At 39.3% G+C, this 144179-nt stretch overlaps 2 protein-coding genes and 1 long non-coding RNA gene across 5 annotated transcripts; 2 read left to right on the forward strand and 1 right to left on the reverse strand.

Moving 5' to 3' along the window:
* The first annotated feature begins 14666 nt into the window (after positions 1-14666).
* On the forward strand, positions 14667-26385 carry LOC121925783. Its single transcript, XR_006102955.1, has 3 exons — positions 14667-14809; positions 20851-20987; positions 26141-26385. It is a non-coding gene; the product is annotated as an uncharacterized LOC121925783 (long non-coding RNA).
* Positions 26386-46164: 19779 nt separating this feature from the next.
* METTL21C (methyltransferase 21C, AARS1 lysine) lies at positions 46165-56698 on the forward strand. Its single transcript, XM_042457738.1, has 5 exons — positions 46165-46282; positions 50103-50233; positions 51168-51307; positions 53406-53523; positions 54930-56698. Exons 2-5 carry the CDS (start codon positions 50113-50115, stop codon positions 55322-55324), a joined length of 774 nt encoding a protein of 257 aa, XP_042313672.1. The 5' UTR covers positions 46165-46282; positions 50103-50112; the 3' UTR covers positions 55325-56698.
* Positions 56569-113980, reverse strand: TPP2 (tripeptidyl peptidase 2). Of its 3 annotated transcripts, XM_042457735.1 has the most exons (30): positions 113784-113979; positions 106776-106904; positions 104995-105090; positions 103768-103872; positions 103304-103428; positions 101186-101349; positions 99458-99612; positions 98033-98109; positions 94499-94626; positions 92063-92162; positions 89894-90042; positions 89612-89727; positions 85637-85805; positions 85291-85448; positions 84663-84739; positions 83813-83919; positions 82642-82796; positions 81585-81701; positions 80000-80100; positions 77821-77917; positions 77525-77662; positions 75506-75750; positions 74668-74746; positions 72366-72404; positions 62689-62840; positions 62461-62557; positions 60503-60633; positions 59252-59459; positions 57521-57640; positions 56569-57264 (listed from the first exon to the last, which is right to left on the reverse strand). In XM_042457735.1, the coding sequence occupies exons 1-30, from the start codon at positions 113946-113948 to the stop codon at positions 57175-57177; spliced, it is 3789 nt and encodes a 1262-aa protein (XP_042313669.1). In that variant the 5' UTR covers positions 113949-113979; the 3' UTR covers positions 56569-57174. The 3 variants fall into 3 exon arrangements, with proteins under 3 accessions (XP_042313669.1, XP_042313670.1, XP_042313671.1); XM_042457736.1 differs by lacking the exon at positions 72366-72404; XM_042457737.1 differs by lacking the exons at positions 56569-57264; positions 57521-57640 and having other exon boundaries at positions 59293-59459; positions 60492-60633; positions 113784-113980.
* Positions 113981-144179: the final 30199 nt, after the last annotated feature.

Here is a 144179-nt window from a genome sequence, read left to right on the forward strand (position 1 = left end):
CTAGGGAAAAGCTGCTTTTTGTGAATGAATGCTTTTGCAATGAGATTTTTTATTTCTAATGGACCTCAAAAAATATCTTGCTTTATCATGCTTTATATTTATATTGATGGATCACTGATCTATGCTTGGGAATCTTTTTTAGAATAAAAAAATCCCTGCCTTGACATTATTACTACTACATATAAATTGCTTAGTTCTGTATTTTCAGATATTACAGTATAGTTTTGGATTTACACACAACATAAATTACTATGAATGGTTCTCAGAGGACTGGAAACAACAGTTTGTCCATCTGCTACTGCTCAAAGTAGTGGCCCATGGGTTTTGCAGCTGATCCCTGCAAAGCTTCTAACAAAGAAAGAAATAACTATAGCCAATGGAGGCAACTATGGTACGGGCCACAAGCACATTGGAAAAAAATCCCACATCAGTAGCTTAAGTAGCAAAGAATCTTGCAGCTAGCGCTATATCCTAGTTTCCCAAATGCAGGAAGCCTAACTTGCACATTGTACACATTTGTATAATATATACGTTAAGTGCATTTTACAAATTTGCATCTTGAGTATATTAAATTACATTGATTATTGTATTGTTTTTCTACAACTTAAATAATAATAATAAAAAAACTTTATTTATATACCGCCTTTCCTATAGATCAAAGCGGTTTACAATTTGTTCAGTCTTCACATCATTTATATAGTAAGCACTGTCAGAAAGTACCAATATTGTGAAAAATAAAATGTTAAACATGAATTTGGAGACCCAAATTCAAATCTCTGCCTGAGTGGAAATAGCAGAAAGTGTCTGGACAAGAAACAAGATTTTTTTTAAAAACTGTAGGTTAAATATTTCATTATTAAACTAAAAAGCAGTCTAGTTTAGCATTCTTTATCCTGTTCAATTTTTCATCCCAATAAATGTCTAGGATGCTAGGATGTCTGTACTACTACCCAAATACAATCTGTTAATAATCATTATTAAATGCTTGTAGTTTTTGTATTTCAGTTTCTCACTGTCTTTACCCTTCTATCAAAGTATGTGTATAAAAGCCTGCCAAGAGAGGCAATACTCTCTACTTTTGAAGGGGGCTGCACTCAATGACAAGGCTGGTGCTTTCATTAGGCAAAATATGGGAGCTACCTCAACAGCCTCACCTGGAATACTGTGTCTAGTTCTGGACACCACTATTCAAAAACAGTAGGATACCAGGCCAGGAGTGGTGATCTCTCCTACATCTCTCAAAGAGTGAGTTTTGCTGCTGCAACTGCCTCTGCTCATTCCCTTCCCAGCCTACCTTGCTGCTGTGTCCACACACCACTCCTCAACCCCGGCCGCCACTCCTCTTGTTTGCTGCCCTCCATTGCTCCCATGCTCTTCTTAGAATCATAGAGCTGGAAGAGACCTCAAAGGCCATCAAGATCAACCCCTGAAATGCAGGAATATAGAATCAAAGCACCTCTGACAGATGGCCATCCAGCCTCTATTTAAAAACCTCCAAAGTAGGAGACTCCACCACCCTCCAGGAGAGTGTGTTCCACCGTCGAACAGCTCTTATGGTCAGGATGTTCTTCCTAATTTTTAGCTGGAATCTCTTTTCCTATAGCTTTGAATCCATTGCTCTGTGTCCTAGTTTCTGAAGCAGCAGAAAACAAGCTTGCTCTAGCCTCAATATAACACCCCCTCTAACATTTAAACAGGGCTATCATATCGCCTCTTAACCATCTCTTCTCCAGGCTAAACATACCCAGCTCCCTAAGTCTCTCCTCATAAGGCATGGTTTCCAGACCCTTCACCATTTTAGCCGCTCTGTTTTGGACATGCTCCAGCTTCTCAACATACTTTTTGAATGGTGTTGTCCAGAACTAGACACGGTATTCCAGGTGAGGCATGACTAAAGCAGAATAGAGTGGCACTATTACTTCCCTTGATCTAGACACTATACAGCCTAGAATTCTTCTCCTGCTCCTTATACATAGTGATGGTAGACACAAATGCTCCTCCTTGCTGCAATATCAGCCAGGTTCCCCCTCCATACCTAGCTTTTTTGCATGGCAGTAACAACCCCGTTTTCTCTTCCTTGCTGTTCTGCTGGCTGAATACTTCCTTCCACTTCTCACCTGCCTGCCTGTTAACAGAATGGCTGCTCTTCTTTCTTGCCACCACTGCCTGCACATATTTGGCATAACCAGAATCATCTATGTTAAAACAACAAGGAGGATTTGGTGGCAGGAAGGTCTTTCCATGATGGGGGCAACTGCTTGCCACACCTCAGGCAGTAGGAGTGTATTGATACTGCTATCAGCACAAGCTTATACAAAATAAAACCCGATAATCTTTGCAGGCACTACAAGATTCTTAGTTTGGTTTTTGCTTCATCGTCTTCAGAAGTTTGAAAGCCATTCCTTTGTGTAAGAAATAATATCTTCTAAATGTTCAGGACTGATGTACTCTTGTTGTTGTTAACTGCTCTCAAGTTGACCTCGACTCATGGCAACCCTATGAATGAGACATCTCAATGACTCCCTGTCGTCAGCTGCTCTGCTTTGGTCCTGCAGGCCCAGGCCCATGTCCTCTCTAATCGAGGCTAACCATTTGACATGTGCTGTTCCTCTCTTTCTACTGCTTCCTTTCCTAGCATCATTGCCCTTTCTAGCAAGTCATGCCTTCTCATGATGTGGTCAAAGTACAACATCCCCAGTGTAGTCACCCTGGATTCCAGGGTGAGTTTGGGCATGATCTATTCTAGATATTTGTTTTTCTTCTTGGCCATTCATGGTATCCTCAGCACTCTTTCCCAGCAGTACATCTCAAATGAATTTATTTACATTGAATCAGCTTTCTTCACTGTCCTACTCTCACATTCGTACATGGTGATGGGGAGTATGATGGCTTGGACAATCCTTACTTTAGGTTTAGAGTTATATCTTTACATTTCAGGATCTTGTTCAGTTCATCATTGCTCTTCCCAATCCTAGTCTTCTTCTAATTTCTTGACTGCAGTCTCTGTTCCAATCAATATTTGATCCAAAGTATGGGATCTCTTTGTCTATTTCTATTTCTAATTATCCATTATTTTTGTTTTATTGATTAAGCCTATCTTGGCACTTCCCACATTACAGATGGATAGTCTCAGTAAAGGAAGACATGCCCCTGTGCTTGCAAGATCTGAGGAGGGCTGTTGATAACCTTGTGACTTGGAAATCTCTCATTCAAAGGGTTGCCATAAACCAAAGATTAAGCTTTTCACCTAAATTTAAACATTTATGGTAAGAATTATTATATAGTTTAAATTTCTGTAAAACAACTATAAGATTTCATTCACTGACCATACACTAAAAGACACTCGTAGGCCCATTTCTTGCCACAGCATGGAATGTTAGGTTTGAAAAATTAATTGGATAATGTTAACTGTCAGAAATTGGGAAATTAATTCACTACCAGAAACTCTAATAGTTGAAATTGATTGCTCATCATTAATTTACCCATTTATCAAAATATTAGTGTTGAGCCAGGCCATGAAATTTACAGAGAATGGCATGGAGGTTGTCACTATTGACCTTAGAGGAGCACATTTTGTTAATGGCTTCTTCAAAGTGCTAACTTCAACTTGGCATTTTTCGCCACATAGACTACAGAAGCAATGATACAATCATTTCTGGGAATGGTGAGAGTCCAATATGCTTGGAATTGGTCAATATATTAGGAAAAGCTGTTCTAAAGCATGGGATCTTATCTTTTAACCTCTTCAGTTAAGTTTGTCACTCCTCTGCATCTCTCTTTTCTTTCCACCCATTCCAACATGTACACTTCAGTCATTTTTCAAATGCCATGTTTGTTAAAAAGTTAATAAGCAGTGATTTATTTCAATGAGAGGACAATAATCTACAACAAATACAGCAATAAGTGAATAACTACAAAGATCAATCACGGGTGGAGAAATGGTTTAAGACTCTCTGGGGATACACAGAATATATTTTGTGTGACTGTACCCTTTCTGGAAAAGTGTGGGATGCAATGATAGAGCACATGTTTTGAATAATTTGTGGCATCTCTAGTTTTAGCAGATCACCTAAAAACCTCATTTCTGTCTGCCTTATTCTCTTATTTGTATGGTGAGGTTAATGAAATAAAGTGGTATTTGCACTCATTTACTGGCAACAAATGAATGCTGGTCCTAAAAACTGGACCAGCTGAAGTGTACAAAGAGACCTAAGGATTTTTCTGTTGGATTATCTAGGGAAAACAGATTGTTTAGAAGTGGATGGAACAATCCTATCCTACTTACCCAGGAGTAAATGTCACTTAATTGAAATTCAGACTTATTCAGAAGACTTATTTCTGTGTAGATTTTAAAATGAAAAAAAAGTATAAGTCATAAATGTTGATAATGTTGTCCTTTCGCTTCAAGCTCCAAATCCCCCAATGTGTGTAAGCAGGCCAAACTGATGAAGGTGGGTAAAAATAATGGTAAGGGTGGAGAAAGAGGAAGAGAGAGAGAGAGAGAGAGATGAAGGGTGAGAAGGCAAGAGAGAAGGAAATGGAAAGAGATTGTGGACAATTTCCTACTTAATTAATCAAGAGTGAATAGCACACTAAAACTGCAAAGGGATGCATTGCTGCTCACCTCATATATACACATTATACAATAATATAGAATAGAAATCAGTCCAAAATATAATTAATTAGTCTCTTGCTAAGCAAACAAATCACTCCCCCATCCTATTCCATGGACCACTTTTTTTCTTTTCCTTTCTCTCCCCATCTTTCTCCCCCACCTTTATCTCCCCAAATAAAATAAAATAAATATATCTTTCTCAAACCCAGCTGTTCTTCTAATCTACAAAACCAGTGTTTCTGTTTCAGAAAATTCCCTTTCCACCATACCTGCTGTTTTCCAAAACAAATTATTGTTCACAGATTAGCCTGCTTATCAACACAGCCATAAGATGCATTTCTTCCAATTTTAATATTTCTTCTCTTGAAGCAGCAGACCTTCCAGTTTCACTGAATGTGAGGGAGAGGCACCCACCTTAATGAATTCTAAAGACGTAACTGACTAACTTCAACATTAAGTGGGCAATATAGTGAAATCACTAGAAGATAGATACTTAATAACTCAACAAGTTGTCAATACATTAATTCCAAACTCTGTTTCTCACAAAAGAGGACCAAAATTATGAAGGGACTGGAAACCAAGCCCTATGAGGAGTGACTTGGGGACCTGGGTATTTTTAGCCTGGAGAAGAGAAGATTAAGAGAATATATGATAGCCCTGTTTAAATATTTGAAGGGATGTCATATTGAGAATGGAACAAGCTAGTTTTCTGCTGCTCCAGAGAACAGGACCCAGAGCAATAGATTCAAAGTTATAGGAAAAGAGATTCCACCTAAACATTAGGAACTTCCTGACAGCAAAAACTGTTCAATAGTGGAATGCAGTCCCTAGGAGTGTTGTGGAGTCTCCTTCTTTGGATGTTTTTAAGCAGAGATTGGATGGCCAACAGTCAGAGGTGCTTAGATTATGTATTCCTGCATGATAGGGAGATGGACTGGATGGCTTTTGAGATCTCTTCCAACTCTACGATTCTATGAAAAGATGATGGAAGCAATATACTGAAGAACTATATAAAAGAGACCAAAAGGATGACAGATTCATTAAATGAAGGAGCATTTGAAGTTGAACCTACAATTTCAGAAAGTGAAGTGGAGGTTACACTCAGAGCACTTGGGAAAAATCACCAGGAACAAATGGTATATCAACAGAACTACTTTTATGTACAGAATCTACTCAAGTTTTATATAAAATCTGTCAACAAGTATGGAAAAATAAAATGGCTCACAAATTGAAAACACTTAATATACATTCCAGTCTCCAAGAAAGTGGATACAAGGGATTACAGTAACCACAGGACCATTGCATTAATCTCCCATACAAGCAAAATAGTGTTCAAAATTCTACAACAAAGACTTTTACCATTATATACAGGAAGAAAAACTAGATGTCCAAGCTGGGTTCAGGAAAGAAAAAGGCTCTAGGAATTAGCCTTTGTTTCATAGATTATAAGAAAGCCTTTGTATAGAACATGAACATCTATAAATAGCTGTTAAAGAAATGGATGTGCCACATCATTTGATTATATGTATACGTACTTAGTTTAAGAGATTGCCATCATTAAAAAATACAGAGAATGGAATGTTTTCCAGTTGGCAAGGGGGCCATGCAAGGCTGCGTTTTATCACCTCATTTATTTAACTTGCACACTGACCATATCATACATAAAGCAGAATTAGACTCAGAAGAAGGCGAAATGAAAATCAGAGGGAGGAACATGCAGATGATACTATATTACTAGCCAAAAAATTCAAAGTCTTGGAACAATTACTGAAGAAAGTGCAAAGGCATTTTTAAAAAGTTTAACATTTAAAAAACGAACAAAAATAATAACCACAGGTGGTTTGCATGACGTTTAAGTAGATGAAGTCACTGAAATAATTCAAGATTTTCCATACCTTGACTTTCATTAATTAGAATGCAGACTGCAGTCAAGAAATCAGAAGAAGCCTTGTATTTGGAAGGGTAGCTATGAAGTAACTAGATAAAATCCTAAAGTGTCAAGATATGTCATTGAATACTAAAGTTAGAATGGTCCATGCTATCATATTTCCAATTTCTATGTATGCTTGTGAAAGCTGGACAGTGAAGAAAGTTGATAAGAAGAAAACTCATTTGAAATGTGGTGCTGTAGAAGAGTTCTATGGATACTATGGATTGCTAAAAAGACCAGGGGGGGGGGTTGTCTTAGAGCAAGTCAAGCCTGAACTCTTCCTAGAAACCAAGATACTAAACTGAGACTGTCATATTTTGGACATATCATGAAAAGGTGTAACTCACTAGAAAAGACAACAATGCTTGGTAAGACAGAGGGCAATAAGAAAAGAAAAAGGCTTCGTTCCAGATGGATAGACTCAGTCAAGGAAACCACAGCCCTCAATCTGGGTCTCGTTCCCAACTATGATTTAAAGCGAATTGCTGGTTGGTTTATATGACCGTTCCTATCTGAAACCAGTTCTGATCGTACTTTGATCGATTTCTCTCATGATAAAGCGAGACAGACACACACACACACAAAAAAACCCTTTTCCCCCCAGACACTAGTTTCCCAGTGGTTCTTTCAAAAAGAATCGATTCTGAAGCATGTTCAACAAGTGGGAAGAACAGATTGAATGTCATCATTCTGGAGGGGAGGGATTAATGCCAGAGGGTTGTTTAGTGTCTTTCCTCAGTTTTTGGTAAATCCACCATTCCCCTCCCTCTCAGCACTGCTATTGTGCTTGTGGTATGACCTATGGGCGCATGATTTTCTTTTAAAATAAAATTGATAGAAGATTTGATTCATTTATTTTGCAACTACTTGTAATCAGCAATGAGGCAAGTAGTTGCAAAACCAATGAACTGATTCTTCTATCAATTTTTTTTAAAAAAATGATAGATGTGATTCATTGGTTTTGCAGCTGTGAGGCAAGTAGTTGCAATCAAATCTTCTATGTTCCCAAGATGGGCTGCCTGGGCTGCTGCTTACATCACTGATGATGCACAGATGATTGACATGCATTTTGAAGTGCCGGAAACTAGTGGGGATGACAATTGTGCCAAAAAAGAAGTGATTACAAGGGGATAATGAAAAGATCCACTTTCATAGTGGGAATGACAGACCTTTTGGAATTGATTTACCAACACAGAGTGAAGGAGAATTGGAAACTAGTTTAAATGTAAGTGGGAATGAGCCCCTGCAAGATCTGAGCAGGGCTGTTGATGATAAGGTGACTTGGAAGTCTCTGATAGAATCACTGGCAGTTAACAACAACAACAACAACAACAACAACAACAACAACAAGGAAACATTCAGTTTTATACTCCCGTGGGGCAACAACTGTCAGACTCAAATACACGAGTGTATAAAGATGCAGAGACATGTGTTTTTTGTCATCCATACTTCTCTAGTGGCTGCAGCATAAGCTCTCACTTTAGGATAGAAAGCATCTTTGGGATGTCACATGGTCAGCCTTACTTATATTGCTTTTCTGGAAATTTCAGCCTGAATAGCTGGAAATCAACAAAATGGTTATTTTTCATCTGCCTGCATATAGAGACTTATGGTCACCCTAAATACATTCTGGACTTAGGAAACCTCTCCTCAATTTTGGCAGGACACAGCAAAGTTTCCAAAGACTGGATCAGCTTACTGCAACAGCAGGAGCACTCTATGGAATGAAGGCTACCAAGATACAGAACAATTTATGGTCTCCCCTGCTGCTGCGGCTGCTGCTGCTCAGGAGCTCATGCTGATCTTTGAAAGAGGGGCTGCTGTTTTTAACCTGGTTTAAAAATTAGAAGAGTAATTATCTTTCAAGTCTTGTCTCTTGGACAGGTTTCTCCTTTTCCTTTTATTGTTCTCTGTAAATGAGTCATGATTTTTAGATCTCAGCAGTTATTGATGCACCTGTTTAGTCCTTAGTCCTAGTCAGGTTTTATTCAAGTTTTAACCTTCCAAACTCCGAATCAGGCAATTTGTAAATAACAACAACAACAATAATATTTTTACTCACCAAGTCTCAAGGCAGGGTACAACGTAGATTAAAATACAATATATAACTGATCATTAAACACATAAGTTAAAACACATAAAAATAAGATTAAAATTATCATTACACTTTAAAATCCTCCAGATTAAAATACAGTATATTGATTTAAAATTCATAAAATCGACTGGGTAGTCCTGCTGGAAGAGATAGGTATGTCATACTGTTTTAAACTAGGGCAGCAGGTTTAGCTGTTGAATCTCTCCCAGCAGGTCATTCCACAGTCTGGTGCAGCTGATGAAAATGTCCTCTGGGTGACCATTGCTTTGGCCAGCTGAAATAAATGTCCCCCAGAGGACTAAGTGTATGGGGTGGATTATGTGGAAGGAGATGATCCTGGACCCAAACCATGTAGGGCCTGAAATTAACTAGCAACCAGTGGAGTGATTTTAATATGAAACAAAGAGATCTCAGTTTCCTTGAAATGTTATATAACACATAGCCTTTACATAAAATATAGGATGACGGAACAATTTTCACTCCACTTCTCAACCAGAAAGCCTCCTAGGTTCAATTTAAAAGATAGGTCCCCTGTAGAGATATAGTGTTCATTGCTGCCTAATATATTTTTTCTGTTGTTGACAGCTGTTTGTCATAGATCACCAGTTGTAAGTCTCCTCAGTTAAACTCATGCTGAATTATCTCTCTCATTTTTAAAATAAAATTATATATATATATATATATATATATATATATATAAAATTTTCCTGCCTTTTTGAAGCATCTTAAAACATAATTATCTAAGGCCAACATGTTTCATCTTGTTCACAGAGTTTCATGAGCAGAATGACACCAGCTCATAAAAAGCACCATACCTGATTGTATACATTTTCTTCTGAGTTTGATCTTTTTCTAGACTCCTGTTAGTAAACTGCCCTGCCCTAAAAAAATAAAAATAAATTCTTAACATAGCATAGTAATGGCATCATCACTCCAAATCCATAGTGTGGCCTATAGGAGTGTTGCAAGCTGACATCACTGCTTCTGGTTTCAATTTACATCATAAGCAGCAAGCCAAGGAGTTTTCCTGTTTCTAGCAGTGTGGAGAATCAGGAATGTCTTGTTCAATCTTCTAGGACTTAAATCTTAAGTTAAAGTACACAGCGATGCTGACCACTAAGCACTTCCTAATTGCTGAGCATAGTGTAGACTTTTAATGATGACTTTTAATAATGGTATGACATTTATGGGACAGCTCATACTTACAACAGGCTTGTAAGGCATCACAATCTCTTTAGTCTAAGAAATGCAAACATACCGAGTTAGGGACAGTCATTATTGGACAGCTCTTCTGAATTGCCTTGATGCTGCTTCTGCCCCTCTATCTTCCACACACCAGCCTTCATGGCCTGGCCTTCCTGCCTTTTTCCGTTCCCATCACGCCTTTTGGTATATTTTTATTTTTTAGCACACGTGTGTAATCATGGCAATCCATTAACTAAAAAAAGAAAAGAAATGGGGAAAAAAGAAAAAGAAAAACGGCCTGCTTCAGAATAGCAAGGAGGATGAAGGAACGGGGGCATCAGCAGAATTGTACCATTTGATTGTTGGCATATCAAAACTGTTTTGGGAGGAACTTATCACATGTGTATCAACAATGGAAAAGCCACTCAATTGGGGGGCATTTGTGGGTTTTGATAACAATAATAATAATAATAATAATAGGCTTTATTTCTATCCCGCCTTTCCAGAGATCAAGGCGGGTAACAGCATATAAAAGGTTTTACAATAATACAATTCATAAAAACATACAATAAAACATTAATACAATTAATAAATGAGAAGGCATGCTCCAAAAATGGATGGTCAACACATCAGCAACTGGACAGATACTGTGTGATAAGGTACAGCCACAGATCCTACTATCCTGCTCTAATTCCACTTTTCAACCCTTGTGTGATAAAAGTACCTGTGACTTCTATAAGATCATGGGTGTGGGAGTATCTGTTCTGAAGTCTGCATACCTCCAGATTTGTGGTAGGGGGAAGGCATAGCACATTAACCAAAAGTACACAAAGGTCCAAAACACAAGCCTTGGAGCCCTAGAAACTGTTGGACTACAATTCTCAGAATCCCATTGGATATGCTAGCTGGAGCTTCTATAACTTGATTCTAGGGAATCCTGGGCATTGTAGTTTATCGTGGTACCAGAGCTCCCTGACAAAATATCTCATGAAATTACAGTTCCAGAATTCCTTAGCATTAAGCCAAGGCAGTCAAGGCAGTCTCAAACTGGGTTATTTCTGCACTCTGTTTTGGACCCAAAACACAATTACCTTGAGACCTCAGATCAAGCTGTTAGAATCAAGTTTTAGAATCTTCAACCAGCATATCCAATGGGATTCTTAGAGTTGCAGTCCAACAGTTTCTAGGGATTGAAGGCTGGGAACCACTGTACTATGTGATTGCAACTGAGGTAAGGAATCTGTCATGTAAAAGTTATATCAGTCATTGCCATCTATAGGTATGCAGATTTATGGCCCCTAGATGTTTTGCAGGCCACGTCTATTCTGACATTAATGGCCTTTACTCATCATAGAGGCTGCCTATAGAGCAAACAATCTTTAATGTGTAAATTCAGTTTTACTTTGAAGTAGGAAAACAACCCTCCACCAAAGACAAGGCAGAAACCTATTTAAGGTCCTGCAAGTCCTTTGTTCTGGGTTCTGCACTGGAATCTAAACAGACTTCTTGTCGGTTTCAGTACTTATACAGTTCTTATCCACTTACCCTTCCCATTCTCTTACCCTCTCTGTAGCAATCACATTGAATTCCAGGTTTCTGCTGAGGTGAGTAAAGCCCTTAGTGATGCTTCTTGTTCTTACCCACTTTTCCTCCCTTTTACTCCATTAGCGTTAAGAGTGTGTGTGAATGTATGTTTGTGTGTGTATTCCCTCCCTATTAATAAAATTAGACTTCAATTAAATGGATTTGCCTCCACATCATTCATTTGGAGTTACTTGGTCTCTCTGTAAATGCTTTGGGATTAGGTTGCGAAAGGTACTTGTAACAAGTCCTCCTTTCAGCAATTTCAGCTAATTAAAATCCCTAATTAGAATCTTTCTTACACCATGGATAAGTCAACCCATTGGGTCATTTTTTAATTCATATTTCTAAACTTATACATGAGTATATACAGTAAGTCACAATGGAGAAAGTACTAACTATTTTTTTTAAAAAAGCTTTCAAAGTAGGATCTCAGATGAAGTCTATAGAACAGGCATTTTACCTCTTTGAATTAAAGGGGACATGAGATGGTTGCAGCTACTCCTAATTTATCCCTTCAGCCTCTTCTGTCTGCTCCCCCCTACCCAATGTTGCAAAGAAAATGGAGGAAAATGGTCCTTATATTTGAAGGTACATTATAGTCCCAAGAATATAAAGGTACCTTTGAAGAACTCCCTATGACTGCTCGAGAGTTCCTAACTGATAGCAAATGGATGCTAGGAGGTGATAAAAGAGCTTACCACAAGAATACAACAGGTGTGTGTGTATCTTCAAGTAGCCTGTCAACTCAATGAGTTTCATAGGGGTTTCTTAGGAAAGGAATACGCCGAGGTGGTCTTCCCAGTTCTTTCCTCTGAATTGGAATAACCAGGGCTGATTCTGCTTAGCTTCCAAGATCAGGCAGGATCTTGTGCCTTTAGGGTATTTAGGCCCTATCATATATTAAATAAGTTTTTCTGCATTTGTATCACCTCACGGAGAGATGGCTAGTCAGATTTCCACCAATTTGGAAAGTGAACATGAAAATTTGATAAGATGTGATGTTTTTAAAAGAAAATTTGAAAAGAATTAAAAATTATGATGTTTCAAATTAACATTTAAAATGTATTTTTAAAAAACAAAACTGGGGCATCTCCTTTTTCTTCCCAACTAGCCTCACCCCACTCACCCCATCTCTTCAGCATTTTAAAAGGACACAGCCTAATGCCAGAGCCCATTTCTGTCAAAAGGCAGATGTTTAGGCACCACTGGTGTCACTCCACCTCAGTGTCACCTGGTGTGGCGCATACTCCTCTACACTCCCATAGTGATGTCCCTGCATCCAATGCAGCCTAAGTGGCAAGAAAAGAGAGGAGAGTCTTGGTGGTGTAACCCACTATTTTTTTTTAAACTAATATTATTAATAATAAAGGTCTTATCTGCCACACACATCATTTTAAAAGAACAAATAAGACACATACATATTAAAGCAATCCACATTTGAAATCCATCAATTAAAATTGTCAATTTAAAAATCATCTGGATAGGTCTGCTGGAAGAGATTGCAGTTTTAAATTCAGAGAATGTATTCAGATGTCAAATCTCTTCCAGCTGGTCATTCCAACCTAATCCTGCCTGACTAGAATAAATGACCCAAAGAGGAACTGAGTATATGGGGCAGATCATAGAGGAGGCAAACCCAGACCTAAACCATGTAAGGCTTTAAAGCTAATAGCCTACACTTTGAACAGTGCCCAGAAACTAATTGGCAGCCACTAGACTTGGGTATGCTTATGGTGGTCCAATGTAAAATACAGGTTTTATGGCAAATAGAGTGGTGAAGGAAGCATGAAAGGAAATATTGGTATGAGGGGGAACCCTGGGTGACCAGAGGTCATAAATGCGAAGGAGGAGAAGACTCTGCAAAAATGTAGGACATTCAAGAAAAACATCGGACATTACAAAAGAAAACCTAAAAATACTAATGAAATGTAAATTCATGCTTCTTAATGGAGGACATTTTGAAATTCCTTCTGGACAGAAGGTTGAAATGTAGGACATGTCCAGGTAAAGGGAGATGCCTGGTCACCCTGGGCGAAACCAGCTAAATCAAAACTTTCAAATTTTATGTTTTTTAAACAGGGGTTGGAAAACAGAAGATCTCATGGATGCTGTTTGGTGTATTCATAGCACTGTGTACAACAAAATTATGTACATATTAATAATTTCATTTAAATACATTCATAGACTTCAAAAGCCCAAAGCATTTTAATACTGAAAGATATTTAAAGTTACTTTCAATTCAATAAAAGTTACAAACTACCAGCATGGCATACTGTTTTGACTATTGGATTGTGACTCTGGGACCACTTCCACTCAGCTTTGGAAACCCACTAGGTGATCTTGGACAAGTCACATTCTCTCAGCCTCAAAGGAAAGCAAAGCCATCCCCCTTCTGAACAAATCTTGCTAAGAAAACCCCATGATCGGTTTGCCTTAGGGATGCTATAAATCAGGAACGACTTGAAGGCACACAACAACACACAAACAATCAACTGTTAGAAGAAAGTTCCATTAAAACTCTTCTGCTGTACTGACACACTGGAATAAAAATAATGTTAAAGCACGTGTCCCCTTAATTTAGAGATAAACAATAAAAACTGGCCACTCACCAACTAATCAGATAATGATTTACTGGATTAATATACCAATTAAATGAAGCAAGACTTTAATCCTACACAGTGTATATATTTATCTGGCAGGGAATAAACCTTGCTAAACTCAATGGAGCTTGCACATTAATAAAGGTTACTTTAATTATACTAGATTTATGAACCATCGTGCACTATCTTTGTTTTTCATGGTTACTAGCCAGCTGATAAATGTTTTGCATTGACCTTCGAGGCTCCTCATCTCCAGGCTCACCTTTGCCAGTGTTGCTGTGATGGGAAATATTGTTGACACCTCGCACAGGAGACTTTTCTGGGCTTACATCCAACAACCCAACCTGTATGGCATATGTTTGCCAGCCTGTGAACTCATGTGAGCCAGGAAAAGGCATTATTTGAATAATTTTTGATGTTGTCCACTTTCATTAGATTTGTTAGAGTAAGATGCAAATGCAACAGAGGCAAACTTGCATATTCCAGTGTAAATGGGATCCACTGTGTTAATCCTCCCTGGATTTAAATAGATGTCCAATGCAGTGATTGATGGAGGAGGAGGAGGAGGTGGTGAAAGCACCCTTATGATGTCATGGCCTACAGGGTAGCATGATAACACTCTGGTCTTTCTGCAGCCATAGAGGGGTTACAGTGAAGCCCAGTTGCTTTGCAAAAGCTGCTTAATCTACAGAGAAGGTGGTCTTGTCTTCTAGACAGAAACACACAGTTGCCAGTCTTTCCTGCTATACTGAGAAGCACGTAAAAGCCTTGCCAGGGAAAAAGAAGGGAGATATCTACAGGTAGGACTTGCTTGTCCTCTTGTGGGGACATATTGCATTAACAGCATAGATTTGTTGTGTGGCAGACCCTCTGCATTTCAGACATATGCCTTTAAATGTTTACAGATAAACATAAGAAGAGGTGCACAGGTAGCAATGAATTTCTTCATTCATAGCCCTTTAACAATGAGCTCATAGATCTCTCTAACAGTAAGTGAATGAACTGTTCATGACATTATAATAATAATAATAATAATAAATTTTATTTATGCCCCGCCCTTCCATGGATATGATCAGGGCGGCTTACAAAATTTAAAAACGTTACAATACAAAGTTAAAATCGAATAAACAGTTAAAAACATTACTACAAGACAGGAACAGGAAGACAGTAAAATAGAAAAATACACATGGCAGGGGCAGAAAAAAAATGAAAATTAAACATCAATCCAGGGTCAAAAGAGAAAAGAGGGGAAAGGGGGCAGGAAAATAAATGGACAAATTAAGGTGGGAAGGCCAGCCGGAATAGGTATGTTTTCAACTGTTTTTTAAAAACAGCTAATGAGGCGGCGGAGCGAAGCTCTGCAGGGAGCTTATTCCAAAGGGGAGGGGCAGCAGTAGTAAAAGCACTCTGTGAGGTCCGCACATGATTGGACCTAGGGACCTCCAACAGTTTAGTCCCGGAAGTTCTGAGTGTGCGAGGCGGATTATATGGGGAGAGGCGGTCCTCCAAGTACCCTGGGTCCAAGCCATTTAGGGCTTTATAGGTCAAAACCAACACCTTGTATTGAGCTTGGAAGCGAATAGGCAGCCAGTGAAGATCTTTTAGAATAGGTGTTACATGGTCTGACCTGGAACTACCAGAGACCAATCTGGCTGCCATATTCTGCACCAATTGCAGCTTCCGGGTTTGGTACAAGGGTTGCTCCATGTAGAGCGCATTGCAGAAATCCAATCGAGAGGTTACCAAAGCATGTACAACAGTTTCTAGGTCCTTTCGGTCCAGGTAGGGACGCAACTGGCGTATCAGCCGAAGCTGATAACAGGCACTCCTGACCGTCGCATCCACCTGAGAAGTCAACTGGAGCGACGAATCAAGGAGCACTCCCAAGCTGCGCACCGAGTCCTTCAGGGGGAGTGTGACCCCGTTCAGGACCGGGTGACAGATCTCACCACCAGAAACCGGGGAACCTATCACCAGTACTTCCGTTTTCCCTGGATTCACACTGAGTTTGTTCTCCCTCATCCAGCCCATTACCGACGCCAAGCAGGCATCTAGAGGAGAGATGCCATCCTTAGTTACTGTATCAGTCGGAGACATAGAGAAAATTATCTGGGTGTCATCAGCGTACTGATAACACCGCGCCCCATGTCTCCGGATGATCTCTCCCAGCGGCTTCATGTAAATGTTAAATAGCATAGGGGACAAAATCGCTCCCTGAGGGACACCAGATGTCAGGGCCCTGCTATCAGAGCGACAGTCCCCCAGCTCCACCATCTGGGACCTGCCCGAGAGGGTAGGAACGGAACCACTGCAAGGCAGTGCCCCCAATTCCCAACTCCCTCAGGCGTCCCAGAAGGATACCGTGGTCAATGGCATCGAAGGCCGCTGAGATGTCCAAAAGCACTAACAGGGACACGCTCCCCCTGTCCATGCCCAGACGGAGATCATCAACTAAGGCGACCATGGCAGTCTCAACTCCATAGCCCGCCCGGAAGCCGGTTTGAAATGGGTCCAGAAAATCAGTGTCGTCCAAGATCGACTGAAGCTGGAAGGCGACTGCTCTCTCGATCACCTTCCCCAAAAAAGGTAGCAGCGAGATGGGTCTATAATTATTATGGAGCAGGGGGTCTAAGGAGGGCTTCTTTAGCAGGGGTTTAACCACTGCTAGTTTTAATTTAGATGGAAACTGACCCTCACTTAGAGATGTATTAAATATGTGATGCAACATTAGTCGCACCACATCTCCCCCCCTGAGCTGCAACCATGAGGGACAGGGATCAAGAGAGCAAGTCGTCCTCCTAACACTTCGGAGGATCTTGTCCACTTCATCGGTACTAACAAACTCAAAGTGATCCAGTATAACAGGGACCACATTATCCTGTGACAATGAGAGGTGCCTGTGTTAGAAGAGATTGATTGCCTAGCAGAGAGGGTTAATGACTTGGCCTCATAGTCCAGTGTTTGGTGCTTAATGCATAGGGAATTCAATTTTAGAAAACAACTGTATTTGATAAAGTGACTTAAAAATCAATAATTCAGTCACTGAGATAAAGTACATAAACCACTTTGAACATTTGAAGTAGTGCTATATAATGTAGGGAATTATCACATCGCCAATTCCCTTCTAACTCAAAGTGGCCCATTCCTGTCCATTTTAGCTCACACATCCCCCTGAAACAAAGCCCTGTGATAGTTTTGCCATATGGTTGCCATAAGTTAGAAACAACTGGAAGGCACACAACAACACCAATATGAACATCGTTGTGTCAAACTCTGAATCTTTCTATCAGTGCAGCTCTGTGCAAAGGAGTACTTTGCCATATTCTCCCATTCCTTGTTGACAGCTCTCTCTCACCAACAAGGAAATGCCCACAGGCAGCTGTTTCTTATTTGAGACTGAGGAGGGGGCTGATAATGATACTGGCATATGTTTAAGTTCTATCTATCATCTAGACAAGATAGGAAGATGAAACACAGCATAATTATAATTTGTCTATAGATAGTAATTTGGGGAGTGGTGAACAATATTACCATTTTTAACTTTTAAATTATTCAAGCCCTTCTTCCTTCCTGTCCCCCATTGAAAACACTGATCAGGGCTTGGAAAAGTTATCTCTTTTTTTGGGAACTGTCATAAAAATGACATTCTTCTTAGCCTTGGTGGATTGTGAAGTATATTATCTCTCACAGAATTTTCAGACTTGGAGCACATGAAAGTATGGGAAGATTTGGGGCTTTCAGAAGTTAATACATCTTTACTTTCTCCTTCCTCCCCCTGCTTGCAAATGCAAAACTCCAAAATTATGGCATCATAAGTTAAAGTTTGGTTCCCATTGCCTTTTCACAATATTGTGTTTCGCTCTATGCATTCCAGTGCTATTGCATTTGAAATGTGAAAGGATTTTGCATTTTCAAACAGAACAGAACAGTTATTTTCAAAACTCCCAAACACCTTACAGGTTCCAAAAATATTGGGATCCATATGAGCAGCATCACAAGCAGCTGATGGCACATGAAAGAAACAAAACTTAGGAAGAGACAGAGAGAAACCAATGAAATGAACAAAATCTACTGAAACTTTTAATTACTGGATTAATCAACTAAACCTTATGGAAAATGTCATATCTGAACAGTAAGAAGGGTCACACATTTCTCCCTGGACTTTCTTTCACTGCTCCCTCCCTTTTTGGAGGGAGAGCATGGCAATAAAAAGATGGGTTAAAGGCTTCTGATATGACATACCTTGGCAAATAGAGCCAACTCTGCTATTAAACAATGTGAGACAAAAGGTGCCTTCCAACTGTTCCTCCTCCATTCCACCCTCTCCATTGGAAGACAGAGCTCGGTTCTGCATGCCCTGTTCTATACTTCCATAGTGGCTTGTTGCTGTCAGGTTTAGTAGATGATACTCTCCTATCACTGCAGTCAAAGCAGAATTCATTTCCAGACTACTTCTCTTCTGCATGTAGAATGCAGGGAGGCAATCTTTGTCTTTTGTTTCTATCCCTAAAACATCTTGGGTTGGCCATGACCATAGCAAATCAAACATTTGCTTGAGCATTTCTTTCAAAGGTTCCCAAAGCTGAGAATGAGAAACAGATTAGATCATTATTTTCCATTTAATCAATTAGAATAGAATGAGGAAGATATTAACCTTTCTGAGTTAAGTCAGACCTCAGTCTACTTTCTTCTGTTTGGTGCCACCAAGTTATCTTGACAATTTCTAACTTGGCTTCTCCGATGAAACAAAAAACCAATCCTCACTTTGTAAATATGCTATCACACTGTTGATATGAAATGGTGTAGTGCTGGCGTGGGTTCCCAAGACTGTAATTTGAGTTGCTGATCATAAACTGTCTAAGCCATTTTTCTTTCCTGGTATTCACTTGCACTGAGCTTGAAGATTGACTTACAGTCTGTTATGTGGTCAAGGATATTTAGGACAGACAGGAAGAATGATTAGTAAACATTGGCAAATCAGCTTCTTTCCAAGAAAATGATATGTCTCGTAAGTAGGGTAGGAATATATTTCTCATTTACAGTTATTCCAAGATTAGGCATCAAATATATATCTCAGCAAGGTTTTAATGTTCCAGTTAATAGCTGTTGCATTGGAATGAGCATGAGGATATCTGTTTAATTTTAGATTTAGAAATGCATCCTGTAGTTAAGAATGCTTTAATGAGAAATCAGTTCAGAGAAATCATCCATGTGGCCATGCTGTCATACAGGTACAAGGTGAAGCTCTGATCCTAGCTTGTGGAAGCTAGGACCAGGACAAACGGTGCTAAATGGCTGCTAGGGTGGAACCAAAGTTGTAACCATTAGTGTACTTTTCATGAAATTCCCTTTCATTCAATGTACATACATATGATTCCTTGAACTGCTTGGCACTTCTCTGTTTGCATACTTGTATCAATTGTAACTGTAGATGTTAATGTGAAGTGAAAGGCTTTCATGTCTGGCATCCATAGTTTTTTGTGGGTTTTTCAGGCTATGAGGCCATGTTCTAGAAGAGAATCTTTTCTGAAAATGCCAGACACAGTTGCTGGCAAAATGTCAGGAAAAAGCTTTTCTAGAACACTGCCTCATAGCCTGAAAAACCCACAAAAATATGTACAGGTTAACCTAAAGTGGTCAGGTCTTTGATGGTCATGTTCAAAGCCCAGTTTTTACATGGACTAATTTGGTGGCCTTTGGCAGTTTGGGCACAACTAAGGGCTGGAACAGACCGGCATGTTAAGCAGCCTTCCGGGCTGCTTGGGAGAGTGGCATTCACACACCACATGCTCCCAGAACTCCCAAAAGCTGCCTGGCCAGTCACATGGGGTGGCTTCAGGGCTTTCTGGGGACATGGTGTTTACATGTCACCTGCCACCAGAATGCCCTGAAGCCACCCTGGGGTTGCAGCTGCTTAAAACACCTTTTTAAAGGCCCAAATAGGAGCAGATCTTTTCCACTTCTGTTTGAGCCAGCTCCAAGGCAGATGGGGACCATAACGTGATTGCTGCAGCTCCAGAGCGACTGGCTCTGGGGTGGCCCCAATTCACCCTTTTGGGGCAGTTTGTTCAGCCCCTACAACCAGGATATAACATCTGAATAAGATATGGCTTGGGCTCAGGAAGGGGCTAGATGGGGCTCAATAAATTGAGTTTAAATCCTGATAAGATGAACTCTTTATTACTGGATGGTTCCTATGACCAGGAGATAGACTTGTTACCTATTCTAGATAGAGGTTGCACGATTCTCCTGGAAGAACAACCTCAAAATGTGGGGGTTCTCCTAGCTCCATTTCTGCCACCAGAGCCGCAATGACCTCAACAGCTAAGAATGTCTTTTCATACCCTCCAACTGTCCTAGTTTGGCAAGGATGGCCCTGGTTAATCCTCTAGAAACAGCTGAAAAACAACAGCAAGAATTAATACACTAACAATAACAGTGCTGGTATAGCAGTGATCTATAGATATAACGATCATATAACAGCAATCTATATGCAGTACAACTCTGTAAATAATGCAGTTAGTATAATGTTCAATGTAAACTACAGTAGTATATAATGAAATGTACTACTACTAGTATTAATAATAACAACAAACTGTATTTCTTTCCCGCCTCTCCTCAAGTTGGGGTACAGCATATTAAAATACAAAACATAGTTAAAAACTCATAAACCCATAGTTAAAATACACCACTATAAAATCATTAAAATATACTCAGGGTATATATACAATTAAAAAAGTTATGATTTAAAATTGATTGGGTAGGCCTGCCAGAAGAAATATGTCTTTAATGCTATTTTAAAAGCAGTCAGCATTTTCAGCTGTTGTATCTCTTCTGACAGGTTATTCCACAGTCTGGGGGCAGCAGATGAAAAAGTCCTCTGGGAAACCATTGGCAGTCTAGTCCTGGCAAGTTGGAGCAAACATTTCCCAGAGGACATGAGTGTACAAAGCGGATTGTACTGAAGAAGGCATTCCTGTAGGTAACCTGGACCCAAACCATGTAGGGCTTTAAAAGTACAGTCAGCCCTTCTTATACATGGATTTTTTATACACGGATTCAAGCATACACAGTTTGAAAGTGTTCAAAAAAAGTATAAATTTCAAATATCAAACCTTGATTTTCTATTTTTTAGAAGGGACACCATTTTGCTATGTCATTATATTTAATGGGATTTGAGCATACATGGATTTTGTTATACATGGGGGATCTTGGAACCAAACCCCAGCATATAACAAGGGTCCACTGTAATAGCTAACACTTTGTACTTTGCCCAGAAACTAATTGGCAGTCAGTGGAGTGATTTTAAGATTGGTGTGATATGATCACTCCTGGATGTACCTGTAATCGACCTGGCTGCCATATTCTGAACTAGCTGAAGCTTCTGGACTTGGTACAAAGGTAGCCCAGTGTAGAGCACACTGCAGAGGTTCGGCACATACGTCTTCAAAGCTTATACTTATAATTGGGTCATGATAATACATGTGGAAATGGTATAATTTTTTTTTACAAACCTTTATAAAAGACAATATACAAAATGTGGTAAGATCAATCTGTCAACCAATATACAATACCCTTCTCACAATAAAATGTAATAGAATATGCTCCTTGTGAGTAAATATGTACCTAGGAATTAGCCAAAAGACAGTAAAATATCCCAAATTGTATCTTTACAAGCAATGTAAATAAGGACCAGTACATCATAAACTGAGTTCAAAGTGTAAAAGTAGTTTGCAGACAATCCAATAGGAGGCTTTTGTAAACCACATAAATTCCAAGGTTTGTCTGCCTGAAACTGCAGTTTTGAGTGACCTTCTTTATTAATAATATTTGACCTCTTGTTGCCTGATCGTGGCTTTTTAACCACCCTTTGATATTGGTCAGCCATACCTGTCAGGTTTTTCATATGTGCAATGTTGGAAAGTATGTCTTTTCCACCCAGCTTCTTCTGGGATACCAGCTATGGCTTCTCATGGATAGGAATGAGCATAATGGTGTAGGATAGGGGTTCCCAACCTGTACTCCAAGGAGCCCTTAGGCCTTCACATTTGGCACTTCCCAGGTGTTCTGCGGATGTTCCAGGAAAATGAAGGAAATAAACATTGAATGAAATTAAAGTATAAGAAAATATTCTTATATATACTCCTACATCTTTAACTTGTAAGAAATAGGGTAGACCTCTTAGGAGCTCTGCCATAGAAATAAGGGCTCCGTGAGTCAAAAAGGTTGGGAACCTCTGGGTAACTCCAGACTGCAAAATGTTTTATCTGGAGCTTCCCTTGAGGCTGGTCCTGAAACAGCAGCTCTTAAGAACATGTGGGCATTATCACACAATCTTTGTTCTTGCTGCAATCATATTACTAAAAGTAAATAGGTACATAGCAGTTTGGGAGCTTTCTTTATCCCATGTCCTTTCAATAGCATTAGGGCTGTCTCTCACATTGATGGTTCCTTCTGCTGTCTTCCACAATCCTACTTAATCCTGCCCCTTGCCTTATAATTCTCTTCATTAATAATGCTGTTGTTGATATTATTATTATTATTATTATTATTATTATTATTATTAAATACCCAACATCTTTCTTCTATTTTTATTTTTATTTGTAATGCAATTTACCAGGTATTGCAATGCAATTTAATCAAGCAAAGATGCAAGAAAAGACGGGTAAAGAAAATAAAGTGTGTATGGGGGGGAGGTGGGGGACGGCAGAAAACAGACTGCTTGGGAATAGTGAGGGGTACAGGGGACTGCAGAGAGGAGAGAGAAAGAGACTGACACTAAGTGAATGCCAGAACTGCAGCAGGAGGAACCTATCACACCAGATAATTACAGTCATTCCTTGGTATTTGTGGGAGATCAGTTCCGGATTTCCATGCAGATACTAAATGTGTGGATGCTGAAGTCCCATTGTTCTCAATTGGGGACAATGAAATTTTGTGACCTCGGCCACCCAAAGCAAAAGGAAAACAAGGATTTTACACTTGTCAGTCTCTAAGGAGCAAGGAGGATACCTTCAGAGAAAGGTCAGACCTGCAACTGGAATACTTGGAATACCTTGCTGCTCTGACCACAGCTGCCTCCTCCTCCTCTTCTGTCCTCCCCACCAGTGCCACTGCCACCTTTTCTTTTCTCCTCCTCCTCCTCCCTCCTCCTCCCCCTGACATGGCTGTCTTCCTCCTCCTCCTCATTCCTCCTCTTGCTCTATCTCTGTGGCTGCTGCCACCCTCCTCCTCCTCCTCCTCCTCCTCCTCCTCTTCATTCCTCTTCCTCCTCTTCCTTCTTCCTCCTCATCCTCTTCCTTGCCACCTCCTCCTCTGTCTCTTCCTTCTCTGTTGCCTTCCCTCACAGATCTGCCATCCGTGCAATGCCAAGCAGTGCAATTGGGAGCTTATTGACAGGTTTCTCCCCTCAGTTAAAAGGGACATCCTAACTACACTCTGGAGACACAGCAGCTATGGTTAGGAGATTATTTAATTGTGGATTAAAAGATGTATGTGATAATCTTCTGTATTCACCTGTAACACCATTGCTGAAGCTTCTGTGCTGCACTGTGGCTGATGTCACTTTGGCCTGTAGTGACAGAGATAGATCTAGAAGGACCTCCAAATGATGGACATTCCAGTTTCAAAGCTCTGGTATTAATAACCAAAAAGCTAAACCTTCTCCTTCCCTACCTTCTCTAATACACATCTCAGACAATATGTGTGTCAGATCTGCTTGGATTCATTGGGAGTAAGGGCTCTAGCATATTAAAGGAAGCATTTGGTTTTTAATATGTTTCAGCAGATGGAGCTTTTAATGGGGGTGTTGAGTTTCTATTTTATTAAGTGCTTTTAAAACTGCTTTTAAGTTGTGCTTTTGAGTTATTTTATTTAAAATAGAGGTTTGGTGTAACTGTGTTTTAACTTTTATACGAAGAGGGTTTTTTTTGTTCTGTTTTTAAGTGCTAAAAGAAGTGAGGTATAAATTGAATAAGTAAATAAAATATTTATTTTCCATCCTGTGGAACATTTTTGCAACTGTGGTTAGACACGCACCTATATGTTTCTGTTTTGGGTCTTTTCTGACAACCATTTCATGACTAATAAATTCTATCCACAGTTTTAGTAACATTTTTGTTTTATTTTGACCCTTTCCATATTTGGCTCCTTTAATCTCTTCCACATTGCTCAGAGAAATCTCTGAGATGGAATGATTTATAAATTCTATACAGTTAATAAATCTCAAGTCCAATTTCTTATCTGTGTGATGGATGAGGTCACTGAAATTTATAACTTTAGTCATAGGGCTTTATCACATGAGGTTCTTTTCCTGCTAAAATAGAGAACTTTTTCTATTCTAAAAATACTATGCAATTGCTATGCTCTCTTAACTATCACTCTTTAAGGAATCTTCAGGATTACAACTTTCATTCATGCTAAAAGCTTATTATCACACACAGCAATTAGGGCTGCCCACGCAGTACTATTATTCCTGCCCATTATCCTAGTTTGTCATATGTGCATACATATACAGAGATGTGCCACACAGAACTATAAATGAAAATGGTTTTACATTTAAAAACTTTTTTTCATTTGAAGAGGGCTTCATGATTGAGATAGACCAGACTTCTAGCATCAGATTTAACTAATTGCTGGCATATGAAAGCCAGAAGCTTATGATCTCTCTGTCTGATCTATCCTGATGCTGGCTTTCATCTGCCAGCAATAAGTTAAGTCTGAAGCTACAACAAGCAGCAAGAAAGAAGCCAAGTGTTAATGAAATAAATGTATTTTTAAACTATAAGATTCCTTTGCAATTATATTTCCGCATGTGTGTGTGTGTGTGTGAGAAAGAAACTCTGGAAAAGAGCTACATGAAGGGGTGGGGCTGCAATGAGCAAAGTTTTGGCTTCTTTCACAAACTCAGTTGAGGGAGGCAGTCATTAGCCAATGGATTTTTTTCCTGATATGGAAAAAAGTTTTAAAGTTTCTCAGTTATTTACAATTGAAAGGAAATACAATTGAAATTGCCTCCTCTTCTCCTTCTCACCTGATCACAAGGCACCTAAGCCATACTCAAAGTATATCCCCTAACTACACAAAATCATCATTAAAATGCAATTGAATTTTTGCACCGGAAATCGTAGCAGAACAGTAACGAGAAAGGAGGTCATTAATGGATTACTTGTGTTAATGTAAAGAAATACTTTCAAAACAATCTCCAACAGGAGAACAACAGAAGAGGAATATGATAAGCCCAAGTCAAAGATGCTATTATCCTGGCATAATTGCAGTTTACCTGCCTTGTGTGATAAAGCCCATACAAGAGTATGCAATACAGCAGAAATTTCAGCAATACTCCAGCCAGCCACTCATTTAATTCCTTCTGGGTAGATAGACCAGTATTCTTATTTCTTCAGTTTATATAGGGGATAAACAGATGAGATAACCTTCAGTCTTCTGCCTTATAACTTACAGATAATTTTAATGATGCCCTAAGTTACATAAAAGGAGAATGTACCCATTTTAAATCTGGAATGTAAATATGTTTTAGAATGACAAAGATTATATTTCCATGTGTGTGTGTGAGAGAGAGTAATCTTGCTCACTTCCCATTTTAATATTAATTTATTAAAGTTATTTTTACTCAGTCAGTTTGCAAAGCAGAATGAAGTTAGGATTTGTTAGTCTCACTTTTCAGAATTAAGTGCAGTTTTTTTCAACAAAAAAGAATTGCTATAAATTTGATATGTTGTGGAAAACACCTCCCAAAATGCATTTAAAAGGGGATCAACACACACACACAAACACTACTTTCCTCCCTTTAAAATGGCTTCCCCTAAAATATGCATTCTGGGGCAAGTCTTCCTGAAGGTGCCAATTTTAATGCAAAAGAAATTTAATGCATCTGAAAATACATATCATATCAACATATTAATATGGACATTTTTTTCAAGTCACAAATTGATTCAAAAACAGGATTAAACATACCAAGAAATCAGTAGTTGTGAGCAGTGGAGGATGAGTATTTTATTGAATAGTCATCTTGTCTCTTTCACTGAATGGAAAGGGCTTCAAACCACATTATCATCCACAACTAACTTTCTTAGAGTTTTCTACCATTTCTAACATCTTTTTCTTTATTACAGAAAATCTGTTAAGGAGAAAAAGATGGAATAGAAGCCAAGTGTCTTGATGATGAGAACTCCATCTGGAAGCATGCAGAGAGATACCAAAATTGATAGATCTATCCATCCTTACTTTAGACCCTTTGTTTTTTTGTTTTTTGATCTGTAATGCATCACTTGTGAATGTTTTTGAGACAGAAAAAGGGGAAGTCGTTTTTTCAAAGAAGAGGCATCCCAAGGACTCTCATTCTTCATTCAGTTTAAACAAGAGAAATGAAAAACCCAGCATGAGAATCTGAAACTAGTTTATGTTCTGTGGGAAATTATTCTGTCTGTATTAGTATCTCACAATAATCACTCTGCTTTTGTTGGCTTGTGTGTGCAGAAAGTAGGTATGTGACACACTGAAAGAGTTTTTATAGGTGCATAATTCTTCTGTAAAAATGTTAAGAAGTTGTTTGTTCACCCTCATTCTTTGATTAACAATTTTGTAGGAGAATCTGCTGTGGCCTTGTTACCCAGTGTATAATACATACAATAGGAGAAAGTGAGTGTAGTAACTTGCACATGCCCACGAGGGGCTTAGTAACCTCCATGTGCTAATCATGCTCTTGCTTTCTGGGAATGTGAGTCAGAAAGAGGCAGGTATAACCTGAGAAGTCTTTACGGGTATCACGAGAAGGGCTTTGCACTTTGGCTTTATAGAATTTTGCTGCGTGTATAACATACCACATAGTAGTATCTTATTTTTAAAAGTGGTTCCTTGACAAAACAAGGCAGAGAAGCCAATATGTATGTGCCAGTGTGATAGAATACCTTCAGATGAAGATGGGGGGGGGGTTTGACATGCACCAGGGCAAGGCAACCTAACACCTTATTAGCATGATGAATTTTCCGCCACATTCCAAGAATGGTCAGTCTCATGTTTCTTGTTCATACTCTGAAAATAATCATAGCCCTGGGAAGGCTTGGTTGGGTTGTGACTCAGAAATGGCAGTTCTGGACTGTTTTTTGTTAAGTTTGTGAACAATGACAAACCGATTCAAGAGGCTTCTGCTTAGAATATGTGGTCTTCTCTAAGATCAGGTTTTTATTAGAGTGGATATGATATGACATGGATATATTCCCTTTCTGGTTTAGAAATAGATTGTCCTGCTGGAATGCTAGTTAGGCTAAAAAAGAAAGAAGTGTTGCACCTGTCTGCATACATTTAACTGTAGTTCAAATTAAGACTTTTATAGTGCAGGAGGTGAGACTGGGAAGGATCATTACTAGAGCTTTGCTTAACAAGACCCCAGGTTCAAGCCCTGGCATCTCTGTTGGGACTGTGAAGGATTCCTATCTGAAACTCTAGAAGTGATTATATTACACCTATTCTGAAATCTCTTCACTGGCTGCCTATTGGTTTCCAGGCACAATACAAGGTGTTAGTGATTACCTTTAAAGCCCTACATGGCTTGAGTCCAACCTATATAAGGGATCGCCTACTTCCGTACAACCCGCCCTGCTCCCTTAGATCCTCTCGGAGGAATTTATTGCAACCCATAAAAACCAGACTAATTGTTCTCCGCTACCACTCCCAGACTATGGAATGCCTTGCCTTGCCGGCGGAGATCCGTCAAATAAATAGCCGCCCTAGGCAGCTTCAAAAAAGCTGTCAAGATGAATCTCTTCCGGCAGGCTTTCCCAGAATAGTTCTATTAATTTCTATACTCTCCCTACTTTATATAACCACTGCCTCTACTAGAAAATTGCTGTCATTTTAACAGGTTGAATTTTTAAACTGTATTGTATTTAATCCTATTTTAAAGGGGGGGTTTCAATTTATTTATTAAGAGTATGTATTATTCCAATATATTCTAGTCATGTAAGCCATCTTGATTGTTGCAGCAGAAAGGCAGGGCATACGAATAAGTTTATTTATTTATTTATTTATTAGAGCAGGGGTGGGCATCAGATATTGTTGCACTACAATCCAACTATCCAGCATAGCCAATATTGAGGAATACTGGGAGTTGAAGTCCAACAATATCTGGAGGGTCTCATGCTTCCCAACACTATCATAGAGAGCTGCCTGCTGGTTACTGCAGGCCAGTTTGAATTCTGTATAAGATAACTTTCTACTACAGTTTGGAAGACCCACTGTGCCAAGCCATTCCCAAAATTGGGGAAATACATGTTTGTACAGGGGCCTAAACACCCTAGAGGCACCAGAGCTCATCTTATCTTGGAAGCTAAGCAGAGTCAATCCTGCTTAGTATTTGGATGGGAAACCACCAAGGAATACCAGGTACTGTAGGCTGTATTTCAGAGGAAAGAACTGGCAAAACTAAGAAAACCCTAGGAACCATGGGGTCACTACAAGCTGTCAGGTCACTTGAAGGTCCATACACACACCTACCTCTTTGTACAACAATATATTCACATGACCATAGGGACTTGAGGTCTAGCACTGTAATTCATAATCCCTACCTTTTTTGCCATTTGTATCATGTTCGAACTAATACGGTATGTCTTTGCCAGCTAGTACAATAGGTCTTTATCAAACTAAAGAGAGAAAGAGAGCATCCATCAGCCAAACAACTGAATCACAGTTTTTCAATATTTATTACATATTCTACCTTTCTTCCAGGAAGTTCAAGACTGCATACATACTTACCACACACACAGCCTCCAATGCTATCCCAACAACAAATCTATGAGATGAGGAGTTTCTGAGAGAATGACTGGCCCATGGTCACCCAGTGGGGTTCATGCCTGTGTGAGCCTCTGATGGGTCTCCACAATCTTAATCTAAAATTTTGAAGTCTATAATGCAAAGACTCCATGGCAGGCACACTCATTTCATTAGTACCTTCTTCTCTGTGCCACTAGGGTTGATTATGGGAAAATAGTATGAATGTATACCATGTTTCAGAGAATGGCCTAAAGTAGGATCATGCTGCCCCTTCCACTCGGACTTTTTTATCTGTCTGCTGGCCTATTCTGGACCCTTCTGATCTCAAAAATAATTTTAAAAAATATATTATTTCCCCCCTCTTTTAATCAGGAGTTGTGATCCTTCTTACACATGCATACTTTAAAAATATTAAGTATTTTTTGAACAAAAAGCCAGACACATTGAATTTTTACTGGTTCAGGGACTGATGTGCCCCTCGCTCAGAAGAGTTTATCAAATGGGAGGAATTTCTCTTAAATTCAAATGAAAAGAAAGTGGGGCCAGAACGCATTCACTTAAAGACGTTAGTTTTGTGCAATTACATGTATGCGCATTGCATTCGAACTGGCTTCCTGTTGCCCAAAAATAGCATGCCATTGCCCGAATTTGCATGTGGCAGTCTATCATGCAAGAACGTGAAACCACATGATTGCATTTGGACTGACTTCCCATTGCCTGAATTTGTGTGTAGTGAGTTATCACACAATAACGTCAAACCCCATGATTGCATTCAGATTGCCATTGGATTATACTTCCAATTTCCCCTTGTCTGATAATTCTAACGTGTCCTGATGTAGGAAACTGCCCCGGGATCCCTGGAGTTTTGTTCATCTTTGATCTAAGGCATATAATTTTGTTCTTTGGCTCTTCATTTTTAAAAGAACAAAACAAGACACATGCATATTTAAACGATCCACATCAAAAATTCATCATTTAAAATTACAACTTACAAATCACCTACTGTATATACTCATGTATAAGTCTAGAAATTTTAGTAAAAAAATTGCCTCAAAAACCTAGGTTAACTTATCCATGTGTAAAATAAATACTATATTTTAACTCTTATTAAAAAGGGACACATCCCTGGTGAAAGGCAGAGTGCAATCTGTCCTAGAAGCACTGACCTTCCTCTGCTCTTCTTTCCATCCAACCTTTAGCATGAGCCCAAACAGTTATGTTGCCATAATTTTCTAGGGTTTTTGGCATTATTTCCTTGCTTCATCATTTAGATCATTGTTAGCTAGTTTAACCCTCGATTTTGCAAGGGTCATATAAAAATCCATAATTTTGCCCCCAAAACATGCCCTCGACTTACAGTCGAGTATATATATGGGTAGATTGGCCATGCAGAAGGACTGGTCTTTAATGGTTTGTCTTAAATTCAGACAGCATATTCAGCTGTCTAATGTGTTTTGGCAGGTTGTTCCACCAGTCTAGAGGTGGTGAAGAAAAAATCCTCTGGATGATAGTTGCCAGTCTTGGCGACTGGAATAAATGTCCCTCAGAGGACCTGGGTGTACAGGGCAGTTATATGGGAGAAGGCAATTCCGTAAGTAACCTGGACCCAAACCAGGTAGGCTTTAAAGGTAATAACCATACTTTGTACCTTGCCTGGAAACTAATTGACAGCAAGTGGAGTGATTTTATATTGGTGTGATATAATCACTCCTGAGTGTCCCAGTAACCAATTTGGCTGCAGTGTTTTGAACCAATGGAAGTTTCTGGACTTGGTACAGGGGTAGCCCTATGTATAGCACATGGCAAAAGCCTAGCCTTGAGGTTACTAGCATGTGCACTACTATCCATTAGATCATCCAGCACTAGGTAGGGGTACAGCTGGCAAAACAACCAAAGCTGATAATAAGCACTTCTGGCATTGCATCTAAACTGACACTGTCATTTGGAGCCAACAGACCAGAAGCACCCCCAGCTGCAAACACAGTCTTCAAGGGGAGTGTAACCCCATCCAGAACTGGTGACACCACCTCCAAATCCAGGTTAGGACCCTGACAGTAAACATTCTCTATTTAGCTTCAATGTGCTTTTCCTCATCCAGCCCATTACCTCCTTGCTACTTAACTAATGCCTGTTACCGACAGCCCAAAATAAAGCTGCTTTGAGTCACAGTGAGATTTAGTGTTTCAATGATGCAGCATCCTAAGAGTCCAGAAGCACACACCAAAGCCACGCTTCAGTCTAGGGCTGGAGCGTGGCTTTGGTGCGACTTCTGGACCTTAGGACGCCGATGCATCATTGAAGCACCGTACCTCCACTGTGACTCAAAGCAGCTTTATTTTGGTCTGTCGAACAGTCCTAAGTGACAGAAGCACTATGAAACCCTGTAGTGAATTGTGAAGATATGTATTGACAACAGCAAGAGTCCTCAATGGCCATAGTCCATCAGTCGTCTTGTGCATCATGTCTCATTGTGCCATAGGTCAGTTGCTGCTCTGCTACTATAATAACATAACAGTAGCTCAATGCTGAATTACAAATGTATAAAAACTGCCCAGTTTTAATTTCTGAAGATGTATGCCCACTTCTGAATATTAATTTCCATATCAGCATTCCAGCATTCATTGTAATCATAACAATCTTGGACTTCAGAAATCTTGGTAGTGAGAATTTCAAACTTGTGTGAAAGAGTACTAGAACATTAGATGCTTAAAGGAGCTGTTGACACAACAGGTTCCTGAGGGAATGTGCTGTCTCCAAAATATATATCCAGTATACTGGAGACAACACATACTTACACGTGTGTGTGTGTGTTGTGATGTTGTTTCTTGTTGTTGTTAACTGCCCCTGAGTTGAACTTGACCCTGTGGATGAGAAATGTCCAAGTCCCCTGTCCCCCACTGGTCTGGTTTTGTAGATTCCTGCCCAAGACCTCCCTAATTGAGTCTATCCATCTGATGTGCAGCTTCCTCTCTTTTTCCTGCCCTCTACCTTTCCTAGCCTCATCGTCTTTTCTAAGGAGTCATGCCTTTTCATGCTGTGGCCAAAGTATGACAGCCTCAATCATCTTTGGCTTCCAGGAAGAGTTAAGGCTTGATCTGTCAGGCACAGTTTCTTGCAAACAAGCTAGTAAAAAGTGGGTTAGAATGCTTATCTTAGATGGATTTGTAACTGTTGATCAACTGAACCCAAAAGGTGCTCACCAATGCCCTCTCCATTCTGGAGAGAAGTCACCAGTGGGGTGCCACAGGGTTCGGTCCTGGGCCCCAGTGCTATTCAATATATTTATCAATGACTTAGATATAAATAAATAATAATCAATTTTATTTATACCCCCCTTCCTAAAAAATGATCAGGGCGGCTTACAAGATTATAAAAACCTTACAATACAGGTTAAAATCCAATTATAACAGTTAAAAACATTATTACAAAAACAAAAAACAGGAACAGGAAAACAAAAATGGGAAATACACATATCTAGGGCAGAGGCGACATCAATCCGGGTCAAAAAAGAGGGGGAGAAGATGGGAGCGAAAGGGGGCAGGAAAAATAATAGACAAATTAAGGTGGGAAAAGGCCAACCGAAACAAGTATGTTTTCAACTGTTTTTTAAAAACAGCTAACGATGTCGGGGTGGCGGTTGCGAAGCTCTGCAGGGAGCTTATTCCATAGGAGGGGGCCAGCAATAGTAAAGGCCCTCTGCGAGGTCCGTATCTAGTTGGATCTAGGGACCTCCAATAGCTTACTCCCAGAAGTTCTGAGTGTGCGCGGCGGATTAATGGGGAGAGTCGGTCCTCTAAGTACCCTGGGGCCCAAAGCCATTTAGGGCTTTAGGTCAAAAACCAACACCTTGTATTGAGCTCGGAAGCGAATAGGCAGCCAGTGAAGACTCTTTAAAATAGGTGTTAACATGGTCTGACCTGGAAACCCAGCGACCAATCTAGCTGCCATATTCTGCCACCATTGCAGCTTCCGAGATTTGGTACAAGGTTGCCCCATGTAGAGCGCATTGCAGAAATCTAATCGAGAGGGTTACCAAAGCATGTACAACAGTTTCTAGGTCCTTCGGTCCCAGGTTGTAGGACGCAGCTGGCGTATCAGCCGAAGCTGATAGCAGCACTCCTGACCGTCGCATTCATCCTGAGTAGTCAGCTGAAGCGACGACTCAAGGAGCACTCCCAAGTGCGCACCGAGTCCTTCAGGGGGAGCGTGACCCCCTTCAGATGAAGGAATAGAGGGCATGATTATGAAATTTGCCAATGACCCCAGATTAGAAACAGGAGCTAATACTCCATAGGACAGGTAAAAATTAAAAATTATCTAATAGATTAGAAAGCTGGGCCCAAACCAACAAATGAATTTTAACAGGGAGAAATGTAAGGTACTGAACTTAACGAGTGTGATGTGGCAGCTAAAAAGGGCAATGCTGTCGCAAGGGTCGTTTAGGGGAATTTTATATTGTTAGCTCAAATATTGCAAGAGGAGGGCCTGCTACGACAGCCCTTGCAGAATCGTCTCCCGCTATGTATACGGAGTAGACCAGGGAATTCCAATAAATAGAGCTGAGACAGACTTCTAGAATTATAAACCAATTTATTTATAAGGGAAAAGACCATACGATTCACTAGCATACTCACAACATATAAGGCTCAGGAAAGCATAGGTTAGCATGGAATAGGATTTTAGGCATCACTGGGGTGATACGTACCAGAATGTAGACTCCCTCCAGGATCCAAATGGATATGATGAGGATGGCATGAGGCTCAGCCATGGAATGACTGGCCAGGAGACAGGAGCCAGGTCAGGGTTCAAGGGGACAGAGCTTCCCCTGAAGTCCAGACTGGCCCAGTGAACAGGCAAATCTGATGATATTTTAGGCAAAATCTTTCCCTGGCAAAGGTGCTTGATGGTTGAGAACAAAGGTGTTTAATTACTTGCTTTTCACCTGGATGTCCCTGTCTGATTGTCTTAGTTGTCTTAAGCTGCTCGGACAACGGACCTGGGGAGGGGGGTAGAGCCTCAGGGCAAGGCCAAACATTTGCTCTTCCTGGTCATATGATAATCCTCTTATGCGACTTCCCCAGATATGATAATGTGGTTGCCCCTCAGGGGTGTGTTACATGTCCTCATGCCTTGCTGGCAATGGTGGACGGCTATTAGAGTATCTAGGGGCATTTAGGGTTATCATTTATACCAAAATTTATATGAAGCCGCATGGGTAACAATGCGATTCTAGGCTGCTTTAATATTATATATAATAATATACTTGTGTGTCTGGATTTAGCCTGGAGAAGAAAAGGTTAAGAGTGTTATGATAGCTTTAGGTTTCATGTTTAATATCATATATGAGGATGTAGCAAAATTTGTTTTCTGCAGCTCCAGAGAATAGTACCTGTCGCAATGGAATCAGACTTTAGCGGGGGGGGGGGGGATTCTATCTCAACATTAAGAGGCACTTCCTGACAGTAAGAGCTGTTTGGCAGTGGAGGATGCTCCCTCAGAAAGTGGCGGAGTCTCCTTTTTTGGAGGTTTTAAAAAAGAGGCTGGATGGCCATCTGTCGGTTATGCTTTGATTGAGAGTTCTTGCATGGCAGGGGGTTGGACTAGATGGCCCTTGTGGTCGCTTCAACTCTATGATTCTGTGTTCCAGACCCTATGTTCTAGACCCATTTGTTTGTCTTTTTGGCCATCCACGGTATCCAAATCTCTCTTCTCCAGCACATCTCAAATGAATTTGTTTTCTTCTTACCCACATTCTTCACTGTATAGCTGTTACACTCCATGGAGATGTTGATGGGGAATACATGACTTGAACCCTGTACATACAGAGAGAGGAGAGAGAGATGAGAGAGAGAGAGATGAGTCTGTCTGCCTACCTGCGTGCCTGCTATCATATCTCATACTATATCTTGTGTGTGTACATACAATATAGGATAAGGTTGGATACCACTATATCATTGGATATATGAGACAGATGGCCATCTCAGCTTCCTTGCGACATATTGTGTGGGCACATAGCTAGTGGTCCCTCTCTCTCTGTGGATGGATTGCTGACATATTAATTTTAAGAGGTTGGGCTTTGGGGCCTTACTGTTGGTTTGTTTTTAAATATGTTTTATTGGAATTGTTTGTTATTTTAATTATGTTGTGAGCCGCCCTGATCGGAGGGAAGGGCGGCATATAAATAAAAATTTTATTATTTATTATCTATTTATATTAGAAAATATTTTGATATTGCAGATGTGCATTATTTTAAAATTATATTCTGGTGACTTGGAACTGAGCTACTGGTCAATGTGGCTACATCCTGCATTTTCCTACTGAGATAAATGACTCATATTCCAAAGTTAGAAATGTAAAGATTCACTATCCATCATCCAGTGCTCAGAAGCTCTTAGTGCTTAGCCCACGCTCAACCATAATAATAATAATAATAAATTTATTTATACCCCGCCCCTTCCATGGATATGATCAAACATTGCTTCTACAGATACCCATGGATAAAGCCAACCAGGTTTTTTTGATTTAATTTTTGACTACAATTTCTAGACGTATACATGAGTATGCACAGTAAGCTCTGCAACCATTGGAAACACTGGTATACTCCATTTCAATGTCCTTGAAAGTAGCTTAGTTGAGTCATGACTTCTTTTCTGTATTTCCATTCCAAGTTGCAATTTAATTATTTCTGCTTACCCCTTGTATCTGCCTAAACAGCTGTTGTGGATAACAAGCTCACTTTACATAAGCTTTAAATACCATGCTGCTGTTCTCTGCCGATTAGAATAATAGCATCAAAGGAACAGCATATCTGGAATGCATGTTGTGGATTTTTGTGTTGTTGTTTCCATTGGAAATATTTCACTGACAGGCCAGTCATCACATGAGAAAGAAGAGAAACTACACATTACCTGAGATAAACAGTGCTTTTTATCCAACATTTCCAAACTGTTTCTGCAGCACACAGTTTAAATCAGCAGCTATCAAAATTCTGGTAGAGGGCAAAAAGTTTCAGTGTTTTCCTTTACTCGTTACTCAAAATGTAATAATCTGTTCAGTATGCATTTATTTCACAGCATCAAAACCAGGATTATGATTGCCGTCTTTTCCTCCTGATAGGGATTCCATATACCTTACATACCTGTCAAAACACACAATACATCAGTAGTCTGGTTTTATCCCATCCAGGAGAAATCCAGGAGAAAGGTCTGCTACAGCGATACTAAAAGGGTATGCTACAATACCTTACAGTCTTTAAGAGGCACTACCTCTTAAAGGATATCCCTTTAGTGCATTTTTGTACACTTTTTTTTGTGCAGGAACTCTTCTTGGAAAAAAAGTTGGCAGTGTAACCACATACAGAACCTCTTCAAAGAAAGAGTCATTTTCATCAGTTTTGCTAGTTTTACCCACACTGAGAACATTTTTGATGTGCCATACACATGCTTCCATTATGAAAAAGTAGGAGGAAAAATGTTCTAATGCCTGAGTGGGATTCAACGAAATCTTTGCTGTTATTTTTATCTTGTGAAAGAAAGAAGAAAGAGAATCAGAAAATATTAGCAGGGAACATAGATTTCTCCCCGTTCTGTAGAAGATTAATTTAAATCTCATATTCCATATTGGATTCTAGATTTCCTGAATTAGCACTATAGTCCTAAATGGATGCCATGGGTAGTGTTTCATATTAAAAGCCATCACCAGTCTTTAGAGGACTGTGCAGACAAGAATGAACTGAATAACCTAGTATATCTAGACCACAGAGTTTGGACAAAGTTTGTATGTGTGTTAAAGTGAAGCCCCCAAGATGCTGCTCAGCTGCCATTTTCAGAATCCTCTACCTTGACTATGCTAGCTGGGTCTAATGGAAATTGTAATCTAGCAACATCTGAAGGGGCTCACTTATTGCCAATTTAAGCACTCTCAGGTTTGACACCAACCTCTCCTGCCCAATTATGCCTATGGCAGTGTTAAAACTTTTAGTTGTGCCACACACTAACTCACCAACCCCCTCATACAGCTGTATGTGTTTTCCCATGATATGGCACTGACATTAAAAGAGACTGAGCAGAGTATCTCCACCTTCTGGCTGCCTTTCTTCCCTGCTGAGGATGAAGTGGCAGAGAAATAAAGATATGCCACAATCCCAATGTAAATGGTAAAGAGGGGAAGAGGGGAGGTGTAGCCAAGGGAACTTTTACAGTTTTATAAACATTCTTCTTTACCTTTTACAGCTTTTACAAATTTCTCCTCTCTTAAACCGACCTTCTCTACCTTGGCACGATGTACTAGGCTACAACCCCACTGGCCCTTCTGGTTGAGGTGATGGAAACCATGGTCTATCACATTAAGGGGGGTGCCAAGTTGTGGTAAACTTCTCTAAAAAAATCACCTTTTAATTTAAAATCTTGCAGTGGCCAATTTCTGGTGGGGAGGAGAGACATACTTCTGTTTGGATGGCTACTCTCTTCAAAATGCTCCCCACCATGTTGTGTTTCCACCTTGAGAATAGGTGACATCACCAAGTATAAGAATGCAGGTCCCAAAGAGACAAAAATTACAACACTACAGATATCTCCAAGGCCTCATTTGCTTTCTTTACAAAGCTTCAGTGAGTAATTACACAAGCTTCAGTGAGTAATTACCTAAATCTTTCTGATAGTTTGTGTCACAACTCTAAACAATGTTTGAAAGATAAGAGGAAGAAATGAAATCCAGCTGTTATTTTCACCATAGAGATCAGCAAACTTCCGGGCCATACTGTATAACAAAATCTGCCATCTGAAATCAAACATATCAAACAGTAACTTTCTTCCACATCACCAATACAGGGTGCTACATGTGACAGTATAACAAATGACATTCCCATCCACCCAAGTAAATACACATTAGGACCCCAAGCCAACCACAATGAGTCCTTAATCCCTTTAAGCACCCCTCCTTAGCAGGGTGCCAAAAGTAATTAGCAATTTATGTCGTTTCATGACAGCCCAGCTCTGCTGGACTGATGTGGCTTCCTTACTGCCTAATTTAGGTACTGACTGTGACCCATCTCAATGGCGCCACCCATGGGGAGGACTGGTGCTGGCACCAATGGGAGATGTTTGACTGCATAATATCTCTTATTACAGTCAGTACCATTTCATAACATGATGCATGAAGTGATCAGGCTTACAAAAGGGATGCCAGTGCTATATGAAAAGCGATGCCAATGCCAGCCTTATTTTTGTCTCCAAACAGTGAAGCCCCAATTACATGGGATTGTGCAGTCATTTTGGATTCCGAACCACATGCCTAAATAAGGAATTGGGCATCATGGAAAAGAGATGTCTATTTGCAACCTTCAATCCACAACATGGGCACGGGTTCAGGAAACTTTTAGGCTTTGGTCACAGGATTTTAACTTAAGCTCCGCTAGTATGACTTGGTTATTGATTTATCCCCAGTATAAATTTGACATTGCAGTATCCAGTTGACTAAAGGTCTAAAAACTATACACACAATATATAGGAATGAGATAAAAGTATGTAGTACAACTTCTACCTACAGAAATTATTTCCAGCAAGAATACATTCTCAGTTAAAATCCTCACTACTACTTTTAACCAACATTTAAGGTTAATTTTATCAAATTAGTAATATCCTCCCATAATCTCTGTTTAAACAACAACAACCTATTTTACAGAATCTATGGGTTCATCCAGAATGGTTTAAAGAAGCATGAGATCTCACAATACTGCCTGTTGGGTTTAGCTGGTTGTTGTTGCGTCTGCATCTTGTCATTCTGTTTTTTTTGGACAGCTGCCTGTAGAGATTTTTTAGATAGGCACTAGGGCTATTACAAATGTAAACAACAACAACAACAACAACAACAACAACATGTAGTTTGCTGAGGTGGTCTTATGATATGAAGGCAATTTTTCTCCTGATATTTAAAATGTTTTGTAATGAGTTAAGGAGTTATAGTGCAAAAATGCAATGTCACTGATATGGTATGATAATATGGTATTATAATCTTATAAATTAAAAAAAGGAGGAAAAGAAAATTGTGCTGATATATATTTTAAAGAAAAAGAAACATACTTGTGGTTGGCATAAAATGTTGCAGGTGGTGCTGAGAATGATCAGAAAATAGTCGGATAATAGTTGGATAACAGAAATACTGTTTGGGTCATTTAAAAGCCCTCAGGAACAAGAGCAAGAACTTGTACTGGTATTTGTACTTGATTCATAGAAAGCTTTTGTTTAACTTTTAATGTATAATAATATTTAATATTTTCCATAATGGAAAATAATAATAATAATAATAATCCCTTAAGAACGACAGCAACAAATGTTATAACCTGCTGATACTTTTTGTCCTGCGTGGAGTAATCTACATTCTCTTAACAACCATTCCAACAGCTCACACAGCGTTCTAATTTCAGGAATGTAATATTTAGCCCATTCTTGAAGCACCATTGTGTTTCGTGCCACTGTAACTTCTTGTATTACTTGTATTCCCTGAAGTCAAGGAATCCTTTTCTCATTTACTTGTTGGCCTTTTAATTCCTGTCTGCTGCAGACCTCAAAGTCTTACAAATCATTCAAAGAGCCTTTAAAAATGCATTTAAACTGAAACTAGGGGAGATGGGGATCCTAGAAAAAAATTTTTAATTTTATTTATATGTTGCCTTTTTGCTGGACTGGACCCAAGGTGCTCACAGAAGAAGGGAAAAAATCAAACTTCACCCATGCAATTAAAAAAAAAAACATAAAATAATCACATTTAAAACAATATAAAATTATTCCAAAAATATAAAATTAAAAAAAAACATACAACCCCATTAAAAAAGACTCTGTGACACAGTTACATATTAAAAGCCTGCTTAAACAAAAAGGGTTTTACTTACCAGTAGAAAAGAAAGCAGGGAGGGAGGCCAGCCTAGCTTTCCACAGAAGGGAGTTTGAGAAGGTGGGAGAAGCCACTGGGAAGGCTCTATTTTCTGTCTTCACCAAGTGAGCCTGTGATGGTGGTGGGACCGAGAGAAAGCCTTCTCCAGATCTTAGGGCTCTGGCAGGTTCGTATGGGGAGATTTGGTCTGTCAGAAAATGTGGTTTGTTGTACACAGACACACCAATAGAATTTTAATATTTCTCCCACTTACTTTTACTTTTGAAATGTAACTTTGTTGTACCCATCTTAAAAAACAAAACAAAACCAAAGTACAGTCGACCCTCTGTAGCCACAGATTTCTTATCCAGCGAGACTAATTCAAATTCTTCCTGTTTCATCCCATTCTTAACATCTATATATTCCAGTAAGTCTATAGTTTATCTAAAAGCTACTTTTGATTTTCAGGGTGAGGGAGGGAATTGTCCTATATACACATCTACTTAGAGGTAAGCACATGGAAAATAAATGGACTTATTTCCAGGTAGGTATGTAGATAGGAATGGAGCTACAAATGAAAAAAAAAATGACTTGAGATGGGAACTTGGCAATTATTTATTTAAATATTTATTCCCACCCCGAGTTCAGGGTAGAACACAATAAAATCAGTTTGGAAAATTTAACGTACAAAGCAATAAACAGTAATTTACAGCTTAAAAACATGGTGCTACCTAAAAACCTACAATTGTTCAAACTAGTTTTCCTGCTATGTGTGTGTGTGCATGTGCCTTCAAGTTGCCTATAAACCTATGGCAACCCCATACATTTTTCATAGGGTTTCATAGGCAAGGACTACTCAGAGGTTGTTTTGTCAATTTCTTCCTGTGAAATATAGCCCATATAGCCTATGTGTGGGCCATACACTGCTGCTGCTGAGGTCACATACCTACTTTATGATTAAAGAGACTGTTGAATGGATTAACACAAATGTCCAAGTAGAGAGAGGTTCTCATTCATGGAAGGGATATCTTCCATCATTTACTAATGTGCTGCAAGAGAAAGATAGAGCTAGGCCCCAAGATGCACAAATGGCAAAAAAATTATGCAATTGCATCTGCAAACATATGCACAATTTCTTAGCCGAATGGACGCATGAGAATCCATTTGAAGAGCAGATTAATGTAGGCTGCAATCCAGAGCTGTCTCCACTATTAGACATGGAGGTGATCACTTCAGATAATAGACTTGATGTGTCCCAATAGTCATTTGCATTGTTAATATTGTGTTTTTACTGACAAAGATGGAGGAGGAGCTGCAGGATTTTTCTGCCTTCTCTGCTGAAATGATTTGCTTGAGTTTGGGTGCCATATACCTTGCTGGGATCTATCAAGGGAAGCACTATTTGATCATCTGCCTCGGGCAACAAAAGTCTTGGGCTGGCCCTACTTCAGTCCTACACACCAGCCGGATATTTTGGACTAAAATTTCCAACATCTAATTCAAAACATCTGGGAAGAAATTAAACACACTTGACTGGGATTATGTCCCCTTTAAGACAGCTGGACTTCCATCTAAGCAGATTTACATAGGAGTGTGTTGTTAAACACTGTGTGAGTCAAGTCAAACTGCTTTTCTGGCCAACCTTATGAGAGATGCCAGGCAGACTTTAAATCTCCATACACATTACTAGTATTTTCCAGAACACAGAGCTGTTGCCCGTTACATTCCTTACATAGTATGCCTGTGCTGTGTTACTAACCTCATGCACAAATAAGTTGACAATGTGAGTTTTGCCAAAGTCTGACCTAATACTCCCGGGGCTTCTTTCCTAATGTGCCCCTATCATAACCTCTGACAAAATGTGCTCCACAAAAGCAAAGTTTTTATTGCCAGCAATGCAATTAAGTGAAATATATATAGTGGGCCCTCTTTATCCGCTGCAGTTTCGACCCCTGTAGATACCAAAATCCATGTATGCTCAAGTCCCATAATGTACAATAGTATAGCAAATGGTATCTCTTATATCAGTGGTTCTAAAACAGCGGGGAAGGGTGGGACACAAGAGTTGTTCACAGGGGAAGCAAGACTTAGAGATCCTCCTATTCCTAAACTTTTTTATGGGTAAAATTTACACATGCCTTAGGTTACATATTGCATTTACTTAAATAAAACTGTTCTAATTTGAATGATGTTATTTCCATATAAAACATTCAAATATGAATATACATGAATGTGTGAATGAAAATAAATAAATAAATAAATAAAATATTTTTTATTCATATACTATGTGGACATAAAGGGGGAGGGCAAGGGTAAAAGGTTTGAGCATCACTGCCTTATATAAAATGGCAAAATCAAGATTTGGTTTTTGGATTTTTTTAGGAGGAGGTGGAATTTTTCAAGTCATGGATGGTTGAATCTGTAGATGCAGAATCCATGGATACGGAAGGCCAACTGTATTTAGGATTTATTTTTAAATTAAAAATAAACAGACACTGCCAGTAGAGTCTTATCAACTGGTTTCTAAGGTTCAAATGTCTCCCATGTTCAGATTGGAACATATCTTTTCAGATTGTGGATCTTTTCTGGGGAGTGGATTATCTGGAGCTGCTTCCTTGTTATACATTTTTGTAGTATTTCTATTCTATAGTATTGGTATGCTGAAGTCTGGACTTCCTATGCTGATCTTTTGTAGAGTAATGAGTGGGTAAGCCAGACACATTGTGAGGGAGATGATGTGGGGATTTTGTATGATGTTATGAATCTAGTAGACTCTTCCGGAATTGGACACAGAGGCAACTTTCAATTGCTTCGAGGTTTATATCTTTATATTGTATGGCTGATTTCCTTTTAAATTGTGTGATACACACTCTTTGTAGGTGTCTCAGCAATATAAAAAATGAATAAGAACAGGAGACACAAATAAATTAAAGGTGACCACAATTATACCCTATTTTAAAGCGAATTTTAAAGATAGGGAAATCTCCCAAAAATGTTACGGGGGGAGGCGTAGAAGAAGAGAGATACAGTGAAAACTGACTGATGGCCAAAGGTAGAAGCGGACACTGTTGTTAAGCAAGTGTGAAACGTACAACTCAAAGGCTGAACAGTGAAATAACACTGGACAGGTTGACACTCAGGGTGCGGGAAGGAACAGGCAAATAGACATTTAGGGAGACACACAAGAGGTGGAAGATGCATGTAGAGAGGCAAGCTGCCACTCACCTGGCTGGGTGAGTTCACAGTTGCAAAGGTCAAATATACTCAGCTGGAACTGCTGAACCTCTGTGTAGTAACTCTTACCAGGAAGTCTGCGCACAACTATATGTGATAGATGAAACATGTAGCGGCCGGTTTCTTTGAGAATGTGACTCTCTGTAATTCCAAACATGGCACACACTCTCCTCAGATCCTGTTCTTGCTGCAGGTGGTCTCTGGGGATATGACTTGAAAGCACAAGAAGTTCAATACATGTGCTGAACCTATCACGTCTGAGTGCAATCGCTGCTGGGATCTGAGACTGCCTGGGAATTTCACATATGCTGCCTTGAGTTCTGGGATTGAAAGCTGGCAGGCTAGATGATTAATATTATTTATGACATTTATGCACCCCCAAACATCAGCTGCTACATTCTTTACTCAAAGTGGTCAAGACAAATACATAATGTAATAAAATCAGAACTTCTCATCAGAAGTAAACTAAAAGACGTTAAGCTGACTGTAACCAGAAGCAAATAGTTAAGCCCAGAAACAGATCTTTTCAGTATAAACAATTATTATCTTTAAAAGCAGTCTCAGAGGGTAAAACTGAGGATTGCCAGAAAACAGTTTAGCTTAAAGGCCCTGAAGAAACTAGGCAACCAATGCTGCTTCCAAGGAAGTTCTTAAAGTTTGTTTGAATTTGGTATAGCAAACCTTCCCCAAGTGATCAAACCATGAAGGCTGCAACATTAATGCAGTTTGACACTGCTACAACTGCAATGGGCTCCATGCTATGGAATTCTGGAATTTGTAGGGTTTTTTAATAAGATAATTAGCTTTCTCTGTCAGAGCTCTTGTGCCACGACAACAGTTTGAGGCCCGGGTGCTGCATGATGGGGTGAGCTCCCATCACTAGTCCCAGCTTCTGCCAACCTAGCACTTCAGAAGCATGCAAATGTAAGTAGATAAATAGGTACCACTCTGGTGGGAAGGTAAACAGCATTCTGTGCAATTATGCTGGCCACATGATCTCAGAGGAGTCTTTGACAATGCTGGCTCTTTGGCTTAGTAACGATGAGCATCGCCCTCTATGGTCAGATAGGACTTGACCACCTTATCAATGGGGAATACAGTTGGCCCTTCTTATACACAGATTTTTTATACACGGATTCAAGCATACACGGTTTGAAAATGTTCAAAAAAAAGTATAAATTTCAAATATCAAACCTTGATGTTCCATTTTTTAATAAGGGACACAATTTTGCTATGTCATTATATTTAATGGGACTTGAGCATACACAGATTTTGTTATACACAGGGGATCTTGGAACCAAACCCCAGCCTATAACAAGGCTGTACCTTTACCTTTATATCAGTTCTGAACCCAGAATTCCAAAGGCAGGTTCCAAATTAGTTGATTTTATTTGCAACAAGAAGAGGAAATTAACTTTCATTCAGAAATACTCATTCTCTGAATAAGACACACATACAAGAGCTAACAATGTAAAAAGTGGTAGCTTGATAACAATTCAGAGGTAGGCAATATGTTACCAGTTCCAGAGATGGCTCTCGGACTTAAAATTAACCAGAGAAGTAATACTCTGAAAATGTTTAGGGACGTGGTTTCAGGAATAAAGTGTGGCAAGGGAGACTGATCAAGGAGATTAAAGGCTATAGAGTGGATAGTTCCTCGATTGCTACCTTGAAGTGAGTTGGCTAACAATACTGAGGAGTCTAGCTGAAATTCAACATACTGCCTGCCTAGTTTCAATGGAGACTGAATTAGAATGGCCAAATCAGCTTTATATAAGGTAAACTGGCTCTTTGGGCAGTTTCTCAGGAATTTTGAATGCATTTTTCCAGAAAAAAGAATGGCCAGAGATGTGGAAATGACAGGCGAATAAATGCAAGCATCTTAAACAAAGAAGTGTCATCTCCAGATGGTAGCGCACTTTGATTTCCAACTTTCCTAGCAGATACTTGGCACCTTCCCATCATCATACTCCTATGTGAAGGGATTATGCAGATTCCAGCCTCAAAGGGTCTATCCTGTCTACGTGTGCTAACGCTGTCAAACCAAGTCTACCAGATTCTCATATTTGGGCAAGCTATCTCCTAACATTGGGGCGTCCTTCCATGGCTATGTGACCAAACATCCCTCTTAAAACTGAGTTAATATGAAAGATCAGCTAATGGAGATGGAAGGCTGGCCTGTGTCATAACAATTTTCACAGAAAATGGGCACATGCCTCTTCTATGTTGTTCATCACACTAGCCAGATCCCGCAGGAAGAAAGGAGTTAAACACGATTTAAATTACATTTGAATTTAAACAAAACTTGCAAATTCAGGGGGTTTATCATACCGAGTCGCTTCTAAAACAAAATAATGTGAAGTTAACCTGCAGTTATAGTGGAGAAAAGTGGGAGCTTTTTACTTTCGGGATGTTCTGAAGGTAAAAAGCTGCCATTTTTCTCCGCTTTAATTGCAGTTTAACTTCGCGTTATTTCACGTTAACTGCGACGTCATGTGATAAACCTCAGGCATGTCTGGGTTTTTGTTGCTTTAAATTGTGTTTAAATCCCGTTTGCCCACGGGATCTTGCTAGTGTAAACTCCATAAATATATAAAAACTTAACTTGGAAGCTAGTAATGGTTGGTGACAAAAACTTTTAAACTCATAGCCTCATAAATAGAAATGTTTTTGAAGCACAACCAAAAACAAACGTCTGTTCCCTCCATACACTTAAAGTTATACATCTGTGCAGGTAAGTCTATTAGCAGCAAATAGTATGATGGAATATACAAGCTCTATTTACAATAATGTGAGTTTGTTGCACTGTTGCTGTTGTATACGTTCATGTTACAGCTGCCCTAAGATGAACTTATCACAGGGTTTTCTGGGGCTGAGAGTGTGTGACTCATCTAAGGTCACCCAGTGAGTTTTCATGGCTGAAGGGAACTTGAACCCTGGTCTCCAAAGTCGTTGTCTGATTCTCAAACCACTACAGTATGCTGGCTCTCACTGCACTGCTACTGGCTGTTAATTTTGCTATGGATTTAAATTCCCCTCTAGTACGCACATTACAAGTTAAGGGTGTGCTTTTTTTAATTGCAAGACAGTTTTTATTTGCTTGTTCAATTTAAAATATCAGAATTAAGGTAATTTAAGTTATTCTCACTAATTTGCATGCAGCGTGGGAATCTCAGCTAGAACCCTCTCTAGTTTGATAGGGTTCCCCCCCTCCACTTTAAATCCCTAAATGGTTTGAAACCCGCCCCTCTTTCCCTGTTCCCATCCCACAGTTAAAATTTGCTAGCACACCTTCACTATAAAAAGACACCAAGCTGGCTGCTCAGAAATCCCACAGGCTTAGGATCTGGCTCCTTGGCAGTCTGGATTGATTCGCTTTCCAGGTAAATGATAATGCTAGCCTTTCTTGGGGCATGGTCACTAGCAAAGGGACAAGTGAATGAGCTGAGAGAGACGTAAGGGATGTGATGGGGCATTTTAGACTTCATGTTTATTTTTAATATGTATCTTGGAAAGGGGCACAACAGGTGGTTGTTAGGTCAAGCAAGATGGGAAGCAGACCAGGAGCGTAATCTCTCACCGCCAGTCATCTTAAATTCAAAGGGAGATTTTTCTGAGAGAGTCCTCTAAAAAGATTGAGGGGAAAGGGAAGATTCTCATCAAAATGGGCCCAGGACTAGGAAAATATAAAATGTCCAAAGGGCAAAGAAAAGCTGAGTGCGCTCACGGGTTCACATGCACATGACGGAAAAGAAAAAATAAATAAGAGAGACTGAATTTCAGGACTGGTGAGTTTTGGGCACGGTGCCCTGGGCACTCTGCCTGTATCAACCCCCTTGAAAGTCCTCTTCTGTAGCTCCTCATCATTTCAGCATGGCTTACCAGAAGGACTTCCCAGCACATTGTGCCCACAATCTGCCTTGTGTTTTCTTTCCTGTGTAATGTTCATGGGCAACTGAGAGGATGCTTTCTTGTCTTGTCCTTTTATCCTTGACATACATGGCAGTTTTGACTAAATATTTTTCAGTTCCTGGAATCAGTGAACAACTTATCTCTTCTTGCCTTCAGGTCTCTGCTGCGAAGTTCTTCAGTGGGTTACACTTGAACAGAATGCAATTAATTCGAACAAATTAGAAACTTCTCTTTGCAAAATGCAGAACGAAAGAAGAAAAATATCCTTCATAAAACAAAACAAAACATTAAAACTTTTCTTTGTCCAGTCTGGGGAGTGATTATAGTAGTAAGGAATGTAAGGCATTATGGAAGCAGCTTGGGTGTTTATACCAGAGGAACAGATTTGTTACACAGTCTTTTGTAGCAAAAAAATAGTCCTTTGCCGTATGAGAAAAGACCAGTTTTTGTTGTGAGATAAGCTTTTGAGGACATCTAGTGGTCACTGTATGAATGAGATTCAAGGTGACTGGATATCATTCTTTGATGGCCTTTGTAATTTTTGTTCATCACTCAGTATCCTGGAATCATGTAAATATTCTAGAAATGTAAAGAGTTACTTTAAATATAGACTTCCTTATGTAAATAGTAAAACTTTGTTTCTGCAAAAAAAAATATGGGTAGAGGAAACTTGGTGCACAACATAGTGTTTTCCTTTTTAAAAAATTGGCCAAGTTTAGGTGTGGTTAGAGTTATGGACTGGGACCTGGGAAAATCCATGATCATGTCCTCACTGCGCAATGGCACTCTATGGCTTATCATGGGCCAATTGTTCTCTTTTAGCTTAGCCTACCTCATAGGATTGGTGTGAAAACAGAGAGGACCGCTTTGAGCTCATTGGAATTAAGACAATGTAGTAAAAGGTAGAGAGCTAGTGTGGTCTTGTGGTTTGAGTGCTGGACTAGGCCACTGGGAGACCAGGGTTTGACTCCCCCCTGAGCCACAGAAACCCACTGGATGGTCTTAGATAAGTCACATACTCATGTTCAGAGGGAGGCAAAGGTAAACCCCTGTCCTTGGATAGCAAGTCCATGGATACTGAGGTCCCACTGTACCCTAGTTGCAGCGAGGAAAGAACTAGAGAAGATATTAAAGAGCAAAGATATACTACTGAGTACTAAAGTTAGAATCATCCAAGACATGGTATTCCCCATCACTATGTATGGTTGTGAGAACTGGACAGTGAAAAAAGTAGATAAAAAGGGAAATCAAATCATTTGAGATGTGGTGCTGGAGAAGAGTGCTGAGCAAAAAGACAAACAGTAAATATCCCTAGAAGCCAAGATGATCAAATTGAGGCTGTCATACTTTGGCCAAGGCATGACTCATTAGAAGAGACATTAATGCTGGGAAAGGTTGAGGGTAGTAGAAAGAGACGAAGACCGCATGCCAGATGGATGGATTTACCGTATACTCAACTATAAGTTGACTTCATGTTTAACTTGAAGGCAGGTTTTGGGGCCAAAATTATGGATTTTGATCTGACCCATGGATAAACTGAGGGTAAAACTTAAAGGCACATAACAAATGTGTTTTTACACCTTTTTTAAATGAACAACTTGGTATTAGGAGTGAGTCATGAGGGGGGCAGGTTTGTTGATGACACTGAATTATTTAGGATGATGAGAATAAATGGACTGTGAAGAGCTTGTACAAATGTGGCAAATATGATTATTATGGGACTCAGAGCAAGTGGTGTAACAGAAATTTAACCCTTTCTTATACTGCTACGGTCTAGAGCAAAATAAGGTAGTGGTGGGAAGAATTCCTCATTGCTGTTAACTGAAGATTTCTCTAGAATACAAATCCTACAGACTACAGGTTCTTACTTATCCTGCCCATAAGTTCTGTATTTTTCAGAGAGAAGAGATGGGTAGGTGGGTGGATGGATGGGAATCAACTCTCTTCCCACATTGTGTCTGATCTAAATTGTGTCCATATGGCTACTATTAACTTCTTTACCACCCTCCACAGAAGTAATAATGGCTCTCAATGGTCTCTTTAATTTATTTTTAATATTTGTAGCTGAGGTGGCAATGTGTGGTTGCAACTCCCAGCAATCATCGCTGCTGCTAGGACTTAAGAGTTCAGCAATATCTGAAGTGTGGCATGATTCCAACCATTGGTGTACACCCTGCTCTTAAATTGTTGACAAACATTGTCATTCATGTGGTTTGGAAATACAAAAACAGGAAGGTGTTGTGTTTCCCATTATATTCCTGTGAAACACAGGCATGCAAAGAAAAATCTTATAAAATGGCAGGAGGGAATAACTGCTAGGGATTGGGAACAGCTTTGCTTTTGATGGGACATTGAAGGGTCATACACATTCCCACCACGGTGTGGAGTGTGCTCTGCACCTTGATTTTTTACTTCAAAAAATTCCTGCCTTGATAGTGTAGAACTACATTTTCCTCATCACTGGTCATTGAAAATAATATTGGAAGCTACCCTAAATTTCTGTCTATATTACATAAAAGAGAAACTTAAACATACATATAGAGCAGACAAATCTACAATCAAACTGTTAGTACAGTTGACAAGACAAGACTCACCCAGGGAAGCTGCATGGAAAAGGGATACTCTGTCCAAAAGCAGGTCACAGACCAATGCTATTTCTGCAACCATCTACTCACCAGAAGCACATCGAGTGCAATTATAATAATCAAAGAGAGGGTACACTTTCCAAAAACACGTATTTGGCAGCATAGTATAATGGTCAGAGATCTCAGTGTTGGTTTCAGCATTGGTCAGACCACCTCATATGAATTTAAACACATCACTCATCTTTATCAATCAATCAATCATGTCATTCCCCAAGACTGGGAATCAAGGTGGCTCACAGAAAACATTGTGAGCTTACAAAGGGCTTTTGAGAAAAACAGAAAAATATGGGTGTAATAAATGAACAGAACTTACCATCTCTAAAGGATTTCACTGCAAAGGTCTTAGCGCAAGATGGTTTGTTTTTCTCCTGGAGGCAATCGACATTTTGTCACTGGCGTTCAACATCTGTGGTCTAAATCCAGTGGAACTTTCTTCCTCTTTATCTGGAATATATTTGCAGTGGACAGCAGATGGTAGTTGTGATGATCAGAAATTGCCTTTCCTACTTCTCTTGGATTCTGACATTGGATCTTGCCTGGTATTTTCCACAAAGGGTAAACAAAGACATACAACAGATAAAAGAATGATAGACTGCTGTTCAAATACACAGGGAACCACCTTATAGTTTCATTGTTCCTTCTACAGTATTCCTGGTATGATTTCTACACAGCACCAGTTGATCCTTGAGCGAGCACAAAGAATAATGGAAAAGGAAAAACTGCTTGAAGATAAACCTGAATTTGAGGACAGCAACTATTCTCTAGCATCTGAATCAGGTAGCCCTTTGAAACATGTATACATATGTCTACAAAGGGGTATAATTCAGAGATACAGCTGTGTTAGTCTGTATTGTCAGTGTGCAACGGGATTTTATAATACCTTTGAGACTAACTGTGCAAAAGAAGTTGTAGCAGATGCTTTCGTAGACTTGGTTTACTTCCTCAGATGCACAAGGAGGTAGACAAAGTTCTAAAACACACTGCAAAAGTAATCAAGTTTGAGAACACTTTACCTGCCTTGGCTCAATACTAGGGAATTCTGGGAACTGTAGTTTTATGAGAGATTTAGCCTTCTCTGTCAGACAGCTCTGGTGCCACAATAAACTACAGTTCCTAGGATTCTCTAGCGTTGAGCCAGGGCAATTAATGCCGCTTCAAACTGGGTTATTTCTGCTGTGTGTTTTGGATCTAAATCTCCAAAAGCTTGTGCTACAACTTCTTTCACACAGTTAGTCTCAAAGGTGCTACAGGATTCCTTTGCAGACACACCTGCAAACTTCATTCTAAAATATTTGTTTTAAAGTAGCCTGACTTGACACCCCACCCCAAAAAAGTTTAAAAAGCTGATTTGTAATTGCATGAATTAAGATGTAAAGTGGGAACGTTTAGCCCCTTTCACCATGGTAATTATATATTTTAAATAGTTGTTTGTAAAAACCTTATGGGATTTAGAATCTCAGCTAATGCATGCTGACAACTGTGGATAGAATTGCTAAATCAAAGTTAATTCCCTAATCCTATTTATTTAAAAATAACCGTTTTGCTACAATCTGATATCCACTTACCTGGGGTTAATCCTCAGTGAATTGAAGGGGACCCTCTTCTGAGTAAGCATTTCTGATGTAGTTATTTTTGGCACATTTTAAAAAAACATTGACAGTTAAAGAATTCTTCCATTCACTAGATGACTTGTTTACCATCTCTCCTACAGGGCCACGTGTGTTCCAAATATTGCAGAAATGGGTTCCAAGGGCCTCTTATTACTTTGACAAAGAACATTATTGTTACGCTGGCCACCAGATCATCATTCATGAATCCATCGAAAGCCTCGGAGCCGTAGTATGGCCTGGTGTAAGTAACTAACCAGGAGTTATTTTGTGCAGTCTATTCTCATCTAATCCTCTGAACTCTTTGCACCCACATACATCCCACAAAAATATACAGTTGCTGTAGGGGTGCCTGCCTTTATCATGTTTTATGGACCATACATAGTTGCTAAACAGGTTCTTGGCAATAGCTACACCATGGCAGGCCTGGGGATACCTGACATCCAGATGTTTTTGGAATAATGCTGCCAATATTTCTCACCTTGGCAAGGTTAGTTAGGGTTGATAGGAGCTACAGTCCAACATCATCTGGAGGGCTTGAATCTTGCATTATATGCTGCATTGGTCATTGAAATATAAGCTTTAATTCTTAAAAGTTATGTGCCTGCATAGGCTGTACCTTTTGATAACAGAGAAACCAAGTGAACCATCCCATCAGGATTAATTTCTTCTCGGGAAAGAGACTGGCTCTGTCAATTAATTTATCTTCATATATCTTTCCCCTCATGGTCATTGCCATGTTGACCTCTCACTCAAAGCATTAAAATAATTTGGGGGCATTTGCCAGAGCCAAGGATCCCCATCCCCTTCTTCTCTTTCCCTCTACACTCTGTGCACTGACCATCACATATTCTGCCCCTCCTCAACTACATCCAAGGATGATCATGCAAACTGAAAAGGCAGCTTCATTTCTATATGTATTTTCCAGAGTGAACTCAGCAACTCATTTCATACAAGCTGAAATTTGAATAGTGTGCCTAGAGTGCATCTGCCCCTGGATATCCCAATTTCTCCAAAAGCTTCTTCTACATTGCATTAATACAGAAAAGTTTGTTCAGGCCTCCTTGTGCTAACAAGTTACTTATCCCTTTTGAGGCTAGGCATGGAGCAGCACATCCCTAACTAATATGAGTAGCATTGTGTTACCTACTGTTAGATGACATACTCATCATATTGTAAGTGAAGCAGCAATACAATATTTCTCTTTCACCTATTTAATGCCCTACCCATATGTCTGAGGATTTCCCATTCTTCTAAGAAATGTTAATTTAATTCATCCAACAACAGCCATTTTCTTAAGACTGTGTGAAGAGTAAATGTATTAAGCTCAGAGTGCCAGATCCTTTTTCCACAAACAGGGCTGTTTCTACATACAGCTGTTTAGATCACAAACCACCCCAAAATCTCCCCAAACTGCATAAAAAGACAACAGTTTGCTCCCCTATCCTCACAAATCTCCCCAAAATTGGGGAGGGGGGGAGAGAATTGCCTGGAAATTAGCCAAAATAGTGGCCAGAAATGACATCACATCACTTCATGTGTGCTGAAATGTGCTGCTGTGGAAGGAATAATGGCCTCTGCCGTGTTTGCAGTTGCTCACCCCCAATTCAAAAGATGAAAAGAGTTCTACAAGGAGAGGCAATTCATCCCCTTTTTTGGCCAGGAAAACACAGAACAGAACAAAATAAAACAAAAAAGTAAGTCCCGGGAATCGAGATCTTTAGGGCCAAACAGCACCAGAAAAACAAGATTAATAAAGTGCTTTCTGGTGTGTCCTGTTTTGGCAAAGTATTTTTTTTCTTGTGAAGCACTTCCGATCGCCCCTTCTGAAAACAAATGCATTTTAAATATCTTGATTTTTGAACATTTCTTGGGTTGCAATAGCTAGTCATGCTTAAACGAATAAGCTGTTAGTCCTGGATAACTGGTGTGTGTTTTTTTTAAAGGATTGCTAGGAAGAAATCGGTCCAAATGGGTATGAATTAGACTTTTCTTACATTCTACAGCTTGGGATGGAGATTTCTGTTGCATTCAAAAGGCTTGATGAAAGTAACACTTTCATGTGTTGAAACTTGTTGCACCCCTCACCTTGACCATCCACCCATATGAGGCAGTTTCAGGGGGAAAAGTGTGCACAACTTTATGCACCTATTTTAAACTGTAAACAGCCCAAAGTGCACAAAACCAAAAAAATAGGAACAATAGGAAATGCAAACGTAAAATGTACAAATAGGTGTGCACATTAGAAAGAATGGGCATGAGGTTCCATGTGTCTCATCAGAACTCAATATGGAAGTTTAATTATAAATTAAAATCTTAACATTATTGATTGATTATTTTAGGCTCTTGCTTTGTGTCAGTACCTGGAATCAAATCAACAAGAAATCAACCTCAGAGATAAGAAGATACTTGAAATTGGAGCTGGAACAGGTCTGGTGTCCATTGTAGCGAGTATACTAGGTTGGTAATTTGTGTGTATGTGTATACACTCTCAGCTATGCTCAGAACTCAAGGCAATACAATACAATACAATCCCATATACATTCATTCACTCTTAACATTTGGCAGTGCTGTCTGCTTCCAGCTCTGGCCAGCTACTATAATTGTTTAGCCATCATCTAACCTTTCAGTTTCTTAGCGGGAATCACATATCTTCTGAACAGCTGAGTCAATGGCTAAGGATTGCTGATTTATAATCAGGGGGAGTCAAAACATTAGTCTACATTTGGTTTAGCTTCTCTCTCCATTCCCTATTTTGACAACAATGTTTGATTCAGACTTAGGTGGACAAACACACATTTTCCCCCCTGAAAACTTATTTGTTCTGAGATTTAATTTGATATCTCATTTGTCTGTGACTACACTGAGTGAGTATGGGGCAGTCCAAAGGAGACCTTGAACTCCCAGATACATGCAGCTTTGTCAACTTCAAGTTGCTGTTGAAACAAGAACCTATTTTACTCTTCTTAAATAAAACCACTTAAAAGATTATTTTGTTTCTTCTGTGCCTTCAAGTTAACCCTATCACTGGGTTTTCTTGGCAATTTATTCAGAGATTATCACTGCCTTCCTCTTAGGCTGAGAAAATATAAAGATAAAAGTATTTCCCATTGACAAGGTTGTCAAGTCATGTCCGACCATATTGACTGTACTCATCTCCGTTACTAAACCGAAGAGCCAGCGTTGTCAAAGATTACTTTGTGGGTCATGTGGCCAGCATGACAGCACAGAACGCTGTTTAACTTCCCACTGGAGTGGTACCTATTTATCTACTTGCATTTACATGCTTTGAACCACTAGGTTGGCTGAAGCTGGGACTAATGATGGGAGCTCACCCCATCATGTGGCACCCGGGCCTCAAACTGCCAACCTGTCGATCTTGTAATCAACATAGTCAGCATCTTAACTACTTGAGGCACCACATATATAATTTGCCCAAGGTATAATTTGTATACCTTGCCCAAAGTTAGCAACTCATTTGGGTATCCATGGCTGAGCAGGGATTCAAATCCTGGTCTCAGAGTTCTAATCCAACACTGAAGCCAATATAGGTTTACACAGACACAAAAATGCCAGCTGCCCAGGCTTGCAGTATTTTGCCTTAAAAGAACATGAATTTTTTTTAAAAAAATAAGTGAATTACTATTCTAAATTAAATCAGAGAACACTTAGCATAATTTTATCCTACAATAGTTTAATTTAAAGAATAACTCTTACAAGAGGCTGCTTCCATCTGCAATGGGCAGAGACCCTAAGCATCTACTAATTAGAGTAAAGACAGCAATATGGAAATGATAACCAAACAGAGCACCATGTTCTTATCAAGGCAGACTACAAAGAGTAAAAGCTCTTTTGTTCTCTTTCAGGTGCTTTTGTTACTGCTACTGACTTGCCTGAGGTACTTCAAAACCTGGAGTACAATATTTCAAAGAACACACAGAATATGAATGTTCACAAGCCTGAAGTAAGAAAGCTGGTTTGGGGAGAGAATCTCAATGAAGACTTCCCTAAAGCAACTCATCGTTACGATTTCATTGTGGCCACAGATGTTGTGTATCACCACACAGCTTTGGATACTCTTCTAGAGACAATAGGCTACTTGTGTCAGCCTGGGACAGTCTTGTTATGGGCAAACAAATTCAGATTCAGCACAGATTATGACTTTTTGGACAAAGTCAGCAATATATTTAATGTCACACAACTGGCAGAATTTCCAGAGTCAAACGTCAAATTGTTCAAAGGTACAATTCGAGAAAATTAAGATCTGGAAGAGTGTCAGAATCCTGAACGAGTAGCAGCCTAAAAGTTTTGATTGAGTGGTCATTTTAGACATTAACAGTCTCTGTTTTGTTAAGATCTGGAACACTGTAACCTTGTGGTAAACTTCCCCTCTTCAAGGAATGAGGGGATGAAGAACATTAAAACTTTCCCCAAAATCAGGTGTGCAACAGGTGTCCAATGAGCAGATTCTACCGGCCAATACTCATCCAACCCATCGCTCATGCAGTCTTTTAGCCAGACGATCACACAGGCATGTGCCTCTTCTTAACTAATACAATGATAACCACATTCTATTAGCACCCTCCTCCCATTTTCTCATAAAATTATAGGGCATGAAATCTTTCACCCCACTGCTGTTGCTCTAGCCACACCCTGCTCCTAGAAACAGAAGGGAGATTACTATTTTTAATTCTACAGTGAGTTCCCATGACAATAAAGAAACCCACCCTATTAACATCAAGGGGCTATAAGGTAATTAGTCAAGATACTAACACATAATTTCAGACTGTGTCATGAATGTGTGAAATCCTCCAACAGGGTTAAATGGGTAAACTCATTCATGATCATGGAGAACCTGTATTTTTTTTTTTCAGAATAAAACAATCAGCCTGCAAACAGAGCTGATTAGGCATAAGGAAATTTTTACTCAAGTGCATGAATGTGCATACAAAGCACAGTATGGCAGATCTGTGACCATCTATATAATATGTTCTAACTACTTTTTTTAAAAAGCCCTCAAGCTATTATTGAACCGCCGACTACTCCACAAATGGCATATGAACTAAATTCTTTCACCAACGTAATTTCTACACTGCTACAAATATAACATTTTTATTTGGCCTCCATGAAGTCACATATGCAACTAATGGTTTCCTCTCAATTTTCTCAAAATTTAACAGTAAAAGTTAATGCCTCCTTTATGTACTCTTGAGAAAGTAGGACAGGTCTCAGCTTTGTTACTTGCTTTATTATTTTAACAAAATTAAACCACTGAGTGCTCAGATTTTTGATACTGAAATTTGCACATTTATTCTGCAGTTTTACATTTTTTCAAACATTATTAACATGTATGTATAAGTTTTACAATACCTGATTAAGTGTTTACTGTCTAACACTTTATACATGTATCAGTTTACCCTGATACTCTGTATCGCATGGATAATTGAGAGTATCTCCAAGTTGAAGATATTGAAGAGCACCTTTGCACCAGCAATTCAGAATACATTTGCAGTGAGAGTGTGAAACTTTTATTATTATTTTTTTTAAAAAATTCAAAATGTAAACTCTTGCAAGTGGTACTGGTAATTAAGTTCCATTAATGTTAAGTCTAATAAATAAGGTTTTAGCTACTTTTGATGTAGCTTCATTCTTAAGGCCTTCATATACAATTGAAAACTTATGGTTAAACACATTAAAATCCTGCTTATTGTAAAAAGAACAGCTTATACAGGCTTGTGGTTAAAATTACAAACAGTTAGGAACCACATACACATGCAAGACGTTTTCCCACTTCCATTTCCTAATGCTTGGTGCTGGCCATTCCAAAACACCCATTGCCAGCAATGTGATGTTATACAACGGTTTTGTTCGTAGATTTTCATTTCATTTCTTGGATCACCAGGGACTACCCTGGGGAACTGCGTGTCAATCTATTGAGACACCCTGATGACAGGAGCCAATCTAGCACGCACGTATTGTAATCCCATCTCCTCCGATTAATACACACAATCAAAACATTCAATAATGGATGAAAACATGCATTCCAGTAAGATCACATTTTTATATCCAGTCAGTGTAACAACATCTCAAATTTATACGACAGCAGGTATTTCAAAACACACAATAATCAGGTGGATACATGACAGGAAGCCAATTTTCAGTGAAAGATACACAGTGAGTCCATCCAAGTAACTTCATTAACTAAAAAAACAAAACAATAAAAGTTATTGGCAAAAATTAGATTCTTTCATTTTAACAACTTGTGCTATTAAGTCAAGATCCACTAAAAAGTGGAATTCTAATCAACAGTATAAGCAAGAAATAAGCATATACATCTGATTCACTGTAGCTTTGGTGGTCCTATACAAATATGTGAAATGTAGTTTTGAAGTCCCTAACATGTTACTGAAATCTGCACACAGCATTGTTCCTGGAATGTGTAACAATGACTACCTACCTGTATACAATTCTTCAAGTTTTCTTTGGTGGGTTTCTCTTCTGCAAGTTTTGTTGCAAATTTGAGACCTCTGCCATACATTTTATTTACCAGTGCATGCTTATAGGCAAATGGTAAAACCTGCACAAGGTGGAAAAGAAAGGATTCAGTTTATGAATGTTCTTCTTAAGGCTGCAACGCTTACCTGCCTAATTTTTTTTAGACTTGGCAGAAGCAGTACAAGAACTACAAGCACAGAACTTCTTTCACAGTGGGGATGCTGTGTGTTGTTGAGAGTTGTTGCTGTAACACTATGCTGATCATTCAATAATACCACTGAAGAAAGTGTTAGTACTGGACTCCTCTCAGCAGTATGATTCTAAATATTTTACAAAATTACTTTCATAGACTTATTATTATCATCATCATAATCAATTGGTTGGAGCATTGGACTATGATCCTAGAGACCTGGGTTCGAATCCCAGCTTGGCTATGTAAACCCACTGAGTGACCTTGGGAAGTCACACTCTCAGCCTTGCAAGATGGCAACAGCAACCCCCTATGAAGAAACCTGCTGAGAAAACCCCATGACAGATTCATCTTAGGGTCGCCATCAGTCAGAAATGACTTGAAGGCAAATAGCAGTCATCACAATGAGATGTACTGTACAGAGACTAAAAGGACAGGTCCCTGCTCTGAAAAACAATACAAGACAAGACAAGAGAAGGGAAGCAATTTTTGTGCTGTTTGGTGATAAGCTGAATCACAGTAGGACATGCAAACTGTGCTTTGCAAAAAATGGAGAAACAATATGCTGATGACAGACAAAAAAGCTGCCCATTGTTCAGATTCCTCATGAATGTTTAAAACTGTAAGGTTAACTCCTGTATTCTTTAGGCACTTCAGATTATAAATACATTATTAATATTGCATACTGGATTGTACGTTTTTGTATTATCTACATCAGAAATATGAAAAATTGGCAAAAACTAGTACTTCAGATAATAGAACAAGGTAAAGTAGATTGCTCAGGGGGTGACCAAACCACTCAGTATGTTTCAAATTGCTAAATGCTATGCCAGGATTCATAATCTACATTTTTATTTGCAGATTGGTGCTTAAGCACAATTGCATCATTATCACTTCCAGACACAGAAACAAATAAAGAACACATCATATTCCAAATCGGTAAAAAAGGTGAGAATGAAAGATTTTTTAGCAAGTTAAGTTTAGGTGCTGCCAATAAATTAATGAACTGACTATAGAAAGTCAGCCAATTTGTTAATAACTGACTACAACACGTGGTGCCTTTTCAGTGGTGGACACTAGGCTCTGGAACTCCCTTTCCAGAGAAGTTAGACTGGCACCCTCCCTTTATTATTATAGAAAGAAACTTTTCTGTTTCAACCGTCTCACCTAAATATGGCACCGGATCTTGCTGGTTATTATGCTGGTGTACATGCATATGCATGTTTAATTACGTATGTTTTCATCTTGTTTTAACTTTTTCATCACATCACCTGTTTTTACCTTTTCTATTTTGTGAATTTTTAACAATATGTTTTTTAATTTGCTGTAAGCTGTTTTGAGTTGTGAACTGGGGAAAAGGCAAGATAGAAATAGTAGGACAAACAACAAAAACATCATCACCTCCCCCCCCCCCCCCCCCCCCAGTTGAAACCAGGTAAAAATCAGGTTGAAGCTCTCTCTTCAATTTCAATAAACTTTAACATTCCTCCCAACCCCAAATACCTTGAGGTCAGACAGGTCAGTCCACTTCGTCGTTTCCCAGAAAGTCTCCATAAGAGCATTAAGACTACTCTCCTGGCTGTCATCCTTACATTCAGCATCACTTGATACAGCCCCTTCTTGGCTCTGCACCTGCAGAAGCTGGTCTGCCAATGCACTTCCTTTCCGACAGAGAGCATCTACTAGTGTAGATTTTTGCTTTTCCATCTCGCTAAGTGGGAAATAAACAACAAGATCACTGCATTTACAGTGACAAACTGCAGCTTTTCTAAGAGGTTCTCAACAGTGAGCTGAAAATTATCAGGTTATAGCCAAATATTGTGCTAGAACAAGTACTTCAATGCAATGTATCCTGCTCCCCCAGCCCTGCCACCATCCATCCATACCATCTGAAAATTTCTTCAGGAAGCAAACATCTAGAGTAGGCTTTGAGGTCAGAGAGCAAAACTGCTGTCTTCTAATACAGTTGTTCCCAAACTTTGATCCTCCAGATGTTTTGGACTTCAGCTCCCAAGCTTCTTGACTGTTGGCCAAGCTGGCTGATACCTCTGGGAGCTGAAGTAAAAATACCCCGAAAACCAAAGTTTGAAAATCAGTTCTATCAGCTGAAAGTCCCACTGCAATGGGGTTTTACCATTGCCCACCTCTACCACTTCCTGGAAGCCCTCTGTACTGCCCACACATTTATTTGAGGGTTTCAAAGTCCTCTGGAGTTAAATTTTGAGGGGACACAAAGCAGGAATGTCCCCTAATATTTTTTGCAAACAGGAGGTGAGGAAAGTAGGGAACTGGTGCCACTGAATCCAACCCATAATGAATGTGCATGTACATTTTTTTCAATTATTTATTTCAATTCACTGCAAATGTGAGCACATTTGCAAAAGCCCTAACATCTGAAAATGATTACAATGCATTAGTCCAAAATGATATAAGTTTAATGTTTTTATGAAAGAAAGCTTGAGTGTTGAGAGAATTATGCTAAGCTCACATTTTTAACTTTTCACCAATTTTTAATGAAAAATCCCAGTGTTATCCATTTCAGCCTCCAATATAGGACAAAAGCTTTGAATCAATGCATGAATTGAAAATGTTTGTGAATGTGAATGCATTTATATACAGTGGCCATGAAACAACACAAAGCTGAATACTATCATATCATGACTATAACTTGAATTATTAACCTTCAAGAAGGAACCACCTTAGGAAAGTTGCAGAAATAAGATGCAAGAAAAAAAGTATTTACTGGTTAGGTACTTTTTTATAGTAGCAGCATCTGGCCTGGGATCAGTCTTCATAGCAAGATAAATTGCAAGGGCTGTTTGATCTATATGTGAGATAACTGTATTGGCAGCCTCAATAACTTCATTCAGTCTTTTCATTCGTTCCTGGATGAAACAAACAAACGAAGCTGTTATTTCAATTCAGTAGGCTAATATATGCATTCAGTTGTCTTTGACAGTGTTTCGGTAACAGACATATAACCCAAGGCCAGAACTCCTGTCCCACATTATTGAAGAATGAACATCAGGTCTGGCTTTTCAGTAGTTAATGTGATTTTGGGCTGTCACAAAAGAGAAGCAAATTATTATTTAATTTATTATAAAAGGAGGGACACTTGTGGAAGTATCTATCTTAGCTTCCAAAAGACTTGAGCAGCAGTGAATATTACCTATCTTGACATGTGAAGGATAGCATCTGATTTATGGTCTGGAAGTCACTGAAGGTGAATGAAGGCCACATCCAGGGTTTGTAAGTTCTGACAGGTTACACCAGCCTAAACACAGGCTTGGAGGCAGAATGTGGATCTATTGTCCAAAGATGAGCCAAACTATGGCGCTTTACAGACCGCCCAGAAGGGGCAGTCTCGCGCCGCTGCCGGTTGCTCCGTGAGGGAGCCGCAGCAGCCAAACCGCACAGCTCCCTCATGGAGCAAAAAGAAGCCCCAAAATGGCGCTTCTTTCCATGGTACGGATATGCCGCGAGGTGCCAATGGCGCACTCACAGCATCATATGCACCGCGCGACGTGTGGACGCAGCGCGTCCGCTATGTAAAGATGGCAGCCCCCGTGTGGAACGGGTGCCGCCATTTTGTACGGACTCGGTCCGTATTAGGGTTAGGGGCATCCGGAAGTGACGCCCCTTTCTAACCCTAATACGGACCCAGTCCGTACTTTATGCCTGTCTGTAACGGTCCTTAGTACGATCAAGCTTGTCACTAGGACAATAGCCACTAGGTGACAAAACTGACTGTAGTAAGCATGCATTCAGTCCTTGCAACCTGTCCCAGTGGAAAAACTACCCACACCAGTGAAATCACAGATCACTGAGTCACTGAAAGAATTTTTAAATCAGTTTTTAATAAAGGAAATCTGGGTTGGATTCTTAAAACATGAGGCAGTAAGTATATTGAGTTGAGAGCAAACGGAAGAAATAGGAAGGTGTGAAAAACACAGGCTCTGTTGCCATATGGTAGCCAAAAGCCATGCTTTGAAATAGGAAAAAAAAAATGAAAATGATGACACCTGAAGCAGTTATTAAACTATGCACTGGATACCATATAAGCCTATATGCTATCGTATAGAGCCCTAATTAACAACTGGCTACTACTATGATTTCCTATGTCAGGTGACAAGTTAGCAGGCACTCTTAATACAGAATGATGTATAAATCAGCCTTCCCCTGCCCCATCTGGCACCTCCAAATATGTTGGGCCACAATTCCTAGGAGTCTTCAGAAAGCTCTGTTGATCTTAATTTAGGATAATAAAAGCCCATTCCTCATCCATGAAAGACTCCATACATGATGGGAGAATCTTGATTTTTCACACATAGAAGAGACTGTCCTCTTCAGAATATTGCTCACTAAAAGAAAGAAATGTAAACACAGGCCTATGATGCTTCTCTTCCACCATATGTTTATCCAGCCTACATTCAGAATGCCTAACTAGGGTTATGATTTATGGCTTTTACCTCTTTCAAGATTCAATAAAATCACTTTGGAGAAAATATGTCATCAAATCATCCTCCAATTTTTTTGATTTGGGTTTTTTGGGGGTTTTTGCCCACAAATAATTAAACTGGGTATGTACTGATATCCTAAACAAAGTATCAGGCTTCCCAACTCATAATTCTAAACTGCCCAGAGCACTAGATTAAAAGGCAGAAATTGACTACTGAGTATTCTTAAGGTCTTTTAAAAGAAATGGATCATACCTTTTCAGAGTCCAACTGATGAAGTCGTGCAACATACAAGGGGAGATGATTAGCGAAAGCCTCTTTCAATTCATTATACATGTCACTGGTATCAAGCCTATAAGAGATATAGTGTCAATGCATATGCTGAATGAGCAGATTCTGGGTGAGAGGCAGTGGGAAAATTGTATTAATATATCAGTCCTTTGAAGGATGGGATTTAAAATTAGGAGAAACAGAGAAACGTACTTCGTCATCCACTGAATCTTCAGGTCTCGTAAAGCTTCAATAAATTCCTCCTTTGCATCTTTCTCTTTGTCTGCATCTTTCTCTTTTTCTTTGCTGCCATTCTTACTTTTTATTGGTGATGGGATCAGATGATAGTGAACTGAAATTATATCCTGCCAGAAGAAAAACAGGGGGGGAAAAGAGCAATCTGTTCAGACCCAACAGTAGTATTTCTTTATTGTAAGGTAAACGTACTACAGTTGTAAAATGAAGATGTTATTTATATAAAGCAGGATTGAGAATGTGTTCACCTCAAGATGTTGTTCAACTGCAACTCCCATCAGCCCTCACAGTTGATTATGTCAGCTATGGGTGATGGGAGTTTCAGCCCACCATCTAGAGAACTGCATGCCCCCAATCCCTAATGGGAAGTGTTGTACTGTTTTAAGACTCAGAGAAGATATGCTTAGTTCAATTATAAATGAATACTACAAATGATTAGTTACATTTAATGAGGGATTTAAAAGTGTGGTGAAGCCTACCATATAATCTTCAACAGACTCACTTAAGATCTGTTTTACCTTGTTTTATTAAATTTAGAACAAACTTTCATGGGCTGGAGCCCAATTCATTAAATGAAAGTCTACAAAACGTTCCTACAAATAAAACTTGCTCTCCTATCATCCCACTAGATTGTTGCTTTTGTTCAAGTATCAGAAACTCACTTGGAAATTCTCACTTGACATGTGGACCTCATGCATCTTTCTTTATAACTTTTTTATTGAAGGAAAAAATATCAGACACAACTACCCAACAGAAGTAAAGAGTTCTAAGCAGCTGACTTTGTTCTGATAAAAAATCATGGTGTACTGTAGCAATGTAAAGCATGGCCATAATCCTATAGCTTTAAACCATTAATGCAGGCATAGGCAACCTTTCTGAGCCGGGGGCCGGGTTGCTGTCCCTCAGACAACTGGGGGGCCGAAGCCAAAAAATAAATAATTAAATAAATTTGTAATAAATAAATAAATAAATAAATAAACCGGGACAAATGTAGGACAAAATTTCAAATGGAGGACACTTTTTTTATTAAAAATGGAGGACACGCAAAAAAAATTGCTGATTTTTAAAAAAAAGGTTAATATAAATGCATGTTTCAGAGGTTTCTATAGACAATAGCCCCCCTTGCCCGCTGCTTGACCCCCTTGCCTGCCGCTTGTCCCCCTTTGCCCGTCTCCTCCTGATAGGCCAAAGGCCCCACACCCTCACGCGAGAGGCCAAAGGCCCCGGCGGCAATCAGCGGCAGGACCGGGCTGGGGCCGGTCCCAAGACCTTGCTGGGCCGCATCCGGCCCACGGGCCGCAGGTTGCCTACCCCTGCATTAATGAAACAAACTATTTTGAGCAAATTGATAGTACCACTGCTTGTGAAGGAGATATCAAAGACCTCCCTATGTAAGGAGAAGAGCAGCAGCAAAGGACAAGGGGCACCCTGGCCACTAGCTGCACTCAAGGCATCAATGCCATAGAAAGAGGTAGACACCCACCATACTTCCAGCCATAAGCTAGCTTTTTCTTGAGTGCTCTACCTCATCAATGCCTACTTCCTAGTGTTCCTCAGGGCCAAGACACTATGGGAATTGTGTTGAAATGGCACGGGTGATTTCCAAAACTACTGTTTCCACACTACATTGGTTCAAAGGATCCCTAGGAACAAGACAGTGGAGAAACAGATCACCCTAGAAAGTGACAGCCTTGAGCTGGAAGCATGGGACAAGCGATCTGATCTTAAAAAGATTAACAGGCATCAACCAATTGTTGTTCTTTTTTCAAAACTATCTCACATATAATATATTGTTCTAAGGTATTTTAACCACCAGCCCACCATTTCCTAAATTTTAGCATTTTGTTACCATTTCCCTGAAGCCTGCTGGACTCATGAAATAGTGCAGTACCTCCTAATCTATACTAAAGTAGTTGAGATAATTCTTATTTTCTTTTTTTTTTTAAGAAAAGGATTGTCTCCATTTTTTAGTTGAAGGAGTAAAAATGCATGAATTTACCCTGCCTTTTATCTAACGAGTTGATGGTTATAATATATGGTGGTCCTCCCATCCACTTTATTCTTACTAACTTCAATGTCTAAGTCTGCAAATCTGGCCTTATATCTGTATATATCAGACTTAGTTCTCAAGATGGGAGTGAGGATTAGAAGTCTCATTTGCCATATGTTTTTATCACTATTGTTGCATTAGTGTATCTTATTGATGGGATTATTTTATTATTATTATTTTGTTTATTTGCATTTTTTCCAGAAATTCTGTGTCTTGATCTTTTTATATTGCTTTTGTATCTACTGGCTGGACCAGTATCAAATTGTGACGGCTTTTAGATTTTAACAATAAAGTGATTTTACCTTACCACTTTATTCTTATAACTCTGAGAGTTATATCAAGGTATGAGATACGGGGCCAGTGAATTTCATGCAACACTGAGAATTTGAATTTCTCAATGGCAAGTCCACTACTAAAATTACTACAGTACAATGTGCTTAATTTAAAAAACAAAATCACAACAAAACAAAATAAATAAATAAATAAATAAAAAAAAAAATCACAACAAAACAAAACCCCCAATCACACCTTAAATTGGAGTCCATCAACTACAACTAAGTTTATAGGTTTATATCCCTCTAACATCTGATTAGATATCTGATTAGACAGCCAGTGTGGTGCAGTGTTTGTGCATTGGACTACACCCCTAAAAACCAGAGTTCAATTCCTCGCTCAGCCATGGAAACTCACTGGGTGACCTTGGGCAAGTCATACACTCTCAGTCACCGTAAGTCAGAAATAACTGGAAGGCACACAAAATATTTGATTAAAGAAGACATTTTAACAAGCTCAGAAAACACTGAAACAACTTCTATCACTCCACAAATTTTGGAACCATTAGCAAATCAGGCCTTTTCCAGAATACTGTTAGAAGAATGAGGGACTTGGCAAGTGTACATTCATATGTAGGAAATTGCCCACACTAGCAACAAACTGAGACACTCTACTGAATACCAGTTTGGTTCAGAAACTACGTTAAGACCAGATTTCACTTATAAACATTTCTGTACCAATATAAAGCTTTCTGGGTGAAGCTAGATTCCTGAAAAGGATACCAACTCCTTTCTGGAATGTCTGGACATTTGTCCAATGAGACAAAAACATAACCGCTGCCTTCCTACTTGACTCCTCCCTGTCACAACTGGTGGAGTGCCAGCAGTTGGGAAACTCTTTAATTAGCTGATATAAAAGTGTTTAACAAGAAACTAAGGCCACATTGTACATACAGTTGCAAGAATTATTCACATACAGCTTCAAATGCAATGTAGCACCGTTTCATCCGTCAATTGTCAATCCAAGAAACTCTATCACACTTCAAAACTACTGAAAGTACAATGGCACAAGGAGCAAACATGAACATGTTCTTCATTCCATTACTGTGCAAAGTTCTGGCAACCACAGAGCTCTTAGACATGATTGACAAAACCCCTGTACTACAGAGGGAACATCTTTAAAAATACAGTCGGTTTATTGGAAGGAAGAAGCTCAGCATTTTCCCCAGTAAGATTTTCCCTGACTTGATGTGCTCACTAGGTGAAAAAGATGGAGGCAAGCATCTTAACTCTGCTTTATCGCAGAGGTCCTCTACTCTGGAGGTATTTGACATCACATCCAGACACACAGGTCTGTCACTTTCATGCATGGTCTGACCCCCAACTCTAGGTGGAACATACGACAAAGACCAGTAGAAGCTGGTTAGAGGCCAAATCACCCAGTTATGATCTATAGTTCATAACAGTATTTTTAGGAATATGAATAATCATCATCTCTCCTATATTACAGTACAATCTAATCTCCCCACTTGCTAATATGGAACCTTACTCCTGTGTAATGATAGTGACAAAAGTTAAAATAATGAACTTTATGAGATGGACATAATATAAAAAAAATGGCTGGGGGCGGGGGGAGAGAAAGAAAAGGAAAAATAGAAAATGTTTGCTGTCAGAAAGGTCATATGAACCTTGAATCTTTCAGTCTTCATTCCTAAACAGCTGATAGGTTCACCATCCTCTTAAGTATATATACAGCTATCATCACTGATGCTTCTTTCCTTCTTTCAAGTAATGTGTTTTCTAAGATAGCTCTAAACCTCTACTAATCCTAAATAAACCAATGGAATTGTTAACTGAAGACTTCTGCATGGCATTCAGGTGTGTTGGGAATGGAGGAGCAAAGAGGCTGTGTAAATTAGCAAAACGTTCAACCATACTGTATCTTGATTCATTAGCTGAGATTTGATTGTCTGCACCATACAGTACTGTATGTGGCTTTTCTAAGCCCACCTGACATGTTTATGGCAGAGATGAAATTTTGATCCAGACATGTTAAGTCTATGGATCAGATTTTAACGTACCATTCTGGCCCTGCAACTAACCCATATCACTTTGTTAAGTCATATTTTCTAAGAGCACTGATTTCTTTTTTAAAAAAAAAAAAAAGAAAAGAAAAGAAAGAAAAGCAGCTTGCTTTATTTTTAGAATTCTGTATTTCCATAAATTTACTTGTTACAAGGAACAGCAACCCTGGAAGGAATCAAAACATAAGTAATTGCTTGTCAAGATTTTTCTCCCACGAGGTATGCTTTGTGAATGAAGCTACATGCACACAATTCTTAAATTAGAATCTAGTTCCTTTGGAATGGCATAACAGACTTCATAAATTTATTGCACAGCTAGGTATATAATACGTTCACAGCTGACAGCTGAGGCATTCCATTCCATCATAACTATACTTAATCAGAATAGCTGACCATGTCATTTGTTTCAGTCTACATGGATGATATGGGCAGAATACAAGAAGAAATGTATTACCTTATTTTCTTCAGATTACTATAACCATTCTTGGTGTGGTTATATTAAATCACTTTGTTGATTTAACATGGTAGAAAAAACTTGGCATTTCAGCTATACAAAAGTGATACTTTCTGAAGAAAGGCCTAATTTTTAATAGCCTCTGGCATGAATGTGCATGTTTTATGACATGTGGACCCTGGCAAACACCTGCCTGCCAGCTGTCTGGGGTTTTGGCCTTCCTCCTTTCTCAAAAAGACTTGAAAAGAAGAGCTGTCAATGACAGCCATTTCACCCTCTCTTATCTACACTTTAGAGTCTAGCACAGGAGAAGCTATCACCATAAATCAAAGACAAACTGAAAGGTTATAGTATTAGTTGCATTCCCCAACATCCCAAGATTTCCTGGATCGCCCCAAAAGCTAGGGAAATCCTCCAAATAGCAAATTACACCACAATAACCCTACGTGAGGGCAAAATTTGTTCTTTTGAAGTAAGAAAAAGGCCTTTCTTATAAAGTGGAAGTGATTAACTACTATTACCTGTTTATCAAAAAGGGCTTTGTGGCAACGAAAAAACAGAAAGCCCTGAGCAAGACTGCATTCTGAAGGCAAATTGTACTTGGGAAGGAGAAAATGGCCTTTGGACTTACAGAAGTTGCCTGTCTTTGCTCTAGAAGTATCTCTGTATGTGCTAGGGCATGCAGCTCCAGTTTGCCATTACTCATCTTGTAATGGTGACTAAAAAGGTTTCTAAAGGCCAGTTCGACCCCCGGGAGACAATAAATTATGATAGCATGCACATTAATTGAAGCAATATAAGCTACTATGTTTCAGTTCAGTTAGATGTGTAGTGTCAACTCAGTCTGCTGCAATGCCATTGTCACAGAAGGTGACCGGACCATAGAAGGAGCTTGTTTTGCCTATTCCAGATTTTTCCATCACATTTCAATGGCAATTATGCCCTATCAGTCATGATACATAACAATAATCACTGGTCACCACCCATCAAGATTTATTTTAGTCTCCACCTACCAGCAGATAGCTGTCATAAACTCTTGCATATCACACTCTACGATAATGAAAAACTCCTCTAATACTGTTCTCTTACAGAAACACCTGAAGGTATAATCTAGAAATAAAAATATCTTATTTCCCAGCAACCTCACATCTCTGAAATTAGAGCACACAGTACATACACAGGACAATGCCTTTTATTTGCCAAAGTATAGACTAACACAAGAGATCATTTGCACACAGTTTTGTGACAACAATATATGACCTACTATTTGATCAGCATAGTGTGAATTTTAGTCAACAAATCCCCATTTGGGCATTAAAACATTGGATAATATTAACTTGGAGTAGTGTAGGGCAAGGGGAGATATAGCGGTAGGAGAGTGGAGTTGTATCGTAAGGGAAGGCGGGATTTTGATTTTTAATCTGTGATCTGTATTGTATTATATCTGTAATCTGTACTGTATCGTATTTTCATTTTGTTTTGTAAACCGCCGTGATCATAGGAACGGCGGTATATAAATAAAATTTCAATCAATCAGAAAACTTGTAAATGAACAATAAAAGTAGACTGAAACAGAATAAGGGTGGAAAAGCCAAGAATACTGATCCATTACTAGATAAACGTTAGAAGGCGGGATTGGGGGGGGGGGGAGAATGGACAAAACTAAAGGACTGAGATGACAAGGGATTAGGTTAAAAGCACTTTGTATAGAAGAGAAGAATGAAAGGAAGTCAAATCAGAAAAGACAAAAGGAAATGATGACAATAATGAGAAAATATTGTTATGTATGTGTATGTGTATATGTTTCAAATCAATGTATGTTGTTTTTATGTAGATTTTTTTAAAAAAAAAGTATATGAAGAGTAAGGTCACAATGGTTATGTGTGTGACACCTGTGATGAACATATTGCAAAAAGGTCTGGAGAAGTGAGGTCTATACACATATGTACATTAGTTTCCATGAAAACCAGAATCCTCAGAGCATAGAGCTCTAATTCTATACAATATACATATGCTTCTATTCTACAGACATCTATGTTGTATATGTGGATATCCAGAATGAGGGCCTAGATCACAAGCATGACATTAGGTTGAGTAGCATGCTCCTCACTCCTTTCTGCTTTTCACTCATTTTATAACATTATCAGATTTCTAAATGCCCAGAAAACAAGGTTATAGGGCTGCCATGATATACATGTTCTTGCCAGAGAGCCAGGGTTTCTGACAGTGGGTTTGAAACCTTAGGAAAAAAACAAAAAACAAAAATAGGCTCCCAGCTGTGTGCTAGCAACAGACCTACATAACTGCTTGTGGCCACCTCTGGGCCAGGGCAATAGCTTTGGACCAACCAAGACAGTGGTTCACAGCTGTACATAAGGAAAGGGATCTGAGGAAGACCCTCTTCTCCACTTCATCTCTCTCTCCCTGCAGTCTAGGAAGAGACTCTGGCCTCATTCCCACTTACCTCCTGATTCACTTCCTGCACCGATTCCTGAAACTGGTTCAGCAAACACAGTACTTCCCACTATGTTTGTGCCAGTTTCAAGAATTGGTGCAGGAAGTGACAGCAGCGGCTTCTCCGCCCTCCATCCTCCTGGCCATACCGGGGGCGGAGGAGAGGCCGGGGTAGAAGGAGGGAGGCAGGCCAGGAGGACAGAGCACAGAGGTATGGCAGGGAAAGCCGCTGCAAGTGGGAACCAGGGTGGATTCAAATCCGATTCGATTCCGCCTGGTTCCCACTTGAGCTGAATCGATTTATTTCCAAATAAATTGATTCAGCCCAAACAACACTCCATTTTACCAGCATCTTTTTGACGCAGGTTAAATGGGTAAAAATCATGCCCCCATTCTGAATTGCTTCAGGGATTTGAATTATGTGGAAACCATGTTGGTTTAAATCAGATCATTTGGAATCACTAACCGGTTTAAACCATCGTGGGAACAACAGCTCAAGAGAGCTACTAACTGGAGGCCTCCTAATGGGCATGCCTGCGGTAGCCCTGACAGCAAGGAAAACAAGAGGTGGAAATAGACAGGTTACTATGTACCGTCCTTTTAACATAAACATAAATGTTTAACATAAACATGTGAACATAAAGCATGTGGGTTGTGTTGAGAGATATAGCAACAGAAATGCAAGATGTATCAATAGCCCTTGGTGCCCTGGAGGTCTGACAGACACTTCTAGCTTTTAATGCAATGCAATCATTTGAATGGGAGCCAATGCCAGACCTACAGGCTTCTCTTGTTGAAACAGCTTATCTAGTCCAGCCTCCTCCAGAGATGTATTTTAAACAGCAACAACAAATGAGTGTATGTAGTTCACCTTCCTATTGTGACAATTTGTAAAAGTATCCCTTAGAAAATTCTCTACAGTGTCTATAAAAGATTAGTATCCCTTAACTGATTTGCAATAGCAATAGTAATAGCAACAGCATTTAGATTTCTATACCACTTCACACTGAACTAAGTAGTCTTTCAAGTGGTTTACATGTAAGCTAACTGCCTCCAGCAAGCTGGGTACTCATTTTAGAGACCAACGAAAGGATGCAAGGCTGAGTCAACCCTGGAGCACAAAGATTGAACTCACAACCTTATGGCTGCAATACTGGCTTCAATACGGGCATTTAACCACTGTGCCATCAGGGCTCCAATGTTGGAACCAGAAGAATTTGGGAGTTTTTCAGATTTTGGAATAATTGTATATACATAATGAGATATCTTAGAGATAGGAGCCAAGTCTAAACATGAAATTCATTTATGTTTCATATATACCTTTTATCAGCAGTTCTCAACCTGTGGGTCACGACCCCTTTGGGAGTTGAAAGACCCTTTCACAGGGGTCACCCAAGACCATCGGAAAACACATACTGTATTTTCTGGCGTATAAGACTACTTTTTAACCCAGGAAAATCTTCTCAAAAGTCGGGGGTCGTCTTATACGCCGGGTGTCATCTTATAGGGCAGGTGCTGAAACTTCTGAGCTGGACTGGAGAATCTGCGGTCGCCGCATATGGTAGGGGGAGCTCAAAAACGGCTGTGGCCACATCCCCACCGTATGTGATGATCGTATGAAAGCAGGTACCACTCTGATAGTCTTGGAGACAGGAAAGGCTGGTCAGGCAGGGAAAGCTGACCAATCCAAGCAGGCTTTGTATACAACAAGGTTTCCTGCTAAGTACCTGCATGTCATTTGAATTAAAATTATCATATTGAAATCAAATCTTATGTTTTTTAAATTTTTATTTGGTGTGCGTTGGAAGAGAGGTAGATATGGAGAGTATATCCCAAACTCTATACTGGAAAAGTTGGGAGTCGTCTTATACGCCGGAAAAGACGGTATTTTTAATTACAGATATGAGGTAGCAACAAACATAATTTTATGGTTGAGGTCACCGCAACATGAGGAACTGTATTAAAGGGTCGCGGCATTAGAAAGGTTGAGAACCACTGCCTTATATGTATAGCTTGGAGGTAGTACACTGCAAAATCAAAAAACAAAGGTGTCACTATCTCAGCCACTCATGTGGACAATCATGGATTTTGGAATATTTCCGATTTTGGAATTCCAGATAAGGGAGACTTAACCTGTACCATTATTTTGATATAATGCTAAACAAATAATGCTTTGCTATTCTAAGAGGTGCTACTCAAAGTTATGATTCATTTAGCTGTATGAAAGGTAACTGAAGTTACAAAGAAAAAAACTTAACTATTATACTTTAATCCATGAGCAGAAAGACTTAAATACATCTTTCAAAACTGATATTCAGTACCTTTTTAAACTTTCCTTGTCGCTTTGCTGCAGACTGCCCCTGGGAGTTAGAACAACATACTGTAAGAAAATATCCACAAACTCTACAGAATGGAGACACTTCCTTCTATCAGTTCTTGACTGAGGGATCTGGAATGCAGTGTCTAATTTCCATTAAAACATGCTGATAAAGCACAATATTTTAGCTTTTAAAAATATAACCAATCAATGTATCATTATGCATACAATTATTGTTGGGATGAAAGCATTAGGTAATTTACTTAGGGAACTACAGTAATGAAACTGAGTATCTGCCTTAAAAGACTACCATAATGACAAGAACACAATGTAATCAATGGTGCTGTTTCTAGCTTGATAGTAATATTCAAGCTTGCCTCCAAGGCTAACTTACTTTTTCAGTTCTCTTACATTATAGTGTTCACAGTTAAATTATATTATACTCTACATTTGGGGGTCAACAGCATTATGCACACAACTGTTGTTTTTAGTGGAATCATTCAACTCCTTTTGCATCAAACACACAGAAAGTTCAAACATAAGATAAACCAACCGAGCTGCAAAAATAACCATCATCAGCTGAGGATTTTTCTAACACACATGTCAACTCGAGCACAATCTTGTGAACAACCTGCATCTTCACTTAAGATGAACATTTTGCTCTGATAGCCTTTTCTTGGCAAGTTTGTGATTGGTTTTGCAAGAATCTATAAATGCAGTTCTGATTCACTTTCCTTAAGGCTGCAGCACACTAAAATGAGCTACAGTAGGTAAAAATATATACAGCCCAGAAGAAAATAAGGGCTCTGAAAAATAACAGCTGTAACTCCTATTAAGTCCTATCATCACCTCCAAGTTGATTTTGGCAAACAAGTGGAAGAAATTACTGGGATGGGTTATAATATAGTATTTTTATGAGCAACAGTAGATCAAAATGTGTTAAGAGTGGGGAAAATACCACTACTGCTTTAGCCGATACTACAATCAGGCTAAATGCAATCTTACATCAGCAGTCAAAAGGGATCATCATACTGTCCAAAATACATCCTCCAAAGGATTTCCCAGTCCTCCAGAGATAGAACTAAAGGCAAACAGGGCTGCAAAGGGGAGGCAGGATTACATTCCTCTTTATTTCATCACCAGAAATCTATCTTCAGATCCTGGCCAGCATCTTCTTCTCTAACCTGTATCCCATTTAGGACCCCTTTCACACTTTGTGACCTGATATAAAGTAGGTAAAATTACCAAATGATTCCAATTATCCCCTTCCACTACCACACAGCAGAATTACAAGTCCAATATGAAACTGATGATGACTTTTTCAGTACTTAGTCTGACATTTTTTTCCAGATGACTAGAGGGTACAGAGATTTCCTAAAATGCATGGCCTCATTGTCTGTTGAAGGAGTCTGGATCTAATCAATTACAGCTGAAAATCCTTGGTCCTCCAGCTATTAGATTTTAATTCTGCTTGTCAGTATGGCCAATGAGTGAGGGATGATGGAAGCAATAGTTAAACAACATTTAGAGGGCCATATTTTCCTCATATCTATTTAAGTTAACCTTCTGGAAATTATTGAGCCACACTGCCCACATTTGTATTGCAGAAGATGCATTTAGTTGACTATATAACATTTTAGCACGAAAAGACTTATAACAAATATCTATTGACTTCTAGTATGCTCAATATTTAACAAATATACAAGCTACAGTCTTTTGAAACCACGGAGCTGGATATAATCCAGCAAGCATTATTGTAATGTAACTACTGAAATGGACAAATTTGTTCATTGCAATGTTTACTGATGTGCATCCTTAACTCTAAAAAACATTTAAGGCAAAATATTGACTTCCTAGTTCTCTGCACAATGATAACAAATCATTTTAAACAGCTTCATATTATTACATAAGGCAGAGAAAATCTTACTGCAATATAACAAAATGTATATCAGAAATTGGCAGCCTTCAACTTGTAGAAAGATTAAAACAGTACTTTGTGTTCTCCAGTGGATGCTTAGCAGCATGTACTGTTTTAATGGATGCTGCATGAGGTGAAATGCAGCAACACAGATGGCTCACGGCAAAATATTTCCAGAGCCCATAGGAAGCCATGTCTATAGTATATCTCAACTGTGAAGTAGTAGTACTTGATGTGGTTGGAAACAAAAAATACAGTTTCGAGATGAAGCTGAAAGATGAAATTATTTAAATACTTTAAATATTTTCACAAAAAGCCTAGCCATTTAAAATGGCAATTTCCTTTATGAAAAATGCAAACTTTTATGCTTAGCGATTTTTCTACTCACCGCTTTCTTTCCCAGTTCAGTCTTAGAAAGAGTCAATGATCCTGCAAGGTAACAGCCTGGGCTTGCTCCTTTAGGTAGTCTAACAAAGTAAAATATAAATCACAAGGAACATTATATGTAACGAAGCCCCAAATACATAGAATAATTATTACAAAAAATCCTGAGGCACTCTATAAATGAAGAGGCTTGAAAGTACAGTAGGCTGTTGCTAGGCTGGAGATTTGTCTGGTTAAACCAAAAGTAGATCTTCTGTGTCTTCTTCACTTCGTGCAGTTTATGAGGGAGAGATGGAATATAGCAGTGATACAGCTGTCAAGGCAGCTCTGAAACATTCTCAGCACTCTGATTTGGATCAAGGCCTATATTTGGATAAGGATGTACTGCATTCAAAGTCTTCCTTCTTCTCCCTACTCCCTGTCTTCTTATATAAAGGTAGAAGAATGTGGAGACCTTTTTCTCTTCAGTGTGGAGACACAAGACTGATTCTACACATAAAAGTGGGAGAGCCAAACGTAAAAGGAGCTAAGGCAGGAAAGGAGAGAAAGTGTGTGTGTGTGTGTTTGTGACTGGATCAGCTATAGCTCCCACAGAAATAAAAATCGCCCTGCACTCTCTTTGCTTCCAGCAACCTATTCCCAGGCATGGAGGGAAAGTGGAGATGAAGTATGTGTGTGTATTTGTCACTGAATGAGCTGGCATCATCAGTATTACCATATTGACCCATATATAAGTCGACCCAGGATTTGGGGGTCAAATTTTCAGCATAAACTTCTCAACTTATATACAGTAGTTTACAATATTTGAAATGTTTTATGCTACAAAACAGTAGACAACTTACTTGTCATCTGGTAAAGTTGTAACAAAGAAGGGCTGGCTGTGTTTTGGTGGCAGAGACATAGTGTTCGCCTTCTTCCTCCCTAAGAGAGCTTGGCTGTGGCTATCATAAATCTCTAAACTTAGGGCACTTGACAGTCTATGAGAGACAATAAATGGAAGGTCCTTGATACGCTCCAGCTCACTGTTCTGTTCATGACGGATCTGTAGCCGAATGGTGTAATCACCTTTCTCTAGTTTCACGGAATACTAAGAAAAGAAATTCTTCTTTAGTATCAAGATGAATAAATATTTTGCAAAGTGAATAAAGTACAAAGCTTTCTGAAATATGATGCCAGCCTGTAATTTCTCTTCTCTTTTGTAAACTAAAAGAGGTTTACAACATTAATTATACCATTAAGGACAAAAAATTCCCCACACAATTTATTTATTGAATTTATATCCAGCTTTTTCGTCCAAAATTTGCTGTTACAGTAATTTTTTTTTAAAGGAAAGCAATAGGGAAAAATAGATTTTAAAAATTAATACCAATTAGAAAATATAAATTCCTGTAATTCCACTCTGAAATTTTCTTAGTGAACATATTTTTTCCAATGTACAGAAATCTTGTAGCACCTTTGAGACTAACTGGAAGAAAGTAGTTGACAGCATGTGCTTTTGTAGACTAAAGTCTACTTCATCAGATGCATGACGTAGTCTATAAAAGCTCATGCTACCAATTTCTTTCTTTCAGTTAATCTCAAAGGTGCTACAAGACCTCTCTACATACCGATTCTACAAATTAACATGGCTATATCTTTGAATATTTTTCCATTGTTGAATATACATCACCTTGTTCTTCATTTCAGAATTACTGTGTATTTCTGCATAAACCTACATGTATCAGATAGTCTTACGATTTTCCAATATGCCCAAACTACATTCAGTACATAATTCAAATCAATTTAGAATAACAACATACTCAATTATTTGTCCCCTCTACCTGAATTACAGGTTTTGAACTTATTTTACAGTATACAATATTCTGAAAATACATTATATAATTATAATTCCATTTAACACTTTTGAGAAGGCAAGCAGAAAAATATTTTCTTTTTAAAATAAACTATTTAACCTTGACCAGTAATGAGTTGCATAATGCTTACATTTAGAGATAAAAATCTCTGCCCCACAAGATTAATCAGGTTCACGAACAACCAGTCTTGACCCACCAAGAGCTCCTCAACAGTTTTTAGTCTTCACAGAAAAAGAGGAGTGCTTACTACTTCTAATTAGTGGAAACAATAGTGTAAGCTACTCTGGAAGAGCAAGGGAGATAGTGCAAACTTGCTATACTGTCAATGGGTTTTTCCAAGATCTAACTAAGGGCCAAAACAGACCAGCCCAAAGGCGCCCCTGAAAGAGCAGGGTAGGCACTGTGGCAACCGCACGTTGCAGCCCCACTCTGGCTTTTTGCCGCCGCAAGAAAGAAAAGGCAAATTGCCGCTCCTTTTTGTGGTGGCTTTTTCTGCCTCGCCGAGGCTTTGCAGCACTGCGTCATCTAAATGCTGCAGCACCACAGTGCTGTGAAGCTGACGCATGTGCAGTCAGCCATGCAGCTTCCAGGCAGCGTGGGGGCATGTGCCGTCTGAATGTCACACTCCCACGTCGCCATGAAGCCACTGTATTGTGCCAGTCTGTACCGGCCCACTGTCTGTGAGGATCCTTATTCTATGTCATTATCTTGAGTGCTGTCAGAGGCTGCAGTTTCCTACCCCTGTTTCACTTGATGGTAAAGAGAAGCTACACAAGCCTGTACAAAACTTTCAAACAGTATACAGATTTGTCTGAACAACATTATACTACAGTCCATAATATTTACGCATATCCTTATGTTAAAAAAAGAAAAGCAACAAAATGAAAGTTAGTGGAAGTTTTTACTGAGCTTTTCAATGCTACTTTGGCTAATTTTTCCATCTCTGTGACAAAGCCAATATAAAGCCCAGAAAGACTATGGAGAGAGAGGAAATAATGTTTTGCTTACCTGGTGAGGATAGGCATCTCCTGACCCCATCTGCTTTTTATTCTGGTCAAAGATCATCCATAACTGGCTGTCATATTCCGATTCATACAGCAGTTCACAGAGTAAGGGACAGCTTGGAGTAACTTCTCCACTCTTTGGCTGAAAAAGAGAGCCAGAATATGTTATGGTACTCAGTATTTATATAAGGATAGTAAGTCTGATTTCCCTATCAGTTGATTACAGTTATAACTTTTATTGTTTTCTGACAAAAAGTAATGACAGACATAATGGAATATTATTAAAAAATTTAGACTTACTTGATGAAAACTGTATGTCAAAATCATCTCATATAATTGTCGATTATTTGGCAAAACATCTCGTGATCCTAATGGCTTTATTTTAGCACTCATCGGTCTGTAATTCAGCAAAACACCAGCAAGCATTAGGCAATAGTTCAGGGTACAATTTTAACATTAAAATTTAGAAATACTATATATACTATTTTTGGAGATAAATTATAAATATTCTATAAATTAAAATTTCAACAAAGTAAAATTATGACTGTGCATGCAAATGCCTTTATGTCTGTCAGCTTATGGTGCCACCATGAATTTCACAGGGTTTTAATTTCAAAACAGCAGGTATAATACTTTTAAAGTCACTTTAAAAGAAAGGTCTTTAGGAAATACCTAAAAACAAAGTATACAGAACCTGACAGAATTCCAAATGAAAGGATTTCTATTACAAAAGGACCTTTTAATCTAACCTCAAATATTAATGGGCTAACAAGCAGGGCCCCTGAATTTGAGCTTTAAGTAAGTAGTTCTCAAACAATGTTTATTTTTATTTTTACCATATCACACTGAAAGCTTAACTAGCAGTTTAAATGGAGTCCCACAAAAAAACATGAAACCAAAGATGAGGAAATGACTGGATTAATATTATATTCTGATTTTTGGACATCAATTGATTTTGGATCATCTGTACCTTCCAAATTTTAAAGGCAGCCCTATGTACAAATATATTATGTTGTGAAGGTAATGATTACTACAGAATAAACTAGCCAGTTTCCAATTTGTTTCTTAATGCCGAACAAGTAGCAGTGTCTGCATGTGTTGAAGAACCTTTGGGTCTAGCCACAGTTGAATATTCATAATGTATTCCTTCTAGATTAACTATTCCAAGTGGCAACAAACAAAATTGTTTGTTGACCAATTCTTATACAATACATATTGCTTCAATTTACGAGATTAAACATCTCTGGTAACTACAAAAAAGGAATTTATGTACCATGGCATAACGTTAACAACATACAAAGTTGATTATAAAACATAATTTCTATTTAATTAGTTATTCTACTGCATATAATTTATCTTTAAAAGTTGTTATCCTAGTTTTATTGTAATCATACAAATACATGTGTGGAGAAAAGGCATACTGGAGCATTGGCAACAGCCAATGGGAGCTTAGCCAAGAAAGGTGGGGACTACTCCCAGGAGCAAGTATAAATAGGCTAAATGGGGAGAAAGGGAATTGGATAGGGACCAGATAGATACAGAGCTCTGAGTTAGAGGTTTATTAGACCCTGAGAGGTTTTAACAGTCAAGCTGGCTGAGATACACTGCTGAAAGGGGCAGTGGGAAGGGGTTGTGTACACAGGTTGGCCTAAAAAGAGGTCAAGTGTGGAAAGTGAAGTAGTGTGGCTGGAAAGGGCATAAAGTAGCAACAAAGTTTTAAAGTGGTCTAGTCAAAAGTCACGTGTGAAACTGTAACTGTTTAAGCAAATAAACACCATATCAACTCTGAATCCACTAAAAGAGAGATACCGTAGCCAACTACAGTATCTTGTAAATAAAGTTTTCTTTTGTTTTTCTTCAACGTGTGGTCACTTAAGGTATTTTAAGAAACTATAAGCCATAATCCAGGGATTAATTATATTTTTATTGCCTATAACACTCAAAGTAGTGAGTGTGTTATCATCCTATAGAGTTGCCCAGAGGTAAAAGAAAAGTGTGGGAGTCCCTCAAGCGAGGGGTCAGAGTTTAAGGGTCTTGTCGTGCAATTTGGTGGCAGCAGTATGATAAAAGACCCATTGTGCTGCCATCTGAGAAAAATAGTTGGGTGAGTGAGTCTCACCTTCATATAAGTGATGACAGCAGTGGCACACAGTAAAAAGGAGTGAAAGATTTTGGGATATTAAAAAAAAAATCCTTAATTTCAGCCTTAGAGACCACCGGTTTAACTACTGTATATACTCATGTGTAAGTCTAGAAATTTAACCCAAAATTTCTCATAAGAAAATTATTTCATCTTCACTAATTGAAGACAAACAAAACAATCAGAAACCCACACACCATCAGGGCTGAAGAATAAGAGTAATCTAAAGGGAATCTTGGTTGGTTGGTCTGAGGAAACATCATTTTCACTTCCTCTAAATTTTGTTTTTGTGGGTCAGCACAGCTGTTTTGTTTGTTTCATCTAAATTAAATACAGTACCTTAGAGTTTGAATCCAACTTTTGAGATTTATGCAAGGAGCAATATCTTCATATCTTAATGGAGACTGAACATCAAAGCGCACAATGCCTTCTGAAGCATGCTAAAATGAGACAGCATTTGTTGAAATTTATTTTCTAAGTACTTCATTTGTGCTATTAAACTATGAGGTGAAAATGTTTTTATAAGGATAGCTATAGGCTTGTTAGATGTTTGGCTTACAACTCAAGCAAATCCAGGTCTCAATACTATAAAAATGGTAGGATAAAAGTAAAATATAAACCATCAAACATATAGTCTGCCCTTTCTTTGCGTGGGGGATCTGTTCCAGACTCCCCTGTGTAAAGCGAATTCTGCCTATGCTCGAACCCCATTTAAACGAATGGGGCTTGTGCACATGGCGGCATGCGCACACCCTGGGCACACACCTCATTATTCCCTATGGGACACGCCGCCCCTTCTCTCAGTGCGGCTTTCAGCATATGCTGAAAGCTGCGTAAGACGTGGGTGCACTGTACATGTTGTTCTCTCCAGTCAACATGAAAAAGCATTTTAGATATGACATCACCTGGCTACTAAGCTACGTTTCCTTATACAGTGGTACCTCGGGTTACGAAATTAATTCGTTCCGCGGCTAATTTCGTAACCCGAAAAAAACCTTCGTAAGCCGAATTGCCATAGGCGCTAATGGAAAAAATAGCTCTCTGCTGCCCTCCGGTGGCGGCCTTTCCATTTAAAACAGCGCCGGGGTTTTTTCGTAACCCGAAAAAACCTTCGTAAGCCGAAACAATAAATCCCTATGGGATTTTTTCGTATCCCGAAAAATTCGTAAGCTGGGTAATTCGTATCCCGGGGTACCACTGTACTGCAAGTAGCCATGTGAGCAAACACCCAGTTAAAAGAGATTATACATTAATAACAGCTACATTTATTCTGAAGTCAGGAAGGTAAACTTCAGGAGGGTTCTTCTAAAATGAGCAAAGGTCAAGACTACATATGCAAAGAAGAAAGAGTAATTATCTTCCCTCACTAATAGGAACTGATAGGACTGGACATTTTCAACCTAGAGAGAAAAGATTAAGAGTGACAATGACTAAAGCCTACAAATTTAAATACATGTCATCTCGAAGCAAAACATTTGCTTACTCAATGAAAAAGTGTAAGGAAACTCCTTAGGAAAAGCATCTGAAATCCCAGTACAGCAGTGGAACAAGCTGCTCCACTTAAGGTATGGAACATTCTTCTTTGCAGGTCTTCAAGAGAAAGTTAAAAACAACTGGCTCACTTGTTTAAAGTACAGTGGACCCTTCCCTTTCATGGGGGATCCGTTTCGGATCCCTCTTCCTGGTGGGGCATAAACCCGTAGTGTACTGCGCATGCTGCACACGTGCCACTGTTTTTCCCCAGCTCAGCTTCTATGTAGGCTGGAAGCCGCGTATGGTGCAGGTGCACTATAATGGATACTCTCCACCTAAACAGGCTGTTGGATTCTATGAAATGTCCATATTGACCAGAAAACTGCACCTATAATTCTATTTCAATTAATAACAATATATACCAAAACAATCTATGTGAAATGATACTTACAATATTTAACTGAGAAGCGGTGCATACCAGGCCATGAAAAGAAATGCTGTAGTCAATGCTGACATTATTGAGGCTTGCCCACCAACGGGCTATGCAAAATTCAATTGTTCTCCTATCCTGTGTGAGAGAAAAAGGTTTAGATATATACTCTGGCTCTCATCTTCCTTCAAATCCCCACAGCTCAGACTATGGTGAAATTCAAATGAGTGTTTAAAATACCAAACAAATAACTACTTATCTAGGTCTTTGTGTTACATAATACTGCCTTTCTGACTAAAAAACCCTCCATGAATTAAATAAAAGACTGGCAAGGTACATAGGCACTATGTGTCCATACATTTGTGTGTGCTGTTTGCCTTCAAGTCATTTCTGACTTATAGCGACCATAAGGTTACCCTATCACAGGGGTTTCATTGCAAATTTCTTCAGAGGGGGTGTACCATTGCCTTCCTTTGAGGGTACAAGATCTAAAATGATCCGGAGATACTTAGCACTTACTGAACTTTAGTTAAACTAGGAGGTGAAACAGACGGGCAAAATAAAGCAGTTTCCAGCTGCTTTGAAGATGGGGCATTTAGATGATGCATGCCTCGAAAGCAGATGGAAACCAAAATGAAGCTATGCTCTTGGGTGAAAAAACAGAGCAAAAAGAAGCTCGGATATACCAACTCAAGATGGAAAATGTGCATCTTCGCACCTGCATGTAAATGACGCAGCGCCAAGCATGGGGCTGTGCCAAAGCAAAAAAATGAAAGTACAACTCCAATGGATGTAATTACAACATACATAAACCAGAACATCCAACAGGGGGGCATGGGGTGAAGGGAGTTATGTATGGGAAAGCTCTATGATTGTGCTTTGCCAATGTATCACTTGGCACCTTTATGCACCAATGCTGTGTACTGGCAGAGCATCACATGTGCAACTGTGGGGCTAGTGAAATGGGTGGCCATCCAATGGAATGACAGCTGGACATGCATGATGTGGGAGGTAACTGTTAACTGAGAGTGATGTGGAAGGTAGAGTTTTTAACATATCTGAATTCAAGGTAACTTACTAAGATGGGAAATGCTTCAGTAATTGATCCTTTTTCTGGTATGGAAGTAAATTTGTAGAATTCATGGCTACGATATGCCTTTTGCTTTACCAGTTGAACTGCATGCAGGACAAACTTTGCAGTTACATCCGATGATGATGAACATACTGTTACTTCTAGACAACAGGAAAAGACCGGGTTTAGGACTAGTTTTGAACAAGCTACCAGTTCACTCCCACATTCACCGATGTATGTTAGATTCATAGCATACATCAGAAAAATTAAAACATATAAATACACAGGCAAAGCTGCTTTGGGAAGTTATATCCATCTTAGCACCTGGTAACAGATATGCTGATACCCTTAAAAGTTTCAAGTGGGCAATAAACCTATAAAGGACACCTTTAATCTAGGAGTGGTTAATTGTGCCAGTGGCCTTTCAGATGCTGCTGATGGCAACTTGCAAGACCCCTCACTATTGACTAGGCTGTTTAGAGCTGTTGTGAGCTATATTTCAACAATATTTAGAAGGTCATAGTTACCCACTTCTGGTCTATATGCTCAAAGTGGCACAGAGATTTCGAAGATACAGGTAGAATATCCCTTATGTGAAATGCATGAAACGGGAAATATTTTGGAATTTTTCAGATTTTGGATTATTTGCATATATACAATGATATATCTTCGAGATAAGACCCAAGTTTAAACATGGAATTCATTTGTTTTGTATTCACCTTATACACATAGCCTGAAGGTAATATTATACACAATATTTTAATAATTTTGTGCATGAAACAAAGTTTGTGTAAAATGAACCGTCAGAAAACAAAGGATTCAGTATCTCAGTAACACATGTGGATTATTCTGGAGTATTTTGGAAGTCCAGATAAGGGATACTCAACCGGTACTAAAGAAAGATCTTAAACTGTACAAACACTTATCACCAAAAATCATCATCACCACCCTCCTGCCACCTCGTCTGGGAAGGCAAAGCAGTTTACATCAGATTAAAATAGTTAAGATAGCTAAAATTCACAAAATATAAAAATTAAGAGGTTAAACAACCAAAAAATTAAACCAGATAAAATATAAACCATCACACACACACACAGACAACAAGTACACACTGGGTCCTCCTCCTGCTTCATTAAGTGTCCAGAAAGTTTGAGAGACAATTTGTTATTTGCCTTACCAGCCCATGTTGCTCCAGAAGGAACTTCTATAAAGTGTCTTTGGATCTGACCAGGTTTAAAATGAACATCAGTAAATTTGAGATCATAATGTGAAGCTTCATCTGTCCTGCGAATGGAAGTGCATTGTTTAAGAAAATATATAGGCTTTTAAAACCAGTATGCTTAAAAGGTGGCATAAGCATGCATTTTTAAAGTTTTTAGAACAAATTATTCATGTTATTTACTACTGTATTAAATGTATTTTAAAATGAGGACTCCAATTAGGAGTCTAACAACTGGCTTAAACCATGTGTCAATGCTTAGAAGTATACCATCGACAAAGAATCAAGATGCACATTAATAGAAAAGAAGACTGCCAGCTAATAACAGTGGCTTGTGATACCTATGATATTTGCTTTCAGGGAGACTCATAATTCCCGGAGACTTCCATGACAGACAATTACACAATGGAGCAAAAAAGTTATTTTTTGGAAGGAATAGGTTCCCAGGGGATATAAAAACAGGGAAAAGCTACTTATTGCCAGCCACTGCCCCATAGACTTCTCAGAAGCATATGGCTGACCACTGCTGGAAACAGGAAGGAACCCTTTGACCTTTTTTCATCTCTAATTTAGTAAGCATTTGAGGTGAGCCATCTTCATTTTACAAGAGGGAAACTAGACAGATACAATGCCTTATCAAATTTAGCATATGTGCACACAGCTCATTCAATTCTGTAGTGAACCTAATGTAGTGTATGAAGGTAAGAAGGCTGGATTCTGACTAGTATTTGGCATTTTCACAGTTGTCTATAAAATTACTGCCTAATTTTTTTTCACAGAGTACTGTAAGCAGAAGAAGCTAATTTACCTTGCTGGTATAACAACAGTTATTGGAACTCGAAACAGAGGACCTGCATTGGGCATTGATATTTCATAACCACACACCTAAAAATGTCAAATGCAATAAAATTATTTACCATGCTTAAGACCAAGTTTCAACTTTCTAATGACACAGATAAGGTATTACCAATACTTTCTGCAATTCTTATGAATACAAATTGATTATGTATAGTCCTCAGTAATGAAAGAAACTGAAAAAGTACACGTGAAACCATTTACTACTTTTCCTTTTTGAGAAAAGCCAGAGAACTTCAACAATAGTTTGAGATTTTCGTGATTCAGAATACTCCGTCAATGCCTCTTCTCAATGTTTGCCTGTCAGTGTTATCTAGAAAGCGCAAAGAACCTCATCTTTCCAGACTGACAAACAACCCTTTTAATCAGTTTGGGTTCAAATCCAAATCCAAGACAGACAGTAGTCACCACTATATTATGCCTCTCTCTAGATCTATAAGTGGTCTCCACCAGACATTGCTCTACCAGTGATAAGAACTGACAGGCCCATGCCATAATGCCTGGCTAACAGTAAACAAGATGGCAATGAATCCCACACTGCTGTAATACTTAAGCAGGAAAAAAAAATTAGAAGGCAGTACCTCTGTGTAGTGAACTCCTTCTCGCAGGCCGCGTGGATCCACACGAATATTAATATGCCTACACTGATTCATGAGCTCCAGATGAGTAGGGTACTGAACCCATGATGCATTTGAAGTTAAAGCTAAATGGAGCTGGAGAGATATCCTGTCAGTATTTTCTGAAACAAAAACACATACACGTAGAATTTTAATCCCTTTAAAATATTTTTTAAAGGAAAGCATAATAATAATTGTTTCTTTCAATTCCATAGTCATTTTCTGTTATTTTACAGCAAAATTCAATCCTACCCCATGCACACCTAATATATACTTTTAAAATATTAAACTCAAATAGGACCTTTCCTACCTGTATTCTCAGGAAAGAATGGCTCTATGCCAACACCATGGTCAGAAGGTGCAGCTACCTGGACAGGATCTCTGAGGTAGATTCCACGGTTGTTTCCAACTGTAATGGTGAAACCTATGTTGTTTGCAAATGATGTATTTTGAATGAGGTAGTCATAAGCTTTATCAACCTATTGAAGAAAAAGATCAGAATCTTAACAACTGGAAGAACAAGTAAATCAAGACGATTCTCTGAAATTTAGCATTCAAGTCTATGTCTGAATACAAGTGGCTACTTTTGGCAGTCATTTCATGGATCAGTATGTCTTGCAATATTGCAGTTATGGCAAAGTATCTTCTGGAAATATTTCAGAACTGTCGTGTTTGGATTGCTGTTCCACAGTCAGTATTGAGATTGTAGAAGCAGAATACTAAGTATGTTAGAGATGTGTATCCTAATCCTCAACATTATAATGCAGTCCGAGCAAGAAAAAACACAGTTTAGTGACAAGATAAAAATGTTTCACAAATCATATTCATCAGGAAAGAAGATGTTCACACTACTATAAATCCACCAAGTAAATTCCGGGGCCAAGGTATTATCTATTCTAGAACCTTTTTGCTAGTTATTCCTCTTCTCCAAAGACTATCTGACCAGACTGATACCACCCTTTTAGATGTAAGATGCGGAAAGGCTTTATTTGACTGAGTTGTCATTACACAGAATGGTTTATAACTAGACTGATTTTATGCTTTGGTACCTTTTTGCTGTTGCTTTCAGACATAGACAAGTACTAAACTATTGTATTTGAATTAGAATAGCTGTGCTTTAAATTGCATAATTACCTGCTTGTTCTAATTTACCTGTTTGTTCTACAGTATTGAATATCTTTCCATATGTGCAACCAGAGGATGTGGACAGGATCCAGAAGAAGTCTGGCTGAGTGGGTATGGGGAGTAGTGAATGTTTTATTGCAATAAGGGAAGTGTCCATCCTTCCTAAAAGCTGTGGTGAGACTACATTCCTGAATCCCGCCATGCTCAAGAATTATAGGCCAGTCTCAAATATTCCTTTCTTGTGTAGCATTCCAGAATGTGTGGTGACTTCCCAACTCCAGGGATTCCAAGATGAAACTGATTATTATCTTAATCCATTTCAATCTGCCTTCTGGCTTGGCTATGGGACAGTGACAGGTTTGGTCACCTTGGTGGATGAGCTATGCAAGGAACTGGATGGAGGAGTGTGTCCTTATTAGTTCTGTTAGACCTCTCAGAAGCTTTTGATACCATCAATCATAGTATCCTTCTCGAATGCTTCTCCAGGATGGTACTAGGGAGAATGGTTCTGCCATGCTTCTAGCTGTTGGCCTGTGGAGTTTCTCAGTTTCAATCTCCATGCAGTTTAGCATCTACATAAAACTGCTGGTAGAGGGCATCCAGAGTTTGGTGTTTCAATGTTAACCAATGTACTGATGACATTCAAGTCTATTTCTCCTTTCCATCTGATTCTAAGGACCTGCTCTGAAACTGAACCATCTGCTGGTGAAGGGCCTGGAAACCATGCCTTATGAGGAATGACTTAGGGAGCTGGGGATGTTTAGCCTGGAGAAGAGAAGGTTAAGGGGGTGATATGATAGCCCTGTTTAAATACATGAAGGGATGTCATATTGAGGAGGGAGCTAACTTATTTTCTGCTGCTCGAGAGACTAGGACCTGGAGCAATGGATGCAAGCTACAGGAAAAGAGATTCCACCTCACCATTAGGAGGAACTTCCTGACAGAAAAGGGCTGTTCGACAGTGGAACAAACTCCCTTGGAGTGAAGTCTCCTTCCTTAGAGGTCTTTAAACAGAGACTGGATGGCCATCTGTCAGGGGTGCTTTGAGTGAGAGTTCCTGCATGGCAGTGGGTTGGACTGGGTGGCTCTTGCAGTCTTTTCCAACTCTATGATTCTGCTGTCAATAATGGACTGAATGAGAGCAAACAAATTGAAATTTAATCCAGACAAGACAGAGGTGCACCTGATCAGTTGTAAGGTAGATCAGAGATTAGGGACTTAACCTGTGCTGGATCGGGTTACTCTCCCCCTGAAATTTCAGGCTCACTGCATGGATGTTCTCCTGGAGCTGGTTGTCCAGGTTTCAGCAGTAGCCAGAAGTGCAGATGCACAGCTAAGACCAGTGTGCTAGCTGTGCCCGCTCTTTGAGAAGCAACAAGACTATGGGAACATATACCTTGATTAGCTCCTGTTTGGATTATTGTAACATACTTTAAATGGGGATGCATTTGAAATTGTTGGAAACTTTAGCAGGTCCAAAATTCTGCAACTTGAATGCTGCCTGGGGCTAGTTACAGGAACTATGTAAATTCTTTGTTAAAACCACAACACTTCCTAATGGCTCATTTCTGGACAAAATTCAAAGTGATGCTCATGACCTGTAAAGACCTATATGGTTTAGGTTCAGATTATCTGAATAGCCATTTCTCCCTATACAAACTTGTCAGTCTTAAGATCTGAGATCTCACTTGGTTCTGCCACCTTCATCAGCTCTCAGTGGCTGCTCCCACCTTCTGTAATTCCCTTCCACTGGATGCTAGGCTGGCCCCCCTCTCTGCTCTCCCTTCACTGTCAGTTCACTCTTCCAAGATGGCTTGTAGCATGTAGTTGCTTGCAGAGTCCCTTCTTATGGGGATATGCTTTACTTTTAACTTTTGTATGCTTTTTATTGTCTGTTGTTGTTTTTCTACTGTTGACAGGCTATTGTTTTAATGTGACTGTGGAAAAAAAAACAGATTGGAGTGTTGACAACATCTAGTCAGAGTGAGCCTGGCAACAGCCAATGGGAGCTTAGCCAAGAAAAGGTGGGGGCTACTCCCAGAAGCAAGTATAAATAGGAAGATAGGGAACTAGATATGGAATTAGATAGGGACCAGATAGGGACAGAGCTCTGAATTAGAGTTAGAGGTTTATTAAGCCCTGAGGGGTTTTAACAGCCAAAGTGGCTGAGATACACGGCTGAAATGGGCAGTGGAAAGGGTTTGGGTACCGAGCTTGGCATAAAAAGAGGTCAAGTGTGAAAAGTGAATTGGTGTGGCTGGAAAGGGCATAAATTAGCAACCAAGTTTTAAAGTTCTGAGTCTAGTCAAAAGTCATATGTGAAACTGTAACTGTTTAAGCACATAAACACCATATCTATTCTGAATCAACCAGAAGATAGACAGTGTACCCAACTATCTTGTAAATAAAAGCTTTCTTTTGTTTTGGTGCAATGTGTGGTTGCTTGAAGGAATTTAAAGCAAGATCTATAAAATGCTACCAAGAGTTAACAATTCATTCCTTAATAAGGACACACCAGATAGGGTGTCAACGAATAATTGGTGCCAAGTGGTGGTGGAAGTTTAGAACACAAAGGGCTGGCATCAGAATAGTGTTCTAGTGTAGGTGGCACTAGAAGTGAGAACTGAATTTGAGTATCACCAACACATATTGGTGGCAGCAGTGGGATAAAAAGACCCATTGTGCTGCCAACAGAGAAAAACAGTTGGATGAGTGAATCTCAGCGTACACATAAATTGTGGCAGCGGTGGCACACAGTAAAAAGGAGTGAAATATTTTGAGAGATTTTGGCAGTGCCATGTTGTCACCTTCACAGTGATTTTAATTTGTGTTTAAAATATTCTTGTTAGGTTTTACCTGCTTTTTTGGTGAGCTACCCTGGGCCCCACTCTGGAAGAAAGGTGTCATATAAATGGAACAAATAAAACTAGCAGAACTAAAATTAAAACTGTAATGCACTCTACTTGAGGTTACCTTTGAGCCATAAGAATAAAGAACAAAGTTAAGAACTAAGGGAAAAAAGGAATACTAAACTTCAAATATTGAAGTCATCAGGAATACACTCATTAATAAAAACCAAATATTTTGTTTTACAGAACTGTGATGTAGGACTGATGACAATAATTCAGTTGGCTTCTCTGAGCAACAACTTATAAATTACCTGAATAATACCATGTCCTTGGGCAAATACATGTATGTTTTCCACCTTCACTGCAGTATTTTCTAATGCTCTCCTGACCGAATGAACAGTGTAATGCACACCATTAGCTTTGAGTCCTGTAATACATAAAAGGATGGGGAAATCTATTGTTAGAATGCAAAGAAAAGTTCTTCACTATTGAATCTGCTTATCAATTCATTTCTTACACATTATGAAATACTGGTGTAGGTTGCAAAAATTATAATTTTTCTTTTACAAAGGAAGATTGGTATTCCACATTACCTGACAGAACTAGAGCAATGCCACCACATGCATTAGGTGAAGACATCGATGTGCCATTCATGAGTTGTGTCCCTCGTAAGGTCCAGTTAGGGACAGAAGCAATAGCACCTCCAGGAGCACTTATACTTACTCCCAAGGCTCCATCAGTACTGAAATACAGAAATGTGGTTGATACAGCATGGTTAGTAATTTTGAGCATTGGACTACTACTCTGTAGATTAGGGTTCATTCCTGTCTCAAGCATAAAAACCCACTGGTTTACCCTTGGCAAGTCACATCTCTCAGCCTCAGAGTGTAGCAATGGCAAACCAAACTCTCTGAAGAAACTTGCCAAGGAAACCCTATGGTACGTTTGCTTTAAGGTCTCCATAAGTAAAAAATGACTTGGAAGCACAAACAACTTACAGTAATGATCCACTTCTTAGTCTTAAGACATTCGATCAATTCTCTAATAAGATCATTTTTCCTGCATGTGTTGCCTTGAAATTCAGTGAGGAGGGAAGAGCCCCAAAAAGTTGTAAATCAAGAAAATGTAGAAGCAACACAAATCGCCAGTTGGATATCAAATTTGAATCAGAATATATGAAATCTACTCCATTAGATTTCAACAACCATCAATTTATACAAAAAACCATATATGAAGCAATAAATTGCTATGCTGTGCACATAACCAAGTGAAAAACTAGCTATCTGTATTATCCTGCCAAGAGATGGGGAAAAACTATCACCTGCCTCTTCTCTCAGATTTTTGACCAGGTTCACAAGTATGACAAGTGATCTCACCACGCAAGAGGATGATGCACACATCTGGCTTATAAAGTGCTTATATCCATATCTGAACATGTGCAGCTTTCTTTTGCTCTGACCCATCTAGTCTGACAAAGCCACTGTTGAGATCCTTTAAAGTGGCAATCCTGAACCCAGTGGCCTTTGCATTTGTCCTGCCATGGATACTCCACAACTTGATAGGAAGATACAAGTTATTAAGTTGTTATTTCACTTAATATGTTGCTACTTGCTAAATGGCTGCCTTTTATATACCCACGGTGCAACATGTTTTTCATTTGCTCTCTTTCTTTTGCTCTACGTCTTCAAGTTTCCTTTTCTCAGGTTTTTGCATATACACTCAATCAGGATTTGTTCTGTTCAGTAATATCTTCTTCTTTCCATTCAGACTGCCATTTGGAGATTAACAGTTGCAAAAGGGTCTTTTAATGAAGTGGCTGTGCTGCACTTTCATTAATGTAGTTTTGATTTAAATGCTTTAGAACAGTTTTAAATAAATGTTTTTCTCAATAAGAACATTGAATTGTTTTAAAACTTTTTACTATAATCATTGCTTTTTAAAGCTATAGTATGCTTTAATCTATCACATGAGCTATACATTAGAAGAAAGGGAAAATATAAAATAAAATTAAAATTACTTCCCCTCTCTTTCCTGCTCAAGAACCCTTGCATGCATGATTGCAAGAATTATTTTTCAAGACTGAAGCTTAAAGACTATCTTTAGGAACTGTCCCTCAGAAATTGGTCCCCTCAGATCAGAAAGTTTTCTGATCTGCATTGTCCCCTTTATATTGAGAGACGTTAAATGATGTATGGATAACCTATCACTCATATGCAGCCCTTCACCACTTTCTATGCGATCTGCAGAACCTAGAGTGCTTCACACATATTACCCTAACATTCCACTTACCATCTATCAACTAATAGGCAGGGGACTGTGCCTAACAGTAGACTGAATCTTCATTGCCTCTCATCCATCAAAAGGTCAAGGAGGGGAATCTACCCATGACAGATGGTTCATGCACATCTGTTTAACCCAAAACTACCAACCCACATGACACATCACCCTTGGAGGTAAAAAAATAGCAACCGTTCCTGTGTTAGGCTGATACAGTGGGTCCTCTGAATTGACGGGCTTCAGATCCGCTAATTTAACTACCCATGGATTGCCATGCACCATATTATTCAATGGTGGCAATGTGAATACACATGCTCTGAAGTGTACACATTCATGTTGCCACCACTGAATATGGGGAGCAATCGCCCACATTTTTCGCATCTGCAGAGGGACCCAGAACCAAACTCCCATTGATATGGAGGGCCCACTGTAATACAAATAATGCAACACAATGCATATTTGGTCGTGAATTATCACACTCTTACCTAGGCCCCCGAGATGACCAGGTATACTGATTTGCAGGCAATTTCTCTCTCAATGAATACTCAGCAACCATCATATCAGGTGACACATAGGCACCAACACCTGAAAAAAAGTACAAATTTTCAAATTCCAGCCAGTTACCAATCTAAATCAGCTAACACTTGCAGCATAAATATTGTCAACATCTTGGTTCACAGGAATGTGTAACATAAGGCTCTCCACTGCAACTGAACAGGAGTAAACTACTCCCTTGTTGCAACAACTTCACTGCTGCCAGTCTGTTTCCAGGCCTAATTTAAAGTGCTGCTTATGAGGGCCAACATGGTGCAGTGGTCTGAGCATAGGACTACAACTTTGGAGACCAGGGTTCAAATTCCTGCTTAAAAACATACTGAGTCACCTGGGCAAATAATGCTTTCAGCCTCAGAGGATGGGAATACCAAACCGCCTCTGAAAAAACTTACCAACAAAACCCCATGATAAGTTTGCCTAGGGTTGCCATAAGTCAAATATGACATGGAGGTACACAACAAAATAAAGCCCTATATGGCTCAGGTTCAGCTTATCTGAAGACTCATATTTTGCCATATGAATCTGCATATGTTTTGAGATCTTTGGAAAAAGTCCTTCTCTCTGTTCCACCACCATCACAGGCTCATCTGGTGGGAGCATGGGAGATGGCCTTCTCAATGGTTTTTCTCTGGGTTTGGAAATCCCTTACAAAACATGTTACACTGGTGCCCTCCCTGCTACCTTTCCAAAGGCAGAGGGAGCCTTCTTTTTATTCATCCAGCCCTTAAAGACTGATTGCTCAAGAGGAAAGGGATGTATTGTATATTTATTTGATGTATAATGTGTTCTATTGTTTTTTATTTTAATGGTTATGTTTTTAACTGATAGTTTAGTAACATTTTAACTATTATATGATAAGAATTGTTTTCTGTATTTTTCTGATTTTGAAAGCCATCTTGAATCCTGAGCAGTGAAAAAACTAGTAAAATAATAATGGTAATGATGATGATGATGCCACCATATGCCCCAGCAAAACTGGCCAATGGTGAAGGACCATGGGATTTGTAGTCCTGGGCATGAGCTTGCCTCTCCCATGTCAAAAATTAAAGACTTCAGACAGAATATTTCAATGACATTATGACTAAGTATTTGATTTTGAAATAAATGAAACTGAAGTGAACACGAAGATCAGCACTAAGCCTAAACTAAAACCAATCTGTCTGGTCATGCCTATTTTATGCAGCTATTTCACAGGCATTTCTTCACTGTGGTTCATCTGTATCAGAATATGCTACTGACATCCTGAGGAAAGTTTGCCATCAAATGTAGTAGCAGCAGTGTTATGATATTCCATGTTTAATAAGTTACATCTAATATTACAAATACATTACTTTCTTCCATTGATTCTTGTCACCACTGTAACACATTTTATGAGGCACTGTCTTTGCAAGCTCCTCAGAAGTTACAGTTGATGCACAATACTCCTGTTTCTATTGGGAGTGGGCACAGATGATACATTAGAGTGTTGTGCCTTGAAGAAATACAGTGCGCCCATGTCACATGTGGGTTTCAGCATACACTGAAAGCTGTGCTGGAAAAAGCCTTGGCGCAACACGGAAGAAGTAATGGGGCATGTGCCTATGTCATGCAAGGTGCGCCACAGGCATAAGCCCCATTATTTTACTTGCCTTCCATTTTTCCATATTTTGTGAAGTTACACTGGCATTGCTGTAACTTAAAGATCCTACACTGCTTGATGTAATTATGACAGTGGCACTCTATCATTGTAGCTATGTCTGAGGATGCCACCCTATGCCACAAACCCACCTTTTCAACGAGGTAGCACCCCAGCTGAAAGGTTTCCAAGGCACTACAGATTGGGACACTGGAAAATGACGTCTGCAGTGCTCTCCTAGTCACAAGGCATACTGAGAACAAGTAGCTCAAGGATTCCTTGGGTTTCTGCTTCTCTCAGTGCACTCTGCAACTGGAAGTGTGTTGCAACCCTCCAATCTGCAGCAACTCAAAAATACAGTCAGCCCTCAGTATCCATGGTTATGTTATGAAGTATGCTACTGTATTTGAAGATGCAGTGGTTGTCAACTTGGAGTTCAGGCAAATTTATACAGAATAAGGTTATCAAAATGGCTGTTAGTCATGAGACCTATATTACCTTCAACGTCAGAAGCAGTATGTCTCTGCAAATCAATTGCTGGGAAACATGAGCAAGAGGGAATTGTTACATTCACGGCCTGCTACTGGGCTTCCCATATGCATCTGGCTGACAAACATGGAAACAAAAAGCTGGACTAAATCAGCCACTGGTCTGATACAGCACAGCTCTCCTTATCTTTACTACTTCCAGACTCAACCGAAACATGAACTCAGTTGTATCTTATAAAGATTACATAAATCAAAATACTTGCCAATCACACTACATGTAGTTCCCCCTGGACATCCAACTGTTGAGAGGCAAGGGCCATTGTTCCCAGCACTGGAAACATAGATTACATTATGTTTCCATACAGCTTCATTTATTACTTCACATATTCTCCTAGAATAGATGTAAAAAAGCATAAACTGGTTGATCAGTTCTCTTTACTTCTATTTCACTTCCTCTTGGAAACCCTCCCCCTACACACCTAAACAGAGGTGGACACCTTTCATTTCAGAGATCTCCACAAGCTTTAGTCTTTTTAAACAGCATCCCATGGTGCAATTGGCCACCTTTACTATTTACAGAATACTGCCCACTTCTTGACAGCAAATGTCACCTATTCAGCACTGTGACATTGTTCTGTAATGCACATTCTCACAGAAAAATGGGCAGATTTTCAAGAACTTAGCAGCAGATGAAGAACCTGGTTTATTAATCAAGAAGCCTTAAGGAAAATAGGCAACAGTTTGTCTAACTATCATATGTGCTTTGCAACTCCAAAGCCGCTGATTAGTTAAAAATAATATGAATTACTTCTAAATAAACATGTGTGATTCCTCTATGCCTCCATATGTCATTGGGCTGAAACTCTCAATAGCCCTACACAGCACAGCCAATGATAAGGAACTCAAGAGTTCCAGTTCATTAACATTTGGAAAGGCACACCAATTCATACCCCCTGAATATGTGCAAGACACAGGTGTTATTTTTTCAGGGAAAAAAAAGCATTTCAAAAACAGGAAAATTGTGCCCTTCTATCGATCTTGAAGCACTGTCCTAGTTTCTCCTATGATCCATCACTTTTGTCTCATTCCCTCTTTTGCCACAACTACTCTCTCCTCTTTACCATTAAATTATTTTTTTCCATTTCCCTGATAAATATTTGCCAATTTCTGTGAAAACCACTTAAAAATACACACATTTAAAAACTTACAGGTTACATTACACTAACCCTTTATTAAATCATTTTAAAAGTACAGAAAAAATGAATGTACTTATTTGTTGAGAGGAGGTTCAACATGTCTTTTAAAATTGACTGTTAATTGAAGAAACACAACTGTTTTGAAACTGTACTAAAAATGGAAAGTTCAATACAAGTAATCTCTAAACAGTGACAAACATGACTCTTGTCTTAACACTACACTAAAATTAAATGAACACTGAAATTCCATAGAATATTTCTTTAAAAATGTCTCAGCTGAAATTTTCCCACAAATTTCTTCTTATTGCCTATGGTATTTAACTTCCAAATATGTGACTGACTGTGGCATGCACCAATCAATTACAACATATTGAAGTCCTCCAAACTCAGGACAGTATCTTAAATATGACCCTGACAAGCAACAGAATATTCATGCAAATACTCCATTAACTGAGGGGCGAAACAGACCGCCCCAATGGGGCAGCTTCTGAAGGCAAATTAGGGCTGTGGCAATCGCACAACACGGTCCCAATCCGCCTTGAAGCTGGCCAAAAAAGAAGCAGCAAAGAGCCACTCCTTTTTTCATTGACAAAAAGGCAGCTTTTCCTGCCCGCCACAGCTGGAAGCTGGCTTTAAGGCGCTCTGGTGGCATACAGTTAGTAAATACCATGCCGTCGGAGTGCCCGGAAGCCAGCCCATGTCTGGCCAGCTGGGCATCATGAAGCCAGCCTTCGGGCATCATGGGGGTGTGCGTCGTCAGTATGCCACACCTTGAAGCCAGCTGAAAGCCAGTTTTTTATGCCTGTCTGTTTTGGCCCTTAGTAACTGAAAATCTACTTTCAATAGAAACGCTACTTTCAATAGAAAATCTACTTTCAATAGAAACACTGTGAGACACGATAAGCTACGCTGACAACACTCTGATAATATCAAAATACCATTTATATTCTAGGTAAAACATGGTCACTTGATATTTGCTTTACTTTCTTTTTAGACCTCCTTTGCTGTAAAGCCTATTTCCACCTCTTTTTCAAGAAGGGTTTCAGACAATTTCAGGCCAGTATGTAGCGACTGGGATCATTTAGTGTTTGAAAAGGCTTACCATCTTCCTAGCCTCTCCAAACCTTTTCTTAAAAAGGCAATTACTTCCCTCAAAGAAAAGGGGTTTTCTGTCACACACCCTATTTGCAAACTTTACTCTCTGTAGCGCATGCTGGAATATGGCAAAAGCAATATATAAGCTTTCCATTTAATTTAGCTCCATTGGTGGCTGGAGGAAAAAGCCCCATCTCCTAACTTACAATACCATTCACAAAGATGGTCCAAATACAGAAAGCTTTGTGCTGTCTGTATTATGTGGGTGGATTGTTAGATGTTTTCAACTACAAGGTTTATAATAAAGTATAAAATATGCCAGGAAGAGTAGCAGCAGCAGCAGAAAAAATGTGTTATAACACTGTGTAATTGTAGGTCACCTGTAACTGTTCTTTTTCTGCAGCCAGTGTGTGCTCTTGAACAGTCCCAGACAGAACCAAACTGACTTAGACTGACAACTTACTGTAACTAGATTTTTGGGATTATCAAACATCTTCCAGTAGCTCTATATTTGCCTTGTCTTTCATCCACCAACATTGTAATATACAACATAGAGATAAGTTTGTGCCATCTTTTAAATGTAGAGATTGATGACACTTCAGTGGAAAGTCTAAGATTAATTATTCTTTCATATAATTCCGCCTCATGTGGCTTACAAAGAACAGGTTTAGACATAATACTGTTAACTAGAAAGTATGGCTTTCTTGAACATCTTGTAAACTATTTGATAGTCTTTTGCTGATTACTTTTCATCAGTTTTAAAATGTTTTAATGTTAATTTACTTCCAAACCAATTTTTTTTTAATTTCATTCTGCAGAAGAACAAAAATCTCTATGCTAAGCTGTATATAATAATGAGTCTAAAATCTTGTTTTAGAAAAATACTGCTTGACATTTTGAAATATATTTCCTTTTATTAACAAAGCATGTACGTTATTATTTTTAAACCTATCTCATTTTTTTACTATCGACTACAACAGGACTGTGACAACATTATTTTACTAGCCTGCTATATGTACAATTTTGGGGACTAGGTATGGCTAGCCACTATTGCTGACCCATCAAAATATTCACATTTTCAAAAATGTAATCATATTAAGTAATATGTATGAAACTACATTACACTTTTATTCCATGACTCATCCCAACTAGCACAAGCATAGACTGTCCTCTTACAGTGGCAGGCCAAAATATTCATTACATGAATATTTTGGAAGGGTATATTCTAATCACAATATTCCTAACTTCTGACTGAAATTTCTGATTTTCCCCTACTAATTTTCATTTCCCTTATTTTCCAGAATGTGGCAACCCTGCTATTCCAACTATGCTCCCAGGCTTTAAAAGTGGAATGACTCAGAGGTCTAAGGCACACCAATTCTATTGTAGACTGAGCAAATAAAGAGACATGTCAACACAGCTGGTTCCTAAAGTCATTAACCTAGCTTGAAGGTGTTAACCATCCCTGGCACAAAATAAAGTAGCAGTCATAAAAATGTAACATACCCAGCATTTGGCCAATGGGTTGCTTCTCCATAACTGTAGTTAACAAGGTCACACTTGTATTTTATTGTTTCTATCATCTGTTAAAATGAAAACATCAAGCACTAAACAAAACATATAAAGACTGTTTCTGCTACTTTACCACTAACTGATATTATACCAAGTATCAACAGAGTGCTGTTTAAAAGCAGACGTGTCCCTTTTATTTACTGTAAATGTTCCAGAACAGTGTTGAGAAATCTTAAAAGACAAGTAGAATTGCTAGGGTAGCATGTATTAAGGTGTACAGCCTATGTATTATTTATGTTACACAGTAATTCATGATTTCAAACAGGGACTGGCAATTAGTGACTACTAGGTCACAATTGTTTCAAGTTTAGTTTGCTACAAATCTGAAGCCAGCACTGTCTCATGAAGCCAGCACTGACCTGTGACGTTCTCTGGTTTCCTTTTCAGTGCCCTGTTGCTGCAGTATTATTAAGACCTTCATGATGAAATTGTTCCCTTCTCATCCCATTAACTGCAAAAACAGACACCATGTGGCCCTCAACAAATATTAGGTGACCCTTGGGTGAGAAGTGGTATCTGTGAAGTACTTTCAGAACTACTGCTTTTCAACCAACAAATACAGAACATCTCAGCACATTGCATGCTTCCAAAAGAAGCGGGAAGGTGAACCTGACAGGAAAGGATACCTAGGGGTGTGCTGGCCAGGCAGAAAGTGGTGCTGAGCTCAGGCTCTCCTGCCAACTGGATGTCAACCTTTTCATATCATTAACACATATTAGAGGCCTGGCCTCCTGTGTTGCAGTGATGTCATGGCCATGGTTTTATGTATTTACATTGGCTATCTGGGTAGGTTTTGTGTATGAAAAGGATAAAATAAATAAATGCAGGGGCCACCAGCAGCCTATTTGGATAGATTTTGCATTCCAGGCCAAAACTATTTTGAATCAAAATGAGCATGCCCTTTCATTCTCCGCTGATAGAGCTGCTGCTGAGAACTATTTTTAGTCAACTGCTGGTATATTCAGCTATTGGGCTGTACATTCTCAAAACAATCTCAGGAACACACTTGTTCGCTTCCCAAAGGTTTATTAAACCATTATTGCCTTTGCAGAAATGGGAAATCTGATGACAACAACCTGGAAATATTCCATTTACACCACTGCTTGGAAATATACAAGTGCAATGTATTTTTTGAACAGATTTTCCCATAAATGAATGAACTTGTGGATATTAAAGACTGAAGGAATTTTATCATGGAATAAATATCAGATGAATTGGGTTATCCTCCGTGCAAGTTTATACCTATATAAAATAGTCTATTCTAAAGTTTCACAAAACAAACTGATTTCTGTTTTTCCTGCAACAAGCTATGTAAGTTAGACCTGGAAAATCTAGCTTGTGATAACTGTGAATACTAACAGCTCTTATAAGGCCAGTGCCAGTTTCCATGGTGCTTAATCTTGTATCACCAATCTTGATGGCAAGAATTTGTGCACCAGGGGCCACACCATTCCGGTCTGGTTCATCTGGAAAATATCCTGCAGCTATGCTAGCAACATGTGTTCCATGAGCTCCTGAAAAATAAATACAACCCATCATTAAAAGAACACAACATAGCATTCTAGCCAAAAGTAGCTGCCCAATCTAATCCATTAAACTCCAAAGTAAATCACGTGGCATTTTTGCTTGCATTCAGTTTTCCTCATAGAAACTATCACTTACAATGAGGTCTGGCAGCATAATGCATACTGACAGACATTGTCTACAATGAATATTTATTTTATTTATTTACGGTATTTATACCCCGCCTTTCAGCCCTAAAGAGAGCAGCTAAAATACATGAATTTCTTTTTTGAAGTGTCTTTTTGGCTTCACAAGTACAGCAATCTAACTGTACACAATGAATCATGCACAAACAGGTCCATAAGTTATTGTTGTTGTTATTATTATTGTTATTCTTACATTTGTATAGCGCCATAGGCTTTACATAGTGCTTTACAAAGGAGAGAAAACAACAATCCAAAATAGAAACAAAAGCCTGCCTATGGCGCACAACCTAAAACCACAAGCAAGATTATAAAATTAATAAAATATTACTATAACAAAGTTAAAACAATACTATAAAAGTGTAAATTAATACAAATAATATGGTCATAAAATCAAGACGAAAGTTGGAAGGCTTCCCTAAATAGAATAGTCTTTAATTTAGACTTAAAGTAGTCTAACGAGGTGGTGGTCCACAGATTCATGAGAAGAAGATTCCAAAAATAGGGGGCAGCATAGGAGAAGGGGCGTATCCGAGTAGGGGCAGAGAAAATCCTTGGCTGAATCAACAGCTCTGAATCACTAGAGCACAGAACGTGAACAGGAAGATAGGGGGAAGCAAGTCCTGACAAGTAAGTGGGAGCCAAACCATGAAGGGCTTTGAAAGTTAGTAATAAGTGTTTATAATGGATTCTCAATGGGACCGGGAGCCAGTGAAGGGACGACAACAATGGAGTGACATGATCATAATGGTGGGTGGAAAAAAATACCCTAGCAGCAGAGTGTTGCACAAGGGGAGGGGCAGATGAGAAAGAGGAATTAAAGCATCCTTGGATGTATTCTAAGCACACCACTACATCCAACAACTACAGAGGTGTAACTAAAACATGCATGAGTGTCTGCAAGCATATGGTTAGCCATTTTTGGAAGGGGCCTCTATGGCCAAAATTCAAGTGTGGATAACTGTGCTGGTCTGGGGGCAGTTTTCTTCCACCAGGACTCTCTGGGAGCTTCACAGTCCACCAAAAAAACCCAATATTGAAAGTTGCTTCACGTCCATTTCTGATTGTGAAAAATTGTTACTTTTTCATCTTGAACAGAACAGAGAGGCAGGAAGGAGGCAGCATCCTATTTAAAAGGTGACTTGCTTTTAAAACATGAAGGTTTCCAAGAAAGCCCCTTAGTTTGGCCCAAAGGGGGTACCCCTGGGTATCTGGAGCAGTTGCAATCTGCAAGAACAGGCCTCTAAACTATATACAACCCTAAAGTTACACTCTGTCCATCCTGGAATTACCAGTAATTTTATTTTCTCCTTTCTTCTTTTAAAAAAATATTAGCCATGAACAATGGTTCTTAAAAAGTGTTTTCTAAAAGTAATCTTACCTCCACTTGTAACAATTGAAAGCAGGTTCCCTTCATCATAAATATTGACAGAGTAATGCAACATTTCTGATGTGCCAAATGATCCATATTCTTGACCTTCTTTGTAGTTCCGTAAAATAGTGCAGTTAGAGAAGTCACCTGTTTCACTTGAATCTATACAAGCTCTACAGAGAGAACAAAGAACATACACAAATTAGCCATTTTGTTTTTTTAAAGACACTCTAGATCCTTCTTAGGTTTTTAAACTCAAATAGTCACTGATCTTCTGTAACTTAATTGGAACATAAGATCCTCAATTCATTTACTAATGTGATCTTAGAAATGACCATATCAATTTAGATTTCAGGATCAGTCAGTCTCTATGCCAAAACATTTCCCTCAATTTTTTTGTGTCTCACTGGTAATACACCAGCTTGAAGAAAGATATAAATCTGAATTTAATTGTGCAAATATAAGTTTGCAAGTTATTATGTGAAAAGATTCCTGCTGTGTCATAATCCCTGCAACCATCTGACAGAAGTGCAAGCTATTTAGCCTTTCCCAAGAGAGAAATAACATTTAAACTACATTTTTCTTCAAAGTACTCAAAGCACAATGCATGGGGTGCCTAAGAGATATTCCATCCAACCACTTTCCACTCTCAGTCTTCATACTCCTGCAGACTACACTTCTGATTACACAGTTTACTGAACGTTCCCACCTGCAGTTCCTAGTCTCAAGAGTATATGGATGTAAAAGCCACAGCACAAGATTTCCATAACTATACTCTGTTTACAATACAGCACTGACCAGCAACAATGATTTGGCAGTCTAGTTACAGCATTAGAGCTATTAGTATGCTGACAGCAGAGAAAGGGAGGAAGAAATGGCAATATTTTCAATTTTTCATGGTAACTCAAATGAGTATTTTCAACAAAGAAATCAGATGAATACCCTATTAACTAGAGGCATTCATCCCAAGGTTTGGCCTGCAGAGTTACAATCATTATGTGAATTGCCAGCAGCTCCAGGGAGATTTCTTATTGGAGTGTTTGCTTTTGGATGTTTTAAAAGGTTTTATTTTTTAACTTAATATGTTTTCAATTATTTTATGTTATAACTTGTTATATTAACATAATGTTTTAAGTTGTGTTTTTAAAAATGTGTTGTTTTTTCCAAGCATCTTTTGTGAGCTGTCTTGGTTCCAATGAAGGAGAAAGGTTGTATATAAATAAAATAATTTTATCTTTCCAAATGCAGTGGGAGAGGGAAACTATGGCTTCTGCCTCTGACATATAACAGATACAAATCAATGTCTTCCCTTGATTGTCTCAGTTGTTGCTAGTTCCCATAACAACTTCAGGGACACTAAGGGACTAGTGTTGCTCTCTAAATTTCTAGATGTTACAGGCTCACTGTATTATGGGTACTGCCTTCCTTCTCATGATTTGCTAAATAATTCCTCCTTCACTTGTTGAGATGACCAGCTAAGACACTGTTCTGGACCTCCCTTTTAAATTATTACTACTCCAGACACATGAAACAGCATTCTGTCTTCCTGTCACCATAATTACAAAACCCATTCTTAGACTGGCACTGTTTAGGAGTCAATTTAAATTTTACTATAATTGGTATTTAGACTGGCCTCTGGTATCACTGTGTTTGTATTTTAACATTCATTTTGATTCAATAAGCTATTTTATTTTTCTGGCTAGAGTACAGTAAGTGAATGTTGGGTAGAAAGAAATATTAGAAATCATTAAAAACATAGCACAGAACCCAAGTTGCTTATGATTTGAACAGAGTTTCAAAAAGTTGAAAAGGTGCAGGTAGTACAGTACAGCCTGTATGTGACATAAATGAAACAGACAACTGCAGCCTCCAGCTCTGTTTACACATGCACTGCTATGTATACTTGTATCTTTCCTGGATCTACAACTACAAAGCAGTCTGTGTTATATAGCTGCAATCGAGACCAAGCTGTATACAAACAAGATGTTAAGACACAGCTTGTTGCAAAAAGTGGGAATGCCTATCAGAATGTAGATAGGAGAGAAAGGACTTATTCTTTTACAAGTAAAAACTAATTAATGATTAGATATTTCATAAAAGGAACAACAAAAACAAAAAAGAGCGTACCGCCAAGTTTCGCCATCATGCCATACCAAGCAGTCATACACTGGGCCAGGATCACTGTATTTTTTCTCAAAAGAATTCAGCAACTCCACTTGACTCTGAAGCTCTTCTTTCATTAGCTTGCTTTCCTGAAAGATGCAATGCTTCATAAAGTATACTGAGGATGGTTCCCCTCATCCAGCTAAAGAAACCCATAGATGCCACTGCATGAGGAACTTAAGACATAAATGAGATGTGTGGTTGAAGTTTTGCAAATGAAGAGGCAGGCTATATGCAAGTAGTCAGAGCCAATCTCACTCAGCAAAGGAGCAGTCCAGTACACAGGATTTCACTGATACACTATAACAAAAAGTTACATCAATAACAAATAATTATTTTGATTACTGAAATAGAATGACTATGTCATTAAAATGTAGTCGTTTCCCATAATGTAACAAATCATTTTTGAACCAATCAATAGTACAAACCTGTGATGGAGATATATGAGCAGCTTCAAACTCATCCTGTTTCCTGCAGGCTTCTGCAAGTGCCAATCTATGAACAGGATCCCACAGCTTTTCCTTGCGTTCTTTCTGCAACCAATGATAAACTGATTTGACATCAGCATGCTGAGACTTTTCATATATACCATACTAAATTAAGCAGTGTTTTGCATGTGGTAAAAAGATACACTGTGTAGTTCTGCCACTATCAAAGCAGAGGTGGTCCAGGATGCCTCAATACAGGTGTCAACAGGGCAACGTTTTACTAGCATGAAGCCAAAATGAATTCCCCAAATGTTTAGGAGGCTGCTAAAAGAGGGAAACCCTGGTCTTCTCTCTAGCTTCTGCTGTTCTGTCACCAATGATAAAAAGCTGAGTATAGTAACAGAGGGTTAGTTTTACAAGCCATGGCCTGGTGTTACATGGATACATTTTGTCTTCACACACATAGCCCTATTTCCCACAAACACACGTTGCTTTAATGATACGCCTCCTCACATGGTAAATACAATTTGGTTTGAGCTAGTGAACAATGGTTTGAAAGAATTCTGGCACAGAGTAAGAAAATTACCAGACACTGAAGCCATATTTTCATATCAAACCTAGTTATGTTACTGTTTTAGCAATGCACAATACTTTATTTACAACTTAAGTGTATTTTTTCTTGTTGTTGTGTGCCTTCAAGTCATTTCCAATTTATGGTGATCCTAAGATGGACCTATCACAGGGTTTTCTGGTGTTGAGCATGTGTGACTTTCCCAAGGTCACTCAGTGATTTCCATGTCTGAGTGGGGATTTGAACACTGGTATCCCGGAGTCCTAGTCTGACACTTAAACCACATTGGCTCAACTTAGTATATAAAATTCAGCAATTGGGCATATTTATGAAATTTAAAATTATACAAATCTGTACAAGCAAAATTGTGAGCATGCCATGCATCTACACAGTTACACACAGTAAATGTAGTTCTCTTTTTTCTGATTACAGTTGATCCTTAAGCCCAACATACAGTTCAAGCAAACACAAAATATAGTTCACCAAGTATAACTACAAATGGGTAACACAATCACAGTATGGAAAGACAGAAGGGAGCACAAGTGTCTAAAGTTTATTCTTAAGGTTTTTCACATAGTGCCAAATATATTTTGGCAGTATAAACAATAAAAGGGTTAAGATGAGGGATGTAAAACAAACATATAATGCTTTGTTACCTGTATTCTCTCCTTTAGAGCTTTAGGATAGAAATCATAACCATTTTTTAATCCAATGTGATACTTCCCAGAAGGATTTATCCAGTCAGTTGGAATCTGAAAAGGGGAAGAATTTAGTATCTATTTGTTCTATCCCAACCAGCGGACCAGCATTTTCAATGTGGTTCACTCCATGGTAACTCTGCCTAGGTCTAAAAAAAGCAGATTAAAATTTATGCTCTTTGCTATATATATATATATATATATATATATATATATATATATATATATTACTCCTGCTATTCTCAGCTCTGATAACAGAGTGTATATTCCTTGCTTGAACTTACGTGTTACAGTCTTATTTAAGTTCCTTATATACATTGCAACTATCAAAATATCTCTTGCTCTTATGGCAGAAGAAAAATACCATCTCTTAAATTCCAGGTTTGGGGGAAAAGCAGAGTATTTATTTAATATCCCAGGAAACATGCTGAGGAATAAAATAGTTGATATCTTACAGTTATGTTGGTGGAAATGTACAGATACTAAGTTATCCCAGTGCGTCTAGGTAAGCATTAATTCTATTAATGCCTCACTCCAGCCTTGTCAACTATACTCTCAGCTGCATTCCACCCATACAATTTTTCATAAACAACAACATTAAAATACTACAACTGCAACTAGGTAAATATAAAGGTAGTCCCTTGACATGAATATGTAGTCGCAATGGTGTTCATCTCCATTACTAAACTGAAGAGCCAGCACTGTCTGAAGTCTGCTCAGGTAGTCATGTGGCCAGCATGACTGCACCGAACGCTGATACCTTCCCACCGAAGTGGTACCTATTTATCTACTTGCATTTGCATGCTTTTGAACTGCTAGGTTGCACTTAGGGCAGAAAAAATGAAATGCACAGATATAGATGGGGGACACCAGGCTTAAGGAGACTACATGTGAAAGGGATCTAGGAGTCCAAGTAGACCACAAGTCAACAGTGCGATGTGGCAGCTAACAAGGCCAATGCGATTTTAGGTTGCATCAATAGAAGTATAGTGTCTAGATCAAGGGAAGTAATAGTGCTACTCTATTCTGCTTTGGTCAGGCCCCACCTGGAATATTGTGTCCAGTTCTGGGCACCACAATTCAAAAAGGACATTGAGTCTGGAAACCTTGCCCTATGAGGAAAGACTCAGGGAGCTGGGGATGTTTAGTCTGGAGAAGAGAAGGTTAAGAGGTGATATGATAGCCCTGTTTAAATATTTGAGGGGATGTCATATTGAGCAGGGAGCAAGCTTGTTTTCTGCTGCTCCAGAAACTAGGACCCGGAGCAATGAATGGAAGCTCCAGGAAAAGAGATTCCACCTCAACATTAGGAGGAACTTCCTGACAGTAAGGGCTGTTCGACAGTGGAACACACTCCCTTGGAGTGTAGTGGAGTCTCCCTCCTTGGAAGTCTTTAAGCAGAGGCTGGATGGCCATCTGTCGGGGATGCTTTGATTTACATTTCCTGCATGGCAGGGGGGTTGGACTGGATGCCCCTTGTGGTCTCTTCCAACTCTATGATTCTAGGTTGGCAGAGGCTGGGACTAGTGACAGTAGCCCTCCAATCATCAGAATTGGCATCTTAACCACTAAGCCACAGAATCCCCTGCACAAATGCAACTATGGACTACTAAATGTCTCAAGGTCATTAGTGATCATCCCAATTTTGCTTGGGGTCCAGATAACTGCTCTCAAATTTAAATCAAGCTCTGCAGACCTTTCCAAAATGAGCAATGAATTTAATTTCAAACCAATGTTACCTTCAGAGTTCTTCCTGAAAGACCAATGATTTCTCCATCTTTTGGTTCTACAACAGTTGAAGTGTTTACATCACCACTGCCAGTTGTATCTATTATGTCAATTATCTTGGGTTTTCCATCAGTTGTAATCTTAAAAAAAACAGTAAAAGAAAGATGAGGCAATTAACAGAACGATTAATATTATATGGACAAGCTAACACTTGAAAAATAAGTGCCCTCAGCATACTGTCTCCTGTTTAGTTTGGCTAAATGTTGTCAGTTTCTTAGAACAACATTTATTTTAAAATAAACCAGTTTTATGGATAGACTGTCTCAAGCAAAGCTTGAAATTACAAAACATAAAATAGAATGATAAAATCAAAAGTAACTGTTAAAGAAGACAGGAACAGCCTCAATTCCAATGGAGCCCTAATTCAATTACAGACTGAAGCAAACATTTAAATCTTTAGGACCAATGGAAGCTTTGCCATGATTCAAACTGGCAGACTATCAACTGATGTACATACCTCATTGGCATAATCCATTGATACCTTTTGACAGTTTCCCCCGGTTCAGTATATTTGCAAGTTCTCTAATATGATCCTACTTACTTGGCAATAATTAGTGGAGGCCTTGGTCAGTGATCATTTATCCCAGTGGTCCACTTTGTCAGGACCTTGGAAAGGACTTTCTAAGGGAGAGAGGGTTCTCTCTTCATCTCCCCACCAATGGCACTCTGTCACTGAGCAAAAACTTGGATATTTAAAAAGGTTGGAAAACAACATACATTGTTCTTCAAATAATGTAACAACCTCAACAGAATCCTCTGTTTCTGCCACTGTTTTACAGAATTTCCTTCTATTGAACATTTCTTTATCTTGCCACTCCAAGTTTAATTAGAATTAACTTGAATTTTACTTTGATTGATAACATATTTATTATTTTTGAAATATGTTATCAGCCACTTAGGAAAGGTTACATTTTCTTTTTGAAGTAAGGTCTTCAGCCATACAACATGCCCATACTGCGGGATCAGAGTCAGAGACTCCAGTCATGTATCTTCCTGAAATAATCAGGCAAGCAGGCATGACAGACAGGGCCTTCTCAGCGTAGAGTATGGACAACTGGAACAGATAAAACATCGATGACCTGCAGTGATAATGATCACTGAAAAAGCAGGTTTGTATAAAAAAAATGGCACATGAGAGAATCTTGCAAACAGAATAAACAGGAAGAAACTGTGACCAAACCAAAAACCAAACAAACAAATATCCAAGGATAATACTCTTGAACTATTTATCCCTCAAGTATCAATTAAGTGCACTAAGATTTTCCATTCATGCATTAATCACACATATGTTTCTTAAAGAACTGATGGCCACAGATAAGAATTTGAAACATGTATTCCACTGAAGTGTAGGATGGAATAGGAAGTGATAATAATGTAGGGTGAAACAGACAAACAGGATATGGTGAACCACACAGGACAGGTGGGAAGTTAGGACAAAATAAGAGCAGATCTTGGTAGGATAGGATAGGTGTAGCAGCAAGCTCAGCAACCATACTAACCAAAACTAATTAACTGTCATGACAACATTCCCCAGATACTGATTTTACCAATACAAAAATACAACTCATTTTAATAATCCTCTAATCACTCAGAATTCTTGCCCTGTATTTGTCACTGAGTATGCATGAACTCAGATGTACCGAATCAGTAGTGGTTTATCAGGTGTCCTCATCTCTCCAAAATTGTGAAACCATCCCACCCACAGATTAAGCAACAAAACAGCCTTTGTTCAGTTAATTGCACGACAGGTCAAATGCTCAAACAGAGCTAGATCTGTTTTAATGCATGTGCTTGCAAAATGCAAGCACATGTGGAAGAAACCTTTAGTACCAAAGGAAGGAAGACTACTACTGCAGTAAAAATTAGGAATGGAAATTTCATTGAGTACTCAGCAATTCCTTATCAACTAGAAGCCTTATGCTACAGTGCCACATACTTAGCTTTCTCCATATGTTGGGCAGGAAGGCACGCACATCTATTTGCTAATAGATGTTACATGCTTAGAAATAATATACTGTATTTTTTGGCATATAAGACTACTTTTTAACCCAGAAAAATCTTCTCAAAAGCTGGGGGTCGTCTTATATGCCGGATGTTGTCTTATAGGTCAGGTGCTAAAACTTCTGAGCCAGAATGGAGAATCTGCGGTCGCCGCATATGGTGGGGGGAGCTCAAAAACGGCTGCAGCCGCATCTCCACCATACGCGATGATCGTATGAAAGCAGCTACTGCTTTGATAGTGTTGGAGACAGGGAGGGAGAGTTGACCAATCCAAACAGGCTTTGTATACAAGGTTTCCTGCTAAGTACCTGCATGTCATTTGAATTAAAATTACCATATTGAAATCAAATCTGATGTTTTTAAATTTTTTATTTAGTGTGCACTGGAAGAGGGGTAGTGTTATACGGTGAGTATATCCCAAACTCTATATTTTAACTGGAAAAGTTGGGGGTCGTCTTATATGCCAGAAAATACGGGTACATTTAAATCTTGGAACAAGTAATTAATGTCAGTCTATGTGCATTCAAGAAGACTTCTTTTATAGTACATCTATTTCTACTCATAATACTCCTATAAGAGGCAATTGCCACACTTACCACTAGTGTCTGACCGCTGATTTAATCTGATTTCACAAAGGCAAAGAACTTTGTGTGTCATGCACCCACACTTCAACAGGAAAAAACCCTCAAGCAAACACCTTCCTCCTCAGGTCCATTATGAATCAAGGTGTTCACTTAAGATTAATTCTGATTAGCAACCACACTACTAAATACGTTCATAGTACATAATAAACATAGCCACAGCTATAGGATGCGACCCAATCCCTAGAATGGCAGAACTGGTTTGCAGGAAAGGATTAACCTAGATTTGTAAAGGTCTGCAAAATACTATTTATTTTTTTTTGAGGCCTTCACAAATCTGTGATACCATTTAAAAAAAAAAGGATTTTGAAATATTTTTCCTTAAGAATGATGAATAAAATGTGTAAGACAAGGTATTCTACATTAAAGTATTTCTAAAAATGATGTAATAGGAATAATTTTATGAAGACAACACAGCGTATCTAATCATTACAATTCCTGGTCTTGATTTCCTTTCTCAGTTTTTTTTTAATGGAAATGAGTCTAAGGGCCTGAAGAGACAGGCCAAAATAAAGCTACTTTGGGTCACTTTGGAGGTATGCTATTTAAATGACACAGGCACCTTAAGAGGGCAGAAGCTGCACCAAAGCCGCACTCGAGTCCTTAGGACTGAAGCGTGGCTTTAACACGGCTTATGGCTCTTAGGATGCATGCATCATTTAAACAGGATACCTACAAAGAGACCCGAAGTAGCTTTATTTTGGCCTTCTGTTTGGGCCCTATTTGCTTGATACTATGGAGAACTAGAGACAAAATTTTCTGTGTTACTAATGATGATTATTTTATTTATTTATTGCTTGCGCTTAATAAATTGGCAGAACCAAAGAAGCTCATTATTGCTCCATTTGTAACAAAAAATGAAAATGTAAATGTAATTATGTGAACTACACACCATTTAAAATAGCAAAGCAACTGGTAGCATCTTCATTACATTTTATGTCTGCCTTCAAGTTGTTTCTAACTTATGGCGAACCTAAAACAAATCCATCACAGAGTTTTCTTGGCAAGATTTGTGCAGAGGAGCTTTCCTTGTGCCTTCCTCTGGGGCTGTGAGTGTGTGACTTGCCCAAGATCCTGCAGTGGGTTTCTACAGCTGAGCAGAGATTCAAACTCTGATCTCCAATGCTTCAACCACTACACCACACTGGCTTGCCTTCATTAAATACTTCATTTTAAAAATGATATGTGGTAGAAATGTCCATGGATAAGGATATCTGAAACAAACTCCAACTATAAAATTGATATTTAGCTTTTAAGGCATTGAAGGATTCCTACAACTGAAAAATAAGAATACTTTACAATTTAAATCTGTACAAAATCAGAGTTTCTGATTAATCACGGTAAGACATTTTAATGCAACCATAAGCTCTTTCACTGCCACTAACCTAACCAATTCCTTGTTTACATAAATACTACTCTCCCTTACATCATTCCACTGAAAAGGGCATTTACTTTTTATTATTGCAGTTTTTGTAGGCAACGGTATTTTGCAAAAACTGGTTAGGTTCACACATGACAAATAGCTGCATTCTAGAGAATTCTGGCTTGAACCAAAGTCTGAATCCCATAGCCTCAAAGTGTTTAGTTGCTGGAGTAGTAGCTAAACAAAGCATGGCTCTTCAGTCTGCAATTCGTTTAATAATAATAATAATAATAATAATAATAATAATAATAATAATAATGGTTTATTTATATTTTCCTTCCTCTCCCGAATGGATCAAGGCGGGATTACAACCAGTTAAAAAATACATCAGAATAAAATACATTTAAAATACATTTAAATACATCGATAAAATAGTACAGTTAATATAGAACTAGGTCCATCGAGGGGTAATGCAACAATTTGTCCAGTGATGGAGGTTATTCCATAGTTTTGGAGCGGCTGCTGTAAAAGCTCTTTGAGAAGTCAATATGAGCTTAGTTGGAACATGTTCTAATATGTTCTTCCCTGTTATTCTAAGAGTGCGGGATGGATTGTGTAAGGAAAGGCATTCCCGCAAGTAACCCAGGCCCAAGCCATGTAGGGCTTTAAAGGTGATAACCAACACCTTGTATTGCACCCGGAAGCTGACTAGGAGCCAGTGAAGAGATTTTAAAATAGGTGTTATGTGGTCAAACCTGGATGAACCATTGACCAACCTGGCAGCTGCATTTTGGACCAATTGAAGCTTCCGAACTTGGTACAAGGGTAGCCCCATGTAGAGCGCATTACAGAAATCAAAACGAGAGATTAGCAGTGCAAGTACTACTGCTTCCAGGTCCTTTTTGTCCAGGTAAGGGCCCAGTTGGCATATCAACCGAAGTTGGTACCAAGCACTTCTGGCCGTCGCATCCACTTGAGATGTCAGCTGGAGAGACAGATCCAGAAGTACTCCCAAACTGCGAACTTCGTCCTTTAGGAGGAGTGTGACCCCGTCCAGGATCGGTTGACAAATCTCCATCCCTGGGCTTGAGGAACCTATCGCAAGTACCTCCGTTTTTTCTGGATTCTACTTGAGTTTGTTTTCCCTCATCCAGCCCATTACTGACTCAAGGCAGGCATCCAGAGGAGATGCTGTTTTTAGCCACTGCAACAGTCAGAGACATAGAGAAATATATTTGGGTGCCATCAGCGTACTGATAATATCGCGCCCCATGTCTCCGGATGATCTCTCCCAGCAGCTTCATGTAAATGTTAAAAAGCATGGGGGATAAGATGGCGCCCTGAGGGATGCCAGATGTCAGCTCTCTCTTGCGAGAGCAGCTGTCCCCCAGCACCACCATCTGGAGTCTGCCTGAGAGGTAGGACTGGAGCCACTGGAACACAGTGCTCTCAATAGCACAGGAATGGGGAAGATACAATCGTCCCTTCTTATAGACGGCTTTTTTTATAAATGGATTCAAGAATTCACGGTTTGAAAATGTTGGTTTCAGTTTCAGGTCTGTGACCTTGAAGACTGAGGGGCTGTGCAGACCACTCCTAAACTGCACCAGATTGGGGACATGGCATCACCTTTCCAGGGCACAAAAAGGAAACCCCAAAGTAGAATCTTTTCTAGTTCTTTCATAGCTGCCCTTCCCAATCTTAATCTTATTCCGATTTCTTGACTGCAGACTCCATTCTGATCAATGTTTCATCCAAGGTATGGGAAAACTTTAACTACAGTTGACCCTCCATATCCATGGATTTTTCTTTACTCATGACTTCAAGCATCCATGGTCGGAAAACCATTAAAGAATAAACTCCAAATAGCAAACATTGATTTTGCCATTTTATATAATGTACACTATTTTACTTTGTGGGACTTGCGCATGCATGGATTTGGGTATCCATGGAGGTCCTGGAACCAAACCCTGGCAGATACCAAGGGCCCACTGTATTTCAAGTTCCACATTATCTAGGTTGAATTAATGCAGATCCTCTGTGGTCAATACTTTTTGTTTTCATCATGTTCATGGTTAAGTCTACTTCTGCACATCCTTTGTACAGGAAATCTTTAACAGGGACTCAGACTATCCACTTTCAATGCTCAGCTGTGTATCTTTACTCTTTAGGACCTTGTCCAGGTCTTCCATGGCTGCCCTTCCCAATCTTGGTCTTCTTATTGACCACAGCCCCCATTCAAGGTTTGATCCATGGAAAGCCTTTGACAGTGACTCAGATGGTCCTAACTTTAACATTCAGTAGATCTTTACCCTTTAGGATACTACCCAGTTTTTTTTCATGGCTGCCTTTCCCAATCCTAGTCTTACCTCTCGACTGCAGTCTCCATTTTGTTCAATGTCCAAGCCAAGGAAAGTTTTTGATGATGACGATCCTGACTTTAATGTTCAGTGTGTGTGTGTGTGTGTGTGTGTGTGTATATATATATATATATATATATATATATATCTTTACACTTCAGGACCCTGTCCAGTCCTTCCATGGCTGCCCTTCCCATCCTCAGGCGTTGTTTTGCCTTTCCTTCCCGCCAAACCCTTCACAAACTGTTGCAGAGCTCTTACTATTAACATCACCACTCTGGCTACCAGCAGTAGTAATAATAACAACAATAATAACAATACTATAGATGAGGGATGGACTTTTGGTTTGTATACGCTATGTATCATTTAGGTATTTTATTTATGTAAATCGCTTATGCATTTGTTTATGTAGTTTTGTAAACCGCCTTGATCCTTTGGAAAGGCGGTATACAAACAAAATGCGTTACTGTTGTTGTTGTTATCATTAAACCCCTGTTCTTCCTCCCTCTCTGGCTCCCTCAGAGGGAAGGGAAAGGAGCCCAGGAGCCCCACCAACAGGTCCCTCTCCCCAGGAGCCCTCCTCCTCCTCCTCACCTGCATGCCAGGGGCCCCAGGATCCACCCCGGTGTCCAAGACGGCGATGAGCACCCCCCGCCCGTCGTACTCCGGGTGTCGGGAGAGGAAGGCGGCAGCGCCGGTCTCCTTCTTGGGCAGGAGCCCCTGGAAGGGGAACTGCTCTTCTCCAGCCCCCGCCGCCATGTTAGCTCAGGAGAAAGGAGGAGGAAGAGGAGGAGGCAGAGGTGATGACGTAACGGTACTGGCAAACACACAACGGAGGGACCCAGGCAAAGAAGGGAAGGATTCTGGCTTCACTTTCCCGGACGGCGCATGCGCGGCGCAGGCTCTACCAATAGCAACCGCTCACAGCGACGCAAAAAGGTTGCCCGCCGTCGAAGACGCTTATACAGGCTCCCTAGGAAAGGCGGTGGGGGCTGAGGTGACGTCACCCGCGAGGCATCCACTCAGGTTGCAGCGCGAGGGAGGGGGAGAGAAAGCTGGGATCCGATTGGCCCTGGCAGCAACCAATGACGGGGAGCGAGGGATAATTTCGACTGCACCGCCTTCGCCTCTTTACTGGCAAAGGAAGGGCGGAAGCGGCTTCGCAAGTCGCGACCCTTTCATCAAACAACGCGAGATCTTGCGTGTGTGTGTTTCTGAAGCATTGGTCCTCCAAGGTTTTTTTTGGTTTTTGTATTTCAGCTCCTAGAATCCTAATAAATAATAATAATAATAATAATAATAATAATAATAATAATAATAATAATATACATAATAACAATAATATTAATAAATAATCCCCAGTCACCTTGGTCAATAGTCAGGAAGCATGGAAACTTAAGTCCCAAAACACCTGGAGGGCCAAAATTTGGGAACCACTGATCCAGGACAAGGAAAATGGGAGACGGTGGCCTTCCAGTTGGTGGCGTTGCAGCTCCCATCATCCCCCAGCAGCAACCCACTAAGATCTGGAAGGCAATAGCTTAGCCTTTTTGGAAACTGCCCATAAAGGTATGTTTGGCTTTGGAACTAAGCTGTGAATTTAGGATTTGCCGTTTGTTGTCATTTGATTGTGAGTCGACTTCTGGGGACCCATGAATCCAACAATATCAGCTATATGCGGATGATGACCCCATGCAACTGGCAAAAACAAACATCACAGACCTGGAACAGGATCAAAGGAGAAGAAAGTGCAAAGGCAGCAGGCTTACGGTTGAACATAAACAGAAATAACGACTGTGGAGGAGCTACGCAAATTGAACTTAGGCAACAAGAAAATCAAAATAGTTAAGAGTTCCCGTACCTTGGATCGAACCCTGATCCGTACAGAGATTACGGTCGAAGAGATAAGAAGAAGACGAGGAATGGAAAAGAAGTTGACAAAGCCCTAAAGAGATACAGCTGAGCACTAAAGTTAGACCTGTCTAAGCCGCTGTATTCCCCATCACTATGTATGGATGTGGGATGTGAAGGAAGAAGATAGCATGGAAACCAACTCATTTGAGATCTGGTTCTGGAGGAGAGTGCTGAGGATGCCATGCACAACCAGAAAGACAAACAAATGGGTCCTTGAGCAGATCAAGCCTGAGCTCTCTCTGGAAGCCAAGATGACAAAACTGTGGCTGTCCTACTTTGGCCACGTCATGAGAAGATAGTAATGCTAGGAAAGGTGGAGAGGAGCAGAAAGAGAGGAAGGCCACATGCGAGATGGATGGACTCAATCAGGGAGGCCACCGCCTTCATTTGCAGACAAGTGGTCTTGGAGATGTCTCATTTTATAGGGTTGCCATGAGCCGGGGTCGACTCAAAGGGCAGCTAATAACAACAACAATTAATGAGAGGGGAGAGCCAGCGTGGCTTATTGACTTGAGCATTGGACTAATACTTTTTTGAGCTGTTGCTGTTGTTGTTTCCAAGTTACGGCGACCCAAAGCAAACTGGGGTTCGAATCCCCCACCGCCACCATGGAAATATCTTTCTTAGTACTTGGTGACCTTGGGCAAGTCACACTTTCTCAGCCTCAGAGAAAGGCAAAGAGTAAAACCCTTTTGCGGAGAAGCATAGAGTCAGGCTGGCAAAAAAGTGGGGCCTTCCTGAATGAGAGGCTATAAAAAAGAAGAGGAGATGTTAAGAGGAAGAGTGTGTCAAGGCTGCTGAGGCAGGAGAGGGTGCCTTAGGACTGCCAAGAGTGCAGTCGGGGATGAGGGTTTAGCCTTATTGGGATCTAGACTGATCTAGAGGAGTGTCTTCTGGGTGAAGCAAGCCAGTGAGAAGAGTGCTGACTTAGGGAGCTGGGTATGTTTAGCCTGGAGAAGAGACAGTTAAGAGGAGATATGATATTATTTGATAGTATAGTATGATAGTATTTGAAAGGGTTTCATATTGAAGATGGAGCAAGCTTGTTTTCTGCTGCTGGGCACCACAATTCAAAATCATAATCCACCACAGTTCTGGTTCTGGGCATCACAGTTCAAAAAGGATGTTGACAAGCTGATGCGTGTACAGAGGAGGGGAACAAAATGGTGAAGGGTCTGGAATCTATGCCTTAGGAGGAAAGACTTAGGGAGCTGGGTATGTTTAGATTGGAGAAGAGAAGGTTAAGAGGTGATATGATAGCCCTGTTTAAGTATTTGAAGGGATGTCGTGTCGAGGATGGTGCAAGGTTGTTTCCTGCTGCTCTGGAGAATAGGTCACGGAACAACGGAAGCAAGCTACAGGAAAAGGGATTCCACCTAAACATTAGGAGGAACTTCCTGATAGTAAGAGCTGGTCCACAGTGGAACACACTCCTTGGAGAGTGAGGGAGTCTCCTTCTTTGAAAGTCTTTAAACTGGATGGCCACCTGTCGGGGGTGCTTTGATTGTGAGTTCCTGCATGGCAGGGGGTTGGACTATATGGCCTTTGTGGTCTCTTCCAACTTTGATTCTATGGTTCTGTGTGAGGCAACTTGAACATAGTAAATTTGTAACAACTGAGTACGTATACTGTAGCAACAAGCTTGAATACCAAGTACTAAGAAAGATATTATCATAAACTCTGCATGTAAATAATTTTTTTTTCTTCGTGTTCACTAATGAGTGGCCTGAAGCAATTTATAAATAACATCAAACAAGCTACCAAGAGTAATAAAAACAATTAATAGCAGAGACACTTAAGTCAGTGGAGGTACCAAGGGTTAGGAAGATAGTTCTGAGGGAAAAGAAGCCTCAAATTGTTTAGGATAAGGCAGGAGAAGAGTCCAATTTGGATCCATTCTGGTGGGATCTGAGAGACACAGTGTGAGGGGATCTGAAAGATCTAGCGTGTGAGATCTAAGAAATCTGTCAATGTCACACCCTCTGAACAAATCCACCAAGAAAACCCCACAGTAGGTTTCCCCATAGGGTTGCCGTAAGTCAGAAATGACTAACAGGCACATAATAACAATGAATGTTGTTGACATTTGCCTTCAAGTTGTTTCTGACGTATGGTAACCCTAAGGCGAACCCGTCATGGGGTTTTCTTGGCACGTTTCTTCAGAAGGGGTTTGCCACTGCCATCCCCCAAGGCTGTGAGAGTGTGAATTTGCCCAAGGTCACCCATTGAGTTTCAGTGGCTGAGCTGGGATTTGAACCCTGCTCTCCAAAGTGGTTAAATGCCTGTACTGCAGCCATTCACTCAAGACCACAAGGTTGCGAGTTCAAGACCAGCAAAAGGGCCCAAGCTCGACTCAGGCTTGCATCCTTCCGAGGTCGCTAAAATGAGTACCCAGACTGTTGGGGGCAAATTAGCTTACTTGCTAATTAGCTTACTTGCTGTTCACCACTATGATCTTTGGAATAGCGGTATATAAATAAAACAAATTATTAATTAAAACAAATTAATGCTCAAACCACACCATGCTGGTGCTAACAATGGACGAGAGACTTCCAAGAACCCTGGTCATCAACAGCCCTCCTCATGGCTTGCAAATTCAGGGTGTTGGCTTCCTTGATTCAATAATTACTTGGAATGCAGCCTTCCTCTTTTCCTAATGCCTCCCAGTTTACCAAACTTGTAATGCGTCACATCATTATAAATCCAGAGTATGATGGCCTCAATTTCAGTTCCAGCAACACATTTCAAATGAACTGATTTTCTTCCTGCCAGCTTTATTCAACATCCAGCTTTTACAACCATAATATAAATTGGAAACACTATGGCATGAACAATCCTGGTCATAGAGAAAGAAAGGAGGAACATACAAGAGTATGTACAAGAGTACAAAAGAAGTTTTTTTAGATTGTAAGCCTGAGGGCAGAGAACCCTCTAAATAATAATAATAATAATAATAATAATAATAATTGTAAGTCACTCTGAGAGCCTTTAGGGCCGAAGGGTGGGGTATAAATAACATTAATAATAATAATAATAATAATAATAAGAAGAAGAAGAAGAAGAAGAAGAAGTCCTATGTAAAAAGTTTGAAGAACTGGTCATATTTAAGTTGATGCAGAGACAGGAGAATGCTAGCACTCTTCAGATACTCCCAACAGTTAGTGTAGAATTTTGACTACAGGTCCCAGCATCCCCAGCGAGTAAAGTTGGAGACTCTGGATGTTGTATTCAAAATAATTTTCTCAAGCTCTGGCAAATGAGGGCAAAGATTCATTACAGACTAGATCTAATAGGCTCAAATTAAAGGAGGAGAAGATTTAAACTGGACATGAAGAGAAACAAAAGCTGATAATCTGCAGAAATGGCAAACTTGCCTTCTCTAGAGACTTTCATGCATCTCTTGGGGATGCTCTAGTTCTAGATTTCCGGCAGTGAGAAGTACTGTTGCACTAGAAGAACTGTAAGGTTCTCCCCAACTCTTTAATGCTATAAGAATGTTCATACTTTACCCTAAACATATCTTTATTGTATGTACACTTGTTCCGATAATTGTGCGAATCCAATTCTATTCAGGTGTTTGTTTTTCTGAACTGCATGAAGGCAGCTAAAGATGCACACTCCTGTCCTTTCCAATCCAATTCTACCATTATTGATAAGGATGGTCTGTAAAAGTGCACATTACACAAGGCTCCCACTCTAATGGAGCTCTGATGAATGCAAGTGATGTAGATTAAGGCTACAAATATGCTCACAGATTAGGCAATACGTTTGACATGGGACTGTCTATACCTGTCAGTGCATGAACACCTTGTTTATTTATTTATTTATTTATTTTGGTAACTGCAGAGGAATAGGGGTTTTTTGCATCTGAATGTGTGCTTTGCAATTGCTTTTAATTACATGTTTTTAAAATATAATTTGTTTAATTGTGTTTTACTTTTATAACCTTTCAGGGTTGCCTGGTTTAAATCAGGTTGGTTTGAACCATGGTTTAAATTAAATGACTTAAAAATACCTCACTCCTGTTTTATAAAATTGATTATTCATTCATATATATAGTCTAGCTATTAACAGTATTTCAACTCTCTTAACTGGAATAACAGTGACTGTTTGAATTTAAACACATTAACAGTTTATTGGAAGTCGTTTATTGTTAAATCAGCATCCAGTGTTAGTTGCTTCTTTTTAATCATTTTATTTTATAGTGCAAGAAATGCCATTCAGGAACAAAATCTTTAATTAACATAAATTCAGCCTTCAGGATCATTATTATTTTCTTTTAGTGTCCAATATATCTGAGCTGCATTTTGCTACCATTTTTCTGATTTAGGCCTATATTGATATAACCCAAACTCCTATATATATGGGGCACCAATTTATCAGTACAATTCCTAAAGATTTAAATCATATTGAAAGATGTAAATCACTTCAAAGCCTAAGAACTTTTAAATTGTTAATGTTAGATAATCTTAAAACATGGTTGATTACGCTTTCTAATACATAAAATAATGTTTCACAGTCTTAATAAAATAAGCAGGATTCAGTTTTTCCATTTAACATCAGTGCAAAAAGTCTGATTTAGGATGCTTTTTTAAAATGTTTTCCCCCCCCAACGCTGTAACCATTTATGTTTTTATTTATGTGTGTGTTTTAATCTTGTGAGTTGCCTTGAGACCCGTTTTAGATAAGGAATCGTATATAAATTACCAATAAATTTTACACCAAGGCTAGCAGCCTTGAAAATAATTATTTTAGCCAAATGACAAACTGTTTTGAAGTGGGGCACATATCATATCTTAATAAAATAGAGAGGCTCTGAATATGGAAGGTAAAATTGACATTGGTATTTGCAAGTGAAGACCGGTAGTTTTAATGCTGTAGTTTAGATTCTTGGTTCTCAGACATTTGATGCTGTGCCTCTAGGGGTAGGAAATGTACTATTGTGTATCATTTGATTTACTTCACACATCTATCCCTCATCCCCCAGTATAGTGATTTAATTAGAAGTTTTACTCAAGATGGAAAACAGTCAAAATCAAGGAAATGAACTGGTGCTGAAACTAAGCCTGAACCCTGTACCTTCCCTAAATATGCCCTGACCATTCTCTATGTATTCAGAGCACTTTTCTCCAAATCACGAGAGTTACCCATGTTGTCAGTGTCTCTATACCGTATATACTCAACTATAAGTCGATCTCATATATAAGTCGAGGACAGATTTGAGTGCCAAAATTATGGATTTTGATATGACCCTTGGATAAGTCGAGGGTAAAACCTAAGGGCATATAACAAAGGATCTAAAAGATAAAGCAAAGCAAAACAATGTCAAAGAACTGCCAACATTCCAGCAGACATAAATCTTTGTGCTCACGTTTAAGGTTGGGTGGACGAGAGAGCAGAGGGGGTCAGTGCTTTCCAGGACAGATTATACTCTTTCCCAGGGGTAGGCAACCTGCGGCCCGCGGGTCGGATGCGGCCCGGCGAGGCCTTGGGACCGGCCCCAGCCCGGTCCTGCCGCCGATTGCGCTGGGGCCTTTGGGGGGCAATTGTCTATAGAAGCCTCAGAAACATGCATTTATATTAACATTTTAAAAAAAAAATCTGCAAATTTTTTCACGTGTCCTCCATTTTTTAAAAAAAGTGTCTTCCGCTTGAAAATTTTGTCCTACATTTGTCCTGGTTTATTTATATATTTAATTTATTTTTAAAAATATTTAATTATTTATTTTTTGGCTTCGGCCCCCCAGTTGTCTGAGGGACAGCAACCCAGCCCCCGGCTCAAAAAGGTTGCCTACCCCTGCTCTTTCCTTTCACCAGAGGATGGTTCCTTCTTTTAAATAAGAGTTAAGATATAGCACTTACATTGACCTGTGGATAAATCGACTTAAGTTTTTTAGATCAATTTTTTGACCAAATTTCTAGACTTATACATGAGTATATACAGAAAGTGGATAAAAAGTAGAGGTTTTCCTACCACACGAGAAAGCAAAACAATGGCGGGTTACAAACCGCCATAAAGTACGCGCTCTGCGCGTACTAGGGTTAGGAAGGGCCGTATTAGGGTTAGGAAGGTTCTTACCTTCCTGACGGCCCTTCCTCCCAGTACGTGCGGAGCGCGTACTTTTTTGTGGTGCCCATCCATATGGGCGCCGCCATTTTTACGTATTGGACGCTGTGCGTCCAGATGTGTCGCGGCGGAAGTGACGTCGCGAGGGCGCACTCCACCCCTCGCGGCGCCACTTCCGCGTTCCAAAAAGGAACGGCATTTCACCGCTCCTTTTTTGCTGCGCAGGGAAGCCTCGCGGTCTGGCAGCTGGGGCTTCCCTACGCAGCGAATGGCGGCGATGGGAAAACGGCCCCTTGAGGGCCGTTTGTAACCCGCCATTGTCTTCTCTGTGCCCCATCTCCATTCTGCATATGATGAGAAGCAAACCTCTCTAGGGCTGCATCTGCACTGCAGAAATAATATAGTTTGACACCACTTTTAACTGTCATGGCTCCATCTTATGGGACTCTGGGGTTTGTAGTTTGTTGTGACCCTAGAGCTTTCTAACAGAGAAGGCAACATATCTCACAAAAATACAAATCCCAGAATTCTATAGGATGGAGCCATAGCAGTTCAGGTAGTGTCAACTAGATTATTTCTGCAGTGCAGATGCAGCCTTGCACACCTTTAAACCCCCCTCAGTTCTCACAGTGCAATCTAAAGGATGATTATTCCAGGCAACAAACATGAAAATATATCCCAGCAACACTGTCACAATAGGTTTAAAGATCTTGACTTTATGTTCCAGAAATCGGGACTGTCCAGCATTAGCCATGTGAAAACTCATGCTTGGAAGAGTGCTTTGGAAAATGTTCCACTCTGTTCTGACTGCTTTTTTGGAAGGAGATAACCAGTTTCTTTATATTGGTGCCTCTGTTGTGTCCAAATGCACAGTTCTGTGCATTAAACCCAGCTCATGGGATAGTTACTAAAACTGTCAAAATATCCCATCCAGCATGTCGAGATTAAGCAGTAATGTATGATTCGTAAAGGAAGGATACATTCCCTATGATGTCCATAGGCCATGCTGGCTGGCAGATTCCTGGAGCTGTAGTCCAAAGTAACTTTTCTAAGCTCTAATTGAACCTAGGGCCTTGGTAACATTACTGTCCTCACAAGTTGTCTAGGGGCAGTTCAGTGTGCTTGACTGTAGGAGAGAAAACCTGAATGCATACTTCACTATGGCTCGAGGGGCCCTTTCACATACTACTGCCATTATTCCACTTCCACTGCCATGTCAACATCCTATTGAATCCTGGTATTTTTAGGTTAGGGTGAGGCATTTGTTTAAACCAGGATTTGTTTTTGTTTTTGTGGGGGGGGGGTGTTCCATTAAATTACACCAATATACAAGTACAGTAACCCCTCCATTTTCACGGGGGATCTGTTCCAGACCCCCCTGTGAAAATGGAAAATTGCTGGTATTCAAGCATTGAATGGCAGCACATGTGCCATTTTGTCCCCCTCCATTTGCTGCCCACAGACGGGCGAGGGACGCGGATTTGAAGTTCGTGAAAACTGAGGGGCTTAAATAATAATTGTTCTTTTAAAAGTGCTCTTTTAAAGCAAGTTGGTTAGGTTGAACTTATGTTAATTGAAGGATTTGTTTCTGAATGGCATTTCTTGCACTATCTTGCAAAAGTGAGTAAAAAGAAGCAACTGACACTGGATACCAGTCTAACAATGGGCAACTTCGAATAAACTGTAAAAGTTAAAATGTTTAAACCCACAGATGTGATGGCTTACTTTGCACAGAATCTGGGTCGCATTCGGGGAGGCCATTACAGTGAATTTAAAGTGTGATAAGTAATCACGTAATTTTGTGAATTTTCAAATTGACCTCGCTATCTTCTCTTTCGAAATTGAGAGCCTCTCGTCCCGTTTGATAAACTCCTGTGAGAAGAGCGCTGTTGGTTCAGATGAACCAATCTAGTCTAGCTTTCTGTTCACACAGTGGCTGATGTCAAGCACAGTCACACAGTCTTTCCCTTTGATTCAGAAAGTGTTTCAGGCTTTGATCACTTGAAAGCAATTTCTTTTAGTATCTTTGTTAAACCGGTAGCCAATATCAATCATTTTATTTTACATTGCAATAAATGCCATTTATTTGGCCACGTGGAAGGAGGGGAAATGGGTGCCCATATTTGGAAGTTATTTGGAGATGGAAAGCTTTAAAAACAGAAGGACCTTCCAAGATTGAACTGAAGCAAGTACTTGAATGTTTTAGAATCATGGAGTTGGACGGGACTCTAAAAGTCATCTCATCCATCATACTACCAATGCAGAAAATCCATAAGTGTGGCATCCTAGATAAATGGCCAGCTACTGCCGAAGACCAGCTTCTGCTGGAGGAAAGAACATAGTACAGTAACAACATCTACTATGTTCACATTTCTTTTACTCTCTTTTGAGTATACATTCATTTCCCTTCAAGGACAAAACCACTTGAAATCAAGAAATAATTGTAATTCTTCTCAGCTTTCTGATCCCTATCCTGAGCATATTAAATCTAACCTAGGCCCATTTTGCCCAGAAAAGCTTACTCTCTATTAAGTGTGACTTCACTACTGTCTGTCCCACATTCTTGTGATTTCAAACCAAACACCTATGTCTGGATGACTAAATTTTTGAAGCAATAGTGCCCTCTAGTGCTCACTGATTTTTTTTAAGAAAAAGGTTGTGTGTGTGTGTGTGTGTGTGTGTGTGTATACTGCAGTGGCACTCAAACTTTTTACCCTTGGGACCCCTTCCTTGCATCTTGACAAAGTACACGAATAAAAATATTTTGTTTATTTCGTGTGTGTATTTTCATTCACACATTCATAAATATTCATATTTTTAACATTTCATAGGGAAATAACCATTCAAATTAGAACAGTTTTATTTGAGTAAATTCAATATTTATCTCAATGCATGTGTAAATTTTATATGTAAAAAGGTTTGGAAAGAGGAGGAGAAGGAGGGATCACGTCCCCCAAGTCTCATGCCCCCCCCCCCCTTGAGCAAGTCTTGCACCCTCCCTGGCCATCCCCCCCCACCATTTGAGAAATACTGGTGTACTGTATTACCAGACCAAATGCAACTCACCCAACTACTCTCTCTTCCAAAGAAGTGTAAGTAAATCCCAGTCTGAATCTCCTCCCTATGTTCATTATTTGAAACGGATTTTCTTCATTTTGCCAAAACGCTTTTTCTCATGTAAAGACCAAATACTATTCATATTGTTTTTGCTCAATATTAAACTGTATTAGTTTTCTTTCATTTTCAAGAAGGAACGATAGTTTTTGAACCCAAATTAGCCACTTTATTGGTTAGAAATGTTAAATTCTCCACCCATACATTAATTCTGTCTCTCAAATCACCTCTTAAGGATGGATCTACAAGTATCACCTGAATTACTGCTTCAACTTTTTCATCACATCCATCAAATTGTGCTTTTGGGAAGCAACATTTCCCATTACATACTTTTTGGAAACCCAGCTGGCATTGATATTTGAAATACATTTGAAAAGTTATCCAGTATGTTCCAATTAGGTGCTTGCAAGAGCTGGTTCTGTTCTTGTCCTTTAAAAATTTAATTCATCCATCTGGTAACCATTTAGATTAAGGATATGTTGTTCCAGCATATTACCATGAGGTTTTTCAACTACTTTGAACTCTATCTGAGGATGTGCTTTACTCCAACCAATGTCAAGAGTACTTGCTTCAACACAAAGATTTTCAGGATAAAGCCATTCCTTGATTTACGTAGTTTGCCATGCAAGGTCTCATGGCTGAAATTTCCCCTTCTACATAACTCTTACAGGTCCTCTTTTCCATATGGCCGTTCTGGATGATTTCATCCAAGGAGTGCAAGATTGCAGTGTGTTGATGTGACTGAGGAGCAAAGAATGATTATAAGAAACAAAGGAAAGAGCACTGTTTAACATACTGTTTAACAAAATTTGCAGCTTTGAGGTGGAGGTGCATCTAGTTTCCCAGGGCCTGTGTGTCTTGGCACAGCCTTCAGGGAAATGGGAACTGCCATTAATACAGGTTAATATTTAACAAAAAGAACACAAATAGTATTCAGTCTTTACACACAAAAAAAGCACTTTGGCCACTTGAAGAACATTCATGTTTCAAATATGGAGCAGGGTTTCAGACTGGTATTTACTTACACTGGTTAGGAAAGGAGGGTACTTGGGTGAGTTGCATTTGGCCCCCCTTGAAATGATCTGGCAAAATTAGACTACCAACTAGACTACTGTGCCATAATTGTGTCTTCTCACGAATAATCAGTCGGAAGTGTTCTAAATGATCAACCACTAAAATATATTAATACAAGGATTTTCACTGAGCCGTCCCAGGAAAAATAAATGTGACCTGCAGTCTTTCCTACTTACTTACTTGGACACTTCTATCTATACATGGTGATTGTAAGAGTCTTCATATGAAGGATGTTTGAATGATGATAGATGGGGAAAGTTATTTGCTGTCCCCCTGCAAGTACCTACAAGTAGGCAAATAAACCTGCCTGCCTAGGTTGAGTCCCCCCGCCCCCCAAATTAAAAACAGTTCTGGTCCCTGATCAAATTTCCATCTCCATCCAAGCCAGTTCTATGTGGAGAGGTAAACTGTAGTCATTTTTGAGTGACAATTTATTGTATGTGAAAAAATATATATACAGTTTTAACCAACATACCATAACCTATCATGGTTTGTAGCAATGATACAGTATAATGTTATAACATTTATACGTCTATAATTATACATATGACATGCAGCACATTTTTTTAAAAAAAGTTTAAATATAAGGAAAAGGTGTTAACATTGGAGACTGGATTTGATACAGACCTGGTTATTCCTAAAACTGATGGTGATAGTGGTGGGGTCCTGCCTTTGTCCATTCTTATCCAGGGATTGATTGTTTTACAGCCAGACTGAGCTTTTGTAAGTTTCTCATCAAAGCAGAGAGGGGTGGGGAATCAAACGTTTTTTAAAAATTGTGGTGTAGCGATTAGAGTTTGTTGGCGTTGTTGTGTGCGCCTTCAAGTTGTTTTGGACTTATAATGACCCTAAGGTGAACCTATCATGTTTTTTTTTTTTGCAAGTTTCTTCAGAGAAGGTTTGCCATTGCCATCCTCTGTGGCTGAGAGAGTGTGACTTGCCCAGGATCACCGAGTGGGTTTCCATGGCCGAGCTGGGATTCAAACCCTGGTTTGCAGAATCGTAGTCCAATGCTCAAATCACTGTCTCTCAATGATTAAAGTGCTGTATTCTATCTACTCTTGGAAGATAAGCAGGTTTAGCTCTGGTTAATGTTTGGATGCTTTCAGAGGAAAGAACTGGCAAAACCATTTCTGAATATTCTTTTTTTAATTTAATTTTTTATAATATTTCCATAAACAACAATATCCCTACATTCTATTACATACTATTACATTTTAACACATTATTTTATATACTCCTCTGTGCCCCCCTTCCCCGGAGCCATTTCCATCCTTATATTCCATCCATCAGTTCGTCTTCTGGAGGTAATCTTCCATCTTTTTTTCTCAGTACTTTCTCAACAAATTCTTTCCAAATCCCCTCAAAGTCATTTCTTTTCCATAGTCCTTTTTTACTTTCAGTTTACATGTCAATTTATCATTAATAGCTAATTTCCATACCTCTTTGTACCAATCCTCCACTTCTGAATATTCTTTGCCTGAGAAACCCCTGTGAAATTCATAAGTCAACAGGCTACTTCAAGGTGTGAGTGGTTAGAGACTTGCGACATCCAGGGTCATGTCCCCACTGAGCTACAGTACTCACTGGATAACATGCCTAAGGGTTTGAGGATTCAATTATAGAAATTAGTTAATTAAAATAAATTATCGATAATGTTAGTTTTTTTTTAATCAAAAGGGGTTGTTAATGTAATCAAATTTATTTTTAATTTACTTGATTGACTTAAGATGGGCTTTCAAAATTAACTTCATTCCACAATTACATTATTGATTAAGTTATTTACTAATTAATTACATGAGAGACCATGCTAAACAGCCAACAAATTTTATATTTCCCAGTTCATTCTTTAATAAACACAAATGGCTATGGGGATCTTTATTTTGGCTAATGCTTAAGAGGATGATTGTTCAGTTCCAAGGTTATAGGACTTTAAATGGAAAAAAAGCAGTAAGGTTAGCTTGAAAAAGAGCTAATTTCTTTTGTATCCTGATAGTCCTGCTCTGTTCCACAGCAAACACACTTTGGAGAATCCTAATCTGTTCCAGGAAATTGAATGTTGAAGCTCCTATCCATGATACCTTTGCTAGGACCCACTTGGGAAACTAGTGAGCTAAAGAAAGGGGGATGTTTAAGAGATTTGACTATAGAAAGAAAAATATTAGTTTCCTAATACAGCTCCATAGGACAGCACCATTATGCCTGGGTTCCAGCAGTTGGTGAAATCCACATCCTCCATAATCCAGCCACCATTGCTTGGGCCTCTGCTGAAGAGAAGAACAGCCATTACTGTTTCATTGTGCCTTGGCACAGCAGCCAGCAAGAATCCCTCCTTCCATGTTCCAGCTGGCATTGACCGGGCTTGAGGGAGAGAAGACAGCCAGGCATATCTCCATCATGCCTTGGCACAACAGTTGGAGAAAGACCACACAGACAGACAGACAGACAGACAGACAGACAGACACACACACACACACACACACCATTCCTACTGGCATCTCTCTGGCTTCTGAGGAAGAAGACAGACAGGCACAGCTTCATCATGCCTTGGCGCAATGGCTGGTGAGAGACCCTCCCTCCATTCCCACTGCTATGGATCTGGCCTCTAAAAGAGAGGTAACAGCCAGGCATAGCTCCATCATGCCTTAGCATAATAGCTGGTGAAAGACCCTCCTTCCATTACCATTGCCATTGCTCAGGCCTCTGATGAACTTAACCCCACCTACATACACATTACCATTTATTTTTGTTTTTCCTGACTTATTTAGATTGTAAGCCTGAGAGCAAGGAACTGTCATATCAGTTGTGTGTAAGCTGCTCTGAGAGACTTTTGCACTGAAGGGCAGGGGATGGATAGATAGATAGATAGATAGAGAAAAGTTTTTAGTAGGATGAATGAGAAATGAGGTGTTCAAAATGCATGCAGTTGTTTCCTCTTCCTAGTTTAAGACACAGACAAAAGTAGAATAGGAGGGCAAAATCACTAATGGCCTCTTCCAGCTCCATTCTTCTTAGGGCTTTTAGCGCATCCCTTATCTTAAACTTAAATGGTAATCAAACATAATAATAGATACATTTTCTCCACTTCAAATGTCAGCGTAACTGCAATAGACTTTTAAAAGCATAACAATGCATTAACCTTTTCCTACTGGCGTTCCTGTTTCTTTGATTATTATGGAAGAGAAGAACCATATGCACAACTTTGAATGTAACTGGAAAAAGGACAGGCTATAAATGTAAACAATAAAAATGGCATCACCACAGTCTGTGCCACGATATCACAAATCTCCATGACATCAAGCAGAAGTTGGCCCTAGGTCTCAAGGGCTGGGAATGCATTGACCCAGCAACCTTTACTGTGAGGGATTATGGGAACTGCAGCCCAACAACACCCAGGGGATAACAAAGGCCCACCACAGGCCTGGCCTTGTAAAGACATGCACTTTATTCATCCACAAGGTGTCTTTGCCAAACAAATTGCCCCCCCCCCCAAAAAAAACCCCAGGTTTCCATCTTTCTAAAATGGGTCCCTCATGTCTCAAGATTTAATTAGTAATACTGAAATGATTGCTTCCCCATTATTCCTCCAGGGAGAACTTCTCTTCTGTTACGAGTGGTGAAAGCAATACATTCCTCATCAATTATTCAAGTGCATTTAGAAACCTTTTTTTAGGTATCTCATATTGGAAAAAAAGGACACAAAGTATAGAGCTGAATCCATCCTGCAGCTCCAGGATGATGCCTCATAATTATGCAGCAACGTCCACTTTTGGAAAGACGCAAAGTCCTTAGGGTGTCCAGTTGCAAAAAAAGTTTTCCCTCTTCTATTTCTTCATGTTTACTTGGGCTGAAGAGGGAACATCAACAGTTGAACATGTTATAAAAATGGAATTTTACATGCTATAAAAATGTTCTCTACTATGTATCTGTCAAATGCATATCCTCAAACATTTCACGCATGTTAATGGGCATGTGTGGCCAAACAACATTAGCATATGATTAAGAGGGCAACCAGTATGGTTAAGAGGGCAAGCATTATTGATGAAAAACACACAAAGTAGAAGACGGTGCAGCAGTTTGCTTTTGGCTGAGCCTACTGTGAAGGGTAGATCCTGTTCTCTCCACTCCCACTGCTGAGTTAAATGAGTGCAACTACTTTTACACTTTGAACCGAATTTGCAGCATCTGTAAGCCTAGGTCAAAGGGGGAAGAGGGAGGAGGAGAGAGAAAATGGGACATTTTAAAAGCAGCTGAAAAGATGGGATGACAGAGGATTAATAAGGACTGTCCCTGCCAAACTGGGACAGTTGGAGGGTATGGAAATGTGCTGGTTTTATTTTAGGTTTGGCCACTTCAATTGTTATCAAACCAACTTCTGTGGTTTTGAAACTCATGACTGCATGTTTTACCATCAGAATTTTTTTAAAAAATCGACTCAGGATTTCAATGGAGTTGTTAAGTGAATCTCATAATTATTATATTTGTTTATACTGATTATTCCTTGCACTCTTGATCACTAAAGACCCAAACACACAGGGTAAAAGAGATCACAATAGGAATAAATAATTCAGCAAATAAAGAAATGAGACAGCAGATAATGACTTGTGCAACAATTCATAATTCCATATAATATATTCTACACAAAATACCAATAAGCAAATTTAATGAGATATACAATGAAAAGTTCTTTAAAAAATAGATACTTGTATTCCCCCAATATGATGCCTGAATATATAACAAACATTGTGAGAGGTGATAGTGGCCTAAATACTGTTAAAGTACCAGATCCTATCTGATCTTGGGAGTTAACTGGGTCAGCTCTGGTTAATACTTCGATGGGAGACCACCAATGAATATCAGGTGCTGTATGCTATATGTCAGAGGAAGGAACTGTGAAAACCACCTCTGAGTATTCCTTCTCTAAGAAAACCCAGTGAAATTCATGTGGTCACCTTTAATTGACAAGTGATTTGAAGGAACATAAAAGAGTGATGTGATTCTGGACTTCCTTCACTGCCAGGAACAGCTGATAGAGAACAATATCCTGCAAATATACTAAACTGAAAAGCATTCATGCCATATATTAAAGTAGTGTAAAAGGCTGAATAGATAAGACCAGGTCTTGAAGGTCATAAGAATTGAATTAGAACGGTATGCTTCTGATTTTCATATGCTCTCTTAACATGGCAGCTACCTTATCATATTCTAAAATTCAAAGCACATTGTGAACGATCAAATCTAACCCAACACAATATATCAGCTCTTATACACATTATTAATCTTTGAGGATACTTCATCTCCCCAGCCTGACTGTGTAAAGTAAGGTACAAGCAGGCAGTCTGTGTAAGGTACAAGCAGCTAGTCTGCAACACTGTTAGTAGGAACTGGATTACACTCCAATCCACACTGCAGAAATAATCCAGTTTGACACCACTTTAACTGCCCTGGCTCAGTGGAGTACTAGGGAATCCTGAGAATTGTGGTTTATTGTGGCACCAAAGTTCTCTGAGAGGGAAGGCTAAATGTCTCACAAAAGTACAGTTCACAGAATTCCTTGGCATTGAGCCAAGGCAGTTAAAGTGGTGTCAAACTGGATTATTTCTGCAGTGTGGATTAGACCTATGTTATTCTCTGGAATTTTTAGTGAGCATTTTTTTTTTGGTACTCCTATATTTTTGCCTTGCTACTTGTTACTGACTTTCTGTCATTTCTCTCCTTTTGAGTATTTCATTGCCTCTTCTTCCCATAAGTATTTTCTGTGTTGACTCCAAAGATTATTTGCTGAAAGTCATACTAGAAATGCTAGAAATAAAAAAATAAAAGTGAAAGGCATTTGAGTTTTGGATTGATTTATTTTGGCATAACTAAGAATCTTCTTGATTCCTGCCAAATGGAAAATAAGAGTCTGCATCCAGGTCTAAATGCACAAATGTTCCAAAGCAGCATGGTTATCTCTAAATGAATAAGGGAAGAGCCAAGGAAGAATGTCTCCTTTGGATCTTCTTAGTAACTATCACATTAGGATTATGCATACAGAAGAAAAGCCGTTCATCAAATGGACATTGCCTTGTATTTTCATGTGACAAAACAAGGAACTACCATTGTACTAGTATATAAGCCTTTCCCAAACTGCCGCCCCCCTAATATTATGGACTACAGTTCCCATCTGCTCAGCCAACATGTCCAATGGTTATGGATAATGAGAGCTGTATTCTAAAACATTGCGAGGGCATCAGGATGAAGGGCTATATCAGGGTAACAGTTAACACATTAAAATCAGAGACTGAAAAATTTCATTTTCAGACTACAGATCTCAGAATTCCCCAGCAAGAATAATCATTGGTCATGCTGGTTGAGTCTTTGAACTGTAGGCCAGAAAAGTAATTTCCCCAAACTCTGTTAAAACGTGATGCTGATTCTCATTTGTGGTAACACTTTCTTTTTAAGTTTTACGCACCCCTGCTGTCTTCCTTTGCTTATTGTATTATGGATGTGCTTTTGTTCCTTACTTTCAATAATGGTTAATAACATGGCACTTGTGCAGCACTTTAATCTTAGAAGTGCTTTACGAACAGCCTCTGATAAAAGTGAAGCCTGGATCCTGGCAGCATTCCAGAAACATAGAAAGTTTGATGGTGAAATATTTAGACTTGGAGAAGAGTTTGCCCACTTCTTTTGGCTCACCCAGGGCAGAATCCATCATTTGCCTGAGGAACTAATAAATCCAATGTGGACATTGTTGGCCTGAGTTTCAACTATTGACGTCAAGAGGTGGTGTATCCTGGGAAGCCAAGAAACCTCCACCGTGGCACTGTGTTCAGTGCATCACTAACACTACACAGGAATGCTTCATCTGAAATGAAATATTAATTCCTTCACTAAGGTTATGCAAGCCCTATCTAGATGTAATGAAACTAGTCTGACTTTTTTCCAGACTAAAAAATTCATAAGGATTTCAAGGCACTTGGTTAAACCTTTGCCAGTGTTGTGTAGTGAGTCCCCCAGCAAGAATGTAATTCAGTGTAAAAGCCATACCCTTCTTTTCCTTCAGAATAATTGAAATGATGGCAAAATGCCACATCAGACTGTAAATGTGAGTTCTCTAGTCCAATATGCAGATGTTTTTCTTAATAAACTTTTATTACCAAATTGACACAACATGTACACACACACACACACATCAACATGAGTACAAAATGGGCTATGTATACCATCTGGGTCTCCATCCTAAAACAAGAATCATATAAGTCATTCATTCCCAAATGGTCCAATTTATCTGAAATGGGACTATTCTGGAGAAAGCATTTTAGGATGGCATCTTTAATATGTGTGAGTGCTTTAATCGCATCTTCACTTGCATGAGTTTATGTCTATGTGGTTATCAGCTTTAAGCCTCAGCACATTTCTTAAATGGGAAAAAAAAATAAGTGCAAAATCTTGTTAATATACTAGCAGCACATACTGCTGTCTCAGGTGTTTTTAGTTTTTAATGTATTTCATCTATATCACTGCAGGCATGAAGTAGAAATGTGTGGAGGAAGGGAAGCAGCAAGGATTCAGCAGTTTCAGAAGCTGGATGCTCGGGCCCTTTCACACAACATTGCTAAAAACACTTCAATTATCATAGTTCCAACATATGGAATTCAAGGGTTTGTAGTTTAGGGACGCACTAGAAGAGTTCTCTGGTAGGAAAAAAAAAATACCTCTTCCTAAACTGCAAATGTAGGATCCAGCATGGCATGGTGGATTGAGTGTTGAACTACAACTCTGAGGACCAAGGTTCAATTCATAGCTTGGCCATGAAACCCACTGGGTGACCTTGAGCAAGTGACATGCTCTCAGCCTCAGGGGAAGGAAATGGCAAAACCTCCTCTAAACAAATCTTGCCAAGAAAACCCCATGATAGGTTCACCTTAATGTCACCCTAAGTCAGAAATGAATTGAAGGCACAGAACACACAACACACAAACTGTAAATACCAGAAGTCCAGAGGATGCAACCATGACAGTTCAAGTGGAATCATAGCATTGTAAACGTGTTCTGTGAAAGGACTCCTGGAGTGCCTTTACTTACCTTGAGAAGAGCGAGGAAAGAAATAATAATAATAATAATAATAATAATAATAATAATAATCCTTCATCTTTTTTGTTAACCCAGGCTATAAAGCCAACTCACATAAAAATCAAATTTCTCCACTGCCAGTGCCTCTGTCTTGCCCTGAAATACTTTTTTCCTCACCTGGAGAAGAACAGCAGGTTTTGGCCTGTACTGAGACTTGGCAACCATTTTGGAGGTGGAGTCCAAGAATCACAAGTTGCTATCCTCTGTACTATATACCTGTTTCATAACATCATCTGAATTTTCTGCAAAAGGTGTGTAAATTATGGGAGGCAATTTGAAAGGAAAGGGCTAGCGTGGCAGCATCGAGAGCCACATTTCACTGTGTGCAATTACCTGGAAGAGATTAGATGCTGTCCTGCAGAGATGACATGAGCATCTTCATGTGATATGTAGAGAGTTTCAAGCAGATAGCATCTCTCAAATCTGTTAACATGAGCATGCCAATAGACTGAACTGAAACTAACTATTCTGTCACTTTCAGATGCTGGCATGTGTCATGTATTTCTAACACTTGATTGGCAGCTAAAGCTTTGGAGAAAATTAACAGGGAACCTCTCATACAACCATGGGGTTTTTTTAGTCTGTGAAGAAAATGTATATACAAAATAGTAACTAAATAATATTTGAGATGAGACTTTTCCCAGAGTAAATCAACACCTGCTCCATTTTATAATCCTTAAGTATAATTTGGAAAACTTATTTTTTGGATAGGGCATGCTGTCTGGGAGAATCTGTTAGTTGTAGTTTATTAACTCCATAAACTGGATTTGCATGTGTCTATTTGCTCACCCTTGTATAGTAACAAACCTACTGTATATATTCATGTATAAGTCTAGAAGTTTAGGTCAAAAACTGACCCAAATAACCTGAGTTGACTTATCTATTGGTCAATGTAAGTACTATATCTTAAAGACTTTTTCACATAAAGACCTAAGTGCTCCCATCCCAAAAGTGGTTAAAGTGCTGGCGTCTCAGAAAAGCAAGTCCATTTGCAAATGGTTATCATACACAAGCACGATAAGAATTTACATCCCCATTAAAGAGGTCCAATTCGTATTTTAGCATCAAATCGGGAAGAACAAATCACCATTGCCACCTTGTGAATTACTTTTTCTGCGCATGTGCATGCTCCAGCTATCATTTCCACAAGGCTGAGAGAGTGTGACTGTTTGCCGGGAAAGGGAGGCAGGCGACATGGCACCAGTGGGTTGGTGCCCTGACCTGCTCTGGGGCAACCGAGACTTCGTCGGAGGACCGACGGGGCTTGATGAGGGCCTCCTGCAGGGTCCTCTGGAGCAGAGTCTCTCTTGGTGGGGCCCACTTGGTGGTGTGGGTGCCCTGAGAGCCCTTGAAGGTGGCCGGGCGGAGAGAGAGGGGAGGCGAGAGGAGGCGAGTGAGTGGCTGAGGTTGAGACCAGAGCCACTGAAAAGGAAAGGAGAGCCATGGAGGTCCTGCCCGCCATGATCACTTGGCTGGAGGAGCCAGAGCTGCTGAGGCTGTGGGACCATGAAGGCGGCAGAGGCAGTTGTATTGGTGGCCGGTAGGCTCTTGCCAGCACTGGGGAGGACCAGGAAGGGCTGGTGATAGTGCCACCAAAGGGAGAAGGAGGGAGGAGGAAGAGAAGGGGGAGGAGGCTTGGAGGATCATGAGATCATGAGAATCGAAGGGCGATCTACAAATACATCCCACACCAAGACAAATGTGAATTTAATGTAAATTCACATTGCAACATGGTTTGTAAATTTGGTATTTAGCGAATTTATCCATTCTGGGGATGACTCTTCATTGCGTTCTGACTGATGCTGGATTCCATTCGATGTGGTATGATTGGTTCATGCGAAAGAACATTAACCCCATGAATGACTCTTGATTGCATTCAATGTTTGTGTGATGATCTCATCTGAAATAATGTTAAATCCCATGATTGCCTCCTCAGTGCCCCTGGGATAACCTTCCAATTTTCCCCATGTAAAAAACTTCTTAACTCTTAAAAAAAGGAACCATCTCCTGGTGAAAAGCAAGAATATAATATGTGAAGCACCAGCCTTTTCTACTCTCTCATCCATCCAGTCTTAAGAATAAGCACAAAGAGTTATGTCTGCTGGAACTTTGTAAGTTCTTTGACATTATTTTGCTTTGCTAATTTTACCCTCGACTTATCTATAGAAAGAAAGGGAAACAAAACCCTTCCCCTGTTGGAAGGCAAACTGAGCATAATTGCCTATCTCCTCTGCCCCAACAACTGCTTTTCTTTTGTACAAAGTAAACAACAGCACTCAGTAAAGTCATATTAAGACTTGGCCAGCAAATCCAGTCTTATCTTGAGCTTATTGACTCAGATGGATTGGGGAAATCCATTTTTAGTAAGACAAGCAAGAGGAATAGCTACTGTATATTATCTGAGCAAACTGGGATGGTATCCAGATGTTTTGATTATTTGCTCCTTATCTGGGGAGAATGCTAACTAAGTAGCTTGGACTATGAAATGGACATAAGGACTTCAACACACCAGGCTCATAAGGCACCACAATCACATTAGCCTAGGAAACACAATCATAACACGTTGGGGACTGTCCTTGTCGCAGAGCTCTTTCAAATTGCCATGGCATGGCCCCAGTTCTGACCTCTGTCTTCCTCATGCTGGCATCCATAGCCCCATTCCCCCACTCTTCCCCCCCCCCCAGCATGCCTTTCAGTCTATATTTATTTATTATTTACTTTGTGCAATTGCATGATCATGGCAATCCATTAAGTAAACAAAGGAAAAGAAATTGGAAAAAAGAAAGAAAAACAGCCTGCTTGGGAATAGTGAGGGGGAGAGATGAAAGGAGCAGGATCATGTCCATTTGCACCACATGGCTGACTGAATATTGGAACTGCTTTGGAAGGAACTTATCAGATGTGTATCAACAATGAAAAGCAGTGCTATTGGGAAGCATCGACAGGTTTTGCCCATCAATGAAAAGGAGCGGTCCAGCAATGGATGGACTACAGACCAGTTACTGGATGAACACAGTGACATTTGATAAGGTACAGCCATAGACACTACTATCCTTCTCTAATTCTACTTTTCCAGTCTCGTATCATAAAGTTCCAAAGCTAGCCACCCCTGATTGCCTTTCTTTTTTCTAAGGCAAGAGTGGGCGAATTTTGGCTTTCCTGGTATGTTTGGCCTACACAGTACATCAGCCCTAGAAAGTATAGTCAATGGTAAGGGATGATGGGAATCCAAAAAGTAATTTCTCCAAGAACAGTTCTTCGGGTCTGTGGAAAATCAAGAGAGTATAATTTCAAGATTTAAAATGTTTCTGGAATGTGAACTGTCTTTAAAAGAAAACAAAACAATGCCCCTCAAGCTTCTAGCCATTATGGTTGCAAAATATATGGAAGTGTGTGACCAATGTCTGCTCACTTACCCAGTCCCATAGAAGTGACAGCAAAGTATTTGTGGTGATCTGACTGGGGCTTTAGCGTGTAGCATTTCCTTGTCCTTCTCCAATATTAGCAAAGGCAGAATAAATTATGCAAAAAAGAGAGAGAGATTATGCAAAATTGCTCCATATGCATAATTTATACATGTTACAGAACTCAGCACTTTTTCAGTGCACATATTAATCTTCCTCCCCAAGCCATGCCTTTCTCTGAACTTTTCTTGTAGATCTCTTGTCAACAATCAGTCTACAATACAGGTTTGCTTGCACAATCGAGCTGATTTTTTAACAAGATAAATTTCAATCTGGGCCTGCATATGCCATGGATCTGAGCATAGCTGACTCCAGACATTCATCTCTGTGTCAAATTCCATATCAGAGTGACATGAGATTAGGGGTTTTCTTTGAAAAATGCCTGCCTTTAAGGAATCCGTCTCTTCAGACAAGATAAAGTACAGAAGAATCCTACCATGAAAAGGATGATGAACAGATAGAAGTGATCTAAGAGATTTTAAAGCCTCACATTTTTGTTATTATGCGATCCTCAAAGATAATGCAAGGACCACAATTTCCATATTATGGAAAAGCGTTTGGGGTGAGGATTGCCAGCAATTGGAAATTAAAATCAGAATTGCACTATCTATTAACAAAGAAGGTAATGTCTTTGCCCCAAAATATGACAGAGGTAAGAATGATTGCCTTATCTGATTTTTTTGAGAATAAATTCCTAAACCCCTGTAGATCATAACTTCATGTAAATCATAGCCAAATGTAATGTGAAGGAATACACAGAGCATGAAAACATTTTTTTTTTATTTTGGACTCCAGTTCCTAGAATTCCCTTGCTACATCTTTAGCCTCTGGAAATCGAAAAAGTAACTGTTACAAGCTTTGGTGTTAAAAACATTATATTGAGACCATTTCTGAGCAGAAGTCAAAGTGCTAGCTAATCATTGCCTATAAAGTCTTCTACAAGGCCAGGTTCTCTGAAGGGTCATAGTTCTCTGTAGGAGTTTGCCTTCATTTTAAGGCCTCCAGGGAAGGCTTCTCAGTCCTGCCAGTCTCAGAGGCAACTTTGCAGAGGACATGAGAGTGGAGCTTTTCAATCATGGTTCCCAAGTTCTGCAATTTTTATTGCACTGTCATTCTTCCAATGGCAAACAAAGATCTTTTTAATCAAGCATACTTATTGACAGTATATTGGCTACAGTAGAAGGGGCTTTTAATTGCCAAAGTGTTGCTGTACTTTTTTTTTGTCTGATGCACTTGCAGATTGTTTTTAACTATTATTATAAAAGTGATGCCAAAGCCAAAACATAGTAGCAGAAAAACAAAACAACAATTACTATGCTTAATTTGCATAACAGGACACTGTGCACACTTTTCAAATTAGGATCTAGTTGCACTAGAATATGGCAACCCAATTCTTATCATTAGAAACCAAAAGCGATTGTACAGTTATCCTGGTTTCCCTGTCTCTACTTAATGGCTTTATACATTCAGTCACTTTTTTTTAATGCAAAAGCAAAATACAGCAGAATCTGCTGAAAAATATGGAAGCAGTGTTAGCCCTATCATTAGGCACACTGAGGCAACCACTTCAGGTGCCACATGTTGGGTAGCATGAAAGGGGAGCAAATTATTACTTATTTACTTCTACTGTAGTTTTATTGTCAGAGGTGAGGAGGAGATTTTCTGCTTCATGTGTCAGAATAACATGTCTGGCTTTGACTAATATGCACTTTAACTGAGGGGTACCATTTGCCTCAGGCAGAAAAATATCTTGGGCTAACTGCATAGGAGGATTAGAAATGGATGATGATATGCGGATTGTTTTTAAAATTTCATTGATGAGGCAAAAGTTTTGTCTGAATGTACTCTTGTTTTTTACACAATGCTGTATAGACTATACACCAGATTGCATCTGTGTTGTCCAAAAATGTAGTTTATTAGCATCCGATAGAAAGAAGTAAAGCTATGATTAAGCACAAGGAATTAGTAGGAGCAAAATATGTTTTACCAGTCCTTTCACTTGTGACCTCTTCAGCTATGTAATCTATTCCACTTTATAAGTCTTATATTTGACTCAAAAGAATCACTGCTTAGAGTAAGTTATGGAGCCATGCCCACTTTGATTATTTTGACGTTTTTTCCTCATTTGTTTTCAGCTTATTTTTGCTCAAGAAATTGGTTGTTCTAACACATCTTATTGGTTATTGAGATTTGTGTGTGTGTGTGTGTGTCTTCCTTTATAAATAAATTTATTAAAAGTTTGTTTAAAAAAAGAGAAAATGTTGCTTTGGACTTCCATTATTAACAAAGCAGGGGATGGAAAAGGGTGGTAGAAAGAAATGCAACATATTCAGGCTTCAGGATATCAATTAATGCTCTCTCTATTTTCCTTTTATTTTAATAATTTTTTAATTGAAATTAAACTTCATACATATAATTTTTAAGCATACACAATTCCATATATGCTTTCTTTCCCCCCTACATTTATGTCATTTAAATAAACTTTTAAGTACAAAAAAGGCAAAATATCTTTGTTTCAAGAAGTAATCTTGGACTGGATGCTGCTGTTCCTACTTTCGTACTGAAGGTATAGCTAATAATTTGTGATACAGCTTGAGCTTGCATAGTGATTTTCATAGTTTTTCCAAGGAAAACTACAACCAGAGAGCAGAACAATGCAAATTGTTTCATTTCGTGAAATTCAGGATTGACAAATACAATCTGGACCCAGGTTTCTAAGCATAAACTGAATGAATAGTGGAAGTCTCAATGGTAGTGAGTTTAAGGCATTGGAATTTCACTAAGGAAGCGAAATGTATTGTTCCCATCCCATCAAAGCTCAGCTCATCTTTTCTCATTTTTTAAGAGGCAAGGGAGTTCTAAGGGAAGCAAGGATATTCTTCTTTAAAAATTTAATGGATTATGCAAGGGAAAAAGTCAAAAGCATTTTTGAGAAGTGGTGCAGTGTGTTCATAAATGAAAACTTCCAACCAAATGAAGAGCAAAATGCAATTTAATAGAATGACTGGTAGCAGAATTATTTTAATAACTTACTGTGGGGAAGAAAAGCCCTCTAAATGGCTGGCTTGGTCACTGCATTCAGAGGGTGAAAATTGGGGTTTTAGGTCTTATTTGTTTTGTAGGAGTAGTAGCTAAGGCAAGTCTTGTAAATATCTTTTTCTATGATCAGTGGCATCTACAATGCAGAATAAATGCAATTTGACACCATTTTAACTGCCATGGCTCAATACTATGGAATTCTGGGATTTCTAGTTTTGTGAGCATCCTAGGACAGGATATAGAAAACATAGCTGTTGGACTGCAACTCCCATCACCCCTCACTACTTGGCTAGGGTTGATGGGAGCTGCAGTTTAAAGGGTCACAACTTCTCCAATCTTGATCTAAATAAGTCAAGGTTTAGTGCCTTTGCTTCTTTGGGGTTGTCTGCACAGGCCAAAAAGCCTGTGTTGCCCCCAGTCTCATGTTGCCTAGTTCAGATGATGCAGGCCAAAACCCTGGGGCTAGGATCAGGCCCACTCCTGGTAGACCAGACACAGCTCTGGTGGATCTGGCCCAATCCCAGGATAAACTGCCTTTACTCTAGGGTAATTTGAGCCCTGGTTTGCCATGGAGCCCCCTCCCCTCTGCATCTTACCTTGCTCAGAAGCCCCCTGTCACTGCTACTGATGCAGAAACAGGGTGCCTGGCCGTGTGGGTGCAGCCAGCTGCCCTGTATCCATGCCAGATGTGGCAAAAGGGGGCCTCTGAGTACCAGTGACAATGGCAAAGTAACAAATGTGCCCAGGTAGCAAATCCTGGGTGGCACAGGGAAGCACCTGCCTGTTCCCATCCCAACCCAGGAAGTGAACTAGTTGAGCAGTGTGGCCTGTCTGCTCAGTCCGTTTGTAAGAATCCATTAAAAAAGCAATATCTTTCACTTGCAGAAAATCATGAATATTTCTTAGAAGACAGGAGCACTTGTGCTGGGAAGCATACATGTGAGAGGTCCAAGCCTCCTGCATGCATGAAACAAAGCTCCAGGGCAACACCACTACTTTGGTGCCCAAGGGCACATGGGTTTGTTGCCCATTATGTCCTTGAATTAGGCACAGATGTCTGCAGAGGAAAACCTACATGCGTAAACTGTGTAACAAAGGCTGATGACTATTGTATCATGTTTGATGATGTCACCGAGATTGTTCCTCTAGTTTCATGTCTTGGCCTTCTGTTGTCAGGGCCTTGGGTGGTACTAATTTGGCAAATCCAATTCTGGCCTATGGACTTCTGAAAATCAGGAGGACACTATACTTCCATGTTACTCTCATTTGGGATCTTAGAGGGGTGGGATAGGAAGTGGAGGCTTAAAGAACTTTAATCCTATGAAACCTGTTGCAAACCATTCTGTAATGTAGAGCCAGTATTTTTTTTTTAAGTCAGTTTAAAACGATAAGGTATTTTTAAAATGCTTGTTGTAGGTATAGAGGCTGATCTGATTAAACTAATTTAATCCAGACATTAGGAGCCAGATTCAGTTTAAGCCTTGCACACAAGCTGCTTGTAAACAAAAAGTTGTTGTTCTTATTAATTTAATTTATATTCCTCCTTTCTCCCAATAATCGGACTCAAGGTGGCTAATATATTTAAAAACAATACAAATGAAAATCTATAGAAAACTCTGGTAAAGTTATAAATATAAAAGTTATTTTAAAAGCAATTAAACAGTTTTCTAAGTTAAAACATAAAGTGTCAAAAACATTAAAATTAATTAGAAAACTAGATAAACCATAAAACTACACTGCACATAATTAAAATCCCACCCCATTCAACTTCTAAAACCCTGGTGTCACCATGATGTTTTCAATTGCTAACAGAAAGAGAGCAAAGTGGGAGCCATTCTGGCTTCCCAAAGGAGGAAATTCCAGAGACTGGGAGCAGCCACTGAGAAGGCCCTCTCCTTTGGTCTCACCAAATGAGCCTGAGAAGGTGAGAATTTAATTTATGGAAGGAAATAAACACTTAATATACAGATAATTTTCTCACAGTTTGCTGGTTCATGTAAAATAATTAATTATCGTTAACTGGAAACTTCCACATTTCAATCAGCTCCACCGTGAAATGAGAAGCGGCTACCTGTACAGGCAAAATATGTGTTCATCTATTGACTTATGAAGCTAACAAAAGTTGATCCAAGCATAACTATTGCTCTACTGTTTAAAAATACCAGTGTTTTGGCAGGGAAAAGTGACAACTTCAAAACCAGGCTTCTCGTACAAAACAAGGACATTTGGATTTCTTGTTCCCACATGTATAATCTTTCATGAGATGCTATTAATATGGTTTTTCCTGGGAGACTTTCCTACCAGGCACTTGAAATCATAGTGTGCATCTGAGTCATTCTGATATTACTGTTATCAACTTATGCACTGCCTACCAATGAACAATGTAATCATTCCCCCTAGATTACATTGTTTAATAAATTAAATACTGTTGAGCCTGTAGGTCTCTTAGGCTATATATTCCCCTGGGAATGAATTAAAAATGCTGTAGTCAGTGTGACTTACTTTCAAGTAAATATGCATGAAATTCCCCTGTTACAGAGTTAGGAATTCTGAAGTCCTCCATGTGCTGGACTGTAACTTCCAATATCAGAATGGTGAAGAATATTGGGAGATGCAGTTGTCCACCTCTGCTCTGTCGGATCTTTCCAGAAAATCCTGAATCCTCCAGAGCAATGCCAGGCAGCTGTTCATTTGTGCGTCCTGCTGTGCCACCTGGTGCTGCAGTCACTAGCACAAGTACACTTGTCCCTCCATATTCGCTAGGGTTAGGGGCAGAAGACCCCTGTGAATATGGAAAAACCGCAAATAACAAAAACACCATGTTTTTACTGAGAGGACACCTCTCTAGGTATCTCTGGGTCCTCCAGTGCAACTCTGTGGTTGACAGACACTGACCATAGAACTGCCCTGGTGGAGCTACAAAGGCCTAGTAGAGTATTATCTCTAGGAATCTCTAGGGCTTTCAGTGCAACTTTTAGTTAAAGTTGAACATAGAGTTGCGCTGGAGGACCTAGATATTCCTAGAGAGAACATATTAATCAAATCCGTGAATAATCAAATCCGCAAATATCAAATCCGCAAATATGGAGGGATGACTGTAGTTCCCTCTGAGGTCAGAATGAAGCTCCCAGCCATGTGATCTTCACAGGGAGCCTCATTTTCAACCTTTCAGAGGGACCCTTTCATGTTGGCATCAGATGGTACAGTGGGATGTGCATGTGAACAGCTGTCCAGCATCACTCCAGAGTCCCTAGGTAACAGGGAGAATTTGAGCCAACTTTAGGGGCCAGAATATTCCAGACTGCTCTCGGAGTTTTCTGGTGGAATCTCTTTTTCTGCAGTTCTCTGGTGTGTCTCTGCTTTGGTCAGCAAAAGACAAGATTACTTTGCCCATCTCCTCAGGCATATTGTTGGTTGTACAGTATGTTGTTTTTAAGCATGATTTAATCATAATATTGATGTTTAATTCCTTTTTAGCATTTGTAAATTAATGGTTTAGTTGGACCTTTTAAAATTATTGTAAGCCACTTTGGATCCCACTTTGGGAGAAAAGTGGGATATATATTAAATAAATAAATAAATAAATAAATAAATAAATAAACTGAAGCTCAAACCATCATCTCATTTTTCTGTAATCTTTCTTAGATGCCTGAAGAAATCCCCCCTCTCTCCGTACCTCGGGATACGAAATACCCAGGTTACGAAATTTTCGGGATACGAAAAAATCCCATAGGAAAACATTGTTCCGGGTTACGAATGTTTTTTCGGGTTATGAAAAAACTTTTGGTGCTTTTTTCGGCTTTTTCGCACGGAATCGCGGCTTTTCCCCATTAGCGCCTATGGCAATTCGGCTTACGAAGGCTTTTCGGGTTACGAACGGTGCCACGGAACGAATTAATTTCGTAACCCGAGGCACCACTGTACATACATACATACATACATACATATATAAACTGTACTACATGTAATTATTTTTCCGTTTTGGAAAACTCTTTTCTATTTCTTATAAGACTAGTCTCACAAAGTCAAGTGAGTGTTCTCACAAAGACAAGTGACTAGACCTGTTTCTGATGCATATCTCACTGAAGCATGATTTGTATTACTTTAAGAATGGGGCTGTTGCAATCTTTATGTAGCTTTGTCCTCTCCTACAGTGTCTCTTGATGTGTCAACTGCCTCAAGATCTCACAGTTTTCT

Source organism: Sceloporus undulatus, chromosome 3, assembly GCF_019175285.1.
Source record: "Sceloporus undulatus isolate JIND9_A2432 ecotype Alabama chromosome 3, SceUnd_v1.1, whole genome shotgun sequence".
NCBI lineage: Eukaryota > Metazoa > Chordata > Lepidosauria > Squamata > Phrynosomatidae > Sceloporus > Sceloporus undulatus.

What these genes read in the sequence shown, in the direction of transcription:
- TPP2 (XM_042457735.1), bottom strand. Translation starts at nt 113,948, where the DNA reads ATGGCGGCGGGGGCTGGAGAAGAGCAGTTCCCCTTCCAGGGGCTCCTG. An exon ending in GCACTGGCCTTATAAGAGCT is followed by an intron (nt 98,110 to 99,457) that starts GTTAGTATTCAC and finishes TCATTTTAACAG; the next exon opens with ATGATAGAAACAATAAAATA. An exon ending in ATCAGTTGGACTCTGAAAAG is followed by an intron (nt 60,634 to 62,460) that starts GTATGATCCATT and finishes TGTTTCATCCAG; the next exon opens with GAACGAATGAAAAGACTGAA.
- METTL21C (XM_042457738.1), top strand. Translation starts at nt 50,113, where the DNA reads ATGATTTCTACACAGCACCAGTTGATCCTTGAGCGAGCACAAAGAATA. An exon ending in GAGCCGTAGTATGGCCTGGT is followed by an intron (nt 51,308 to 53,405) that starts GTAAGTAACTAA and finishes TGATTATTTTAG; the next exon opens with GCTCTTGCTTTGTGTCAGTA. An exon ending in CATTGTAGCGAGTATACTAG is followed by an intron (nt 53,524 to 54,929) that starts GTTGGTAATTTG and finishes GTTCTCTTTCAG; the next exon opens with GTGCTTTTGTTACTGCTACT.